The following is a 137745-nucleotide window of genomic DNA, read 5'->3' as shown; positions in this document are numbered from 1 at the left end:
TTAGCTATTGGAGGAAAAAAATCACAGTTTGGGTGGTCAGGCATTGAATAGGCTTTCCAGGGAGGTGGTGGGGTCATCATCCCTGGAGGTGTTTAAGAAGTGCTTTGATCTGGCACTGGGTGATGTAGTGTAGTGGTTACAGAGATGGTGCCTGGTTGACAGTTGGACTTAATGATATTGAAGATCTCTTCCAGCCTTGACAATTCTATGATTCTAACTGTGTAACTTTTCAAAATGCAAGTTATTACAGTTAACAATAAAAAATTCAGACTATAACTACAGCTGGCTGATACTGATTGCTTGTCTGGGTAATTAATTCATACTGCTGAAGATTTGGTTGCTTCTACAGTGTTTTGGTGCAGCTAGTGGCCTGGTCCAGTGATTATTCCTCTTCTTGGAATCTGGAATGATTTTGCACTTGAGAAACATACCAGAATAGATTTGAGGGGATTTGGATTGTGCTCTAAAAATTCTATGCAGTCCTCTGCTGTTTTTGCAGTCTGTGCTGTTTCACACCATGCCCCAGAAAACTGGTTGGTGATGAGGTGATGTTGCACAGTTCTTAAACTGCTTAGTGACTGAGAAAACTTCTGAGCTTTGTACTTGTAGGCACCTGCATTCAACATGCTGCTCAACTTATTGCCGTGTTTGTTTGTGCTACTTCTGGGCAGTGCCAGTCTGTGAGGTTTCCAGCTGCAGCTGCATGAAATCCTGTCCCAGCACATGCCTTGCGGAGAGGCAGAGCTCCAAGAAGTTGATATTCAGGCATAAAAATTAGGTCACGTTTATAGACGGTGCTGTAATGAGGACTGAGCTTGGGCACAGTAGGGGTGCCAGGCAGTGCTGTGTAAAACAAAAACTTTGAAGGTGGCCTGAAAGAGAGTTGAAGACAAAAGCCTGGACTTCCAGGCTGTGTTCCAGGCACCTGTGTATGTGGCAGAAAAGCAGGACAAGATTTGCTTTCCAGGGGCATAAGCAGGGCCTTGTACAAACATCCAAGTCCCATATTCTCCTTCCCAACGGTAGTTGCTGTCTTTCTGTCTGAGCACACAGGCTGCCAGCAGCACCACAAAGCCAACTGGTAAACTGGATTGCATTTGCCCTTAGTGAGTGTTTCGGGCTTGTGTGTGCTCTGCAGTTTGTGTTTCTTCTCGCTTCAGTTGACAGCATGCTCAGAATGGTGACCTGTGTGTGGAATTAGCAGGGGCACTGGGACTCACAGGGGAGCTGTGTCCCTTGATAAAGCCAGATCTGCTTTGCTGTGTGCCCAAAACGTTGATCTTGTCTTAGTCAGCCTTTTCTTGTTCCCAGGGCTGGGTCCCATCCCTTTCCCACGCACATGCTGTGTGCTCAGCTCCCAGGCATGCCCAATTAAATAGGAAGCATACCTTATCACAGGGACATTTTTACTGAGAGGAGCATCTTTAATGCAAGTGAATCATGCAGAGACTTAACGTGCTGCATCAGTGAAAGTTTTTAAATAGTGCTTAGCCAAGCATTTTCTTATCTGTGCTCATTTTTATCAATTGGTTTGCTGAAAAATCACAAGGCCTATGTGTATTGCAGCGATATTAAGTACAATAGAATTTTACACAGTACCAAATGCTTTATAGAATCACAGAATGGGTCAGGCTGAAGGGACCACAGTGGCTCCAACCTCCCTTGCTCAAGCAGTGTCACCTCAGAAGCATGGCACAGAATTGTGTCCAGACACTTCTTGACTATTTCCAGTGGGGGAGACCCCACACCCTCTAGGCACTGAGTTCCAGTGGTCAGTCACCTGCACAGTAAAGAAATTCTTCCTCATATTCAGGTAGAACTTCCTGTGCATCAGTTTCTCACTGTTTCCTCTTGTCCTATTGCTCAGCACCACTGAGCAGAGCCTGGAGCCTTCTCCTTGGTGCCCTCCCATCAGGTACTGACAGACATTTATGAGGTCCTCTCTCAGTTGTCTCTTCTCAGGGATGGACAGGCCAAGTTCTCTCAGCCTTTCCTTATATGAGAGATGTTGACCCACTCTAGGAGCTCAATGTTTGTCTTCTACTGAGGAGCCAAGAACTGGACACAGCACTCCAGAGGCAGCCTCAGTAGGGCTGAGGGTAGAAAGGCAAGATCACCTCGCTCAATCTGCTGGTGATGCTCTTCCTAATGTGTGCCTCAGGATCTTATTTGCCTTGGCCATAAGAGCTCATGGAGAGCTCACTCATGGACAGCTTGTTGTCCACCAGGACCCCCAGGTCCTTCTCCACAGAGCTGCTTTCCAGCAGGTCATCCCCAGCCTGTGCTGGTGCCTGGGGTCATTTCTCCAGGTGCAGGACTCTGCATTTGCCTTTGTTGACTTTCAGAAGGGTCCTCTCTGCGCATCTCTCCACCCTGTTGAGGTTCCTCTGAAGGGCTGCACAGCCCTCTGGGTACCAGCCACTCCTCCCAGCTTTGTGTCATCAGGGAACTCGCTGAGGAGGCCTCTGCCCCTTCATCTGAGTCACTGATGAACAAGTTAAACAATGCTGGGCTCAGTATTGAACCTTGGGGGACACCACAAGTAACAGGCCTTCAGCTGGACCCTGTGCCACTGATTATGACCCTCTGCGATCTGCTGTTCAGCCAGTTCTCAATCCACCTCACTTACAATCGTGGAACACCCATAACTCATAGAGAAATAGGAACAATGGCAAAGTAAATAGTGACAATGTCTGTGGGGGATGAGTAATAGAATCAGGGGTGAGAGAAGGGCTGTGGGGTTGCATGGTACGTTCTCCCCACTCCTTTGAGTGGCTGTCTACAACCAGCCCTGCTGAAAATGAAGAGGTATTTTTCTACTGAATAAGTGTCATATGTATCTTGCTGGATTTGTGTTACACAAATAAGCAGTCACTGTGTGATACAGACAAGGGCTCATTTGAACAAGTGCAAATTGCAATTCCTAACCTGACTCAGTGCAACAAGGATCTTCCTGCTGGTAATTTTGAACCTGGCTTGAGTTGAGTACCTTTGCCTTACTAGTACTGCAAGGTGTATTTTTATATGCTGCCTTGCTAATAAGAAAATTAAATACAGCTCAGCAACAACTTTGCATGTTTTTTGATGTGAACAGTCACCAACCTGCCTGTTTGTAACAGTCTTAGGGAGCTGGAAAGGCCCCTGCTACTTTTTTAGTAATATTTGGGGCAAAATGCAGGAATCTCCTGAATTAGGGAAGCAGATCTCAGACTCCTCTCAGACTCCTGTCCCATGTTTGTGATGTGGATTTTTTTGTTGTTGTTGTTGTTGTTGTTGTTTTTGTTGTTGTTGGAGTTTTTTGTTTGGTTGGTTGATTGGTTTGGGTTTTCAGGGTTTTTACCCTTTGGCTGGATGAAAATTGACCATGATAGTTTTCTCATCATGCACAGGGGTTTAGTACAGTGTGAAGTTTTTTGAGGCATGTGAAGGGCGGTGAGTGCCTCATGATTTAAGATTCCATCTTTTTTTCATGGAGGAAGAAAGTGCTGGGAGGAAAAAAAAAAGTTTGGAAACTCAGCAGAAATATCTTTAGTGTGAGTTAGGATAAGCAGAGTGGAGAAAAGCAAGGTCCCCAGGAGCCATGTGAGTCAGAGCTGCTCCCTGCCCCAGCCCCAAGCAAGGGGAGAGCTGTGCCAGCTCTCTTCCCACCGGTGAGCTGGCCCAGTGGAGCGGCTGCTTGTGGTGGGAGGGCTCCCGACTGACACATTTAGACTGCCTGGGAGGAAATGTGCTGGGTGCTTTCATGGGTATTCTTCTGCTCCGTCAAAAGGAAAAGGCTAGTACCTGTAACTGTGTATTTATTTTACTTCAAGTTTTGAACTTAAATCTCTCTCAGTACTCAACTTACATCCTTCCTGGCTGTTTAGCTTTCAGTATTTCTGTTAAATTCACAGTTTGAAGTAAATTCTTACTTCTGTACTACAGAAAAGTGGGTGGATTAAAACTGAAATTGAGGCTTTACTCATTGGCTATATTGCAGTTTGTGAGACTATAAGGTAGCTAAAATGATGCAGGAGAATATCTATAATCCCTTCTGTATATCACTGAATTAGAATGAAGAGTTTAGAATTCTTGCATAACCTCTCCCTGGTTTTTTGGGGCGTGTTTTTTGTACTTACAAAGTGGGATAACCTTTTACTGGACAATAGGTTGAAATGAAGATAGGAAGCTGTGGCAGTTAGGAAATAGCTCCTAGTGATGGTTACATAGTGATTTGTACCATTACAATTTCCTGGCAACAGTATCCAACATGCTCAGATAAGTTTTCTATTAATTTAGCCATTTTTACCAGCCTTGCACAGGTGCAATTTGTACTACAATTTGTAAGGTCTTAACTCTTCAAAAAGACTCAAGTTGTATTAAAAACAAAAGCAACTGGTTTTTTTCCCATTTTGGTTGTGTGTGTGTCTACTGGGTGTCATTTGAATTTTCATAGAGGCTCTGGAAAAAGGAAGGATTGAAGTTCTTGTATTCATTGCTCTGTCAGGTAAAAAGCAATGGATTCCTGCAGGGTAGCTTGTGGGGTCTTGGTGGTGTTTTGTACCTTATTCTTTAAAAGTACTTGGAGGTTTTGATGACTTTTCAGAGCCTGCAGTGTGAACTCTTGTGATTTGCATTTATTCCCTGCAATTGGCAGCTGCAGGCACTGCACTAGCTTTGTTTAAATATAATGCCAAATGCCTTTAAAATAGGTATTTGAACTGTGGATTAAGGAGACTACTTTGGTAATATTAAAGGCCTTTTTACTGCACACATCAAATATCTAACATACAATGCAATGTTCCTGAAGCTGTTTCTATATTCCTAGTAACACAAAAAGAGAAGCAGGGTCTTTAGAAATGCCTTTTGTCATTTTCCTAGTAGCCTCTCAAAGTCTATTTTAAAATGTGACAATTTCGAAACATCAGCAATGAGTAGTAAGAGTCAAAGTGCTGTCTTGTTTGCAGTTCAGTTGTACTTTACTTGAATTTTTGCTACTAACTTGAGTAAAGTTATGTTGGTAGCACACTGGCTACTTATCAGTGTTACTTGAAGTATGGACTACTGACCAAAAATTGTATTCATGCTACAGCTGGTAGGTTTTACCAACATGCTGTGAAGCAACCCAAAAGGTTTTGTTAAATACAGATTTCTCTATGGTAAAACAGAGTTTTATGCTGGGGGAAAAAAAAAATTTACAGGTAGTATTTGATTTTGATTTTAAACATGATTCTGTTTGTATACAGTATGAAAAGAAGAAACTGGCCATTGTGCAAGTTAATGGAATCCTGTATTCTGTATATGCCACATAATTAATTATTATACAATATTTTGTATATTTAGGTACCATCTCAAAAGATTTATGAATTAGTTTATTATATTAAATTTAATCTTGTCTTTTTGAAAGTGAAAATGGGTTAAGAATTTCCCTATTTAGTTCGCATTCAGAGTCTGATGAATGTTTTCTGCAGTTATTCATGTGAACAAGTTCTTGATTTCCGAAATGCTCAGCTGAGAAAGATAAAAATGTCATGATACTCATTTGCATAATCTTTAATGTAGTAACCACCTTGAAAATGCTGTGGGTTTGTAGACTGAAAAATATGTGGATTAGCTGAATAAGTAATCTGATTTATGAACATAAAATCTTGGTGGGATGGCTATTAGTTTGCAAGCAATCTGGAGACTGAGCATGGCTATATAATTAATTTATTAATAATTCTAAGGAATAAATTTACAGAAATAAAAATGTCCCATTGAATTCATTACCAGAACAGGGTTGAAATCACTGAATAAATTGCTCAGAGGGATTAGCTCATGTGTCTCTGCTTGTTACAATAAGTCTTCTGGTGCTACAGCACTCTTAATTCTATAGTAATGTTGCATTTGCCTGTGCATTAAGCCTGTAGTATTTTTATTGCGATTGGGATACAAATTTGAGCAAGTCAATAATGCCAACAGTGTCTCTAACTGTTAGTGGGCAATATGTGGATGTTATTTGCTTTTCTCACTATTAATTCTCCATGCAAGAAAAAAATCTCAAACGGTGAAGGTGCAGGATTCAACCAATGTCTGACATCTGCTTGACTTTGGTGGTTGTTTGTCAGTCTCACTTGTTTTTTCCCTGAATGCTAGCTAGGACCTTATGTGCTAGATGAGCTACTCTGGTGTGTGCTGAACTAGTCAGACTGCACCCAATGTCTGCTCTGAGTTGCTACTGTGTAAACCAGATGATTGGATGGACAAAAAAGCCCTAATTTAATGTGCAGATACTCAAGAGGAGCCCAGTTGGAGTATAAGATTAGAACTTAGAGAAAGTGTTCCTGGGCTTCTCTTCTCTTTCATAGTTTTTAATATATATAAACCTAATATAAATATAAATAAATCAGCACAGACAAGCACAAATTTGCAGTTAAATTTCTACAGCCAGTGATCTTAGAAGTCTCATCTGTTGATCTTGGGAAATCCTTACAGTTCATATGAAGTGACCAAAAGAAGCAAATTGAAACTGCTTAGTGTCGGTGCAAAGCTAAAATTCGTAAGAAGATTGTCTCTTCTTTAGTAGAAACTGTTCTGTGTGAAAGAAAAAAAAAACTATTAAAACTGCATAAATCATGGGCTGGGGTAAAAATGAGTGAATAACAATTGTGGTAGAAGGCATTGCAGAGCCTGGGTGATTTATGAGCTGGCAATGAATCAGCGGGATTGCAGTGCCCTGAAACACACACGTCACACAGGCAGGAAGCCTGCAAGGCACACACAGTATTCCCTTTGCTTGTCAAAGCTTTGGTTAGGCTCAATTTGAATGCTATGTCTAGCTTTGGGCATTACACCCCTGGGCTCTCTCCAAATCTTTGCTGTCTTGAAGAGAAGAAGAGGATCCTTTGAGGTCTAGGAAGTGCAGTCTGTGAAGAGTGATTGAGAATTTGGGTTATCTATGTGACGTAAGGAGAAGGAGACTGGAGGAGATTCCTGCTGAAAAGGAAGAGCCGTTCTCTCTTCCTATTGTAGATGAACTCAATTTATTATGTGTTATAGGCCATTCTTTATATACTAAACAGACTTCACACATTTTTGTATTTGTGGGTTTTACTTGGGTTTGGTGTTTTGTTTTGTTTGTTTGTTTGTTTGGGGGGGGTGGTGTCTTTTTGTGGTTTTGGGTGGGTTTTTTAATAAATGTCCCTACTAGAAGAATTTGTTTCTGTACTTTCTGTGATGCCCTCAAGTGGGAATATGCAGAGGAATTTTGGTATTTGCAAGAACAATGCTTGGGTTTTTTTGTTTCAGTGATAAGGTGACAACAATTTGAGAGAGCTTGGGTTTTCTTTCTAGGTTTTGGTAGATAAGTCCAAGGATATGAAAGGCCACTGCTAAAGGAGAGGCACCATCTCTCTGTGTGTCTGTAACAATGAAGAAATCAAGGGATTAACTTTTCAGTAAGGAAGATTCAGGTTGTATTACAAAGAGCTTTTTTTTTCAGAGAAGGCCTGCTTCACACTAGAATAGCTTGCTTTTGAAGGTTTTGAAAAACAGGTTAGACATCTGCCACAAAAGATCATGCACAACTGATTCTGCCCAGAGACAGGAGAGTAGATTAGATGACCTCTCAAGAATTTTTGCAGTTCTGTTTTCTGTGATTCTGTCAGTTCTGTGGTTATTCATTAAGGGCATGTGCTTTCACACAGAGCAGTGAGAATGTGAGACTGGCTGGATGGGGTCAGACTGTTTAACCCAGTGCACCATCCCAGTGGGAGTTGAAAGCGGATGTGCAGGGAATACTGTACAAACAGGGCGACTACACAGGATGATACTTTTTCTGTAGATGGTTTCTGTGTTTTTAGTAGCTTTTGTTAGATTCCAATTCCCTGAATTTATCTGGTGTCCCTTGAGCAAGTCTGAGCTTCTGGTGCTCATGGTATTCCACAACCAGAAGCTCTTGCAGGTCCATCAACTGTGTGAAAACCTTTCTCTTGGTTTTGAACCTGACCCCCTTTTAGCTTAATTTGGATTTTCTTGGCTCTCGTTCCTTTAGACAGACATTGTGGCTCTCTGTTGCAGCTAAAGACTTTATCAACTTTTACCTTATTCATTCTTAAATAATTCTGTGTCTTGATTCAAAAGTTCTAGCTTACACAGCTATTTATTATATGGTAGATGATGCTTGGATTTTCCTTGTTGCCCTCTTTGGAACTTTTTGAGCTCTACATCCTTTCAGATGGAGGGCACAAAAGTCATATAGAAGTTAAGATGCAGTCGAAGTATAGGTGGCAAAGAGATGTTTTTAGTTTTAGTCTCAATTCCTTTTCAAATAAGTGGGTTGGTTTTTTGTGGTTTTTTTTTTGTTTTTTGTTTTTTTTTTTGTTTGTTTGTTTGTTTCTTTTTGTGATGTTGTTGTTGAGCACTATGCTTATGTTCCCATAATCTGCTGTCCTAACCTCAAAGGCCTTCTTCCTGAGTAATACTGGTTAGCTCATTTTATATGTGAAATTTGGAAAGCTTTTTTCTCCTGTGTGTCTTTAAACATTTGTCTCTACCTAATTTCCTGTGCTGGATTATTGCTGAATTTCTAAGTCATATAAAATCTGTATGTGGCTCTTCATAATAAGCCCTCACCTTCACCACCCTAAATAATGATGTGGCATCAGCAAGTTTTGCCACCTTGCTACATCTCCTTTTCTGGCTTTCTTATAAATACAATGAGCAGCACAAGTCCCAGGATAGATTTCTGTGAGGACTGTTTACTTCCCTACTCTTGTAGAGATTTTATTCTATTTTTGAAGAATTCTTTATCTGTGCAAGAGCCTACATTATTTTTTGGTAGATCCTTAGTTTCCTTAAGCCTTCTAGAAATCCTGATAGATTGTATCATCTGGACTTCCACTACCCACATGCATTTGGGAATAAAATTAAGACAGTAGTAGCAAACAATGTGATTATCTTAGATGTGAGAAACTATTCTCTTCACCAAATACAAATTTGTTGGTTTAGTCACACTGTCACGTTCCAAGTTCTGACACATGGCCTTTCTGTGCTTTTTAATGCTTATAATACAATGGTTTAATCATTTCTGTCGTGATTTTTTTTTTGATACTGGCATTATAAATGGATGCGTTTTACTGCTTGAAGAAAGATTTTGATGAAGATCATTGTTAACTGAGTGCTGTTGACTATATCATGTTGTACAATAAAAAATTTGCAAAACAATTTAAATCTTTTGAGTACTAATCATGCCTTTTGAAACAAACTCCTTTTTTTATTTTTCTCATTACTGTTGGTGTTGTTATATTGCTGAGATTATTGACAAAAATAGATGTATTGTCTTTTATATTTTCTTATTTGTAGTTGAATATCGCTCAGCAGACTGAGGGAGGAAAAAGAAAAAGTAGGCTCAAATTAGTTATGCTCTACTGGTCATGCCCATTTCTCTGGATTTGGTAAAAAGGCTGAGTTTACTCGCATCTATTAGGTGGATATATACAGCCTTTTGCCAACAAGAAATGTTGCTGATTATGTCATTATAGAGCAAGCTAAGATCTCTGCCCCTTTAATGGAAAAGAGCCCATCATTAAAAATGTAATGCATATTTTCAGGTAATTAAAAATGATGCATCTGAGTACTTTTCAAGGTTTTCCCTTCCCCCAGTTCCTTCCTTCCTCCAGCACACTTCTGGCATGGGAATATGTTGTTTCCTGCAGCAAATATTGAGGGCTGATATGAACAGAAGATAATGCCTTGATAACCTTTAATCTTTTATGATTGAAAATATTGTCTGCATGGGTTTTTATTTAAAAGAACAAACAAACAAACAAAAAATCCACCAACAAAAAACCCAAGCCCTACAAATATTTAAATTCCTCTCTTGAAATGTTTCAAGGAATTTGTCTTCTCCAGCTAAGGATCTGAGAATGCATACAATTATACTTAATAGTTTCACAACTGTCAGATTAGATTGATTTTTAGTCACTTTTGTACAGATTAGATTCAACTCAGGTGCTCATACTGAAAGGAGGTGCATTAATCTGCAGTGACGTTCAGTCTCTCCTAATTAGTAAGTTCTAAGAGATGTTAGGTAATGTGAGTTTGGTGATGTGAAGCATTTTTCTTCAGCCAGGGATTTAGTAAATTTAAGGAGGTTTAGGCCTTCAAAGGCAATTATCAGCAACTTAAGTGTTTAGCCTAAAAAAACCAACCAACCAAACAAACAAAACAAACAAAATTGGAGAATATTTCAGACAGATTTAAAATCTGGAGACAAATTATGGTGGTTAAACTGAGACTTTGAGGGACATTTTAAAAAAACCTAACAAAACATTTCTGTAATGTAAGGACGTAACACACACATCTTGGTGCAATCAAAAGGTGTCTTAAACCTTTGGTTGGTGTATTGACTTTTATAATGTGCATAAGTTTGCGTAGTGGCTTCCCTAATGCTACATAACCTTGTTTTCTAGCATGTATATGTTTCTGTGTAGTGTTGAAGGTCACACAATAATTTCTTCAAACTGCATGTTGTCAGACCATAATTTTAATTGTTTGGAAGTCAATGGTACATTAGCATTACAAAAGCGAATAGCAAAGGGTGAAGTACTGAAAAATGAAGTGCGAATAAATGACACTGCCATGTGTGCATGTCTTCTGATTTGGCAGAATTAATGCTGGCAAGGCTGTGCTGTAGCTCAGAGTATATATGTGTTGCTTAATTATCTCAGTTACTGAATATGCTTATTGCATAATCTGGGGTAGGAGTAATTGAGTCCATTACTGTACATAAACAATTGCCAATTTATAGTACTTCAGAAAAAATTCTTGACTGTAAACAGATGTTACAGAATCTAAAATATTGATGCTATCTTGCTTTTGCCATGATGAAATCTTAAGTGATTTTCTAAGTGTGTGCTCTGCCAACGCTTGTTGAAAATTGATGGTATTTTCTTTATGTTTCTTGAAGCAAAGTGTTTACTCTAACTAATTGTTTTTTTCCTTTCTACTCTTGCCTTATTTTTTTGAATGAGCTAATAGTTTATTTTTATTTGTTTAATGTTAGTGTTCGCCAGTGCCAATAAGCCACTTCTTTTTACTAACTTAAGAAGACCGGCTTTTGATTAAATGAGAGCAATATAGGATGTGATTTTAACTGATAAAGCAATGATGATTTTATAGGCACGTAGGCAGTTCTCAATCTCCTGTTTAAAAAGATACAAATTCACTGTATTTCAGGAATGTTTGCATAAATCCCAAGTTTTTGTTCAAACAAACAAAATACCCAATCTGGTAAGAGGTTAGTGTGAATACCAGAAACTAGTTTAAACAGCCTGACAAGATGTAAGGGTTTTCCTGCAGATCACAATCCCTTGTAATTTTAAGGTTTAAATTCCTAAATTTTGCCAAAATGTTTACCTGCCTAGTCCCAAAGCAGGGGTCAATATCCACTTTCCCACTTTCATATGATTCTGATTGTTTAAAATCATACCTGAGGTTGAAAAGAGGGGATTTTGCTACATCTGAAACAATACATAGAAGAAACAAAGCTTGGTTTGGTTAGGTTTGGGGTTTGTGTTGTTCAGTTTGTTTTTTGTTTTTTTTTTAATTGGTGATCATGAAATACCTAAAGTATGTAACTCCTGCATTAGCAGTGACACCATAGTCTTGTCTGAGTGATTTCTGTTTGGATGGAGCAAGGCCTGGTCTAATTCCTCTTGGAAGCAGAGGAAAACTCTCCATTGACCACAGCAAGAGCTAGAATTCCTGCAGAAAGAGAAGTTACGTCATGTACTTAAGGAGATGATATTTCTCTAAAACTGGAAGTGGGAGCTCTGATGACTTAGGAGAATGAAGTTGCAACCTGTATGAAAGACTTTGTTTCTAACTGCCCCCTTGATTTCTCAGCCTACGAATTCTTATTTCACCATATGACATACAGGAGTGGTAGATTGCATTTGAACAAATATATATATATAGAGAGAGAGAGAGACGTCAATATTATGTGATTGGAAGTAACATACCCAGACACAATTATATATTTAAAAAAGATAAAAATATCTAAACATCTGTATATACACATATGTAGAGGTATGAGTGTGCATAAGATGACAACAGAGGGCTCTCCTATTATCATTAAAGCTTTGCTACGGAGTACAGTAAGTGAGTACATGCCTCCTGTTATGCATAATTATTCTCTCAGTCTCAAGGGGAATTTTTGTATCTTACGTCTGCAATATGAAACTGATCTCACAAATACTCAGCCCAGAAGTGTTCATTTAGTCTTGGAAGTAGTCCCACTGAATTTAATGAGCCCTTAGATGGTAAATTCTTTGGGGCTCTTATTTTCCTTTGTGCCTTATTCAACAGTAAGAACAATCTTCATTAGGTTTTACATTAGCTTCTACTGTTACTTACAGCAAAATGCTTTTAGGTTTTGGCTTGAAAATGTTAGTTGAAACACATAGGCACAAAAACTCTGAGGCAAAACACAACAATTAAATTAGAATTATTCCAAAATTACATTTGAGGAATTTGAGTTGGCTTTCTGAAATTTCAAAAGCTGTGTTTTTGAGTGCTGCTCCAGGAGCCATCTCATTTTGCCGTCTTTGTGGCATTAGAGAGAGAGGAAGGATTGTAGCCCTTGGACAGTACGATTCCAAGCTACTGATGAACATTGATAGTCCAGGTAACTTTGGCTTCTGTGCAGCTGGGAGTAAGTGTAGAAGATCCCAAATTTTGTTAATCCTGATGCTGGCAGCCAAAGATATCTACTTTTACCCATCAGAGTCCCTTGAACTCCATTCCAGCTAACATTCTTCCAAATGACTGCATCGGCCCTGGATGAGCCTTCTTTTCTTCATGCTTCCTGAATCACATGCATAAAATAAGTTGTCTGCAGGCTGGGTTGGCTCAGTAGAATTGTTGTGGTCTGACCATATATTTATTAATAAGCTGTATGTAAAGCACAAGCTCATTCTAGATAATTGACACCTCATTTTTTTTTCCTTCCAGATGGTTTCAATCTTTGCTTTCAGAGCAGGGGGTAATTTAACCTTGCCAGCAGAGAACTTCTAAAAATTTGCAAGTTTATGAACTTTGTAGTTGGAGCAGCATTTCTATTCTAGCAGTGTAAAAATCTGTTCCACACTGACCAGAGCTTGGTTATGAGACTGCAGTGCATCACCATACTCCTTTAGGAGCATGCTTTGGAAGAATTAATGGGAAATTGTGCATGGTTTCTTAGGTATTTTTATCTTGAGGGTTACGCTGCTAACATCTGTTATCTTCTCTTTTGAGGAAAAAGAGTGGGGTAGGAAATGGGAGGAAGAGGGAGCAGTAATAAATACTAATATAGGCAATGAAGCCATTATGTTATGAGAAAATTAGGTGAGATTAGTTGGTTTGTGCATTGGTTTTTACTTTAAATTTGTATTTGAAAGGCATATTATTTACGGCATTGGCTTTCATGTTAAAAAATGGTATTCTGGCTCAGCAGTGCTGTCAAGAAGTACAATATGTCCCACCTCATTAAGTACTATATTTTTTCCTCTCCATCTGTCTAGAACAGCAGGAAAACTTGTTTTCAAATAGAAAAATAATCAGTTATGTCCATTTCCATTCTTTACCTCTGTATCTGTATATGTCCAAAAACTTGTTTGAATTTGAATAGGGAAGTGTATCTAGAACAACAATCCTAATAAAGCCACTATTCAGAAGATCAGAGCTTGTTGTTTGGTAGCAAGGTGATCAACTGTGAGAGCCCAAACAAAAAAATACAGAGTCACAGGCTGGTTTGGAAGGGACCTTAAGGATCAGCCAGTTCCAGCCCCTGCCAAGAGCAGACACACCTTCCGACAGAGTAGGTTGCTTTTACTGGGCACATGAGGGAAGGCAAATCTGCCCATTTAATAACAATAGGAAGTCTGGTTGACTGACAGCATAGGAGAAAGAAAGTTAGAAAGGGAGATATTTCCTGCTCTGTTTGAATATGTGACCAGGAGTTCATCACTGTTTCAATCTTAGAAGCAGCACAGCACTTGTGCCTAAAAAGTGTGTTTTACTTGGAAGCAAATAACTCTGCCATATACAGGAGAATGCCCTGGAGGTCTTTGGATTCGTTACAGACAGTACTGTTCAGATTAAGGGTCTGATCCACCATAACAAAAGGATAAAACTGGCCACTTGCTTACCTGATAGACAGCAGCAAGCTGCAGGCGCTGGCTTTCCTATTGGAACTAAGAGAAAAACAGCTCCAAAAGCCATGAAGGCAATAGCAAAAATATCAAAACACTGCCTATGTTTTCAGGTAATTGGTTTCATCACCATTTAGCTTTTGGGGATTCCAGTATTCTTCAGGTTAAAGTGATTTTCCTCATGGGATTCCTATCTGTGCCATCTCCTTATTCTCTGCAGCAGCTACTCACAGGTCCTGCAAGAAATCAATTTTAAGCCTTTTTATCAATTGTCTGTCTGTAGAATACTTCCAGAGACTGAATGAGGGGCTCTGATTAAACCTTTTGCTTTCAGAGGCCTCAGATCATCCTGATAATGTACAGCTAGTTGGAGTAGTGATACTGAATGAACAAAAGAGTGTTAAATTCAAAAGGTCACTCCTTTGCAAAGTCAGGGAGAGTAGCCATGAGCAGAAGTTGGCTGCAGATGAGGCTGAAGTCCTACATCAAAGTTTGGGTAGAAACTTTATTTTGCATCTGAGGTAATACCAGAAGATGTTTACCTGTGTGGAAGAGTATTGTTTGCAATAAAACAGACATTTTTAAGAATAAATACAGGTTTAGAAGGTGGCAAATAGGCTAGAATAATTTATTCTCTCAATCCTAAAATATTTACATCCTTAGTTCTGTTGTAGATACAAAAGGTAAGAGACCCCAGTGAGTTAACAAAAGAAATAAGCATGCAAATCAATTTCAGACAAGAGATATCAGTTACAAATTTGCCACTGGGTGATGTTAAACAATCTGAGAGTAATGAAAGGAATTTTCAGGAAGGATAATTTACATGTTCTGGGCTATGCATGTGCTGAGGATGATGTCATACCCTGAAAGAAAAACTATGCAGACCATAAATAGTCTTTCAGCTAGAGATTTAACACTTATATTGCAAGATGGGAGTGTATTTTAGAAGAAAATGCTTTTCTCTCTATCCAAAGAAGGATACTTAAAATCATAAAGTAAGTTTTATTGTTAAAACTCTGCTATACAGTGATACATTTTAATGAAAAGTGAGAAGCGTGTAACAAAACAGAAGCATGGCTTTATAATGTAGCCCAGGAAGGGGAGGCAGGGTAACACCTTGAATCCTTTTGGCACTATGTCATTGAGTTGCTTTGCAGCCTCAGGCAAGACCCCAGTTTGCCTCCCAAGGAGCAGGGAGGGAGGTCACAGGGTTGCATCCTGCATTTCAGGGTCATGTGCAGTGTAGTTAGGATTCAGTGTGGTGTCTCCTGGCCTTGGTGCAAGTGCACCAGAAAGGAAGAGGACTGAGGCAGTTGCATCTGCAAAAGCTGTGAGAGCTTCAGGTTGAAAGCATGGGGGATGGGCATATTTACTCACCTAGTGCCTGCACTGACCAATAGCAATGTTCCCAATATTTAATAAAACTCACTTGTGTGTTCAGATGAATAGCAAAAGCTAGATTTTGTTCAGGTGCAAAGGTGCAACTGTAAAACTATACTTTAGAAATTACGGCATTGTGCTTACTCCGGGCTCTGATGATTAGCCCCAGAATTAATAGAGGACAAGTGGAATGCAGTTAACAACCCTGAGCAGGTACTATTTTACCTTCCATGGCCATGGCCCATGCTACATCATTCTGTTGACTGCATCAGACTGACGAGTTCACATAAAGGTTGGATTTTGAAATGGTTCAAAAAGGAAAGATCATATTCCTGCACTGTCCTTGACTTTGTTCCATTGTCTCTTTTCCATAGCAAGCTCCACTATCCCACTAGGACTTGTGGTATTTGGGCATCATATTAAGCACTTTATCTAAGCTCTCTGGAAATACCTACTTACTGAGCTGTACTCACACACATCTGCTACTCGCTTATTATACTGGAAAGCTCATAGACTTTTCCCTCTTGCATTATGGGAAGCTGTCTCAGAAATGGCACTCTGGAGAGGGAAACCTTTTTCTGGAAAAGACTGGAGGAAAAAAAAAAGGTATGAAAATAGATTCATATAGAATTAAATACATTAATGTTGCTCTGTTGGTTCTAGACTATATGCTCAATCTTTTTCTCACCATATCCTAAAAGTATAGCTCATTGCTTGCATGATCTCCATGTTTGTTACATTTGAAGAAAGGCTCTTTCTTACTGTCCACCTCTAGGATTTCTGGATGTATAATCTTATACATTTAAATTATACATCATTTTAATGTATAAGATATGTAATTATTTGATATATAATTTATGAAAATAATGTGGTTAATTTTTAATTTAGCATAATATTTATCAGAGGGGAATATAGGGGAGGTTTCTGTGGCTGTATTGTGTAATAGGGAAGAAAGCATAGCCCTTCTCTTGGATCCACAAGTTTACTCCCCAGGTAGAAGTATTTGCATCTTGTAAAGGATGAGTTAAAAAATGCAGGCAAGCCATAAGGTGGGAAGAATCACATCAGGCAAACCTTCCTTATTTTGTCTGTGCCAAGCATTGCTGCTTTGGCTGTGGCAGCTGCTGTAGCTCTGGGCTGAAACAGCAGCTGCCAAGTACTGCCTTGAGGTGCTGGATTTTTTTTTCTCTAATCCCTCCATCCTGGGCTTGTGCTCAGCCACAGTGCACTCTGTTCCTGTACAGGATTTAAGAATTGGGCAGTAAGCATTAAAATAGCTCCAGGTGGAGGGATTTTCATCCATCTTGTCTAAAATCAATGCAGGCCTGGAAGGGAGGCAGTGAATGTATCAAGATCAAAGATCATTGTTACACAGCAAGACAGAAGGAAACATGTTAGAATGCCCCTATCACTTAAACATATCCTGAACCAAATATTTTATACTTGTATATACTTTGATATTGTGGGATAGAAGGATTTCATAAGAAGAATGGAGTGGTAAAAATTGAGAAGTCTTCCTATTTCTTGAAATTTGTTAACAAAGAAATCAGAACAATGGGGTTTTTCTTGGTTATACAGAAAAGCATTTTTATACTTTGGATAAATTATTTGAGCCACACAGATGTCATCCCCTGTTTCCAGAAATCAAACCCCTAATGAAGAGGGTTTGAATTGAATTCCTAGGTCATGAATTCCCACACCATGAATTCCCATGGTCTAGGAATGATCATAATGGAGAAACTGAATTAAGACATAGAGGTGATATTTGCCTTTTGCCAGCAGCTTGCTTGTCTACAAAGCTCACCTGCAGCAATTGCATATTATCAGTACATTTCAATTAGGCATGTACTTCAGGAGATACCTAGCTAAGAATCATCTTCAGGGTTATTGCCTCTGCAGACTCCTACAAGTTGTAGAAAATGAGTGAAATGCAAATCACCTTTGTATTGAAAAGAGAAAAGAAACCCAAGTTCAGCTGGAAGCTAGGGAAGTGTCACCACATGTTTGTAGTGGCTCATTTAATCTTTTTCAGGGTACTCATTTTGAGCAACGTCAGAGAGAGGATATGAAGTTAGACACACCTTTGGTCTGTCCCAAACCATCCATTGGTGCAGGTGTAGCTCACTTGCAATGCCATTTAGGTAAATGGTAAATGTAATGAAATAATTGAATTGATGTGGGTATTAATCATTTTAAAACCCAGCTGGGAAATCAAACTGGAATCTAGATTAGGGGTGGAGTACTTCAGTGAAAATAACATGTTGGGATGCTACTCAATGCACACTTTAGGAGTACCAGACTAATTGAAAACTTACCAAATACATCTTAAGGGCCTATTCTACCTGAAAAGTGAGGGTAAGTAGTGTATTTTTATCACATCAGTCCAGTTCCTTTATCTGCCAGTAATTTATTTTGATGTTTGTAACAACAAAAAAGAAATGTTCCTGCTTTCTTCTGCTGCTTGTGCCTAACAAGCCATATATATAACAAATAGTGTTTTCCTAAAACAACTGTTTATTAAGTTCCAATCATTGCCTTCTCTAGAAAGCTGCTGAAGGCAAATGGACTATTCAGTTGTCACTGACGGCATAATTTAATGATGCAGTGTATCTCTACGCTGATGAATTCAGCCTTTTTATTCTGCCTAATCTGTGATGTGTGAAGCAGATGGTAACTTCGCCTTGCAGACCTGTCTATGGGAAGCCCATTTCCTCTCCTTTGCTCTTCTCTATGTGATAAACAGAGCCTATTTATTAAACAGAGCCATCGAGGTACAAAGCTGAAGCCTCGGGTGCCACTTTTACAGTCCCTTTTCAGAAGGTATCTCCTCCTTCAAGCAATTGGTTTCCAAGTGGCCTCTAGCATTCCCTACAAAATTGCCTTGTTTCACTTTTGGCAAAAAAATGATACTGCTGACCCGCTGTGTGAACAGCGATGGTAAATAGTGAAGGATAGATGGAAGCATTTGGGTGAGAAATCTGTGACAGGCTTTTATGTGAAAACATTTAGTATCTGCTGCCACTTTAATCACTTATTATTTTTAAGTCAGTGACAAAAACATCCTGCTGAAATAGGAACACTGGGATCCCGTCTGCAGAGAGAGCTGGTGGTGTTAGACAGACCTTACTATCCTCTAGACGAGGCAGTGTATCAGGCAAATGTATTAGTTGCTAGTTTTACTGTTGTTTTTTAAGGCTGCTCCTGAAAAGTTTCTTTAGCTAGGCATATGAATTTTCAAGTGGCTGCATAAAATTATATTTTGTCTTTGTTTATCCATAACATAAAGTTATTGTCGCAAAAATAAAATAGAGACTTCATCTTTTAGAAGTTTACTATACCTTTATGTTGCCCTCAGGCTGCCTCTATTTTTCTTAGGGAAAAGCACATTCATATTTCTTCCAGAATGACACCAGTTTGTAAAAGCTGGAGCTGTTTGTGATAAATCTTCAGTCCTTTTGGTTGTGTATTTGAATGAAATCAAATAGTTTGGTGGTGGGTTTTTTGGGGGTTTTTTTGTTTGTTTGTTTGGCTTTTTTTTTTTTTTGGTCGTTTGAACATCCACATTTTGTAGCTGTGCATTAAGTGTTTTGTAATATATTGAAACGTTGTGACAGAAATGTCCTAGAAAAACAGAACTCACCTTTTTTTCCTGTTAGAGAACTTAAAAAATAAGTATCAAAACAAATTATCACATATGGAATAACAATAGGCTGCGTAAAAGTGATGAATATGTTTCAAGTTTAATGCAGATGGAAATGCAAGCACTTTCATACCTGTCAAAACCTTTTAACAATGTTTTGATAACTGGTATTTACATTCTTTGAAGTGTTTATATCTAGAAACAACCTCCTACGTTGGCAAACTTGGCTTAAATCCTCTTGGCCCTCGACAACCAAACTGAGGAATATACCGATGTGCTCTGATGTTATCTGAAGGCTTGTTTTCACCATGGAATGAGTTTGCTTGGGAGGGATCACAGTGAGTTGTCTGGTTCAACCTCCCTGCTCAGGCAGGGTCATTCTAGAGCAGACAGCATGGGATTGTGTCCAGATAGTTCTTGAATATCTGCAGTAAGGAATACTCCACAACCTCTATGGGCAACTTGTTCAATAGGAGACTTAAAAGAAAAAAAAAAAAAAATTAAGGACTGGGATGTAAGAAACTATCCCCCAATGAGAAACAAACAGTCTGAAGATGTTATCCTCTGGTGGTTTCCTCCAGCAGGCCCAATATGAAAGGCATAATATCAGTCAAGACAAGTTTTAGGAATATTGAAAAAAAAATTGCAAAAGTCACCACCAGCATGCTCTTTTATCAAAAGCTTTCCTTAATGATCCATGGTCTGCTGCAACTCCTGACCCTTCCAGGGTACAATATTACCACATAGATGTCAGGAGCGCCTTGTGGCTGCTGTGCAACTTGCGCATGATGCCAAAAGATTTAATAATTGTTAGGCTGTTAAACCCACATGATATCTTCAGGGCTAGGCTTACTCAGTCCAGTTTTGCAGGTCCAGTCTCACTGTTTTTCTGGCCTTAGTATAGGACAGTATCCTAGTTCCAGTCCAATGTAGGGGAAAGAATTCTGTGAAGGAGACCTGTTCTCTCTAGTCCTTCCCAGCAAAGGAGCAAAGCAGAAAAGGGCTGTGCATTCATGGGCTCAGGGAGCATTCATGAGAAGTGGGAATGCCGGGACCTTTGTACTCCTCACGATGGGAGGTGAGACAGTGTTCCTACCCTCCCTCTGGGTGTCAGCACAGATCGCAGCTGCTTCTTCTTTCCGTCCTTAAAAGTCGGGTGAGGTCAGATCCAGCTGGGAGGTAGGACTGAGTTCACGAAGGACAGGCAAGTTCTTGTGATGCTCTCTCTCTTTTTGCTATTTGCCCCAAAAGATGTTTTAATTGATATCAAGAAAAATCCACTCAGTACAGCCACAGTTCTTTTGGAGCAAATCAATGATCTGATTGAGGAGCACAGAGGTTACCTCCTCCTGTTGTTTGGTTTTGAGCAACGGAGATTTACCCACCTTTATTCACGGCGTGTCATGGGAACTAATGGAGAGCATAAAACACTTCGTTCTTGCTCAGGCTCAAGGGGGAAAACAAAACAAAGCAAAAAACCCCAACAAAAAAACAAACAAACAAACAAAAAACTACAAAAAACCAAAAACAAACAAACAAACAAAAAAAAAAAACAAAGATATTAAATTTAGAGGACAGAAGCCTGGGATTCTAGAGTAGAAGCCTCTTAGATAGTGCTCCATTTCAGGAGAAGTGGTGAAAGGACATCTGTTGGCAAATTGCCTTTTTTGGGTTATTGAAAGCAGCAGGTTGAAAAATAGAGGAGATGAGGATATGTGGGATCCCAAATGACCATAAGAAATCAGATTGCACTCTTTAAAAGAAAACTGATTACCAGACATATTAAACTTTAATCTTATTTGCAGTTAGTAGCCCCAAAGAGAATGCTTTGTTGGAGACCTTCCAAGAACAGCTATTTCAGACAGCTTGTAAAGCAAAGATGATGTGATGGAAATAATGCAAATACAGTTCAACTTTTGCTGTAATAAAGTTAGTTTATGACACCCTTTGTAACAACATCAACAATAAATGCCAATTTCCTCATTGGTAATTAGCTCTGGTGAGACAAATACTTTGCCAAATTTGATGTGAAGACAGTATTTACAAATTTCTTCCTTTTGACAAAGCAAACCGTATCTGGCACATAAATACACTTTTTATTTCTAAGGTTTCTAAGTACCATCTAAATACTGAATGAGTGCAAAGTGACCTCCGCTAAGGTACTGCCTGTTTGCATTCAGTTCAAATGGGATGCTGCCTCAGATGCAGCAAACTGCCAGACCCTGGCATTGCAACCTCCTTCAGCTGGGGAGTATTTTAATCCCGGTTCTGTGAGGATTCTTTGGCAAGGCTACTCCTGGCTGTTGTCCTCGGGACACTAAGTCATGCTGCTGATGTGAATTATAGTTACATGTGCCTTGCCTGTGGGGTCTGGTCACTGGTGCTTCCATTTACCTTGTAGGTAGAACTGAACTTCAGTTCGTCATCTGGCAGCTTTGGCATCTGTCATTGTCAGTTCACCCCCCTGCAGCTGTAGGTGGGCTACAGATAAGGATAGAGACCTGTGCAGGGAACTGTGCCTGTTAGAGCCTGGTGTAGTACAAACTACACAGGGGGATGCTCCTCTACTGTTTTCCTTAGACCTGGTATTTTGTAGGGTTCTGAGCACATCAGAGGAGTGGTACAGTTTGGGCCAAACATGTTACCAAAGGAAGAACAATAGTTAAGTTTTTTTCTTGCTTCCCTCCCGGCAGTTCTGCAGTATATATGTTAGAGGAATTTCGGAGTCTCATGAAATCAAAAGGCTAGCATCAACTAGAATTACAGACCATCACAAAGGTTTTAAAAAGTATTTATTTGTCCTCATGACTTAAAGATGTACATGTTGTGAAAGATCCCTCTAACAGTAATTTTACAAATTTGACTTAGTAGTGCTCCACAAACCTGAGTCTCAGTATAATTCTCCAAATACAAACGCCATAAACTTAGCCCTTAAATTATAGACTACATTGTTGAATGTTCACTTACTTCAAAATTACGTCTTTTTATTTAGAGAGTTTAGTGAATTCATGTCACTTATTTAAGTGTCTCTGGCTGTATCTAGACATCTCACATTGACTTTTTCTTTTCATGAAATTAATAGCATTCTTGCTGAGTGAGTTTCCTGGACTTGGCTGCAATGCAATAGAATAGATAATTGAGGTGTCATAAAGACATTCCATCAAAGGAACTTGGGATACATCCTATGGCATCATCCATCATAACAGAACAAGTGTTAATCTGCTTGCATACAATAGATCATTAAAAAATAGTGGTAATTTAAAACACACCTTTTTATTCTCCCCATGGGAAAGCCTGATACTTCTTCTATTGTCTGTCTGTGTATAAGCACACACATATTTAGTGCCCAGTCTATAAATGCTAAATGAAGGCAGCTTGACAGCTCCTGTGTACATTGCCTCTCACAAGGAAGCTACCTGTCACGGAGCACAGACTCCCTGCATGTATCAGCTGAGCAATACAGCAAAGCTCAAACATCCAAGTTGTTTAAGCACACAAGGAATCCCATTCAGCTCACGGAAGGTGAACGTATGTGGGAGCCCTCCACTGGGCAAAGAATGCCTCCTTGTCCTACTCTTTATGCATTGGCTACCTTGGTATTTTCACAAGAATGTTTGCTCTGTCACCTGACTACACCTTTAGGCATTTTCCAAATTTTTTTTTATTTATTATTATTCAAACTATTTCAGTCAATATTAGTCAAACCCCTTTTAGTCTAATCCTTGGTGCACCCTGGTCTTCTCAGGAATCCATCCTGCACTTTTGACTCTTCCCCAGTGAGGGGAGAAAAGGCAGATGGACTTCAAGTGCAACCACCGTGCTGCTGCCTGCACTCTGCTTAAAGAGGCTGGGCCAGAAATAGTTTCAAAATATACATCAAATTGTATGGAGAAACAGAGTCCTGTATACTACCTCACAAACTAAGTACTCATTCTCAATAGATGTGTGTGGGGACATGAGGATTCTGAACTCAGTGGTTTTGTCTGAAAAAGAAGCATCCCAAATGAATGGATGGAAAACCTAGGATGGAAAACCTAAGTGACTTTAAAAAGGTCTAAGTTACTTTGGAGGGCAGCAAGAGCAAGTAGCACCTGCAGATGTTGCAAAGAAACTAATAAAAAAATAACTTTTAGGGTTAAATAAAATGAAAACACTATAGGGCAACTTCAAGGGTGTTGTGGACAAAGGGCTAGAACCTGTCAGTGACTGAACTGAAAGGTCTTTAAAGAGACAAATAAATGGAAGTATCAGCAAAATTCCACAAAAAATTATGAGGCATCAGTATGATGTGTTCAGCATTCACCTAACTTTGTCTGCACACTTTTTTTTCCTTTCTCTGTTTAAGTTCCATTTTGAATAGAACTTCTTTCACTCTCAGAAGCAGTCTTAAAGATGCTTAATATCCAGCATAAACAAACAGATAACTAGGGATACAAGCGTCATAAAGTCACCCTAGGGCAGGTTTCTGCCAAGTTCCTTGGCAGAAACTTTCTGCCAAGGAACCTGTTAAAAATGTTTATAATGAGCACAGCATGGTTTTTGGAGTCTGTAAACAAATATCTCTTTAAAGTTATACATAATTTCAGAGATTTAAGGTTCACTTGTCAAGAAAACCCAACGTTTTTTTCACTGAAACTTTGCAAGTTAGGCTTTCTAAAGGGGACATACAAACTTTGATCTATAAACTTTAGAAAGTTGAATTTAAAATTAGTGAGAAGATAAAACACTTCACAGAATTCAAGTGTCAGAAAATATCTTGGGGAGTGCGTGTGTGTGTGAACTAAGTTTCTAGTTGTATTGAATAATCCTAGATCACAAACATGGTCCTAGGGCACGTATGTAACATTTTGATGCTTCCTTGCCCAGGGGCCACTGCTAAGAAGAGGCTTGTTGCAGCCTAATGATCCAACGCAACATTTATTTCAGCTACGCGTCCCAAAATCGCTGCTGGGGCACCACGTTGACGAGACACAAGCCATGCCAAAGCCACCCGTGGGCCAGCAAGGAGCTAGGAGCTGCTGACCCCCATCACAAGGCACAGGAAGGACGAGCCGGTGCCACGCGGCTCCCGCTCGCCCTCACCGACCAGATCTACTTTTAAAGCACGCGTTTAGCCCGGGTGCAGCAGGTGCCAGCGCAGCGGGGATGACACAGGAAAACACCCCACCTGCTCAGCGCCCACAAAGGCAGCACGCCGCGGAGAGCCGCCACCCGGCCGGCGGCCGCGCACCCGCAGGGCCGCCTCGGCCAGGGACCCCCGGGCCGATACGTGTTGCACTAGAACCCGCCAAAGCCGGCAGCCGCCCTCGCCCGGGGCAGGCGGGCACCGAGGGCGCCGGCCCCCGCCGGCTGTGCCGCTCCGGGGCGGGCGGCGGCTCCCGCCCGCGCCGGGCACCCGCCCGCCCGCGACGGCGACCCCCGGCCCGGGCACCGACGTCCCCGCCGCCGCGACCCCCGCACATCCGGGGCAGCGGCGGGGCGGAGCGGGGCCGCGCGGGGCGGTCGCCGCCCCTTTCCTGATCCCGCCTCTCCGCGCCGCCGCCGCCGCCGCCGGCGATGGAGACGCGGCGCTGAGCGGGGCTCGGGCGCCAGCGGTGGTGCGCGGGAGAGCGGGCGGGGGCGCCGCCGCCGGCGGCAGCAGCGGGAGCGGCGGAGCGCGGGGCATGCGGGGCGGTCGCCGCCGGGGGGCTGCAGCCGCGGGCTCCGAGGCGCCGAGGGAGGCGGCGGCGGCTCCACCGCGGGGCTCCGTGTGACCGCGCCGCTGCTCCCGGAGCGCGGCTCCCGGCAGCCGCAGGAAGAGGGGGGCGAGGCGGCGGCGGTGCGGCGCTGCTTCCCCGGCCGCGGAGCGCGGCGGCGAGCGGAGGCGCCGGCTCCCCGTGGCCGTAGCGGCAGCCCGGCAGCGCCGCGGCAGCGGCGGCCGCGCCTCAACTTGGTGCGAGGCAGCGGCCGCCGCGACGAGCGGGCAGAGCGCGGCTCGTCCCCGTCCCCGCCGCCGCCCGGAGGATTTACCCTGCGGGACTCTTCTGCTCGGGCGCCCGGTGACAGGCGCGGCAGCGGCGGGGCCGGCGGCGCCCCTCGCCTCGCCCCGACGTCCGCCCGGCAGCGACGGAGAGGAGGGCCGAGGTGAGTGTGAGCTGCGGGCGCCTCGGGTTCCGCTTCCCCCCGCCCCGCTCCCGGCCGCGCTGGGGCTCGGGGGAAGGGAAGCGCCAAGTTCATGCGGCGCCGGGCTTCTTCCCTCTCCGGCCGTCTGCGGGAGAGCCGCCGCCTCGGCCGGCCGCCGCTTCCTCCGAGCGGGGTGACCCCGCCGCCGTGCCCGCTCGGGGGCAGCCGGCGCCGGGGACGGGCACACACAGCCTGCGGCTGCCTTCCGGCGGCTGCCCGAGGTGCTCCTGCCGGGAGAGAGAGGGTCGCGGGGCTGGGGACGTCCTGTTGCTGCTTCCAGGGCTCGGGAGCTGCTGCGTGTCAGCAGCCTCCGGCAGCGTGGCTGCGTGTGCGTGTGTGTGTGCGGGCGGGAGTACCAGGGCAGCGGCGTCGGCTCTACCTCTTCACCGCTGTCACATTAAGTTCGTTCAGTTGATGTTTATTACGTAACATGTGACTAATATTTTAGAGTTTATCTTATCTGATGGGCTCCGGATCAGCCTTATTTTATTGCATTTTAATTCATAAAGCTGAAGAGAGTCGGGGAAGCTCTCATTCTGCTTGGTTGCCTAATGGAACTTAATTTTCATGTGACTTTGGCCGTGTTAACTAGCTGAGGGTCACTACCTCCTTCCACTCTAGGAAAGCAGAAGTGCATGTCTTCTGCCCCCTCTACCTCCGCCCTCCCTTGTGTTGTTATCAAGCATGGGCAAATTTCTTTAGGTCCCACTTGTTTTTAGTAGATTCTGGAACCTGCCGTTTCGTGAACTTGCAGTGTGAGATACTGAAATAGAAACTGAATTTTGTGCAGCAGCTGCTGAGAGAAATAACTTCTATTGCGATGAACAGGACTGAAACAGCCTCTTTGGTTTATATAAATGATGTTGGCACTACATGAACTGTAAACGAACATAGCCAACAGCTGTGCAAACCAAAACTATGTAACTAACCATGTATTATTTTATTATACATTGCTGCTCTCAGCTTCGTTCCTTGCAAAGACATTGAAGATCGTGCTACCCTGAACACTTGGAACATCACAGAACTTGTTTTTATTGCAAATACAAAGAATTGCTTATCTTGAAGAAAGCATTTCACTTTCTAGTGCCAGCTTCATCGTTTTCTGTGACTTGGAATTGTGTGTCTCTGTCCTCCTGTGATGCTGGCCTTCTTATAAGTGGTATTGCTGGCACTTTAAATTTGCTTGCTGCATTTTCTCAGGCTTACCTGTGAAACAGGAATGTAAACCTGAGGCAATTATTGTCGGTAGGGAAATTGTGGCAGCATGGTTATCCTCAGAAAAATGATACGAATGTTACCTGGCAAGGACACCACACACAAGTCACCCTTGAGATCAAGGTGATAAGGACAGGACATGGACTATTACTGGATGATGTCTGTCTGTTCAGAATTCTAAGTTGCATGAATAAGTATACCTTATTCCTCATGTACCTTGTTTTTACAGGAATAGGGCTGTTCAAAGACACTACTGAAAGTCGTGAAAATGCTTTGCAAACACCATGTGACAGTCATTTCTTAGCCTAGTGGTGAGGTGGTACTGTTTCACTTTTATACAAAGATTTATTCCTCCCCCCTCATCGTCTCAAAGTGAATTTGTTCAAATTAGTTCAGGAATAAGCTATACAGAAAAAGAATTGAGGTAATTTAGAACAAATTTCAATGCCAAATTGCAGCTTTAGTGTAATAGTATCCTGCTGTCCTTTCATTGTTGCATATGTGTCAATAACTTATAGGTTAGCTGTAAACTTGTTAATTTTTTTTTCTTTATCACAGAAGGAGTGTAATCTTTGTCTTTGATCTGAGAACAAAAAGTAACTGCAGGGACACTAATCGAAAAATAAAGTATTTCCAAATATTTAAATCCTTTGAGTGCAATTTGCCTCATGTTTTGTTCAAGAGACAAGAGATTCTTGACAGATTTTACATTTTATATTTCTAGTGGTTTTTGGTCTTGTTTTGTTTTGATTTTAGGGCATATGGTGTCAGACTGTCCACATAGCACAAAAGTTTGTTTCACAGGACCAAAATGGTCTTTGGCTATGGAGTCTTCCCCAGACAGTGTCTTTGGATGTCTTCTCATGGAAGTGCAGGGACCATCTCTAGATTCAAGCTGAGCTCGATTAGGAGTTATCCCTGCTTATAAAGAAAGAAATAGCCTACAAATTCAAGTAAAATTCTTCTTGTGTATAAGATGCATTAAAATACCTTTTAATGGTAGTAGTGGTGCTGTTTAAAATGATGCTATTTTATACTTAATCATTCACCTAGTTAAGGATCTTTGAGTTCTTTTATCTGTCTTAAATTATAGCCAAAATCTGGAAGTATGTGGTGCTGTCCTTCAGGCCAAGTTATAGGGCATCATTTGCATTCCAGTGTTGCTCTTTGATTTTTAAAATTTGTTTGGAAGGAGGTGGTTTTGGTGCCCCCCTCCTCTTTTGAAGGGTTGACGTGCTGATTTTCGTATTGAAGTTGTGACAGTGGAGTTTATCTGGAGTTCATCTGGATGAATAACTCATGACAGATATAAGAAGTGTTAAAGAAGGCAAATGTTGGATACTTCTGTTATGGCACTTAATAGAGGCAGGCTTGGATCATTACATGGGATGTTCTTCATCCTAGTCAATTTTTTCTGTGCTCCTTTGAATATTGACAGATTCTTTATTATAAAGATGCACTAGACATAAGTGAATATTCAATTATGCATTGTATCAAAAAGGAGTATCTCTGGACTGTATACTTCCTGCTTTCACTGAGCAGCATCTTAATTCTTGAGGCGTAAATTGTTTCCCTTCTGTTTACATTTAGTCTTCTTATAACTGTGGTTTTTTTATGCTTTGTCTTCTGAACCTCTTTCTGTTGGATTTCTAATTCTTTACCTAATCTAAAGCTGCAGCAGCCTTTTTCAGGTCATCATTAAGAATGAAGCACTAGTTTTATATGAAGACAGTTTTGCTAATGCTTGCTTTTGAATCTTGATACTTTTAATTATCAGCAGCAATGTTCTCATATTGAGCAGAGATCTTCCCTGAGTTCCACAGGGATGCTTGTAATCCTCTTGTTTGTACTAGGCCTACTTAATTTAGAAGGTTGCTGACCATACTCATAATTATTTAACTTTCAGTGACACTTCTGCATTTATTAACATTGACTTTTATCTGCCAGTGTATTACCTGTACATCATGGTTGATCAGCTTCCAGTTGGTTACATTTTTGGGCTTATGTACTTGACTAACGTATATAACTATTAACTTTTCTACTTTCTTTTTCAGTTCATTAATTAGTGCCTTTAAATGTTCCTAGCTTTATGGATCCTTGAAGCATCTTGCTGTTAAACTTCTGCCATGCTGAAGTATGATTACATATTCCTTGTTCAGACTTCCTGTTTCTCAGCTAGGGATAAAATACTTAAAGGAAAATACAACTGAAATCTTGAAAATATATCTGCAATGTTGACATCATGGCATTTACTCAACTGTTAGCACCAGGTCTATTCCCAATGGAAGCACTCTAAATTTAGCATCCCCAAATAAAATATTTTAACTGCACACTTGTCTTAAAAGCACTTTGACACCATCTTCCACTAATTCTGGCAAAGCATTTTTTCCACTTTACAGTCTTTCTAGAGAGCTTAATCCATTATGTGAAATCACCCCATTGTAAAAATCAATGGAATTGATATACTTTTAGCTAATGTATTAAAGAGCTGCCTAACTGCTCTGTTATTCACTTTTTGATTACTTAAATATGGTTTTGCAGTATGAAATATGAAGGTTCTTTAGAGGCATTTACTTTTGGCTAAATTGGAAGCTTGTGACTTTGAGCACTGCATAAATTATCTCATGCACGTGCTGTTGTAGTAACTCCCAACTCTTGGAGGCATTTTTACCATTGGGTTCACATAAAGGTCTTTTTATAATCCACAAAAGAGAGCTAGCTTGATTTCTAAAGCCCTACACTGTGCATGCTACTGAGTGATGGTTTGTAGTTCCTTGAAGGAAAAGTGATTTTGATTCTTCCTGTCTTTGACCAATGGAACTGAACAATCAGAATGGAAAAGGTGTGTTTAGCTCATAACCTCAGTTGTCACTGAAAGTATATGTGCTTGGAGACTTGGTTAGTTAAGAAAAGGTACCCTTGGCAAGCCTAAAATGTCTTTTGATACCATTTGCCAACCTTGTTTTTGTGATCTACAGCTTTATTTTCAATTATTAAAAAACTCTGCCACAACATTTTTTGGGTTCTTTTTGTTTGGTTTTTGTTCCCCCCTTTCTCCTCTCTTTAAGTAGTGGGTAACTGTGATATGGAAGTTGATTATGAATTGAATTTGAAGAGGGTTTTATTTTTTTTTTCTTTTTCTCAAAGTATTTCATTTTGGTATTGAATTGGTCAGTTTCATTTGGCATTAAAAAGTTACTCTGAAGAGTAAGAGCTCTGTAATGGTGCCTTTTCATTGGAATCGTTGTTTAATGATCACAGCAACTCTCATGGATAGTTTCAGCTCATGAATTTCTCCTCTACTGTCCCACTACCATTTAAGAGAAATATACAGGTAGGAATTTGAGCACTGCTTGTGTTGTGTTGCTGTTCTGTGTAATCTGATGGTCCTTGAGACATTTGTGTTTGTTCTCCTGTAAGAAGGTGCTGCTAGAGAAGAACAGTATAAAGCAGCAGCAGTTTCGTGCTGTGGACATTCAGACTCTGGGACAAGCTCATGTAAAGCTGCAGTGAAATTCATTCATAGTTAAGGAGGGAAATGTTTTTATACTTTTTTTTTGTTTTCTTGTGCCATGCTGGTATCAACTTTCAGAAACATTACTCTCTTAGAAAACTTTCCCAAAAGATCAGCCTGTTCAGTATTTTGCTGTCTACTTGAAAGAAGGTTAGCATCCTTTGGAGGCAGAACATGTGAACTGCTCTTTTGTTCCTTAATTTTCATCTTCCTAAGACTTTGTCTTGTAAATTTCAAGCCAGTGTAATTTTGTAAATTTTTCAGAAAATTTTACTTTGTTTTCACTAGTACTAATATTGGTTAAACTGTACAAGTAGAATCTCTAGGAATTTTATTTTTTAGTGGGATTTCTTACTGTAGATGAACTCTTAGTGTTTTTTGTATGACTATTTCTTTGTAATGGGATGCAGTACTATTTTCATGTTGAGTTGCAATATATCTTCCTGTAACAGAGCTCCCGATGTGTAAATGAAGTCCTATGACAAAATTTATCATCCTGGTTATGTGGAACAATTGAGTCAGAATGATATTCAGCATCTAAGTTGCATGTGAAAACTTGTTACAGGCAAGGAAGAGGGTATGTCATGTTCTTTGACTTTTTATTTTTACAGTGTATTAGAATAGACTCCAGAGTTTCAGCTGGTGCTTCCTGTCATCCACAGGAACGATGAAAATAACAGAGCACATACATCTCTCAATAAGTAGTTTGACAGGAGGCAGGAATACTGGTCTGATTTTAGGGGCACCATATGACGAAGGCCAACAGAACCTGAAGAACTTGAATCCAAATCTATTTACTTTTCCATAGCCACAGGTCATTGTTATCTTACTCTTTGTCATGCCTTTTAAACCTGCACTCAGTATGCTAGCAGTGCTTTAGTGCAAATTGTGAATGATAACAAGAATTATGCTGACAATTAGAGAGAAGGTGATAATGCCAGGATTCTTCAGGGAAAAGGAAACAAATTTTGGGGTTGAGTTTTTGGTTTTTTTAAGGGTTTGTTTGTTTTGGGACTTTTTAATTGTTTTTTTAGATGTCTGTGAGTAACAAACCAGGGGATGGGAATACTGTTAACAGGTTGGAATCAATTGTAATGTGTATATATATATATATATTTGAAAATTCTTATTACATACTTGAATGGTGAAGCTGGCTGAAAAACAGAATGAAAAATTGATCAAATGACCATGGATGTCTATAAAGACAGAAGTATATAGTATTGGTCTGAATTACAGAATATGCTGAGTTGGGAAGGATCCACAATGATGTGTGAATCCAACTAATGCCCCTGCACGGGACCATCCTCAAGAGTCACACCATCTGTCTGAAAGCATTGTCCAAACACTTCTAGAACCTTGCCAGGCCGGTTGACCACTCCTCTGGAGAGCCCAGCCACTTCCAGTCCCTGACTACTCTCTCTGTGCACCTTTTCCTCATGTCCAACCCAGACCTCCCCTGACACAGCTTCAGGCCACTCCCTCAGGTCCTGTCACTGGTCACCACAGAGATCAGATCGGTGCCTGCCCCTCCTCTTCCCTCATGAGGAATTTGTGTCTGTGATGAGGTCTCACCTCAGTCTCCTCCAGGCTGAACAGACCAAGTGACCTCAGCTGCTCCTCATTCAACTTCCCCTCAAGGCCCTTCACCACCTTTGTTGTCCTCCTTTGGACATCCTCTTAAGAGTTTAGTGTTTCTCTTACATTGTGCAGCCCAAAACCGCACACAGTGTTCAAGGCAAAGCTGCCCAAGAGCAGGACAGTCCCTCCCCTGACCAGATACCTCCACAAGAGTGTTCAAAAATGAGCGTAACTACCATGGCCAGGGTGAGCAAGGACTAAGATCCAGCGTGAAACTGCCTCTCACCCCAACCCAAGTAGATGTAATTTTATGAGGTCAGTTCTTAACTTTGCTGGTGTTACTTTTTTAAAAAGACAGAGAAAACAAACCACATGTACAATACGTTTCCAAATGTTCTGATGGCCCAAATGCATATTAGTTGTGGGCAAAAAAATAAGATTGATCCGAGTTGTCTTTTCACTCCGTGACATTCATCAGTTTGATTACCACTATGAATAATTTAGCATTAAGAACAGCCCAGGCTCTTATGTGCATATCCTGTTCATTATGTTTCTGCGTTAAATACATTCAATTGAGAACATTCACTGATGGAGCACTTTTAAAGTATCTTTAAGGATTCATTTAGGTTAAAATTAAACTAATGGATTTATTTAATTTTCAGTTTGTTCTGCACTCAGGGTAATTGGGATTGATATACTTTCCAAACACAGAGGCTGAAACCTAATTTTAGGTGCAAACCCCAGCTTTAACTATTGTTTCCAGACAGTACTTCTGTTAAGAATTAGTTCTGTTTCTCCAAATTGGAATATTAATTTGCGTGTTCAGTTTGTGAATTTGCCATGAAGAAATTAAGTATGCATTTTCACAGAACTTGGTTGGGGTTTTTTTTAATGACCTTGTGGTTTTAAAGGCTACTGTCTGTAGTGTCATGTGAATGAAGCAAATATCTGCTGTCTTTATCTTTGAAAAATGGTTGAAGATGGGACACCAGAACAGCCCTGTCCCAAAGAGATACTTGAATAACAGCTCCACTTGGAATAGCCAAGAAAACCCCCACCCCTGCTAGCAGTGTGTAACTTTGTTCACTGCTTTTCCAATATACTCTTGCAATTTTTTCTTCAGGACTTGCTGATCAGAAGTTTCAGAAAGCTAGGTGCTTGAATTAGTAATAGTTTGGTAAACTTCTTTTGTTTTCAAATTCTGAAGATAGTGTGAATGTGTACACATCATACAACAAATATTAAGCTTCCTAACGTGCAGCAGAGGTGCTATGATTTAAATACATTTATTTGAAATACATATTTCAAGAAAAAAGAAACTCATCCCTTAAGGCCCTCTGTCTGTAAAGAATGGTTATAAAGTTGAAGAACTTTTTCAGGCCGATGTTTCTAAATATTTGATTTCGAGGATTTTTTTGTGAACTGAAAGTCTCAGAAATGGCATGAAAAATGCAAAGTTGTTCAATAACTTCAGGGAGTAGGAAAGCACAATACAACCTCCTTGAGCCTTAATGCAGATCAAAAATACAGTCTTTGTACCTTCTTAAAGTCTTTGAAAGGCCTTTAGATTCTTACTGGGACTTGTTCCTTGCTCCAGTGCTGTGTGTGTATAAGCAGGATTACAGATAAGATAGGGAAGTCCAGTAAGTTAAACATACATTTCCTTCAGACTTAGCTCTAATCTAATTATCTGTCTTCTTAGAAGAACAGCCTGGTAACCTTTTGAAAATGTGTTCTGTGAGAATACAATTCCAAGCTGTTCAGTGGTCCCTTTCCTTCAACTTCTACTGTTTGGCCACTGAAATGAACTTCAGTGTGACATGAGGGATGCTCAGGAATTCTACCTTCTTTGTCAGGTCCCCTGCTAAAACAGAACAGAGTGAGGCAGTGGCTGCTATGTTAGATGGCACACTCATCAAAAATGTTTTAATTGGTGGTTTTTACAGCATCAAATTTGGTTTTATGTATGGCATCACAGGTTTTATGGACATTGGAATAAAATAATTTAAAATTGTATAGATCAACACCATCCTTAAGGACAGCTTAGGCTGCACAGACTTTCGTAAGTAAATGACTAATAATCTAGCCTTCAAAACAACTGATGTGATGAGAGCTTAAAATTATTCTTAACATAGCTTCAGAAAAAATAGTGTTCGTTATAGGTTTTCTGTGCTCTAAAATTTGTATTTGATGTTTGGCTATGAATAGATTAATTGAATTGCTGGGAGCTGCATTAACATTTTGTCAAGTCTAAAGTTGTGTGTTGGTAGTTTAAATACTACTTGATTGTACGAAATGTTAAAGAAAAGCATTGGTACCATGACTGTCCATAACACCAACAGACTCCTGCAAAAATATTAAGCAATCCATCAACTGTTGTAAAAGTGCAGTTGGAAGATACTTAAATGTGGCACATCAGAGCATCTGAAGAAAATGTTAATTTGGATATTTGAAAGGTGTGTGGTACAGCCTTTTTTTTTTTTTAGTGGGTTTTTTTTGGGGGGGGGGTTGGTGGTCTTGGGGTTTTTTTTGGTAGGGTTTTTTTTGTTTTTTTGTTTTTTTGGTTGGTTTTTTGCTATTACAAATTCAAATGCTGTTTCATAATATTATTCACATTATTCTGCTATGGTGTCATGTCATCAAATGAAAAAGAGTGTTTAAAAGCCATGAAGAATTCTAGGAGTGTAGTGAGCAACCAGAGCTGGTTAAAACATTTTAAAGCCATTAATACCTTATGTATGCAGACTCAGCACAAAACTTTTTTTCTCTAGCAAAATATACTTGCCAGATTCTATATCTAATTTTGCGCTGCATGTCTAAATCATAAAATCTTTATACCTGCTGTAGTAAATTTTTTAAAAAATTATGGCAACCAATGCCCGCAGGAAACAAAGTAATCTTGTGTATTGAATTTGTTAAGTCTTAAAAAAAAGAAACCCTATAAAAACCATTAAACTGACCCTCTTGTTACTAGACATTATTTATTTATTTTTTTCTTTCTTCCTTGTGTCTCTTTTTTTTAGTTGCCTTTGGATCTTGCAGAGCTGTCACATCACATCTTTTATTCTGTCTTTCCATTTCCAGGAAAACTAATCACTCTTTCTGCAAGCAGTTAATGCTTGAAATCTGCTGTGTGTGAGAAACCAATTGACCCAATCTCATCTGGGATCTGATTCATAACAGTACAACAATATGTAATTTTCTTGCTTTGGATCATATCAAAGCTTTCTTATGGAGTTTTAGACTATTATGACTATTCATTCTTTCCCCCAAATTGTGCTTTCCCAAACACAGTAGGAGCTTCTAAGAGCTTGAAACAATGGTTTCTCTATATTTTGTGAGTGTTATGTATACTTGAGAGGCATCTAAGGACTCCTTTTTTTTAACCACATTTTCCTCTGTATAGAAAACTTCATAAAACATCTTGCCTTCTGCCAGGAGAACAATGCCTTCTGTTTGTTTTCTGTAGCATACCTCATGTAATTTGCAGTAGAGTTGAATGGCAGTGAGTTGTGGTCACTAGTTTGCACTAATCTGTTAGTTTGGATCAACAGCATTTTTCATTAAGGAATCCACAATGGAGTGATTTTTGAAGTGAACAGACTTCCTTTATGACCACTTCTGTGCAGAAGAGTTGAACACTGTGCACATCATGCACTTATTTCCAAATCAAATGTTTGACCTTGCAATCTTCACAGCTAAATTTTCAACACTGCAGCTGTAAAAATATTTGAGACCAACTCTCTTAACAACCAACCCATCTTTTACTGCAGAGGCAGATGAGAGTATGATTCACTACCGCTTCCATCGGCGGGGATGAGCTGTGTGGTGTATTTCTATGGAGCAAACCCAAGAGGAAATTCTCATTATTATAAGAGACTCTTTGCTTCTTTATCTGTCACTTGTCAAATGCTGGCTAATTGTTAGTTTAAAACAGCTTATATCAATTACTGTTGTAGCGCACCACCTTAAGCTTCCATGATTTGTGATTTCTCCATTTCTTCCATTTGTTTGGGTATGTGATGAGTGGTTGGGTGTACCATTAATTTTATTCAGAAGAACGTGGTGATGATTCAAGAATGAGAATGGAGAAATATATCCAGAGGAAGTTAAAATAATAGAAATTGCTAGTAATTTGGGGGTTTTGATACATGGTTTCACATGTCTTAGATATCTGGCTGTCTGAAAGTGAAGCTCAGTGTTTTCCAGAAAATCATCACTTTTAGTGTAACTCAAGTATTTTAAAAAAAAAAAAAAAAAAAAAAAAAAAAAAAGGAAATTACCTCAAAGTCAGCAAACTGTGAATGTTCATTTTACTGTACTGATGCTTGGAGAGTATCCAGAAAAGATGTAAGGTCTTGTATTTTACTTTTCATGTGAGTTATTGGCATAATTTAATTTATTGAAGATGCTTCAATGTAGTTTGAATAACTTAATGAGTTCCTTTGTGTTTTAACAATTTATTAAACTGTTACATAAAAGGTAAACTAGGATATGTCAGGGAAGAGAGACAAGGCTTTAAAAACAAAGTGAAGACTGGTATATTTGAAGTCTAGTTATGGTCAGGCTTATTGAAAAGGAAATCATCACAATGGCCCAAATGAAAAGCACTGTGTTTAAAATTTCCATATCCAAGTCTTAGGTTTTGAGGAGAGGAGTTTAGCTTTTTTGGTGGTGGCTGGAACTGGAGTTTAGCGAGTCTTATGCATACTCATTAAAGCATTATCTTCCTTTTCCAGAAGGGATTTGTTTCAGATGGAGGAGTAAAAAGCCAAAAATATTTATAAAAACCTGAATGCTTATGGAGGAACATAAATGAAAAGCCTCTAAGCTTATGAAGTCAACTGTGTGTAGACTAGGAAAATTTTAAAATGCTTCTGTGTTAAACTGTATATGTCTGAAAAACTTTGTATCCACTGTAGATGAAGGTTTGTGAAGGAAATATTATTTTCTCTTCAGCTTCAAACAGAAAGCTTAAGACTTATAAATAGTTTTGTTTTGTGTTTTTTACATTGCTCTTTCAAGAAGGAGGAAAGTTAAGGATGAAACTTTAATGCGCAAAAAGTGAATATACGCAACTTGAAAACTTTTGGCTTTGCCTGCCTATGTATGGATCAAATATCCAGACTTTAAGTGATGGGAGGGGCATTTCCCTGAGTGTACCACCACTGGCTGGGATTCTGTTCCCTGCCCACAGTTTGTCTGTCTGGTTTCTGATTGTATGTCAAATGCGGTGACATTGACATGTGGCAGTCCTTTTTGTAAAAGCTAATAGTGTTTTTACCTGAAGATTGCCCCGGTCAGGCAACAAAAACTATTTTGGCAGGAGAGGAAGAGTTGCCTTTTTTGAGACAGTTTGATCTCCTGCTCTGTTCACCCTCAGTCCTCCCTCATGATGGGCAAAAATACTTGATGGGCAAAAATCCCCAAAATATTAAATTGATACAATTTTGGAGAAAATGGAAGAAAGGCAACTCAACAGTTACCTGTTCTTTTCTAGCCTGCCAGTTCACCAGTGAGCGTTGCTTTTGTCTGGCCAGATGGAATACCTGAACCTTGGAACAAACCCTAGCATCTGATACCCCTTGATGATTTGGTAATTAAGAGACATAGGGAAGATGTCATAGTATTGTGAAAGGAATGGACATTTTGGAGGTGGAAGAATAAAGCAGAGCTTCTAATGGGCAAGCAAGGTGCTGGGGTTATTGTCATTTGTGGGAGAAAACCCCAAAATTTCTGCTTTCCACAAGGCAGGATAAATTGCTTTAATATGATCTGTTTGTAAATAGACCATAATTTATTTCCAAGCATCAACATTGTCAGGTTTTCTTATTTTTTTTTTCCTTTTTTTTTTTTTTTTTTTTTTTTTTTCCTTTTCCAGTGTGTCGTGCCTGGTGCTGCAGCTAGTCCTTTTAAATTGTAAAAAAAAGTATCCAGCTGCTGCTACAGGGTAGTTTATTAGAAGGGCATAGTGGTAAAAGTCAAACCGCTCTGCTTACATTAAGGAATGGTTGATCATGTTTCTTCTTCCTGAAACAAAGTTTCCACAGTTTGCTGTGGAACTGTTTCCTCTGAATTTATGGAAGGAATTATTTTCGTATCTTTTATTCTTTATGGGAATAGTTGAAAGCTGCTTGTAGAAGAGACAATTAGCTGATAAAGTGACTGCTTTGTAAGTATGACATCTCCTTTTCCTCTGTTGGAAAACCAAAGAGGAGCACGAGAGAGCAGACTATAGACTAGATGAGAAGATTAATGTATTGTTCATACATGTCAAGTATGTAAGCTATCTAATTAAGGAGAGTGATAACCCAGGTTATTTACTTTCTGAATTGCATGAGAAAAAGAATCTTAATTTACTGTCTTCGTGCTAGTATGTCCTGCACTAAAATTAAGGTAGGAACCTTACTCTTATTGGGAAAACTGAGATTTCTTTCTTAACTGTGACAGCTACTTGCACAGAAGAGTGGTATGAGAACTTTCTGAAGTTCAAAAATTTAATAAAGGAACAAATCCAACAAATTCAGTTGTTGGATATTTAGTTATGACCTTGTTTCTTTGATGGATGTGTTTTCTACACTGTAGTGTCATAGCAACAATTTAGAAAGACTTCTTATATTTTGAATAATTATATAAACAATATTCCTGACTTTTCTGAATGAACGCTAATACCTGATATGATTTTAAAGACTTGACTCTTTCTGAAGTGAACTTTTAGTGTAAGAATGGACGTATTTTTAACACTGCTGTTGCCTATACTTTCATTCCAGTTTTTACCTGAATTATCTGAATTTTGTACATGTAATATATAACAACTTTCTTGGCACAAACCAGTGTAATCATGACAGGAGTTGGTTACTTCAAGCCTTGAAATTACTAAATCCTGAGAAAATGTATAAGTTGTCTTAAGATGCATTGTAACTATTTTTTAATCTCTTGGTAATGGTATCTGAATTATACGTTTATCTTGGTCTTTGTAACAGGGATTACAGTGCATGTTAGCAAAAAAAAAAAAAAAAAAAAAAAAAAAAATCCAAATTGCATGCAGTATAAAACATCCTGCTGCATTCAAATTCCCTGTCATTTTGTGATGTTCATGAGTCACTGGCATACTTTTCAAAGCATTGTAAGTAAATCACTGGGTCATGGTGTTGGAAAACTGTACTGTTGGCTCCTCAGCTAGGAATTATTTCAATAAGCTTGGAACTTGTAAATAGTTAAAGGCTAGGCCTCTGCTTTAAAAAAATAACCCAAAATCTGATACTGAGACATTGCTTTGTGGAAAACTATTGCAGAAGTATATTGCCTCAAAGAGCAAATATTTGAGATTGGGCAGAATTGGGATTGGGTGGCATGAGTGATGCTGCCAAGCATCTTTTAGCAGATAAAAGTAGTCTGTGTTATGTCAGAATTAGAGGCTTTGGCAAGTGTTCATCAAGGGCTCAAAATAAGGGCAGACAGGTACTGGGCAACATAAAACCTGTAGGAAAAGGGAACAGAAAAGTTGGCAAGGGAGAATTAAATGTGTTGCTCTAGAAGATAACAAAGTATTTCAGTTGCTAGATAATATTACTCTATTTCTTTTTTCAAATGTGATGTTACAGAGATATAGGAAGGTAATTAGCAGAAGAGATGGCAAATCCGGAGCTGAGTAGGGAATTTGGAAGTGTTGATTGGGGACAATTTACCCATTGACAGGTAAAAGTTTTGACTAGCATGGTTTGCCTGTCTAGCAAATATCACATAGGAAAAAATGTTTGACCTTCTTCCTTCCCGCCCCTCTTAGCTCTAACAAGAGCAAAATTTACTCTTGACATAGCATTTAGTTTCCTGGAAATACCAGTGGCATCTTCGCAAGATCTGGGAGGAATTTATGTGCTCCGGTAAAATATAGAATAGGCACATTCTCTGCTTACATTTACAGCATAGGGCACACCAAAATAGTCCTGAGTGTGTTGAAATAATTGTTGGGGAGGTGGGAAAGGCAGTATATGTATTTGGATAAGACATGATGTTTCCTGAGCAAAAAATTACATGGTATTCCAAACTATAGACCATATATAAGAAGTTAGATGTATGTGTTCTTTAAATACTTGCAATTTTCTTTTGATTCATTTGCTGAAGATAACACTGAACTATAAGTCTTTTACAAGCATTTTTGCCATATTCATTCTTGATGAATAAGCAGAATGTCATTATGGTTTGGAAAATCAAATTTACTTTTCCATTCTGTATGTAATTTTCCCATTAATATGGAAGGTTGATAAGGCTTTTGCTGAAAGGATTGTATTTAAGTCATCATATTTTTATTTAGAGTTTATTTAGAACTTCTCTCTGGAAATGTGCATCACTTTTTGCTACAAATCTAAGAGCAGTGCTGACAAATCACTGGTTTGAGCATTCTTGGTCTGTAGAACACTTCAGCTTGCAAAGCAAATACCCATTCACAGCATTTGCTATTCTTTTGAAGCTGATGAAGCACTTGAACTACTACTTATAAGTTGATTTTTCTTAATTTTATATGCAACTATTTTGAAGCTAAATGTTCATCTATCATCATGGAAACTCAGCTCAAGTATTTTGACAAATAAATGGTCTTCTGTTTTGGTGGGAGCCTCAGAGGGAGGAATTTGCAAGGCTGAGGTTTTCAGTTGCAGAGGAAGGTTTCAGAAATGCTGTTTGAGCTGGCACTGCTTCCTCTAGTTTAGTTACTAGTCATGAGTTGAATTTGGACTTTAAATAACATAATACATTTCCTAAGCTATACAAAAAAGTCAGTTGATCCTTTCCACCTGAGCCAATGTTGAGGAGTCATTTGCAAGGCCTATAACTTTGTCAAACAGTTGAACTGAGAGCTGAATGAGTTGGGAGGCTTTGTTTTGGTCTGTCATGAGGTTGGCAAAAGTGTTGAGATCTCCCTGCTTGCTGTGCTGCGTGACAAGTTAAACATTTTGGGATAAGTGGTTTAAGACAGTATAGCGCTTCCAAAATTTTTTTCCCATGTGTTTAAAGGAATAAAAATAATTCAGTATTGGCTGAACAAAATGGTAATTTTTTATTGCTTTTCATTTGATTGTATCTTTAAAAGACACTTTCTTTCATTTTGATGCTCGCTGAAATGTTCTATAGCATAGCAGACCCACTTATAAAATTAAATTTTCCAACTTTATTCTTCTGTATGTCATAGTTCTCAGTCTGATTTTTCCTTCAGCATAGCAGGTGCCTAGCCTACTTGTTGCACTATTTTATCTTAAGTAATTTTATTTTTAGGGGCTGATTAGAAACAAATACTCTGCGTGTTTTCATATTGGTACCTAGCTTTTCATGTACACTAGGATGAGTCTCTATATGGAAGATTCCTATTTCATCTCTTTCTGGAATATTCGAGCAAGAATTATTCTTCAACCTTGAATCAGTCAGGTGTTTAGGGAAGCAACTCATGTCCTTGCAGTTATTGAAAATGCTTAATTTTCACTTCATGCAGGGTCAGATTAATATCTGAATAACTGATGGAGATTTCCAGTAATGAAAGTTTCTCATTCCCTGAAGCATTCTGCCAAATATCAGATTAATAATCCTTTCCTCATGATGTTATGATGTAATTAACAATGTTTGTGGCCCAGCTGCTAGAGAGCTGGTAAAATTGAGCTGGAAAACTGATGCAGAGTAACTGAAAAACACTACAGAATTGGAGAAAATAGAATATATAATTACCACATAATAGGCTTGTTGAGATTTAGTGTGAGAACAGTGGCAACTCTCAAAATTTAAGAATTAGGTTGCTGGCTTCATGTGTCTGCCCCTGATGCTGAAGTAAAGTCTTTTGCTGGGTATTCTTTCCCTTCCTTAGGCAACTATTGTGAAATAGACTGCAAAAATTTCTCGATTGCAGTATGTTTCCTTGCTGAATTAGCTCTAATCTGTACTCAGCTGTGATGTTGTCAGAAAGGAGTGTGGGGATAGAGCAAATGATGCTCAGGGACTAGGGGTGTTATTATGCAGTCCTTGAGCTGCAGTGCTGATTTCCAGCATTGTTTGCTTCTTTTTTTTTTTCCCACTTATTTTAAGTGTGATGTATATGTAGACTGCATACCTTGTTTCCTGCATGCTGAAGTATCTTCTAGGTTTGTGCTTGTAAAGAGAAAGATGCTGCAAACAACTGACTGACTCAGCAATTAGTAAATCAAATGAAATGGGATATTTCTAGGAAGAAACCTGAAGGTTTGCAGCATGATTTGGAAAAGTGTGGGCTGGATTGCTGCATTGCCAAAGGCTGCATTAAAACAGCAGTGCTTTTTTTAGAAAAGCTAATTCATTGGGTTATTGTCGCAGTTTCCTCATCCTTGTTTTGACAGTGTTAATGGCTCTCAGGATTCTGTTTCGACTACCTGAAAGTAGTTACTGACTTTACAGAAAAGGGACAGGAAAAAAATTGGGATCCGTATTACTAACTGAATCCCGTGTTTTGGAAACTTGGTAACGTAATGTCTCCTGTGTTCCTCCATGGTAAACAAAACTTCCTGAATTAGGGACCTTTATCTCACCTGAAGCCAGAAAAAGTTTGCCTGCTTTATTTTATGTACAAGAATGGAATATTTTGTTTCTGTTATTTAAAGTGATCTTGCTACTCTTGCAAGTGAGAAATGATAGTCATTTGTCTGCTCAGCCAAATTTCAGATACTGTTGCAAGCAACAGAGCTTTGCCTGGAGGCAGATGCATATATCCGAAACTAGAATTTCTGTGGGAGGGTTAGTATTTGTGCATGAAGACATATGCTCAGCCAAGCAGTTTGTTGGTTTGGGTATGTTTTCTCCTGTTGACACTGACAGACAGTCTTACTGAAAAGCTTTAAATCTGTCAGAAGGCAGAAAACCATTCCCTCTTCACTATTTATTAGCCTCACCACAAAATTTTGTTTTTAAATAGAACATTAATATTTTCAAAGGACTGAGTCCCTAGGCCAGGCTTTTCCTAGGGGAGGTTGTCTGTATTACTTCTGTGCCCTAGGGTAACTTTTTTCTAGAGGTTTACTTTTGTGTACTGTAAAGTTAACTGTTCCTGGACCTAAAGTCCTCCTACTTAGCATTGTGTTATTTTGGACTTTGGAGTTGTGATATGCTTGCTCACCTCTTAAACAGCTCTTTCTAAGCTTTCCATTACTTACTGGGGGCTAATATTGTAATGTGTGATAATATAAAACTTAGTAAAAGCTTGTTCACCAGAATACAATTTTCTCATTTTCCTCTCTGATTAATAAGTGCTAATTACATAGTGCTAGAAACTACTTCCTGTTAGATTTGTGAGGGGTTTTTTATGGTTTCATTTGGTTCCTAAGCTGGTAAATATATAAACAGCCTTTTTTAGCTCTGTGTACAGCCACAAATGAATTAATTTAGAACTCTAATATTTATATTTCTTTTGCAATGAGGCTGTAGAGCTTAATAGATGGTTGTCTGTCTCATGCCAGAGTGCTGCAAGAAAAGATTTCTCAGTGTCCAAAGAGACATAATTATATGTGTGGAGCAGTGTTTTTACTTTGGGAATTTTCTACCACTTAGCACTTTGTTTATTATCTTTGTGAGAAAATATTAATATCATTGGTGCTGCTTGTAAATGTTGAGAAGCATTGTGTAAATGTGACATTTGCTTTTGCAAATTTACCAGTTGACTTATTTCAAGTACTGCCTCTTGTGAATGGCAATTCCTAGGATCTTGCTTCGTTACCTCCCCCCCAACTTTTCTCACTTTAAGTAATGTGCTATCATTCCTGCTATAATACTCTCTCTGTGTGAACTCAAAAAAATCTAAGCCTTTGATTAGACGTAGAACAATTCTGTAGTTCTCTTTCTCTGTGTATAGGATAGAGTTGCTGTAACTTTATTATCCCCCAGTTGTTAGCACTTGCAAACTGATTTCATGGCCCATGGAAGGCAGAGGTTGTGGTCTTCTAAGCACCATTAAAACTGTATATTTGAATGTCTGTAACTTTGCATCCTTCTGGTCATCTCTGAGGCAATGGGAATTATTTGTTATTTAGTAATTTCACTCTGTAGTTCCATTTGTAATTATCAGTGGAAATGAATAGAATGGGTATAGGAATAACTCATATACTTTTTTTTTCCCCCTAAACTCTGTTCTTCCTTGCCCTTCACACATGTAAGCTTCACTACTATCTGGATGTTCTGCATCAGATGACAGAAAGGGAGGTTACAGATTATTCATTTGAATATTGAACCTAGAATAAAGCAGGCAGCTCTCCTGAAGCCCTCTATGTGCTGTTGAAAAAATCATTGATCATAGGGCATGCAATTTTACAGAATGTAAAATTTATGAGGGCAGCTGTCACTGATTTTGATGTAGTTATGTATTTAGCTATTCTGCATTCATTATTAAATAGGATGTTTTTACTCAGTAGGTCTGGAAACATTTAGTCTTTTCTCCTAGGTCAGGGAAGACTAGAAAATGTTAACGCCCCATCTTTTTTTCTTGACTGAAGGGACCCTCGTTAATATGTTAGCCAGTGTTAATACTATGTACAGTTTTCCTAGCAAAGAGCAATACTCTGAAAATGGAAACTGAGCCCCATTTATAAAAACCAAGTGAAGAAATTCACATTGTGTACGTGGCTGTGCACATGCACACGCATATGGGTAGCTGGTGTTACTACTGGTTTGCGCCCTGGAGGGGCTGATGATTCTGCCTGGTTGCTGCTGCGTGGTCTAAGGCTGCTGGCATACTCATGTTTTTTGGGCAAAATGACTTGATCTGTCAGAGTAAGTGATAACCATCGGGTGTCTCCTGAGCCTCATGTGACTTGTGGTGAAGAGCTGCCGTTGAGGTCCAGAGTCAGTGCTCTTTACACAGGAAATGTCTTGTCTGTAGTGTCGGGGATGTGCATCTGCTGCTGGTCCCACCTGAGCTCTTCCCTGCAAGGGGTGAGAGGACAAGACTAGAGTTGAAATTGGACTGGCAGGTGGAGTTTTTAGAGCAAAAAAGTCCTTCTGTCTTTCTGTTTTCATAGCCTATTACAATGGAAACATTACTGCAAAACTACACTACCCACTTTTTATAAACAAATAACACAAACAAAAAACTTCAGTTGACACAAACATTAATTATTTTTTTTTTGACTCCTCGATTCCTTCATAGTGAATGTTTTGTCAGTTGAAGGAGCTGAGAGGTGTCTAATGCATTTTTCACTGTGGCTCACATCCTCCATACACACCAGTGCTGGTTGCTTTGCATACTTGTGAAACAATGAGGGTAGTGTTTCCTGGTGGCTGAAGAGAAGGTGCAGAGGGTGTCTGCCAGCTCACAGCAGTCAACACACAGCTCTTTGTTGATAGTCCCACTGGAGAAAAGCATGCCTGGATTGATGCTCTGTGCTCCTACTTAAAGCTGATGTAAGTTAATGCTATCAAAATAAACAGGTTTTGCTGATTGCTTTATTAATGTTTTTGAATCATGATAGTTAACAAAGATTTCTATCATCTTTACAAACTTGCAATGCATCTCCTGATTTGTGAATAATTTGGGGTTTTGTCTTTCTGGAGAGCAGTTGTGAGGTTATGAAAAATAGCTTATTATATTATTATCATTTATTTATTTTTGGTGAGTTGAACAATTCTGTGTAGGTAGTTTGAATTATGAAGAAGCTATTTCTTACATTCCAAAGAGATTTATTAATGATGCTGAATATGGCAGTATACACTTCACTGGTGAGAGCAGTAGACAGTCTTTTTTTTTTTTTTTTTTTTTTTTTTTTTTTTTTTTTTTTTTTTTTTTTTTTCCTGGTGCTTTCCAGCAGTGTGGTACTCTTAGGCAACATGAAAATAAGCTTCAGTGGTCTTCATTTGGGGTGCATTTTACAGTTGACTTCTAAAAATCGTATTTACTTCAAAATACCTCTGTGGGTTCAATCGCTCTTGGTCCCTTTCGTGCACTGCTTGTGTTGGCTGGTGCTGCTTTGAGTCCCTGTCCCCATGGGCAGCAGGAGGCCTGTGACAGGAAGGTGCTGCTGCATTTGCTGCATTGTTTACATGGCTGCGTGTGCCAGAATCGTTGCTTGGTTGGTGAACAACCTGTTAGTGAAGGCCAAGAAAAGTAATGACATACACTTTAGATGTCAGTCTGATCAAAGCAACTGTTACCTTGACAGTTTTTTCCTAAGTTTTGGGGAGATAATACGATAGCAGTGTGTACTTAACAGCTGTTAAACATAATACCTGTCTTTATGGTTTTACTGATTCTATTATAAATGATGGCTGTGAATCTTTTTTTTTTTTTTTTTTTTTTTTTTTTTTTTTTTTTTTTTTTTTCCCTCAGACAGATTACATGCAAGGGAAAAAAAAAACACAAAAACAACCTCATTGGATTGTCTCCATTAAGAAAGATTTAATCAAATTATTTTCCCCCTTTGTCTTTCTGTATAAAATAAAGCCATGGAGACTTATGGAACAAAACTGTGGTTGTTTTGTTGTGCACTCTGGGCTTTTTGTGGTTTTAGTCACTTCAGGAATAACAGGAAGGTGATGTGGTATTCTCAGTGTTACAGATCTGTTTTCTCCAGAGTTTAATGGCACCCTAATAATTTAATGCTTTTCTGTTCAGTCTCTTGCACTGATTTTTCTGACCTTGTACAGGGTGGTACCAGTGTATTGAGCTGGTAGAAGAAAAGGTTGATGCAATGGACCTGGCTCTATATTTTATGGCATGTGCATGATTTTGTGTGTGTGTGGAGGTGTTTCACTGAATGCAAAAGAAATTGACTGCCCAGACTAGAAAGGTAATGCATGGCTGAAAATCATACAGTCAATCTGTATTATATTTAAGGTGAAAGTGGTCAGTGGGATGTTACAAGTATGGATAGCTATTACATTGGGCATTGATAGCTCTGCATGATTGTTGCTGTTTTTAACATTAAATGTATCAGAAAGAAGTTCTCTGCATAATAGAAATGCAAATATTGAGACTATTCAGTATAGCCACTTGCTTGAATGAGACAGTTCTATTTTGCCCTCTACAAACATTGTGGCTGTGAATCTAGTCAGCATATTAGATTGACTGGCTAAAATTTGTTTAGGTTTAAATAAGTTTCAAATAAACCTTTCTTTATTTTTAATTTTCTTCTTAGTAGCTGGTACAGAGTTGTGTTTTGGATTCAGTAAGAGAATTATGTTGATAACACACTGATGTTTTTGTTGTTGCTAAGTAGGACTTAGTCCAAGGCAAGGAATTTTTAGTGCCTCACGTTCTTGACGGTGAGGGGGTGTGCAAAAAGCTGCGAGGGAGTATGGCCAGTTCAGCTGACCCAAACTGGCCAAAGGGATATTCCATATCACAGAGCATTCGGCATATAAGCAGGAGGTGGAGGGTGGGGAATAGGCCTGGGATACAAATACTGGATGTGTGGGGAGTGGCTTTGTTGATGGATGAAAAGCTCACCATGACCCAGCAATGTGCACTCCCAGCCCAGAAGGGTGGCCATGCCCTGGGCTGCATCCAAAGCAGTGTGGGCAGCAGGGCACAGGGATGGGGGATTGTGCCCCTCTGCTCTGCTCTCTTCTGCTCTGGTGAGAGCCCACTGCAGTGCAGAGTACAGCTCTGAGCCTCCAGCAAAGGATGCATGTGCACCTGCTGGAGTGAGTCCAGAGCACGGACTCTGCCATGATCAGAGGGCTGGGGCTGTTCTGCCTGAACAAGAGAGGGCTTCAGGGGGGCCTTAGACCTTCCAGTACCTAAAGGGAGCTGAAAGAGATCTGGGGAGGGACTTTCTACATGGACAGATAATGATAGGACATTGGGTAATGGCTTTAAACTGAAAGAGGGTAGATACAGATGAGATATAAAAAGAAGTTTATTGTGAGGATGGTGAGGCATGAGAACAGGTTACCCAGAGGTGCCCAGTCCCTGGAAGTATTCAAGGCCAGATTGGATGGGGCTTTCAGCAGCTTATTCTGGTGGAAGATGTCGCTGGCTGTGGTGGGGGGTTGGAACTGGAGGGTCTTTAGGGTTCCTTCCAGTCCAAACCATTCTATGATTCTGTGAACATCAGAAATGCATAATAAAGACAATGTAATATCCTCTCTAACAGGAAGGTCGTAGACTGGAGAAAGCCACATTTGCTGCTGTTACAGAGCAAACTAAGGAAATATGGCCTAGATAAAAAAGCTATTTTAGGATGTGTGTAAACTCATTAGGTTAACGGTAGCCAGAGGTTTTCTCAGTAGTTCTCTTTCAGCAAGGAAAGCACATTGCATGGAATTTTGTATAATTGTTTCACCTAACTGTTCTTGTTTATATTGGCTAATTAGCAAATGGTTATGAAATCTGAGGACAAGATGTGTTTGGGAATAAATGCTTACACAAAGTTACACAAAGGTGGGATGGCAATTCACAAGAATCTTAAATGTTAGAAAGGTGGCCTAGGAGAATAAGATTTGATTTAGAAGAATAAGTGGAATGCTTTATATTTAGGTCAAAATAAAATATAAAATCTGTCAAGGTCCTCCTGCCATTCCATTCCTCACCATAGATTATAAAATGAGACCTGACACTGCAGTATGGCTGACAAAGAAGGGGTGTGTGTATGTATTGGCATGACTAATTGGTGGTATAATCTGGAGGATGTTGAGTTGAACCTTTTGCTTTGTTCTATATTGTGAAATTCAAGTGCTGTATCTGTTTTGGCCATTGTACTTCAAGAAAGATGTAGGCAGACTTAATTTGCCTCAGGAGTGTAATGACTGATGATTTAGAAAAGGTGCTATGTGCAGAAGGAATGATTGAATTGGCATTTTTGTAACCCAAAGAAAAGATCAAGGGAAATCATAAGCTTTTAAATGTGTGGAAGCTCACTACAAATAAGTGAACATCTGCCCTTGGTAGCTATGCCTTGCTTACTAATGGCAACATGGGCCATTCCCTGTGTGTCCTCCTCTCACTGTTTGGCATTTGGCTTTGTGTTTTATAAGGACTATTTCAAATCTGTGTCTGGACAGCACTGAACAAAAAGAGCCTGACTCTTAGGATCCTTTGAAGAAATATATAAATTAGCAAAATCACTATAGTAAGGATCTTCATCTAACCAGACAGATGTAGAGAGAGAGATATCTTTAAACTTCAGTTTAAACTTTTGAGCAGATGGAAGAAAATTTGCTCCCAGACTTCCAGCCACTTGGCCAGTAACACACCTGTTTCTGTATCGGTAAAAATGGATCATGTTCTGCTCCCACCTCTGTAAGGCAGCTGAGTTTTAGTGAAGGAAAGTGCTACACAAAAGGCTAATTTAACATAAGCAACTCATATATTTTTGTGTGTGGATTGGAAGTTAGAGTGCAACGGGTAGAGCCTAGTCAGATATATCATGGAAATCTGTTTAACCTCTTGAAGGCAACAGCTAATTTGCTTTGATACAGGAGGTTGGATCTCCTCATGATCTCTTATATTAACATGTTCAGAAAAGAAAAAAAAATATGATTTATGTTACGTTTCCTGCTGGATATGTCTTGGATTGTATTTTTCTGGCCCTTTGAAACTTCCCTGTTTTTTCAGATTTGGTAAAAAATTGGTATCATTTTGAGGAGCTCTTAGCCAGTATTAATCAGACTTTAAGCCAAGACATTTTCCCCTTCTACTTTGGTATGCAAAAAAAGGGAAACTGCCAAGTATTGTACTTATTTTACCTGCTTCAGTATTGAGGTAATGCTTAATAATTAGGTGGTTGACAAACACCTTTTCCATCACTACCAATCTTAGCCTTCCTTACGATATACTTCCTCCATACTCTCATGTTACCATAGTATCAGCATTTTTTTTTTTTTTTTTAAATCCCTTGTACAAAGTTTTTATCTGGTCAGATACCTAAAGGTAACAGTTTAAACAGGAAGAGCAAGAAACCTGAGTAACTTAGTAGGTTCAGATATAATATGGCAAGTGCAAGATAAAAGCTTGAATAATATATGGCAAATATTACCCAAGTGTAGACAAATTTCAATTGCATTAGAATTTGAACAAATCTCTCTGAATGTTAAGACACAGTCTTTACTTTTCACTTGCTTAGAATTTCCTTCAGACATTGCTGTATTAACTGGGCAAAGGCAGAGATTTGAAGGAATTCATTCAGTATTGCTAAAGTTTCAACGGATGAGACTTGGAAAGGCTCAGGCATCATTTTTCAGGTGTCACTTTTTTTTTCTTTAAGTGAAAAGACGTTGCTTCTTAGGCGTCAAGTCTGTGTTACTGTAATAACACCTTTTTTTTACAAAAGCTGTCATTATAAATGCTAATGTTTAACTTGTAGGCGAGAGATGAAAGAATGTAAAAACCCCTACATCTATAAACTAGAATATGTATGGGAAGATTTAGTCCAAAAGAGTGATCATCTGGGGAGCTGCTCATGTGAATGTGTGCTGTTTTTTGAGGAGGCTGTTTTCTTGCCTTGTTGAGAACAATTCGTAGTTTGTTGTGCTAAGTATTCATGATTGGATAGAGGACGACATATATAGAACTCAAAAATAGATAACAGCTTATTTGGGAGGACAGGCAGTCCTCCCACTTAAATCATATCATCTGGAAGGCTAAAAAATGTTGATGACTTGTTCCACCTCTCCACTCTTCCCTGCATATGTTGTTTTCCTCACAAGCACAGTTCACTGCCTCTTTTTAGAAACAGTCTTTGACTCCTTCTCCCTTGCATGGGATTTTATATTTTGAAATCTCAAATGGGAAACTTTTCCTCCCCTTCCACCTCAAGCTCTGGCAGAACTGAGCTTGGAACTTATCTGAAGTTCTGTTTTTCCTGTAGGGAGGCCTGAAGACCTTGCTGTTGGAATACCTCTTGTCCTTCTCCGTTCATGTCGGAATGGCCTAGGCCAGTCTGTTGCTCTGTGGTCCCTGCTACAGATGCTCTACAACAATGTGTCGGGGTTTCTCCACCAGTGCTAGTGGACCCTCCAGATGGCTGTAAACCTGCAGAGGAGGTGAGTACAAAATGTATTCCAGGAGCTGTTGATGCTTTGGTCAGGTCTGTCTGCTTTGGGTGTGTTTCAGAGCAAAGGGAGCTCTTAGTGGCCTCATGTGTGCTTTGTCACTGGGTTGTCTGGGTTTGTGTGGCAGGGTTTTGCTAGTGACTTAGTTAGAGATGTCTTCTCTGAGAAGCTGCTAGGAGCTTCCCCTGTGTCTGATGGAACCAGTGCCAGGAATCTCCCAGAGGGACCTGCCCCTGGCCAAGGCTGAGCCCATCACTTACAGTGGTAGAGTGGCTGGGGTAATGTATAGGAGGCCCATGCTAGACCAGTGTGTTCCTGAAGGACTGCACCCTATGGAAGGCACTCATGCTGGAGCAGTTCCTGAAGAGCTGCAGCTCATGGGAAGGACTCAGAATGGAGAAGTTTGTCAAGGGCTGCTTCCTGTGGGAGCAGGGGAGAAGTGTGAATAATCCTCCCTCTGTGGAAGAAGGAGAGGCAGAGCCAGGATGTGATGAACTGACTGTAACCCTCATTCCCCGTGCTGCTAGGGGGACGAGAAGGTCAAGAAAACTGGGGGTGAAGTTGAGCCTGGGAAGATGGGAGGGGTGGGAGGAAAGTTTTTTAAAGATTTGGGTTTATTTCTCATCCTACTCTGATTTGATTGGTTACGAACTGAACTGCTTTCCACATCTTGAGTCTGTTTTGCCTGTGATGGTGAGAGATTTCTCCCTGCCCTTACCTTGACCCACAAACTCTTTATTATATTTTCTTTCCCTTGTCCAGCTCAGGAGGGATGGGACAGTGACTTTGGTGGGCACCTGGAATGCAGCCAGGGTCAATACTCCACATGCATATTCCCTGTTTTACTGTTCCTTCAGTACCCTGTTGGACTAGTTCAGTTGTCTGCAACTATTAAACAAGTTTCCATAAGAATCCCTTTAGATATTAGTGCAGACCTAGTTAAACTGTTATTGTGGCTCTCTATGAATATTGGGAAGCATAGTATCCAAGTGGATAAAGGACCTTATTATTACTTTTCCTAAATTCACCTTTGTCCTCTCAGTATATCTTGAAAAAGAGCTATTTTGTCCAATGAACTGGAATTCAGATCAACTTTCCATCCAGATGACCTAAGAAAGCCTGAGTATTATTTTCTTTGTTTCTACAACAAACACAGTACCCTTAAAGCATCTTTGTCAGACAAAAGATGATTTATGAAACTACCACTGTGTAGTCATTGGTTGTGCAGTGAGGTGTTTAACAACTGAATGCTCGTGAAGCCTCCTCTGTGTGTCTCTCCTACTTTTTTTTAAGCTTGATTGGAGCAAGATGGAGAACCAAAGTTTAATGGGATGGACAGGCAAAGATGTGGTATGACAGGTCTGTTTCCTTTGGCAGAAAAGTTAAACCAGTGCAGTTGTATTTAATGTGTTAGATGGTGTCCTGCACTTGGAATCATTGGTATTTACTTTTTGTGCAAAATTTTCATCCTGATTATTTTCTTTCCTGAAACCTATTAGCAGTTTTCATAGATTAGTTTTTACAGCTGAGTTCTGAAGGACTCTTTGGGTCCAATTCTGAAGTTCAGGTTCAGCATGCTAAAATGGGAAAAATGTGTTTCATGTTTGAGTGGGTCCTTTTCCAGTCTTCCAGAAGATCAACTGGAAGACTGGAAAAGGACCAGTCTTTCCAACTTCAGAAGATCTAACCTTAAATTCAGTCCTTCAAAGATATAACTGAAACCAGTATCAGTTTAGAGGAGAGGAAAAATTATATCCAAAATTACTGCCTGATTTTCTTCAATGGTAGAGGCTGCTGAGTAAAAAAACTAGGGTAAAAAAAAAAAAAAAAAAAAAAAAAAAAAAAGTAGGGTTTTTTTTTTTTTTTTTTTTTTTTTAATTCTGGGTTTAGTTCTTTTGGCCACTCAAGTGGTATCTTCACAGATTTTTTTTCGTGGTTGCCCAATCACCTCTTTTGTGGTTGCTGACTAATGTTGAGTTTAATGAGATCACAGATTTGAGTAGAAATAACTTCTTTTGGAGAGAATACCTGGTTGGTCTGAATCTGCACTGAGAGACTGATGTGGCTGAATAAACACAATTGTTCTTGGTTATTTTTCAGTGTGTCAGTTCTCTGATTAATTTTCTTCATTACTGTGTAGATTTTTGCTGGCAGAGCAGAAGGCTGGCATGTTGGAGTAGCAGTTTCTTACACAGTAATAGTGTGCTGATAAATCTTTAACCATGGGCTGGCTTCTAAGGAATGTCTACACTCTTCTTGTAAAGATTCTTGAGCTTTCAGAGAAGATGAAAATCTGTCAGAAAAGGTGTTGAAGAGTAGTTCTAAATGTCTTGGAAGACAGGATTTTAGAAGATGTTTTAAAAAAATCTGATCTCTGATTTAATTTAAATTTTAAGAGTGATTTTATTTCTCAAATTACATGATTTTCAATTAATATATAGTGGAATTTCCAAAACAGTTCCATCATATTCCTTTCTTTAATATTTTCTGACAGACTGACCTTTTTTATGGTGACCTGTTTGTCTCTCGGCTTCTAGTCAGGAATTAATTTTGAATTGTGAAAAATAGCAAGTTGCTACAAGCTTTATACCTTCAAAAAATCATTTGATGTCAAATTAAATACACTAGCTGTTTTTTCATGAAGTGCCTAACAGTTCCTGGGGAAGAAGAAAATAAAAAAAAAAAAAAAAAAAAAAAAAAGCAAAGTAGTAACCACTGAAGTATTTCAAGAAATTTAAGTAATTCCCTGAAGTCTGATGCATACCTGCCATTCGGAATGTTCTGCTGATTGTTTTCTCTATGCAACAATGCAGAAAATTGTTATCATCGCACTTATAGGTAACTGAGGAAGTAAGTGAACTCTTCCACAAAATGATCTTTCTGTCTCAAATTGCATCTCATACTCTTCAGATTTCTCTGGACTGCTGTAACAGCAGACTGGACAGCACAACAACAACAAAATCTAAATTTTATTTTCTTTTTTACCTTACGTATGCATTTTCTATATCTTGATGTGGCTGTTTTATTTAAATTTTTGAAACTAGGATGAAAATTTACGAGTTAGGCCAGATGAAAAACATGTTTTGGAATCACTAGCTTTAAGAGCATAGCCTTGAAATTTAATGTCTGAGCAATCTGCTATTTTTCTTTCTAAGAAATATTTAATAAAAAAGAAATATTTAATTAACCCAGCAACATTTGAAAAGCATTTATTACAGAATAATGAAAATATTGCTTTTTCTTTTGAGAATGACCTTGTTTAAATAATTTCCATGGTCTGAGTGAAAATTATTTGTTTTAAGCTTTATTGATTTTTGTTTTTCTAACATTTTTGTTTAAAAGTGAACTCAAAGCACGATTGGTTTGTGGTGTGTTTTTTTTTTGTTTTTTTTTTTTTTTAAAGTGCAGGGTTTTGAAGCTGTTAACAAAACAGGGCTTCTGCTTTGAAGAAGTCATGTAGGCAAACATGAAACCACTACACTGTAGAACTCAATTTAGTGCTGCTTTTGACCAAATGCAAACTTGAATGTACATTTTTATATTTTATAATGAAGTTGAAAGCTGGGAAGAAGTATGGGCGTGATCAATTAAGATCTCTGTGATTTGGCCCATATTTGTCTACTTTTACAGTTACAGAAACATATTTAATGGATGGGTGGATACTGTGTGCCCCAGGCTTTTTGAATCATATGGGCCACTTTATATTTCCTGGTTGGGTGGGTTCTTCTGCCACTTTCTCCTCCTCTTCTTCTACAGTCTTGAGCTCAGCAGTAGGAGATGGTTTTCCATCCTGTGCCTGCATTATCTGTTACCCTGATTTTTGTTGGTGTTCCCTTGCTTGAATAGCAAAGGGAAAAAGGACACTGAAAAGGAGAGTAGAACTCTGGTGAGAATGTCTCAGTGTGAAAGCAACCTTTGCAAGCCTTTGTTAGAAATGGGCAGTACTGACACCTCTGTGAATTCTCTTGTGATGTCAGGCATCACCGGTCAGCATGTAGCTCACCTGAAGTCTGAATTCTAGAGTTTAAGCTCAGTTCCTGTGGAGATATCAGTACCAGTGTTGAAGACCAAGATGGCACATGAACAAAGATCCCAGACTCTAGTCCTGAAGAGGAGCCATTCCTATACCAGTCTGCTTGCAAACTATTCTGGCAACTTCTCCCTGTCAGTTTCTTCTTGCCTTGTCCAGTCTTGAAAATGTTCTCAAATTCTGAAGGATTTCCAGAACTCTGCATTAATTATTCTGCCTTTTGCTTTTTATCTGAGAGTCCTTTTCTTTTTGTTCACCTCTTCTGTGTAGAACCCAAAATATGGATATTGCCTACTTTAGAAATAAACTTCACATAGAAAAATTTATGAATCTCATGGCTGAAGAAAATCTCATGGCGATTCTTTTTATACCATGTGTATATTTGCATAGATTAACAATTGAAACAAAGTACTTAAAAGCATGGAGTTTTTCAAATTTATGTTGTCAGTGATCTCTGGAAAGACAGAATTAAGAAAAGCTGCATCTAAAATAACGGAGTCTAAGGGGGAAAGGGAAGGATTGATGTGAAGAACCTTCTCTTTAGTGCAGTACTGTGTGTGTTAATTAAGCACAAAACAGTTGTTAGCAGCAGAAGCTACCTGCTGAGCACACAGCTTTGTGATGTGAGAACAGGCTAATCCAGGAATGCATGCTTAAAAGCTATATGGCCTTTCTCTATAAATACAGCCTTTCTGCTCTCTAGGTAGACTTTTTATTTGCCTATCGATATAAAGCAAAGGAGCACAAGTTTTTTGGGAGAAACATTGTAAAAATTCCATGTATCCCAAAATTTTCTTTTTTTTCTCCATATCCAATCAGTCTTTTCTTTCTAGAGAAAGAGTACCATGGATATATTCTGATTTTTTTTGTTTGATTGGTTTTTCTGTTGTTTGTTTGCTTGTTTGGGGTTTTGGTTGGTTTTGGTTTTGTTTTGGTTGGGTTGTTTTTTTTTTTTTTTTTTTTTTTTTTGGCTAGACTTTTGTGGATGGAGATTTGATGTTTTCTCTGTATTTCAAAAAGTGTTTAGCCCTGCAAAACTGCTGACTTATTTTGATTAGAATTTGGGTGTTTCCGTAGACATAGTGAGGTGTGGTACTTTTCGATTTTTGTTTTAAAACTATCTGCAGGGCCGCTTTTAAAGGAATGGGAAGAAAAACTTGTTAGCTTGTTTGAATTCTTTGCCATTCTTCATTCTACTTGCAATATCATTCTTCATTTTACTTGCAGTAGTAGAACCCACTTTGTGTTCATTGTCACTTGTATGTTTTCAAATTATATATCCTAATTCTTCTAAGTCTTCACAATTAGTCACATGTGTTATCCTTTCAGCAGTTTTTGTGATATCTCCCTGTATTTGATTTTTCAGCAAGTTCTGCTGTTACTCTAGGCAGAATTAAGCCACAGCTTCTCTATGATAAACACCCTGTAGCCACTGCATGTATGATGGATTTTTATTTACCTGTGCTTATTTCAAAGTTTTTCTTCTGAAACACTATTTTGAATATTGTCCATATATACTGAAGGCAGAGAAAAAGTGTTCTTCAAAGTTATTTGGTATTTCTTCAATTTTCCCTGCTGGATTTTTAATCTACAGTAGAAAGTTTTCAGGATTAGAGGTTCTGTACTTACTCACATAAGGATGATTGACTCTATTGACTGCAATTTACCCAATGTTTCCAAAAGTCTCCTCTATGATATTTTTTCTCTAATTGCCTAACTATGCTTTTCTTTAAATCAAATTCTTTCCCATTAGTGATTCATTCTTAATGATGGCCATTTGCCTGTGTAATTTTCTGCCATCTTTAGAAGTGTTTGAAGTATTAATGAAAAATTTTATTCCACTCTAGCTTGTGGCTTTGATACATACCTAAAAAATAATCAGAAGCTTTATGGAGACTTGATATTTTTGAACATTTGAGACGTAGCATGAAAGGCTTAATAGTTTCTTGCAACATATAAGGAGGTGCCAAGGATGTCTTGTGTAAGATTTATTCACTTGATTGTTCAGAGCCTGCATAGGCTTTTGTCTATGAAAAATATGTAGCTAGTGAATGGTGAATTCGCATGACCTTCAAGTAGTGAAAGATTTCTCCTTGAAGTTTGTAATTCTTTCATACTGACATCTGAGTTTCTAGTTTTCTTCCCTTCTAATTTAATAGCAGAATAGAGAGTCAATCTGAAACCCTTTTGTCTGTGTTCATCACCGTTTGCAAGAAGAATTTGCTTATTTCCTCAAAATACTCCAAAAGCAAATGCTACCTGACTTTTGAGTGTTGACATGTGCAGACTGAAGAGAGTATAATCTGCAGAAAATTCTATTATTTGAGACATTTGTTTGAAGAGCGGCCTATTGATAAGGATAGTATCCATTTTAGTTCTGTCTCAGCTGGTGAATTTTGACGTTGCTGTTGGACATTTTAATGTAGAACTTTACAAACATTTTGGAAGTCAATTTGGTTTTCTGAATCATGCAGAAACATTGTAAAGGAAGATGGAAAATATGAGCATTGAGAATATGAAACAGCTCACTGTGGTTTTACTTCCACATCGTCTAATCTAGTGCATATGATTTCTTAAAGAAGCTTGCTCACAATATTTAATTTAATTTTTTTTCCAGAAAGAATTAATAACTTTTTTAAAACGAGTCCTATCAGACAGCCTGTTCTACTTACGGCTCACCTTGCACCTGCCAAGTTATTTTAAATAACTTTTGGAAATGTATGAATTCTTGATTATTAGAAATTCTTGACTGCTTGCATGCTTTGTTTCTTGGGCGACCTTTTCTTTGTAAGGCCAGGTGATGCTGCTTTTGGCTAGAAGCCTTCACTCTGTGTTACATCCTGTCACTAGACAGTACCTAGAATGTGGAGGTGTTTCCAGCTTTTCCTTGCAGACAGCTAATAGTCTACCAACAGCCTAGTCTCTGCTACTGTGACACACTACTCCACTGCAATATAAGTTTTCGTTAGTTCAGCTTTTAATTTTTTAAAAGACCATTTAGATCCACTAGGGAGCCTAAAATTACTTCGTTTCAAGCTGTTTCTTTTGAGTAATGGTAAACTTGCACAGTCTGTACCTCACATGACAAATTGTTTTTCTTGAGGAAATGGAGGTCCTCACCCAGAACACCTGTGCTGACATGACCTCAATTTTTCTCTAGAAGTCCTGTAGTGTTGGGATTGAAAGACCAGCTAACACAGCTCTTCAGGGAGTTATTAAAGACTGGAGTCAGTTTATAGCTCTAGGATGCTGATGGGCAGGAGTGTTGCTGTGCTGAAAAAGCCAAGTGCTAGGTCACCATCTGTGATTCTTCCAAAAAGAAAAGCTATTCCAGTGGTTCTAGTCCACTTCACCCTTCTGGGCTGCTGTGGAGGGTAGCGGGAGGCTCAAAGAAGTCTTACTGATGCATCTTCAGCCATTATTTATTGCATGTCAAGGGTTTATGAGCTTAGTGTTTAAGTCGTCTCTTGCTGCTGTTAACAACAAAAGCTTTTCACTCATGAATTGCTCATTGTCTTCATGCTGCCTCTGACACTCAGTGATGAAAATACTGCCTTTATTCTCAGGCTGGCTGTTTCTCTTGGTCAAGCACCCTCAGTAGCCCTCCCAGAGTGTGCGTATGTAGTAGCTATGGCTTGGAAGAAAAATGTTTGCTCTGTGTCAGCATCTGAGGTGTCAGTAACCCAATTTAAGACTGCAGTTGTTTCAGGAAAAGAAAGAACTGTCTTTCAGCTTAAAAATCTGCTTTCCAAAAAGGATTGCCTGTTCTGCACCTGTCATGAGAGGCAATTCTGCTGTTCTGTCTAAGAGGGAAAAGATTTGAATAGCAGTGTTTTGAACTTACCTGCCAGGACTGTAACAGCCAATGACTTAATGCCCATGCAAACACCTACTTCTCTTTGCTTCAAGATGTTATATATCTGTATATTCATTTCCTTTTGTGTTGCAGTAAACCTGGGCTAATGATGTACTCAAATATTTGAAGCAGTTCTGCAAAAAGACGTATAGTTGTTTTTTTGTTATTGGATTGGCAATATTAAGTTCTGTATTTTGATTTCTCACTGGACATAATAGAAGTGTATTTTAAATTTTAGAGCAGTTGAGAGAATGGGAATGTATGAGGAATCCCTCAATGAGATGTCTGGTTTTAGATAATTTTTATGCAACCTGTAGAACAAGAGAAAAATGAAGTTGTTGCCTCAGACATTTGAAATCTACTTCAAAGTCATAGAATAGACATCTAGTGAATCTCAGCTGGTTATATGACAGCAGTAGTCTTTGTACTTTCATTGTGTTCTTAATTTCCAAATTTTAGCTATCCTCTTGAGCTGTTGCAATATTTACAGTGATATTCTGATAGGGAATATTTCATCTCCCTCCTGGATCAATTTATTCCTTTTCTTGCATAGTAAAAATTGCTGTGAAAAAAAGAATGTAAATCCAAAATCTGTGCATTGAATTGGTTTGAACTTTTATTATTTGATTAAGATATTTTTCATCTGGTCCTTTGAAACCTTGCCCACTGCAGTTTCTTCCTGCAAGCAAGACAGGGCTTTCTTAAAGTCAATCTAAAGAGGTCAGACTATGACTGAGAAAAAGTGTAATTTAAGTGATTTCAAAGGTTTTCATTTGAGCAGTTGTGTAAATAACCTTTTGTTCCATTCTCAAATATGCCGTGTTGAGGGAATTTGGCAAGTTTACAAACTCATTTGAGAAACCATTAAGCACTGATTTGTGAAATTATAAACAGTTTTCAAAAGTTCAGTGACTATAGTTTTTTCTGAAAACTGCAGGTACCAAAATAGCATTGTATTTTCAATTAACTTCCTTGCATTAACTGAAAGAACTTGTTTTAAAAGCCAAACTTTTTAAAAGCCAATTTTTCGATTCAGAAATGTTATTTCCTTGCTGTGTAGAAGTATTTAGAACTAATCATAAAAGTTTAGAAGTAAAGCAAAGACTACTTGGGTAAGAAGCTCCCTTCCAACCATTCTATGCATTCTGTGCTTCTAAATAGAGAGAATCAGAAGTTCAAGTGCACAGTCACATAGTTCCATATAGCTGTTAGCAGTCTGACAAAATTGTAGTTGGAGTGCAATACTGTTGTTCCATTTTTGGCATTGCTTTTCTATGTGATGAGAGATTTTATTCTCACAAGAGCCTCTACTTTTCTAAGTATAATGATGCGTTCTGTTAATTTGTAGGAAAGGAGGTATGAACCAATAGCTTCTGCCTTTGTGTATCAAGATCATCCTTGTTTTCCAACTGTAGTCAGCTACTTCTATGTTAGTTATTCTGCCTTTATTCTAAGGCCCACCATTTTTAGAAAAATAATTGATATTTTTTCAAATGGTCAATTAAAAAATTCACTTTTGAATTAAAAAAATCACTTCTGATGGATTAAAAGTGTAGTCTTCCTACACAGAGCAAGAAGAATAGAAATTTATTTTACTGACCTACATTTCTCAGATTTTTCTGAAGTGCAGCTTTGCTTTTAATTAAGTGTTTTCATACTGTTCAGACCAGTATGATCTGCTTTCTCTCATCATCTCCTCAGAACTCACTTGCTGAATTGTACTGAACAGAGGAATACTAAAACCCCTAAAAATCCATCAAATGGGCATGGCTCCATGAAATACTCTTCTCTTATATAAACTTCTGAGAAGAGTATTGGCATCCTTGAACTCTTCAGTATTATTTTGCCTGTTGAAATTTACTGGATCCTTTTGTGTTACTGTGAAACAGGTGAGGAATAACCTGTTTTCCACAGGTGATGGGCTGACTTAATTTAAATGGTTTTTTATCACTTGCTTTCATAGCATTGAAAGGTAGTGCTTTGTTTATCCTCAAGCTGACCTGTTTACTGATGTTCTGATGGTGATGAGATCTCTGCAAACAAGCACTAGAACCAATTTAGAGCATGGGCCAGTAAAAAAGAAAAAAATAACAAAACAAAGGCGCATCAACGAGTAGTCACACCAACACAGTAGCAAAAATAGTTCTTAGCGTGTTTGTAGTGTTGGCATCACTTCTGTTTTCAAATGTGGATGTAACCAATGGGATTGGCCTCATCAGTAGTTTAGAGATCCAGAGTTGTAGACAATGCTCACAACAGTTTGAGTTGGCTCCATTTTTTAGAAGTTTGCTCAAAAATCCGTACACATGCCTAATATGTTACCTTACAGTATGCCAGTTTTTCTCCCTCATTACTAAGTAGACTGAGAAGCTGAAAATTCAGTTTTGTGTAGGCCATCAATCTCTCCTTAGATGCTGTTCAGTTAATCATTTTCTGTTTGGTTTAAACTGATATTAATAGCTTAAACATAGCAAGTGTTGTGTCAGGATTTTGATGAGCTCTTATTTTGTGCCAGCTTCTGTTTATTCATATCTGAAGTTCTGGAAAACAAACTTTACATCAGCTTTTTTCTGGTTACATGCTGCATCTAGTGTAGAACCCTGATTTAGCTGAATAACAGCAATGAACTCCTTTGTCAAGTCTGCTACAAAGTCGTATTGAAGACTGATCACTAGTACAAACAGAGATAAAGTTGATCCAAAGATAAAAATGACTGAGTACTGGTAAGGCTATACTGGAAAAGAGTAAGTTTTCTTTCCCATGCCAACTGTGTTTGTAAAAGAGGTTGTTAAGTGAAACAATGCTCTTTATATGAGCAGTAATTTTAAAGATGACCTTTTCCTATTGTGTCAAATGTATTATGGATTTTGTCATGGGGAAGAAAAATTCACTTGACCTTCAGAAGTAAGAAGACTTGAATGTACCCATTTTTCCTCTTTTCACTTTATTCTTGATAAAGTGCGGCCTTTGTTCCTACCATTTCCAAGGTGTTTTTAACACTCCTTTTTCTTCCACAGTAATAAGGGGTTTGTAATCTATAATGCAGTATTTTGAAGGGATAAAAAATACTTGGTTTTGCAAAAAATTTTCAATTTTATTACATTACTCTGTAGGTAAATAATTGTAGGCAATTATTAAGCCCATGCATTTAGGGAATATTTCAATGGTTGCTAGGCTGGTTTTTAGATGCAGTTGACTTTCTTTGTCATAAGAACACACTGCTGATTTATATTGAATTGGCTCTTGGGGTCCAAAGGTTTTTTCCTGCACAGCAGCTTCCTATCATGGTAGTACCCAGCCTGTATGGATAATAATCGTAGAATCCTAAAATGGTTTGGGTTGGAAGGAGCTTCAAAGGTCATATTCGAGTTCCAAGCCCCTGCCATAGGCAGGGATGCCAGCAGCTAGATCTAGTGGCTCAGGGCCTCATCCAATGTAGCCTTTAAGAACAGGAATTTATACTTTTTAGTTACTGAATTTTTGAGGTTTTAACCTGCCTGTTTTTCTAGCCTTTGGTTGTCCCTTGAATTACCACCCAGATCCATTCCTGCATGTTGTTTGAGAGTATTGTCTGCATGCTCTGGCCAGCTGGGTGTCACCAAAGACCATGCTGGGCACACTTTCAGTCTTATCCCTCAGCTTCTCAGTAAAGACACTGACAAGTATCAGCTCCAGTTTTGGCCTCAGACAGCTGCCACAGGTGGCTGTCTGCCAGCTGGACTTCTTGTGGCTGATGGGAACCCATAAAGCCTGGGGGTCCAGCCAGCAGTGCACCCCCTGATAGCCCACTTGTTTAGTTAAATTTCATTAAGTTCTCAAAAAGTACTCTGGTAGACTGTCATAGACCCTGTTGAAGTTAACACAAACACCATTCCTTCTGTTCCTTTGTTCACCAAACCAATGCTCTCCTTGAAGTAAGGTGCCAAATCGTTTAATTATGTTATGGCTTTGGTGTATCTGTACTGCCTGTTTCCCTTTTGGTTTTTGTGTTCTGGTGATCTGGTTGGGGCTGAGTCTGCTTTATTTGATTGGTTGTTTATTGGTTTGATTTTGGTTTTGTGTGTTGGTATGTAAGATTTCTTACATGATCTTTGCAAGGACTGATATGAGACTGACTTAGCAGATGGCTGTCCAGATTCTCCTTTCCTACTTGGTGATAACTTTTTTCCTAATCTTGAGGATTGGAAAACTCTGCATCACCATTTCAGACCTTTCACAGATGATAGAGAATGGCCCTGCAGTAAGATCAGCCTCCTCCTTGAGCATGCTCAGATGCTGCCTTTCTGGCGCCAGGGAGCTGCACATGTTCAAGTGGTTTAAGAAATCCCTGACCCAATCCATGTGTGCTGCTCCAGCAACAAAGGAGATGAGAAAGGCACTGAGTATCTTAGCCTTTGCTGTGCCTAGCGCTGGATCTGCATTATTCTCAGCGGTTTCTTTTTTCTTGTTTTTGGTGGGTTTGTTGGTGGGGTGTTTTGTTTTGTTGGTTTTGGGTTTGGTTTTTTTGTTGTTTTTTTTTTTTTTTTTTTTTTTTTTTTTGTGGTTGGTTGGTTTGGGGTGGTGTGGTGGTTTGTTTTTTTTTTTTTTTTTTATCCTTAAGGTGCCATTCTCGTTGCTGCTTTTGCTTCGTTCCAACTTGTACTCCTGGATTATCTGAGAACCTCCTCACGTGCTCAGGAAATGTAACTCAGGTGTATCCATCAGTCTGTCAGCAGCATCCCAGGCTGTTCTCGAAGGGCACATCTTCAGGCTTTCCTTCTGTTGCCACAAGTTGCTAATTCCCTGGATTTGTCTTTCTTAGCTCCCATCTTGGGAGTCTCCATCCACTTATGCTTTGAGTGCAGTTCTTAGCTGTCTCTTCAGGTTTTGCATCATGGGGCTTAGACTGGTGGCACTTCAAGGTCTCCGTGGAGGTGCATCCATCTGCTGTTGGTCCTTGCTCATTTGCTCCATAGCCTCTTCCACTGAAGAAGCAGCACTCAGGTAGAGCGTTCCTCCCATGGCTGAGGCCACCACCACCCCTCCAGCAGCAGAGGGAGGAACCAGGACCACAACCCAAGCCCTGGATGGCAGAGCCCTCTTCCCAGAGCTCAGGGTCAAGGCTCTGATATGCTAAGACGAGTTACTTCATCAGAGTGTATCGCCCCCTCTTCTTCACTGATGTGCTGGGGAAGCAGACAGGGAAGCTGACATAAAAGCAGTGGTAAAAATGCAGTGTAATTCATGAGATGGTAGAGTGCCCAAGGGAATGAGAGCCTTCATCTGAAGGTACAAGGAAGGGCCTTATTGATGGAAAACTGTGTATGTTGAACTTTTGCACCCCTGTCTTTTCATCACTTCCCTGAACCCTCAAAGGATTCAAAGGGTTTTTGCCAAGTGTCTTTTTGACATTTCACTGAACTGACAGAGGGATTTTCTTGTGTTAGAGGCAGATATAACACCAGTCTATGCATTCTAAAACACTTGATATAGTTGATATTTTTATGGACAGTAAGTCTAGATTGTGGTTCTCCTGGTGTCTTGCTAATTTAAGGACCCCAAAGCACTGTGCTGCTGTGTGTTTTACACTGTTTTACAGCCTAATATCTCGCAAGTCTGAACTTCAAGAAGTGTGAAATGAATTGGTAGAGTTTTCTTTTAAAACACGTATTTTGTTAGCATTTATGTTCTTTAAGTACAAGCAGGGTGGTGGTGGTGTGACTTGATTCTTTGCCAGATAATTTCTATGGGGTCCCAGTTTGGACCAAAAGAAACCTATTGTATGAAGAGTTTCAGGGCAGTCATGCACTCTGTCAGACAAATTTCATTTGTATACAGTATTTGTTTCTGCCAGTGGTTGATATGCATATCTAGGGCAGAGAATAGGGGAAACTGGAATGATACTTCCTTGCTGTACTCTCCTGGAATGCAGTGACTTGAGGTTCGCAGTCAGGGGCTGCCTGAAGTAGGGGTGAGGACTTGGAGTTTAGTAGCAGCTGCAAGCTGATAAACTTGCAGCACTGGCAGGGGATGATGGCAGGCAGTTTCCCTGGATGACTACTGGAGGGAATACATTCTTTTTCTAGGTTTTAACCTCTTGCTGCTAAATTAACTTGATTTTTGCCAATACAAGAATAAGAAGTAAAAGGCAACAGTCTGTCTCTGTTTACCGTCTAAATACAGCTTTTGATTTTATAGACCTGCCACTTGATTTAGGTTCCATCTTTTCCAGCCAAGAAAAATGCTACTTTCATCTTATAATGAAGCTGTTCTTTGTTGTGTTCATCCTTTTGCACTTCTCACTTGTTCCTTCTAATCCTTCTATATCCTTTTTGAAATGACAAGACTGGATTTTCACACAGCACTCAAGATGAGAAAGTAGATACTGTGTAATGGAATAGTGATGGTTTGGTTTCTGGTTTTTACATAGTAGGCTGTAACAAATTTAGTTTTCTTTCACTGCTGCTGATGTTTTTACAGTAATACATAAGACAACTCCCAAGATCCAGAGTTCTGGTCCATCCTCTTGTCTGTTAAAAAAAAAAAAAAAAAAAGGGACCAAAACCCCCATCCAACCAAAAGCCCTAAACCAAACAACCCTTGGGATTTTTTCATAACATATGCCACTTAATGTTTCATTGCGCTAATTTCATCTGCTACTTTATCATCAAGTTGTTAGTTACAGATGCTTTTACACTTCTGAATTGCATATAATCGCCCCTGTAGACCAAAACTATATAGATGCAAGCTGAGATCCCAAACAAAATTCCTTCTTTGCATTTGATGTGCACCTAGGCAGGAAGCAAAAGGTTGTACACACTTCTAGCCTTGTACCAGGGGAAGGCCACAGGCTCCTTTGTTGCTGTGCCATGCAAACCTATGTGACTTCAATGTGAAGGAGTGCAGGGAGATAGGAATGTGTCTGTGTCTGCTGCCAATAAGAAGAAATCAGCTGTATTTAGAAAAGGGATGTCATGGTATTTTCCCTTAAGAAGGGTGAGGGGAATCAGGGGTGAAATTATAGCAATGAAATACTAAAGAATGTGTAGTCTTAACAATGCAGGCTCTTAATGAAGTTTTTGCATAGTCACAGCTGATGTACTTTAACCTCAGCTGGCATCTAAGCCCCATGCAACAGCCACTCATTCCCACCTCCCTTATGGGATGGAGGAGAGAATGGGAAGAATAGAAATGAAAAGTGAGTTGAGTTAAAGCAAAAGCTGCACAAACAAGTAAAAGAAAACAAGGAGTTCATCCACCATTTCCCATATGAACATCCCAAGCAGATGCTCACCCAGCCCCAGGAAAGCAGGGCACCATCACATGCACTGATGGCTAGGGAAGACAAAAGCCATCACTCCAAACATCCCCTCCTCCTTTTTTCTTGCCCCAGCTTTATATGCTGAGCTTTATGTGATTCCATATGGTATGGAATATATTTGAGTCAGTTGAGGTCAGCTGTCCCTGCTGTGTCCTCCCCCACCCTCCTCACTGGTGGGCTGGAGAGCAGAAAAGGCCTCAACTCTGTGTAAGCACTGATCAGCAGTGACAAAAACATCCCTGAATTATCTATGCTGTTTCCAGCACAAATCCAAAACATGGCCTCTGCTGGTTGCAGTGAAGGAAATTTTCTCTACCCCAGTTCAGACCAGCACAAAGGATTGGGATTAAAGTTCCCTTTTCAATAGATTCTTCCGTTTTCACTGAAAGCATGTAAGAAAAGTTTAGTGTATGCAATTTGTAAAATACTAGTGTGTCTTTGAAGTCTCCTTATTTTATTCCCTTCATTTTCTGTGTGAAGAGTGCCTATAATTCTGGTTTTAACTGGTATGCTGTTCCCACTGGCAAACATTTCAGGAGTACTTTGAGTTGAAATATGTCAGTAGTGGTTAAAAAAAAATAAATTAAAAATTAAACCTCTCCATATTTTAGTGTGAGGAAGCTCAAAGCTATTTTTGATTCTGCCCTACCAGTCATGGAAATATACAGTCTTTGTAACAAAATCTGTAATTTGAGTAGGGCAAAAGAGAATTTCAAGGGCTGGCATTCTAAAATTGTAATGTATGCACATTGAAAAATATGTATAGGTTTGTTCTATAATCAAACATTAAGCTAATAAATGTAGTTCAAATGTTAGAATTACTGACTTTGGCTTTGAATACCTAGTAAATTATCATGATGGCTTATGGGTACTTTGTTGACCTTGCCTACTGTTTAATTTTGCCAGAAGGGATGTTTATTTTTGGTTTGCTGAAAGTAAAGCATTTGTCTTTGTGATGAATGTGTAATATGCCATTAGACCCTGTGTAAAATCCTGGCATTTGTAGACCAGCATTCCTAGTGATGGACTCAGAATGTCAGCATGTGCTACATGGGGGAAGCAGGAGAAATGTTTAGCCATGGGATTCACACAGTAGAGATTGATACCCTACTTCCCAAGATTTTCCTGGTTTTCATTCATTTAAGTTGTCCTGGTTTCCAGAGGATCCAGAAAGTTTCTCCTATGTCATTAGATGTGCTTGCCTTCTTTCCCAGTGGCTCAGTAGAGGACTCTGTTTTGGTCACTCATTTTAACATTTCAGGTGATGAATGTCAACATAATAAAGGACTGGAATAATGCTGCTATAATTGCTATAATTGACACCATTCCCTTGTCTCGCTGAAATGGATAGTATATTCATTTTGCACACATCATAAGGTAACTAAATTGTTACCTTTAAAATGGAGTTAAAATTTTTGCTTTTAGCATCTGTCCTCAGGTAAATTTTGTGACTTCTTTCTTTTTTTTTTTTTTCCAGATATAGAACGTGGTCTCTCAAACTGGATTAAGGAAGAACCTGTTGATATTTTTATTTATACTTTTTTATTTTTGTATTTGACTTAAAGTGCCATGAAAAAATTTGCATATTGCAAGGTGGTCCTTGCCACCTCTTTGGTTTGGGTCCTTCTGGATATGTTTCTGTTGCTGTACTTCAGTGAATGCAATAAATGTGATGAGAAAAAGGAACGAGGCCTGCCAGCTGGAGATGGTAAGTTCTCTGCCTGAGTATTTTTTAAATTATGCTCCTTTAAAATTGCACTCTTTTTAAAGATTTGGGATGTTTTTTTCCTCAACAATGTGGTATTGTATCAGCATTTAGGTGTCACAATATGTTCCATGTTTCTTTGAGTAACTGTGTATGTTACAGACTTAAAACACTTAAGATATAGAATTTTAAGCACTATTTTATATTAAGTAACCCTAATAAACTATGCAGCAACAAGTGCAGAAATGTAAGCCATGTTAATGCAGTCTAAGGCATATTTTAAATTTCCATGAGTGAGGAAGCAAAGGCACTCTTAACTTTATTAGACTCACTAGTAATACAAACCAAACCAACAGCCAAGCTCATCTGCCTATCCCTGCAAAAAGAGACTTCAACCAGCCAAACTGGAAAACACCCCCTGCCCCACAACCCACCTAACCCAAAATTTGGACACAGACTATAGCAATAAGGCACAGTAAATATTATAATGTATCTATTATTTATGATAACAGAATGAACTTGGATGTAAAAGTGACAAATATGAGCACATGCTTATGCACGTAGTTCTGTACATAGTTTAAGTGAGAGCTGTATTATTCAATACTAAAGGTTTTCAGATAAGCTTTCAGTTTTGTTATTACCATCTTAGTTTTTTGAGTACCAATTAGACGAGCTGAGTGTGGCGTTGTTTTGTTTTGGGTTTTTTTGACAGCACTACTATTGATGTTGCCAACTTTATTTTTAGGAAGTCAGCATAGTTGGTCACATGGGAGAAAGGATTAGTGCAGGGAGATTTCTCATCCCTGCAATGTCTCAGCACATGCATTTAGAACTGCAGGCAGCTGCCGCCTCCAGTTTGTTTGTGAAACATCTAATTTTGTAGTTTGGTGTCTCTCCCACTGAAAAGGCTGTGTCTGTATTTCACTGCTGATATTGCAAACCTATTCAGTGATGCTAATTGTTTAGTCCAATCAGTTAATTGCACTCCAGTTTATAGCTTTCCATCACAAAAAACTTTTCCACCTGTTCAATCTGGTATGAACCTTGACCTTCCTGGGAAATTTTCAGAAGTATTTTAAGAATAATGTTGCTCTGTTACAGAGTAACACTGGGGAGATATTTAGGAAATGTCAGATTTGGTTTACTTGTTTTCTTTCCCTGTGATGAAAACATGCCAATAAATCCCCACAGAGAGCATTGTACAGAATGTAGAATTTCTGTGCTCAGCACCTCTGGACTGCTGTTTTCACAACTGCGTATGAACATTTTAAAGGGATTCTAATCCACCTGAATTTTGCAGAACTAACTTAAAATTTCCATTGCTTGCATTGCATTTTTTAACTTTTTTTTTTCACTTAACAGAAAATGGCAAGAAAATTAATTAGGCTCATGTAGAAAGCATATCTGCTACAGGAACTCAGTCTTTTTTTGTTCTTTTTTTTTTTCCCAGAAATTTGGAAATTCTTATATGATAAGAAAATGACTAATCTGTTGTTACATAGCAATAGATCCACTTTTTGGCTTCTCATAAATTAAATAACTTATGCCAGCAAACAGCAGGTGAAGTCAATATCTATCAGCTTAGTGTGATGTATTGATAATGTTGAAATTTCAGATCACTTTATACATGAAGTCATTGGGGGAACCTTTGGGTGAGGGAAGGTCTTCAGTTTCGACAGATTAGTACTATGACTTTCCCTATGCAACACTAATTTTCCTTAGTTGAGTACAGTCCTCATTCCGACCTATACCCAAACCTGTGTGTGTTAAAATTCTTGATATATTTTTAATATCTTATAGTAGGCTAGTAAAAAAATGAAAAACCACCCAAATGAAAAAGCCTTGTTTTGTACATTTTCTTGGTGTTTTGTTTTTAAACAGCTGATTTGTAGTAAGGTACACACAGGAGTAGATCTGCTAAAAACCTTGGTTGACCCTGTGACATTTCCTTTTAACCAAGCTGCATGCTTGATCATAGATATTTTTACTTCTTCCAGTAATTTACTGACTTGAACTCTGTAGTGGATTTACTCCTGCTCAGAATGCCTGGAGTCTTCTCAGATAACACTGAGGCTATTTTATCTGTGAAGCTTTTGTCAAAATCTGATTTTTCAATTCACTTTTTCCTCTGCTTTTAATTTCCATAATTGAATTAGTTTTCTTGGTTCAGCATAAATTATACTGGTGTTCTGAATTTAATAGCCTCTTGTCCATATCATTCTGGTATATAGCTTCTCTTTGCAATTCATGGAAGAATTCCATGGCATTTAATGAACTTATTCAACATGGGAGTAAGTTTTTTTGAAGAGTTTATGTTCATTTTAGGTTGTGCTTGTCTAGTTGGAAAACTTCAGCTTTCAGTCTTTAGCTATTTCAGCAAGAGCAAAGGATTTTGAGGACAACTTTGGACAGTTTAGGCTTTCATGAAGTTAGAAGGATGTTTTCCATAGGTCTTTTAATACAGAAAATGAAAATATTTTTTTTATGGAATAAGGCAAGAGCCATAGCCAAAATTGCCTTTGGGAAAAATCTTTCTTCTTGGTTTTGATGGCATAAGATACCACCATCTTAAGTCAGGAATTTGCGGTTATGTGTTTAATATGGGATTTTAGTTAGACTACTGTAATATTTTTTAAATTGTTCAAAATAAGGAATAGTAAGGGAATGTGCAGCTGTAGAAAACTCAGTGTACGTGAGTATGGGGAATTGTAAGACGAGCGAGGTAAAGGCCTTGGTGTCTGCTGTGACAGAGATTGAGGGCTGGAAGTTGAAATGACACAAGTGTGGAGTTGAGGGAGCAAAAGATGAGGTAGAAAAGGGACAGGCCACTGGCCAGGTGGGAAGACAGCTGAGGGTGGAGATGCCTTGGGAAAAGGGGGCTCTGGTGTGGAGTCTGGTGAGTACAAGACTGAGTAACTAAGAGATTATTATGCCAGAGGGAGGTGTAGTTGGAATCTAGTGGCTGTGGTTGTGTGGGATTGTTTGGCTGTGGACTTAAGCTTTTGCCCACGCCCTCCACCATGGCAGAAGACATCTGCAGTAGCTTCACGAGGTAACCTGGGGAGCTGGGATCAGAACACCCAAGTGTTGTTTCCAGCAATCCGTGAGCTGCAGGGAGCCTGTGCTTGTGCTGACTGATACTGCTGCTCTTTCTCCTCCCTGCCGTGACTGCCCCAGAGAGGCTGGGAGAAAACTGGGGGAAGCTTTCTCCCAGTGCTCAGCTCTGAGGTTGCCTCACCTGCTCTGATGTGGATGGTTCACAGCCCTTACCCAAAATACCACGTGTTCTTCCTATTGCCACATCTTCTGGGTGGTGGTTCCCTTATTGTAATTTCTGATGATTACTCAGTAAAATTCACAATGAATAATTAATCATTGTCTGTGGAAGGCTGTTGCTGTAAGTTTAAATGTTGCTATGAATAGGAAAAAAAAATCATTTAGCCTTAGTAAGCATCATCCATGTTATGTAGTATTTTTTTGCAAATCTAAAATTCATAGAATAGTTATTTGAGCATTATTATTTTCATATGGGGATTGGCATTACAATTTAGATTTCACAGCCTAGAATAGAGCTTACTTAATAAATGTAAACAAGTTCCAGACTTAAGGAGAGGGTTCAAGCTGTTCTCTAACAGTACTACTTGGGACCACTCTTGTAAACAAAATATGCCTAGGTAGTACCATAGTTTTACTAATAAAGTAATAAAGATTTTTTTGTGTATGTTTCATTCTGTCTTATTTCTATAAGAACCCTGTATGTCATCTCTGAGGTCTTGACTTAGATAAAGATTAAATGAGTCATTCTGTACCCCAAGTTATAGACTTCTTAAAGGTCTGATTGCAAAAATTTCCAGCTTTGGCACTTGTTTCTAAATAAACTTTCAGATTCATCCTCTTTCCCTTGGTATTTGGTGGGTTTGTTTGTTTGTGGGGTTTTTTTTGGTTTTTTTTTTGTTTGTTTTTGGTTTTTTGTTTTTTGTTTTTCCCTACCTTGAGGTACACTCTAGTCATATCCTTGTGTAATGATTAGAAGCCCTTTGTGCTGGGGAATTTTTCAGAATTAGGACTAGTGAATTACAAGGGTCATGTAATCTCAGCTCTTTGTGATTTACACTCCTTTCTTGGAGCAATGACAAAGTTAAACTAGGACCAACCATTTTTGTCAATTGCCAATCAAGACCTTGCATTTTAAATTTTGAGCTCTGGTAAAGATGGAATCTCTAAATTGTGTCTTGGTTCTGAATAATCTCCTCAGCGTGAAAAAATCCTAAGAAGAAAAGTGAGCAATTTCAAGATTAATTATTGAAAATGTGAATCATTTATCATAAATCAGTCTGATTTTATTAAGGTTGAGGTGTATGTAAGAGGCAGAACTGCTCTGAACTTTTGCCTGTCCCAACAGCTTTCTTATAGTTAATGTAATGCCTCCAAAGGTGACTGGATTTACATTGGTCAGTTTATGTGGGCTCTGAAGACATTTTACAAGAAGAATCCACCCCTTTTTCCTGGCTTTAGATGGTCTTAGATATTGAAGTATCTGGTTTTCATCAGGCATATTGCCTGGTAAAAAGAAATTTGTAGTCCACAGACATAAAGAGTTCCTGATTTTTTAATGAATATCTGGAAGAGGTCAAACCCTCTTTGAAACTAATGGTTTACCGATACAAATAAGAAATATCTGGAAATACATTATTAGATTTCTTATTTAATCAGGTGGTGATTCAGTCATTCATTTAGCCCTGAAGCCTGTAGCTATAAATTAAATTGCTGTTTGTTAGAAGACTGCCATCAGTACATATAGTCCTTCAAAGGAATTTTTTTCAGATTTAACTGACAAAAGAACACTGTGGTTTGAATTGTTAACAGTGTGTTTATTAGTCATTTTGGGAGAACGTTGTTGGTTTGTGTTTATGTGAAAACTATGTGCTTTTGTGGGAAAACAGATAACCATTAAAAACCCCCAAAGAAGATGGTTCTCAGAAACTTGAGAGAAGATGGTTAACTTTTCTTGGAAAGTCATTGCCCTGCCTGCACCCCAGCTTGACTGTCTGCCTTTAGTGAGTTACACATAGTATCTGGATCCGGTTAGTTGTTGCTGGATTTTTCTGCAAGAATGGGGTACTAAGGCAAAATGTGTAATCAAGCAGTATGTTTTCCTTAATGAAATTTAAAAATTCAAATGATGAATCTGTGAAATTTGTACATCAGTATCCAAATCACTGATGTGTTAAACCCTCAACGGGAAGATCTGCAAATGTGAGAGATGAGCTTTTGACTGATTTAGCTATTCAGTTCAACTGGTTTAGTGAAAGTTAAGAAAGAACTGGAAGTTTAAATGAAACAGGGTTGGTTTTGTTTTTTTTATTTCCAGAGAGAGAAATTGGAAGGATGAGACACCCACTCTTCAGAATTTTGAACAACATGCTCCATACAACTATATTCTGATAGAGTTTTTAAAATTGTTTTGAGTATGTGTAACACCCATTGTTTAATCATTTTCTGTCTAAGTGAACCTATGTACTCCTTGCTATACACCTAAGAAAAATTGTTGTGATAGCCCACAGAATAATACCAAGCTGAATGTATAAAATTAAGCCCAAATAATTACTTTATTGTATACCATAATTTTAAGTTAATTACTCCCCAGAAGGCACAAATTCTAGTTTAAAAGGTTATGCAATTGCAAGTCAGCGAGTTTTGATGCAGGTTCCAACCATAACTTCTGAGGAGGCAAAGATGCAAAGCAAACTGCTTGCTCAGCTTCGCCCGTGGCTGGAACGAGCACCTCGGCCCATCTGTTCAGGGTTGCTCAAACACACTGACTCCATCCATTTTCAGTGGATGGGTGGCTGGCTGGCAGCTCCTCGGGTTTTATAGCCCAACTGGCCATCAAGGAGAGTCCAGTAAAAAGGAAGCACCCTTGTGATGGGAGGATTTTCTCTGCCAAATTCTCCTGTGTATTGGATTGAATGCAGCTAGTGCAATGGCTTCAGGTGACTTGAAAACGAAAGCTTCTCTAGGAGCACGTTGTGCTTGTTAGCAATTAACACTAAATGCAGACCAGCAAAAAGACTCCTTTATTAGTAGTATATGTTTTAGTGTTTCAGCAAGGATGGAAGGCTCAGGCCTATTATTTTAAATTTTCTTTTTATTCTTTGCGTGGCTGTTTACTCTCTGCTTAAGGTTTAATTGCACTGTGCTATCCTAGATGCAAATTAAAGATAATTTGAAGCAAGGCTTGTTTCTTGGGGATTTGGTGGCTTTATTTTAAAATACATTCTGTTCCTCTGTTTAGCTGTTTAATTGCTATTTTTTAAAATTAAAACTTTGGCTGAATTTGTAAAGCAGTAATATACCTCAAATTCAGTATTGGAGCATTTCTGTTCAGGAGAAGAGTGAATGTTACTTGTAAAGATAAGTGTAACTTTTTAAAATCTGTTCTGATTTTTTAATGTATTTGGTTTAAACCCCTAAATAATTCAAGAGTCTGAATTCCTTTTCTCCCATTCTTTGGGAGAAAACCCATTTCATTGGGTTTAAGATGTGTAGTGTTACTATTTTGAGTACTAATGTAAAACTTCAAAATGTAATTTTTTGCTAGTACAAACAAGAGAAATTGTTTCTAAACTGTTACTGCCAATGTCATTCTGTCAAAATAAAAATGTGGAAATTAATATAAAGCTACACTTTAAAGAGACCTTTACTGTTCTGGAACATAATTTATCACAGAGTCACAGAGTAAGCTGAGTTGGAAGGGCCCCATCAGAATAATTGAGTCCAATTCCTGTCCCTGTGCAGGACATCTCCAAGAATCACACCATGTGCCTGAGAGCAGTGTCCAAATGCTTCTTGAACTCTGTCAGGCTGGTGCTGTGACCACTCCCCTGGGGAGCCTGTTCCAGTGCCCAACCACCCTCTGGGTAGAGAACCTTTTTCTAATATCCGATACAAACCTCCCCTGACGCAGCTTCAGGCCATTCCCTTGGGTCCTGTCACTGGTCACCACAGAGATGAGATCAGTACCTGCCCCTCCTCTTCCCCTCATGAGGAAGCTGTAACTGTGATGAGGTCTCCCCATTTATATCCCAGGTTTTTCTTACACATGCAGGCTTTCTTGGAAAAGTTGAATTTTCCTTTACAGGAACTTTTATAAAGTCAATTATGATGTAATGGTGGGTAGAAATAAGCCTTATTGGCTTTTTATGTGAATTGTGGTGGGTAAGAAAAGCAGTTAAGTATTTCTGTTAAACCCCCAAATGTGAAGATTGGTGTTCACTTTCAAAACTTGGTGGGTTTAGGACTGTTCTCTAAGTGAGCACTCCTACAGTGTAAATTAATGTATAAACGAAACAAAAACAAGCCTGAAAGGGGCTAGTAACATTTTATTTTTTCTAAGTTCCAGAACCCATACAAAAACCACATGAAGGACCTGGAGAGATGGGGAAGCCTGTGGTCATTCCAAAAGAAGAGCAAGAGAAAATGAAAGAAATGTTTAAAATAAATCAATTTAATTTAATGGCAAGTGAAATGATTGCACTCAACAGATCTTTACCTGATGTCAGGTTAGAAGGGTAAGTACTTTATGTTGTATTAAAAATGTGCTCTCTTTAAATGAAGAATCTGCAAAGACTAATCCCAAACAACAGTTCAGGTCTCTAAGATATTACTGTTCAAGCAAACAGTTGGAGAATTTCCTGTATATAAGATAATTATTTGTAAAGCAAGATGGACCAAGAGAAACCAGTTTTCTTCAATGTTATTTAACTTTGAATCTGATTATAAGTATGATGCCTGTTCAGGGAATAAAAATTAATTTGGTTGAAAGAAAGTTAACTTAAGCATTGGCATTTCAGGCAAAAATCACTTGTTTGAAAAATTCATGTACTGCTTGTAATGAGGCAGACTAAAATTCTGCATTATATAAATAAAAGAGATTGCGTGATGAGAGAAATACTTCAAAAATTTTCTTACCTAATGAAATGTGCAAAGACTCGTTTAGATTGCATTATAATATTTTCTAATATCCATCTGGTTTGGTTTTGATCTTGCCTCTAGATTATTGATCCTTTCAGGGCTATTTGAGTTACAAGTAATTAAAAAGTAAATTGTAATCTTGTTGTAACAAAAAATAGGATTGCTTTACTCTCCTGGGACTACTCTGACAGGATAGCTGATGGCTCCCCCCACCTCAACCCTTCTTCTTTATGAAAGGGATGTTCAGATTGAATAAAACTTATGAAACAAATTTTTCCTAATTATCTACATTCTCTTGCAAGAATTATACGCTATAGAAATCCCATTTCTTTAGAAGCTCTGCTTTCCTGCTGTACAAACAAGGATGCTTCTGGATGAATTTGTTTTCATCTCCTACCTCAGAAGATAATATTAGCAGAGTAAGATGAAGCTCTTGATGCTTTTCATTTTTAATGAGTGATAAAGAACTGGTTTGTAGGTGCCTTCATCTGTTGTGATGAAAGTGATTCTGTGAGTTCCTGGTAGTGCTGGTGTTCTCAATGCATTGCTGGTGTTCTTAAGAATGCATGCATATTTTTCAAAATGTGATTTCACAAGATTGAAATAATGTCGACTTTTAATTGATTTTCGCATATAAAAACATACATTTGAGGATCTAAAAAGTTGACTTAATCATAACCTTTGTGAGATCTAGACTTTGAATTAGACAAAAAAAGGAAAAAGGAATTGTTATTAACTTAAAAAAAATTATTATCTAGGTACCACTCAAGCCTGCAGGCAATTGAAATTGCAATTTCGAAATCCAGTTTAGCAAAGTAGAAATTTCTGTCTTTTGCATTTGACTTTGCTCTGCAATTATCGTGTTTCGAAGTGAGATACGTGCTATATGTTTTGTAATGTTGCATTTGCTTCTCTCTTCCATTTTTTATGGATACAATATCCTCACTATACTCTGTGTGTGAAAGTGGAATCATGGTATAAAATTTTAGGTATAGTCTCAGGACAGAGTTGGATTTTTCTGTGTTTGTGAATGCCTGCGAAAATTTTAACCTTTATGTGTGTATACATTTTTAGTAGTTTTTGAGAGAAAACCCTTCCAAAAAATCTCTTCCATTTGTCATCTTTTCACTGTGTACTTTATACAGTCCTGCTAATTAAGAAGTCATGGAGTATGTTAACATTTCTTTGGCAGATTTGTGAACAATACTCTGTTTACAATGCAAGGGTATCTTAATCTGTATGTGCAGATCAGTATTACTTTTCCAGAACACTGTAACCATTTTTAGAATTGTGAACGCTATAAATATACTCTGGTGTTGTCTGTTTGTCTGATGCAACTATTTATCTGATTAGTCAAAATACTCCAAAGTCAGAAACACTCTGTGCTGCGTTAGTGGAATTACTTCTGTTATAACTTGTTCTATCTATGTCCCTGGTAATATGGAAATAGTTTGTGGAGAAGGAGAAAGGCTAATTTTTAATCATTCCTTACCACATTTATGTGCCTACAGCACAGCTGCCAGTAGCACTTTCAGTCAAGGTTTTGAAAAAGCAGGATATGTTCAAAGGCACACTTAGCTGTTCAACCATGTAATTATTTTCTTCACAAGTTTTGTGGGTTGCTTCCTTTAATGTGGTGTGGCCGGAAGAAGTGATTATTTCAAGTCCTCTAATTCTCCAGCATGTCAATTTTTCTGAAGTACAGAAGCCTGCAGAGGTTTTGCCTGGCAGTTAATCATTGGAAAGCTGGTGGAATTAAGAGTGCCAGGACCAATTTGCCACATGTGTTTAATGGGAATGGCATGACATGTCAGCTGGAGAGCAGTTTTTGAAGTAGACTGCTTTATCCTTCAATTAATTTCTAGTTCTGCCAAACCCCTGTCACCTGTGCAAAGACAAGTGTGTTGGTCCTGGAGTGCTCATAGGTTATTCTCTGCAGATGATCTGCTCTGGGCATCCTGTTTCTGTTTCGGCCAAGAAATTTTGTTCCCTTACTAGAGGGATGAAAATGTGAGCTTCTTTAATAACTTCTGGGCACTTCTCCAGCATAGGGAACTTCTCAGTACATGACATCTACAGAAGCTGGAATCTCTGTTCTGCTGAGTGTGCCCCAGTTGTATTTACAGGCTTACAACTATTTCTATTATTTGGCACAAAATTATAGATGCACACCAACACCTATAAAATCATTGACGTGTGCCTGAATTGCTGGTCCCTTTGTGTCTGTAACTGGGAACTTTGCTCTACTTCTCTTTATCCCAGCTGATTGTGATTTGCTCACCAGAAAAAGCTAAACCAGATGAAATTTTTTTGCCTGGATACTTCCCTGAATGTGAACTGGGATATGTTAGTGTAACAAACTAATGTAATGGACAAGGCTACAACCTCTGGAGGAAAGCTGTTGCAGGGGAAGGAGCAGCTGTGCATACCAGAGTGGTTTTAAGTTGTTAATAGAATTATTCTTGCTAGCATGTCTTATTCTAGCCTGTGAATCAATCATCAAAGTGGGAGTTGATTCACAGTTGCCAGGAAAATATGCAGCTGTGGGCTTGACATGACAGCAAAAAGATGGATGATCAGGAACACTGGAGTCTTGCCTTGATTTTGCTGAAGATGAGGGAGGCAATGAATAAAATAGGTGACAGTGTATAAAGTATGTGTTTAGCTGTGCCTATGTGCTTTAGGTTGCTGTTCAGGCTGGAAAGTAAGGGGTTAAAAGCATGAAATTTGCACATGTTGTATGACTTGGTTTGGCTCTCTGTGCTGTTGGAGGTGACTTCAGAAACTGCTTTGCAAAATGAAGAATGAGTATTGTGTTCTATGGCTGAGCTTTCCAGCCTGAACTCATTAGTTAACAATTTGTGGAATATGTAAAACTTTTAAGTAGACATTTGTTCCCTGTTGTGAGAGTTTAAACCAAATTCTGAGGCTTTTTCACTTGAACAGAGCTGCTTAAAACACTTTTTTTTCAGGCACAAGCAATCAGGTCTTCAAACAATGAAGACATAGCTGCAACAGAATGATTTTGTGTTCATGTAGGTTCTGGTCCCCATTGGAGATTGTGATGCAGGGCTAGCAGGGTGTCTATTTTGCAGGTTGATATTTCTTGGGAAGGTGATGGGCTTCCCTAAGTCGACCTCCAGCAAGCAGGAGTATCCATGCTCCTTGCTGATCTCTCAGCAACCCTTTCTCCAAGGCTCCAGGTTCTATACAATTTGGCATAAAATATCTTCCTTTTCCTTTTTTCTAGTTGCTATAATTTTGCCAGAATTAAGGGTATCAGGCATCTTATTATATCTCAGTTAGTTCTGCATAGAGTCTGGGATCTTTTAACTCTCATTTTCTTAAATTGTCTGTACTCAGGAAGGTAGGTGTGCTGGCATTTTGACTGCTATAAATCATGTTAAGGTGTAATCATAGTTTTTTAGCCAGCTGACTCTACATATTTTGAGTCAACCATGTTGAAATCAATGCATATTACAACTTCAGCCACTTCATGAAAAAAGGAAAGGTGCATATCTCTCAGATCTTCACGTTTAACTGGTACAATAATGTCAGAAAGATTTTTTTTTCCTGGATCTAACTACCCTGCTATCAAACTTACTTCCACAACTGGGAGAAAGGAGACAATTTTGTAGGTTAAAAGCCATTCTTCTAAGTTATGTGTACGTTTTGGCAAAGTTTATGGCAGTTATGCTGGTCTTCTTTCTGAGTAAATCTAGTAAAACAGTAGTTCTGACTGATTCTGGCCTATCTTTGGTTAGAAAGAACAGAATTTAGATTTAGGCATCGTAATTAGATGATACAATAGAATGCTTTTCAGTTACCACAATCTGGTTTTTGTATCTGTGCTTTAAAAATGTAATGTTAATTTTAAGTATGAAATGCGCACGTGAGAATACACTGGAATTTGGATTTTTAACTTCTCAAATCAAATTTATTTGCTCTGTACTTTAAGATTCAACTATATTCATCTACAGTTGAAACAAAATATAACAATTCATAAAATTAACACAGTCTCAATGTGAGGAAAATAGCTTGAGTAGAACTATTTGTAGTAAAACTAATGAAAGCACATATGCAAGAGCATGATCTTGGAACTCTAATGTGATATTTCATGTGTTTTTTAAAAGACAACACTGAAGGTATTTGCTTCTATATGAAGCTTGTAAAAGTGTGCTTCCTACTTAGTTAATTCATGAGAATAGCTATGGGGTAGTTTTATACTTCATATAATTCAGTATAAATGTGGACTGCAGATGAAAGAAGTTTCCTCATCACTTCTGTTGATGTTTGTCTGATGATTGTGTGGCCTGGATGTTCACTGACTGGATGGACACCAGAAAGTGGAAACAATTACAGTTTGTTGATTCAGCAAACTGAAGCAACCTGCACAGCAGCCGTATGACTATTTGGTGGAAAGGAAGAGATGGGACAAAACTATAGTAGTGAAAGTTGGGTTTATTGCTTTTGGCAGCAGCCCACAGTCACACTGGATTGTGTGGAATATGGTAGGGAGAAAAGTTTTTTACACAACCTGAGTATTAAAATCCCTATAAAACCGTAGGGATTTACATAGCTCCATAGATTATGATATACTTTGTGAACTTTGGGTATTCATTTAGCTCAGGTCATAGTAAGGTAAAGACAATAAAGAAAAAGCAAAGTTGTCAACAAAAGTGGTGGAAGACTCATGAGATTTTGACTCAAGCTAGAAATCCAGGCTGTTAATTAACCTGGCATCTGTAAAGAAAATGTGCTGATCTCATCACCAGCAATGTAACTTTCAGCAATGTCATGGAAGTCTGAAAGCATGTGAGGTATTAAAGACTTTACTGTTCTTTCAAGCAGGAATGTTTTTTCATCTGGCTTTTGTGGTGCCTATAGCTTGTTACTGGCCCCTTGTAGAATCAATGTTTGGAATTGTTCTTGTTCACATTGATTTAGTGAGTTAGCTGAAAGAAATTCCCTATAAACCTTTTCCCTAGAGGAAGCTTAGAGGGGAAAGAATAACATTAAAAAAATCAGCTTACTTCCTGTAAACCTTTTTTGGGGGGGGGTGGGGGGAGTTTATACTATACACACACACAGAGATATCTATATGTAGATACAGATATATATGTATATACCCAGACGTATATGTGCACAAACACTTGGCAGTCTCATTCTTAGTTGCAATCTTCTTACTCATGCTCATCCATTTTGGATGAGCTGCCATATCCTGAAATTTATTCCAATTGTTAGGTCAGGTATGGAAAATAATTGGTCTAGAGATCTTAAGGTTCAATTTCAGTCTCTGAGGACAGAATTTCTGTCAATTCAATTTCAGTCTCTGAGGACAGGTGCTTTTCTGTCATCACTTTCAGGATAAGGAAAATAGTCAATTGCAGCTACTATTATTTTTGTGAAGTTCTGCTTGAATTCTGTAACCACAATGGTTTTAAGAACCATTTTGGATTTTGTTTTCAGGGTTTAAGAAGATTTCTACTTGACTCATGAGATAATGCGACCTTTCTTATATCCAAATCTTTGAGATCAGAAGAAAGGAAAATTTCATACTCTTGATGTCAGGTAAATTATGTAATACTATTGAAGGCAGATATTAAGCAGGCTGCGTTGAAGTGCTTAATTAAGGATAAGGGATTTGCCGGCATTCAGGACTCCTGTTCAGAAAGATTAATTGAAGTTGTGATATGAATTATAGAAAAGAGGACCTCTTCCTAAAATGAATTGTTCTGATTTGATTGGAAGAAGCAGATTCAGGGTAGTGTGAAGTTTGTTGCAACCTTATCTGCAGTGCATTCTCTTTGTTCAGTTGCAAGTTAAAGCCATGGTTGTATGAAAAGTCTGAGTAGTGAAAAGTGGTTTGACATGTTACAACAGCTAGTGATCCTGTGTCTCTCAGAAGACTTGGTTCTATATGAAAACCGGATCTTTATCCATCTTGATTGTCTTTAGTTTAGGAGCTTGGAGTGTTCTTAAAGTTTATGTAAAAAGCAGATTCTTTAGCACCCCCTCTTAAATTATATTATGAGGCTGCTGCTTATACTCAATGATATTTTGTGTGTCCCTTCCAACTCAGCGTATTCTGTGATCCAGGAGAGACTAAGTCAGTGTTTACCAGAAACATTGGTGGTTCTTGATGTAGTGTTTTGACATTTTCTCTGACACCCTGCTACAGGGTGTTCTCCCTTGATGGAAGTGTGGGTCAGTCTCAGCAGCTTTGGGGTGACTCTTAGAATCTTATTTCGGAACTTGTTTTCACCTGTGATTTAAGTAGAGAAGTGTTTTTTTGCTGGGCATAGCTGTGCCACAGCTCTCTTACATTAACTTTATTGCAGGGTATAACTTAAGGCATATGAACAGGTAAGCAATGGAATACTGACATTTTATAGCACTGCAGTGATATTCATCAGATATCAGTAATTAAACCTGAGGTTTCATGAGGGGAGTTAAGATTTTCTGATTTTGTTTTCTATTGATCTGGAATTAACTTTCATAACCTCAAAGGAAAATAAATGTGTGTTTTCAAGTCAAAGGATACTGATGCTTACTTTCCAGAGACTCTCAATATATTTTAATACTGAAATGTGCGTTGTTTGTATTGCATCCGTAGTATTAAACAAATTTATTACAGAGGCTGTGCTGTGTAGTATTTCCTCAGTACTTCAACTCTAACCTGATTTTCAGCAGGACTTGGATTATTCCTATGTGTCATTGTCAAATTTAAGTCCTGAGATTCAGTTTATTTATAACTGCAGTTTTTATTTATAACTGTTGTTTGTAGTATGCAAGATAAAAGATTGTACTAAATTTGTAAGCTGACTAAACATGCTTCCCTTCCTGCCCCAATCTGTTGCTAGTTCAGCTTTCAAAAACGCATTGGCACTGTGTTATCATACTGCACGTACGAACATCAATCTGAGCTCCACTGGGATTTCCCAACTGAGCTCCTCAGTGCACAGGAGACACTTTTACTTGTATTCCATCTCTGTCCTTTATCAAAGTGCTCTGGGCTGTGTGCACTGGGCTAGAAAACAAGGATTGCATACATGTTTTACTGCTGTTAATGTTTTTGAGCCGTTGTAAATTATTGCTCATGACTTGTTCCTCTGAAAGGCTGGTGGAATATGGGAATAAAACAGGAAACAAGTAGAGCAAATCATGGCTCAGGTAGTGTCTGACTCTGTTAATTTTCATGACTAGGTAAATATCAGTGGCCTTGTTTTGAACAGTCCATATTTAAAAGAAAAGTTACAATGTGTATCTTGTTCTCTCATTTCTCCTCTGTGGAGAATAACGTGTTGGCAGCATCAGAAGGGGTAGAAACCTGTCCTTTAGTATTTCAGAAATTTAGCAATTATTTGTAATGCAAACTATAATTATGGCCTCATTTTTCTAGAAAATTACCTAGAATTTATTTCATGTTTTGCCTCAGTGAAAGAGGTTTTCCTTGCTGTGTCTCACTGCGTAAGTATTATGGTAGTGTATAACAGATTCCTACAAGACCTCTTCCTTGCTTTAGCTTCGTTTGGGGTGTGATTTTTTTTGGCCTATGAAAAGGTATTTAAGAGCTATCCAAATAGTAAGTCCTTGTTTTTCACTTTCAGAAATGATTTAGCATGCCTTTGAGGGGTGTGCAGAGATCACTACTAACGTTGTAAATATATGTCTTTCAAGATTTGCCAACATTACACATGTAGCACTCAATCTTGGGTTTCAGGAATAATTTCTAAGTAAATTGATCCATGAATGCAATTTTATAATATTGATAAAATGCCAAGTACTATTCTGTAATAAGATGGCTGCACAGTTTCAGGGTTTTTCTAATGTAATATTTGAAACGTTTGTCAAAGACCCAACAGTAAACGGAGAGAGGCAGCATGAGGACAGCACAGGTGATGTCCCAAATTTCTGGAGTCTCTGCATGCCTGGCTGTGGCTAGAGTGGGTAACTCTTTTATCTCTGAGTTGGACACTGTGGAGATCAGGTAGATTTCACCTTCTGATAAATTCAATTGAAGCATCTTGTAGGATCGTCTGGTAGATTTCTTCTTCCCTTGCAGTGGCAAAGTACATTTGTTCCCTTATTGCCTCACTCGTGAGGTAAGAGAGGCTTCTAGTTCTATCAGATGTGGAGCAAGATTGAGTGTATGGTTGTGACATTGTAGAAAGTACAAAGTGAAAGTTGTCTTCTTTGCCTGAAAGTTTGTGCTGAAGCAACAATTAAACTCTGAGATTTAATGGCTTAATTTTATTTCAACGTAATTGCCTTACTTGTTGTCTCTTCTGGTTATTTTTATAATGTCTCCTGTGGACTGTTTGTACTTTGGGCTGAACGAGAATGTAGGAAAGCAATTTATTCAGAGGCTCTTCAGATGCATTTGAAATAGCATCAGGTAGTTTCCAAGTGGTTATACTTAATCCCTTGAATAAAATTCTCTCAGTTTTTTTTTTTTTTTCTGAACATCTTCCCATGTAAAACCTGCAGAGCTTCTATGAGAGATTCAAGTTACACTTTTACAAAGAATCACAATAATGGACAAGCAAAACGAAACATGTAGTAGCTTTTAGACTTTCATTTAAAAGGCTTTTCTAATGGATTTAAAACTTTGAGTTCTGGGTACAGGATGTAAGGGACAACAACATGTATTTATTTTGCTATCATTGTTCTTCTTTAGCAGTGTTACAGATAAATGCTAGGATTTGTCCACCTTTCTTTGCTTTTAGTCCATTAAACTTGATTTCAAGTTATAAAGTATTCTGACTTGTTACACTGCCCTTGGGGGGTGTTCTTGGGGAGATGGGGACTCACTATGTAGTTGTAACAAACTACGAACTATTCCCATAGAATTATGGAATGGTATGGTTTGGATTGGAAAGAACCTTAAAGCTCATCTTGTTCCATCCCCACTGCTTTGGACAGGGACACTTTCTCCTGGACTAGGTTGCTAAAAGTCCCATCCAGTCTGGCTGTGAACACTTGTGACCCAGGGTCATCCACAACCTGGGCAACCCGTTCCAGTGTCTCATCACCCTCACAGTAAAGGATTTATTCCTATTATCTAATCTAAACTGACCCTACTTCAGTTTAAAGCCATTCTCCCTTGTCGTGTCATTACAGACCCTCGTAAAAAGTTCTTCTCCAGTTCACTTATACCCCCTTTAGGTCCTGAAGGTGCTATAAAGGCTTTCCAGAGCTTTCTCTTCTCCAGGCTGAACAACCCCAGCTCTCTCAGCCTGTCTACATAGGAGAGGTGCCCTTGGATCATCCTTGTGGCTTTCCTCTGGACTTGCTCCAAAAAGTGTGTGCCCTTCTTGTGTTAAAGGTCTCAGACCAGAATGCAGTACTCAATATTCTGAATATATGATGCAAGATTGCAAAAAAATGAAATTCTGTGAAGAGTAAGTGTGAACATCTTACAAAGGTCAGAGCAGAGTCATGTCTTTATAGTCATGTGCTTGTAAAACAGCTTTAAAAAGCCTAGGTGCTAAACTTAATTATTTTTCTCACATCTGATTTTGATGGGGCATTAAAAATATTTTATAATTTAAATTCTATTTCTTATGTCATTTTCCACTTTATTTCTGTTGTAGTATGACCCCAGCTGCCAACTAAGCCCCATGCAGCTATTTGCTCACTGTCCCAACAGTGGGCTGGGGGAGAAAATCAGAAGGGTAGAAGTGAAAAAACTTATGGGTTGAGATATTCAGTTTAATGAGGAAAGCAAAAGCTACACATGCAAGGAATCCATGCACCGCTGCCTGTGGGCAGGCAAATGTTCAGCCATCTCCAAGAAAGCAGGGCTCCATCACTCATCACAGGGACTTGGGAAGACAAAACTCAAACTTCCAAACTTTCAAAAGTCAGTCAAACTTTCCCTCCTTCTTTTTTCATCACTCTGATCGTATTTTAAAATCTGGCCTGTTCTTTTTCTGTGTCTTTAGGTAAAAGAACAGAAGTCTCTGTTTTTATTTTAAAAATGTGATCTTCTTGGGGAGTTTCCACAATCTAAATAATATAGAGTCACATTAGCTGAGAGTTTGCATAGTGAATGCTGTAGATTGAGGAATGGATGATGCATTCCATGAGGAGTAGACACTCAGCTGCTGTATGGAGTCTTCATTAAATTACTGGAGATTGTATGCCTTCCTAATGTTATGCACTCAATTTTAAAACTGTTTGAGGCATGATCTAACAAAAGGAACATAATGTATTAGTAGCTCATTAAAATTCAAATTGTCCTTAATTCATAGCCTGTGTGTCATACCCCTCATGGTTTTATTCTGCTTCTAATGTTGCATAACTTGGTTGAAGCTAATGCTTTATTTTAAATTCTATAGTACTCCTTTCTAGGGTAATTTGTTTTCAAATGAAAGACAAAAAGAATTCTTAATTTAAATGTTTGTTAATAGAATAAAACATGAGCTTTCCTTGGAAGTCTGATGTCTAATCATAGGCATCAAGTGTTCTATTTTATTTTTCTTATGTTCTGCAGCAATATATTTCTGGGGGGGAAGGAGTTACCAGTGTTTTCAAAATTAAAAACAAGATGTTTTATTTGTATGTATTCATAGCAACTTGTATAGGTAGAGCTAAAAAGGTATATATAGAAGGGCAGGTAAAAGAAACAATAAAAACCAGGTCTCATACTTTCAACACTTTCATTTGTCTTGCCTGCATGAATGAATTTTTCCAGAATTATTTCATACCAAACACTTTATTAAGAATAGCATTCAAAAATGCCAAGCCAGTTTTCTTATGAAACCACCCCTGTGTTACACCTGGCAGTAACATATTTTTTAATACTTTTTAACCAACCTTTTACATGTTGGTAAGCAAGTGTCATGGGTTAAACCCAGCCAGCAAACAAGTACCACTGTAGGGTCACTCCTAAGCTGTTACCCCAGGAAGGGCTGATCTCTGGGGGTGAGAATAGACACATTTCATTATGGCAAAGTGGAGATTCACCTTCTGCAGTACAGAGCAGGAAGAATGCCTTGCAGTGGGGAGGGGGATCCCCAAAAAATTCCTGTAAGCCTTTTTGTTAGTGCTACAAAGCTCCCCCTCAAGGACAGATCTCAACTTTTTTGATATATTTATACTTCAGTCAGTGTAATGCTGTATAAACATTGTAGTCCCTGATCACCTGGCTGACGTTTATACCAGTTAATTGATTTGAGCTCAGTAAAATAAAATCTTCTGTAAAACCATGAAAAAGGCAATGCTGAAGATGAGAGATTTCATACTACAATAGTAGATCCTGTGGCTATCCCAGCATGATATTCCTGGTGAATGACACATTGTTACTGCTTTTCATAGAGAATTGCTAACAGGCATCTCTTGACTTTTTACAAATATTCTTCCAAAAAGTAGAGGAGTAATTGGTGGATTTGTATTACTATTGTAGCTGAAGGTCTACAATCAGAGACTTATTTTTTGGTCTAGGGAGCAGTGCAGCAGAAGGAATAAAACATTTTGGTTTTAAAGTAGCAAAGTACATTGAATAAGTGGCAAACATGGGGATAAAATTATTTGGCTTATGATTGAATTTTTCATCTGAAATTCATAGTGTTTTTTATGGAAAGCTATTTTATTTTTCCAGGGGTACTAAAGAAGTAGCTTTTTCAGTTGGCATGCTTTGCAAGTTGTTGTGTTGTTTGTTTGTTTTTTACATGTGAAATAAATCAGGATAACATAGGGATATATAGGAGCTTTCCATAAAGATTTTATAATGTTCAGTTTAGTGCAATGAATAATTAAATTTGGCATGGTTGTATAATAAGTACGTATAATATTGAAGGCAGATAGTGCCTGATCCAACTGCTTCAATTCTCAGAAATGATTTCACAGAAGCCCTTCCAGGTATTTCTTCATTTGTACGTGGACTTACTGATCCTTTCTGAGATGTCTGTGCACGGTGGGCTTTTGTCATCACCTCAGAGCTGAAATGCTGGTTTGCTGCGAGAGCTGCTATGAGAAGAGCTCTGGCTAAATGAGTTATCCAGCAAATAAAATATTGATGTTGGGAGCCTAGTTCTGGCTGACATTCCTGATGTCACTATTTGGCATGGAATTGGATGCTGACACTGTGATCCTGTTGTATTGGCAGGCTGTTCCTTAAGCATTGCTTTTGTCTATTTAGGGTAGAGGATATGCACTCTGTGCTTCTCAAGCCCTTGGATACTGCTGCTGTTAGGATGATAGTCGTGAATACTTGTTAATGTATTTTTGTAGCATTTAGATCAGGTTACATTACAGTGAACTGACTCAACAATTTGGGATCTAATAAAAGCTTTTTTGTTGGAATGGAGCTCCATTGAATATATTTCTTTTTCCACCTCAGTGTTTTTCTTTTATTTGAGATCTGCATATATCTCTTTAATTTTGATTCTTAAAGGATTAATAACATCAAATCTTACATAAGTAAATTTTTAAATATGCAGGAGGAGCAGATCTGTGCAGAGAACACTTACGTTTGTGTGGTTATATTTTAGAGCAGAATTGGAATTTTTTTCAGAGTTGTGATCAGTACTTTGTGTACAGTGTGTTGATTTTTCTAGAAGATAATGAAAAGATTTGTTTTAAAATAGTGTTACAGAATGTAAAACTTTTGGCTGCAATTTGCAGTTACTTGAAGCGCATGTCATAGTTTACATAAAAGCCCTATATATGCTGTTAGGAGAGCTAAACCTATGATTTTCTATGCTAACTTTGGAAAGTGAATACAATTCTCTTTTAATTTGATGAATTTTGCAGCACTTTGAGCATCCATAAAATGTGCACTGTATGCTCCTTTGTCACACCCTGCATTAAACTGATATATCAGGGATGTTAGTAGAGAGAAACCTCAGACTTGCAGCTCTACCTGAAGGCCTGACCTTTACAAACACCTGCTCTAATTTGGCTCGTAGGTGTAAAACTAAGGTGTATGCAGACAACCTTCCCACGACGAGCGTTGTCATTGTGTTTCACAACGAGGCCTGGAGCACGCTGCTGCGGACCGTGCACAGCGTCATCAACCGCTCCCCGCGGCACATGCTGGAGGAGATCGTCCTCGTCGATGATGCCAGTGAGAGAGGTAAGGGTGACATCAAATTATAGCTTGCTGCTCTTCATATTTCAGATAGGTATCTGCCAGGGAAAGCTGGAGTTTCCCTTGGAATGGAGAATGTAACCCCCCACCCCCTTCCGAATTATTATAATTTTGCAATTTAAGGCTTTTCAGGCAAAGATTTGGGAATAGGCATAACATTTCTTTACTAGAAATATTAAGAATACAAATGTAGTAATACAAACAACAAACAATCAAAACAAAGAAAATCCTAGAAACCCTGACAGTCAGAAATAGAACGTGACACCCTGTTGGTCAGAGTGTTGGAAGCTGTCCAAAGTAAGCCCTCCTGGAGTAGCAGATGTGGTTCTGTTGGAGTAGAGATGGTCATTGTAGAAAGGGTCCAGCATTGGCGAGATGGGTGCAATTTTCCTTCAGAAATACAGTGGGAAAACAGAATCTGGTGTCCCTATGTCTCAGCTTTTAGCTAGGTAGGAATGGTTTGGCTCCTCCCACTGGGTGGAACATCTCACAATGGGATGATGTAATGTGTCATGTCGTTGGTGAGCTTTAATGGCCCATTAACAGCAGATATCCCTCGGGAGGGTGGAAAGAGATAAGGAGCAATGCCCTACCTGATTTTAATACCTGGCCCATTATAAAAAGGCAGCCGCCCCACTTACCCCTGGAGTTATAAGAAATAAGAGAGATTTCCCCTGGAGTTACACCTCCCCAGCCAGTTTCAACAGATGGAATAGAATAAAGATTTGTTTTTTGGTTACGTAACCCAAGACAATTTCAAAAAGTGAAGCTGATTTGATGTGGGCTTAGCCCTCCTTAGCACAACACAGCACCTGGGGCAGGGGGTGGCAGAGGGAGCAGTGCCCATTTTGAAATAGAGATGGATCATTCTGCACTGAAAGCTGTTGTAACTTCATCTGTCTGGTTACTCTTCCATTGGCAGCATGGGCTTTGTGTTTGCTAGGGGATTTATTCTGTTACAGTTTTAATGTTTTGCATTTGGATTTTAGCACATTCATACAGCTTGAGGGCGTTTAATACTTGAATCACACGGTGAGTAATAGCAGAGGGGATTCTGTTGCACACATTTAAATTTACTATCCATTAGGCTTGGTGTTCAGAGGGATCAATTTTGATTATTCAGTTCATGGGAAGTTAAAATTCAGTTTCTGTGCTGCAAGAGGTTCCATTTCTTCATAAATAGTGCTCCTGATGAAAAGTCCATGCTACAGAATGAAACTTGCCATGTGTAATAAGCAAAACTTGAAGCTGATTTTTTTGTAAAATATAATAATATTGTTTAGACTTTAATCTCCGTAGTATTTTTAAATTGCAGCATATTAGGAATAAAAATAATAGTCTATATAATAATTAACATTTAATTTTGTTTAATAGTTGATATTTGGCCTGTTGTTTGCTTAATATTTCTTGGTGGTGTGGGTTATGAAGTACTTTTTTTCCTTGTGTTGGCAGATGGAGGTGAGAGGATAGTACAGGTTTACTAAATAAAACATGTCTATATTTTTATATTGATCCACATTTTTCCCCCCTCTATTTTGATTTTGAAAGTTTTCTGCTGTAATCAATGGCTACTAGGCCACTAGAGAAAAACTCTTTGACAGTCACCAGTTGTAGGCTGTTGCCTGTATCAGAAGGAATTCCCATGTGTCAGACATCAAAGGATTTTACAGCATGCTGACATCTCAGCCTGTCACTTCTCATTCCAGTGATGCAAAATTCATGTTTTGCTGCCTATGGTAATTCCAGCTTCAGAGTAAGATGTTGTCCAGATGACAAGATTTGTGTTTATGACGAGAGGTGCTGTATTTGCCCCAAGTAGCCCTATGGTACATGGGTTACAGCGGCTGGTGGGAGGTTTTAGGGTAGTTAGGAACCTGTTATGGGTGACAGGAGCTTTTGTAGCTGAAGGCCATTAGAAGTGGATTTTTGCTTCAGCACTAAGGTGGTAGCCAATATGCTGAGTTGGTCCTTCAGGTTATGTGTGTATGCAGGATGCCTGGTGTGCCAGCTGGCCCATTCCACATAGGGTAGGTGTGGAGCACGGCTGCCTGTGGAGTAGCCGGGACAGATCCCGTCAGCCAACTGCACTCTCACCGCTCTGCTTTCCTGAGGAGGCACAGCACACGCATTTGAGTTGTGTTTGCACTTGTCTTTGCTCCTTTGCTCTCTTAGGCACTCTCACTTGGCTTTTGCTTTTCCTTTTTTACCAAACTCTGGTGCCTAGAGAGGCTTCCTGGATCAGAGGCCAGATGGTGTTAAAGGAATAAAGTAGATATTTACTAAAACACCTTCAAAGGATACACCTTGGGCAGTACAAGAGCCTGGCTGTGGCTACGCCCAGGATGGACCCAAGATGGACTCTGAATCATGAGTTTTCACACTTTTGTAAGTTTTGGTCTATTTACATAATGGAGTCATTGTCCAATCACAGCTTGAGGTTATGAAGTCCCATTCTCCCAGTTTGCTCTCCTCAGTTCTCTATTTATACTTTTGGGCCCTGAAGCTGCAATGTTGTCCTTGGTCCTCAGGCTGGAAAAGGATTGTTTTGTCTGACTAAACTGTGAAGAGGACTTGCTAACACTTTATATGAAGTTCAGAGTTATATACTAATGCAGTACAGAATCTGGAAAATATGGAAGTTAAAACTTAAGGCATCAACTCTAAGTGCTTCAGCTAATTCCAGTGCAATTTGGAAGAAAGAATAGAAGCATTAAATACAATTACATTCTGGCAGCAGAGGAGAAATGCCTATGCAAAGTGCCACAGAAACGTGTTCCAGATTAAATGAGAGGCATGATCAACTTCTGCTTTTACAAAGGCAAGACATCAAATTTTTTGCTTTTTGCACTTGTGAGTAATTTGTAATTATACTCCTTGATACAGTTTTTTAATCTTTATTTAAAATTCCTACATTTTATTTATCAAAGCAGTTCTTGGCACTAATTCAAATCAGTGCTAATTATTATTTGAGACAAGTCAGCTTTCAGTATGACCTAGAAATAAGGAACTAGCTAATATTAGAATATGTAGACATCATATTACATATGTTTTGCCTCTTCAGTTTCTGTTTTAGAAAAAAATCAATTTCAACGTAGCAATAAGTGTCCCCACTATGAATCATAGAATTATAGTCCACTTAAAAAAGCATGTGGCTTTCTCTAGATAAATTAGCTGTTTCTGGGTTTGGTAATAAAAACAAATTAACTTAATTCCAGGCTGAAAGATAGAGCATTTCATACTTTCTTTGGTGGTGTTACTGAACCTGTTCCAGTATTTCTTTTTGAAGCCTGTGATCTTCATTTCAGATCACTTAGGCGTCTTTTTTTTTGTTGTTATTTTCAACAATTACTTAGAGGATTTTTTTTTGTTCTGTTTTCCAAGAACTTGTTATGGTTCCATCAAGCATGCTTTTAGATTAAACAAAACAGAAGGGTACGATGCCTGAAGATTTGATGGGTTTGTGTTTGCTGCTTAAGTATTCTGTTTGTGTTGAATTAAAACAGTGTACTTTTCCAGAAAAAGACAATGTTCAGCCCAAGTATTATTGTATATTGAATTCTAACATCAGAGTCATTTTAATTGGAATAAAGTAAGCATTCAGTTTGCCTGAAGCACACTTTGTACCTGCTAGTGTCATGCTCTTAGAAGAATGAATTTGCATAATAGTGTGCATTTATTTTCACCCAAAAGAAAAGCATTGAAGAAACAAGATGAATCTGTAACATGGTCCTCTAGTTACTGATCAGAACTGCAACTTCAGTTTTTAAGTATTGATATTTGGTAACTAGTTCCAAACAGTAAACAGGAGAAATCCCCATTAGCTGGTACCTCAAACTAGGTCAGCACCCAAGTGTGGTAGACAGATTGCATCAGGACAGACCACATCCACAGAACTTAGCTACAGAGATACAGGTCAAAGCAATGTGACTGCAAATAAATTCTGCCAACAATACTTACAAAAATATTCATACTTCTTAAAAAAAAACATTTTTGCCTGCTTATAAAAATTATAAACTTGTATTTTGTTGTCATTTAATAAAAAAAAGGTTTGAAACCTAATTTTTCATTTATATTCATATCAGTGTGACTCAGTAATAGAATTGGTAAGGTACTTTTCAACTTAATGCACTTAGTTGACTTGAACAGAATATATTTCCTCTTTTGGTTTCCTTAGTTCTACTACTTCCACAGAATATGCTCGGTCCTAGATAAAACTGTGCACCCTTTTGACAGAGAAGAGGCTTGAAAAGAATATCCACCACGAAGAGTTACAGTTATACCTATGAAACAGCATGTATTCTTATTGTTCCAAATTAGAAGTATTGTGGGGATGTCGAGTTTGGTTTTTTTTTTAATATTATCAGACCTCACTCTGCTGGAAGTGTATGAAGCAATGCTGAAAAATTAGTCAACTCTAATTCTGGGTCACTTACAGGCAGCTGACTCTGTAATGCATGAAACTTCATGTCTCAATGTTCAGTACAGAATTTAGTATGACCAATAAGTTTGTATAAAAAATGATCTCCATGGCTTTATCCTGGTGTTTCTTGTAGGCCAAAATGTATTACATTCATTAAAAGATTCTTTAAATGTTTGAGGTTTTTATTTAAAGGAAAAAAAAATCAAGTCTTACCTTATAAGAAATTATTACTAGTTTCTGGATGCATGACTAATCAAAATAGCTAGATTTCTGCTACTGGAACAAAGGGAGCAATTTGTAAGGGATGTGTATTGCTCCTGGAGAGGGTGTTCTGAAAGGAAAATAGCTGCTTAGATTTGAGCATTTTACCCTAACTGCTGGTAACAAAGGGATTTCAGAAATCTTGATGCCCGAAGTATTTACTATGTTTTTATAGGAGTGAGGTATCAAGCTTAATCTTCTCTGCATATTTTGCTGAAGCTCTGTGGTATTTTAAGGACGCAGTTGCTGGAGTTCTGTCACCGTGTTTTGCTTCTGAAGTTTTGAACAAGATGATGGTTCATAAGAATGTTCTTATGGATAAACATGGTTAAACGTGGGAGAAGGACTGTTTTTAACCTTTTTACCTCTGCAGTGAAAACACTGCGCACATCTCTGATTCTTTCTTAGAGGGGGAAAAAAGTTAAAAGTACTTGATAAATTGAAATTTTAAATCCTTTACCAAGAAAATGTATGTAGGGCTCAAGATTTTCATATGCAATACATTGAGCATGACATTCTGTAATGTAAGGTTGTGCTTTATGCAAGTTCTTGACTGCCTGCAGTTGTACTATCACAATCTTTCTCTCTTTCCCCTGCCAGAATTCTACTGTTCTGTTAATGTAACTACATTCAACAACCAATGTCACAGGCCATATTCATTCATTTAAGTTTGAAGTGAGTGAAACTACTTTAAAAGCTTATCAGTAATACACCTGAAACGTGCAGAGAAGCACGTTGATTGGTGTGACTTGCTCATCAGACGGTGAGCAAGTATAAAGAGAAAGGCTGCTGGTCTCTTTTGCCATGAAACTAGTTCTTTTAAATTAGTAGCTTTGGAAAGCTACAGTTTAAAGAGATGAGTATGTTTGCTCATTCATGATCTCTGTGCTCAACCCCAAAAGCCTTGCAAAATGTTCAGACATGTACACTTGGTTTGTACTAAGAAACATGAATTAATTTGAGTCTCTGTTCATATGCAAAATAAGAATTAATTTGCTTTGAGTTTCTCTGGAGACAAATATTTAGATGTATCAAACTTTTATGTACTTTTAGCACAGTTTAGCTTTCAAGACATGTCGGAACTTATTTCTGTGGGTTTTAGTGGCAGTCTAACAATGCACAGAAAAAAGTGAGAAGGCAATTAGAACCCATTCATCTGGAGAAGTGATAAGGAATGGTAATCACCTTCAAATCAGCCAGGATTCTTGAGGTTTACAAGAGTCACTAAGAGTTAATGCCGAGCTTTCCCCCCACCACCCCTCCAGTGTCACACTTATTTTTGTATGAGATACTTCTACCTCATGTGAAATCCAATTACAGGCCATGTACTGTTGTAGTACAACTTTCAGCTCCCATGTACTTTCAGTGTGCATTCTAGTATTCCATAGCTGTGCAATAAGACTATTTTGCCTCTATTACACATTTAGAAACTGAGTTAATGCAGAAGTCTGTTTCTATGACTGTCCATTGCATTCTCCCTCACTTCTTCGTTCTTCCTTTGGCATCACTCATCACAGCCTAACAGCTCTTTGCAGTGCGAGTAATTTTGAGTCTCTGGGTATATGGTAATTTGCTGTTGTATTTCTAAATAACTTCTTCATAGTTCATGCTATGTTTGAATTTTTTTGTGTTATGGATTCTCATTTATATATGGCTTATTACCTTTTTTTTTAGGTGTTGTAGTGATAATCTAATAGAAAAAATATTAGCCAGAAAACCCTAGAGAAAAGCACACTTGAAAAATCAGTTTGATTGTGTTTTAAACTTCTCACAAAGAAATTATCTGTAAATTGCATTACTGTAGGAGGCAGTTCATTATATTCAGCTAGCCAAACCATTTCTGTATTTCCTTGGTAGAGAAGTTTTATGTCCCAAAGCACTTGTGCATGTTTTTGAAAATAAGTATCACATCTTCTCTGTGGTAAAAGCTTGCGAATCCCATCTGGGTTTTGTGTAAGCATTCTACCTCTCTTCCTTTTTGTGTTTCCCATAATGAAGAAATAAAGAGGAGGAAGAGCTTTCTGTGCTATTGACTGAAACACTTGGGAATTGTGGGAAGGAGTACTGTGAAGTGTAGAGGAAACTAGATGAGAAAGTAGAAAAAGCATAGACAAGAGGAAATATGTCTTAATTCAAGTCTCTTCATTAAAAAAAAAAAAAGAAGCTGAGCTATGTAGCAAACAGTTTTGATTGTTTTGATCATTCTTTACAGACTTCTTGAAAAGACCACTGGAGAGTTATGTGAAAAAATTAAAAGTACCTGTTCATGTGATTCGAATGGAACAGCGTTCTGGATTGATTAGAGCAAGATTAAAGGGGGCTGCTGCTTCTAAAGGCCAAGTCATCACCTTCTTAGATGCTCATTGTGAATGTACAGTAGGCTGGCTGGAACCTCTGCTGGCAAGGATCAAAGCTGACCGGTAATTATCCATCTGTTCACCCATGTTGGGTTTTCTCAGTTATTAAGAAATTTTCCAAGTATTACAAAATAGCCTACAAGCAAATATCTCCTTTCTGAAGAGCTGAATAAATTCTCATTGGTGTAAGGATAAAAGGCTAATTTTGTTAAACTTTTAAAAGTAAAACTCTCAAGTGAAGTCTGTATTTGGATCCATGGAATACTGTGTTAAATAATGGGAGCAACAAATGAAATTGAGGAAATAGGGGAAATTGATGTCTTCAGTCTGCAGCTTGGCTTATTACTTCATGAATTTGGGAAGATATTCTTGAGAAAGAAATCAAGCCCTGATCTCATATAGCACCAGCATTGTGAACAAGAACTGTTTTCAGGCTCTCATTGTGATTCCTTTATTACATAATGGTTTTGACTGTGGAAATCTGGGCTGTGTCTTGGTCTTCTGGGATGTATTTTCTAAAGTTAGAATAATTACTGGGATCATGCTGATCTACACTTAAATACGCAATGGAAATTGTATTGGGGACGAAAGTGAGAGAATTGTCTGCCCTATAAAATATAAATACATCTGAACAGTAGCTGTAGTTGTGCACTACTCTGTTAATAGACAACATATTAAATAGAATAAAATCCAGTGCTAAGCTCACTAATTTTTTATTGTTATAGATAAAAATCACACTTGCAATTTGATGTTACAAAATATAGTGTTACATGATGAATAAGCCACAAATAATGAAGAATCTTTGTTTAGCACTGTGTAAAGACAAAGTAAACCGTTATCATTAATCAGGTTTTGTGAGACTACAATACATATTGTTAAAATTTCTGTGAATATTTTAAGTCCTTTGAATTCAGTTGCAAGCAACCTCTGAATGTTTTTACAGAACTTCCCATGAGAAGAAGCCCACTTTGAGCATGGTTACTTAAGTGTCTTTAAGATTATTAGGATTGGTTTCTGTTAATATATATATTAATAATGTCAGGACAGTGGACAAGAAGGCCACTTTCTGTGAACTGTAATGCAGCAGTTGTACATTGTTAACATTTACTATCATCTCTTAGTCCTAAGGGTGTATAAAAATACTTACCCAGAGTTAATATCCAAGTTTTAATTTCAAAACATGCAAGTTACTTTGACCACTCAACTAGATACAAGAACTTCTTGTATTCTGTCTAATCACTATGTAGCAATGAGAAAGTTGAGATCATTATTTCTATCTGCAGAGGGATGAATATTTATTACTGGTAATAATGCAAACATGATTTATAAAAAAAATCTGGCATTGCCAAAATTGAATCAGATTTACAATTAGCAAGACAGAATTTTAGTATATTTCCTGCTAATAATTTATTGAATAATGTTGTTAAAAGATGGTATTATAAAGATTTCAAATTATATGTTAAAAACAATATTTCAAAAAAAAAAACCCAAAACATCTTTTTTACTCTTTTGATAAATAGATTTTATTAATTTAAAATTTAATAATTTTACTTTCTTCCTTTTCCTAGGAGGACAGTAGTGTGTCCCATCATTGATGTAATCAGTGATGACACCTTCGAATATATGGCAGGTTCTGACATGACCTATGGTGGCTTCAACTGGAAGTTGAATTTTCGTTGGTACCCTGTTCCTCAGAGAGAGATGGATCGACGGAAAGGAGACCGAACCCTCCCTGTTAGGTAAGGAGAAATTATTAAATTGGTTTTAAAATCTTTGTCTGAGATTTGCTTTTTATGATAAACTTGAAAGTAAGTACCTAAGGCTGTTAAGTACTTAGTCAAACTTGGCAGCTTTTTTTTGTTGCCTGATTGAAGGAACAACATAAAAGTTCTTGCATGGATCAGTTGTTGGTGACTTTTGGTAGCAATAAAGGAATCAATAGCTTTGTCACTTTGGAAATATTTTTCATTTCTATGTTAATTACTGCAGAATTATGAGTTTTCAGATAGCACTTACAATGATGCACAAGTTTTTAACAAAACTTTTTTTTATTTGAACCTTATTTTTATCTTTTACTATAACAAAGTAAACTATTTTGTAAACGTGCATATTTTTTTTTTGTTGTATGCATGTATATTTGTGTGTGTGCATTTATATGCAAACTTTAAGTCTTAAAGGAGGGATGGGAGGTGAATTTATACTTGGATGTTATGTAGTAGGTTTATGAGAAAGGTAATGAGAAGATAGTTTGTGTGTAATGTGTGCCTTTTAACAGTTGCAAATGTACATTTTCTGTCTTTACTTTTCTGAAAACTGAGAATTATTTACTTAAAATAAAACTCAGGATCTGGCCTTTGCTGGTTTTTGTTTGTCTTTAGTTTAAGAAATTAAGAGGTCTTCTCAGGATATGGCTAATTGTAATTCTCTCTTCTCCCTGTTTCCTTTTAGTGGGGAAAAAGACATATAAGTTTTTAGTTACCTTGTGATCTAGCTTGTATTTTATGTGTCTTTCAGAAAAAGCCCATAACATTTCAGGAAAGTACCTAGTGATATAAAATCATTTATGCTACAAGTAATTAATTGAAGTACATAATGAAAGTAAATAATTAAACTACAAAGTTATGTCATTGGCTTAACATGTAATTTATTTATTTTATATTTGTTATCTAAAGTTGAAATTGGGAGGTGTTTCTAAAGCTCTGAGAAACTACTAGCAGAATTGGTTTTTTTTTTTACTATACCAATAAGGAATCTGTAAGGAAAATCTGGATGTAACCCTGACCGTACAATTTTCTTGTATAAAGCAATATAAGTGAAAGCAAGAGGGCTATTTAATGGCCTCCCGAAACTGTTTCAAGAACAGTAGCCTAAAGTATAATTTTCCTGTGTGAAACTGGTTTCTTTTTATGAGTTTACCAGCATTGGAGGCAGAAGTCTTTCTCAGGAATGACAGCAGCTTTCTAGGGACTGTTTCTCTATCCAGACACCAGTTTGAAGTGAGAAAATAAGGAGAACTGCCACTACCTAATTCCATCTTCTGGAAAAATTTGAGCTAGGGAGTACGTCAATGGTAACAGAGTTTGAAGGGAAGCTTACTGAGAAGGAGTATGTTAGCAGCTTGGGAAATAAACAGCTGTTTTGTCATTGTAAGTGTGAAATATATCTAAGTATGTTTTTATAGTGACTGATGTAGTTTTTTTGGGTTTTTTTCTCTCCCCAGGACACCTACAATGGCAGGAGGCCTTTTTTCAATAGATAGAGATTACTTTCAGGAAATTGGAACATATGATGCTGGAATGGATATTTGGGGTGGAGAAAACTTAGAAATTTCCTTCAGGGTAGGTAAAACTCTGCAGTGCTTTATTAATCATTAATTTATTAATCAGAACAGTGCATGTGGATTTCTGTAATACACAGATTTCCTACTTGCACCAGTGTCCTCTTCTGTGGCAGTTGGCCTTTCCCTGCCCTCTTAAGTTCCTCCAGCAGAGATACACAGACTGTATCTGTCAGTGAAAAGTGCATGATGAACTGTTGGTGGAGCTTTGTGATTAAAAGATTAAGATGGTTATTCTAAAGAATGAGTGCTTGTGTGTTAAAAGGAATTCAGGTAGAAAAGCTGCTGGGGAAGCATCAGTTAGGGGGGATGTTGTCTGTGCATTATTTAATGTGTCAGTGAAATGTGAGCACCTCTGTTACAAACCCTCTCTTCTTGCTTTTTACTAACTTCATGACTTCATGTATTCATTTGATTGTGGGCCTAACCGGTGCTAGTCTCATTTTTGTTCCTACCGAACAGCACCTTTTCCTTTCATTTTACTTTCAGAAAAAAGTACATAGGTGGGGATTCTTCTGAAGTACTTCAGCTTTCTGAATCTGCCGTTTTTAAGGTCTAAGATAAAACTGAAAGTATTTTCAGAGACTTGGGAAGTGTATGGGGTTTTTTTATGTGGAGATTCTGTTTTGTAATGGACTATTTTAGACACCTGTTAGTTCCTGTGATTCATGAGAGCCTTTTCCTTCCTTTATGGTCAGCTTGCCCGGTTCTTTAAAGTAATCTCTGGCTGATGAGGTATTGCTCTAGGGGCTGAAATATTTTCATATGCTGCCTTACTTGGGCTTGTGTGCATCTTTAGCTGTTGAGCAGCTAAAAACATGCATTTCTCTTCCTTGCAGTATGAATTTTTTCCAGACCTCAGCTAGTGTTGCTTCCCCACCTTGAACAAGTGATTAATGTTTTGGAACTTCTTTAATAACTTGTAACTATGCAATAATTGTTCTATCCCTTCCAGATCTGGCAGTGTGGTGGCACTTTGGAAATTGTAACTTGTTCACATGTTGGGCACGTGTTCAGAAAAGCAACACCGTACACTTTCCCAGGAGGTACAGGGCAGATAATCAACAAAAATAACAGGCGGCTCGCAGAAGTCTGGATGGATGAATTCAAAAACTTTTTCTACATTATTTCCCCAGGTGAGCAGGTCTTTGGTTATGAGAAATACTTATTAAGAATTAAAATGTTGTTACTACTGGGAAATAATGTATTTATATAAGTATGTTATTACTTTGAAGTTTGTTAAGACAGAATTCACTTAAGGTGTACAAAAAGTAAGGTCTTAATTGAAAAATAATTTTGTTAGCCAGTGATATGCCCTGAAGAGTGGGGTTTTTTGTTTGCTTTTTAACATGAACATGATTTATGAATGAGCTTCCTGTGCAATAGAATTGAAGCTCAGTGGAACATCAAAGAGCTCAGCTGTAGTGCTGAAAATTAACCATCCAAAGTCATATTGGAATGTGCTGGATTTTGGGCTCTGGCTTCCATGTTGCAGGCATTCCTCGTTGAATACATCAGAAGTGATTTAAGTGAAACCCAAAAGTAGGAGTGGCAAAAGTGAATATTTTCTGTCTTGATAGAATTTGTACTTCACTATCTAGAGTACAGAACATATCGGCAAGTTGCTGATATAATTGACTTTGTGTGGATGTTAGCAAAACAAGAGGATGTAAAATATGAGAGAAAATTTCCCATGAATTCAGATTTTCTGCAAAAAATTCAGGAGAAGAAGGGAAGCATGGGAAATATTGAATTGTTACTTTCAACTACAGGTTATTTTTATTGCTATATAAAAAGAGAAACTTCAGGTAGCAACAGCCAACCTTTCTAAATACTCAAGACATTAGACTTTATGCACTAAGTGGTAGTTTTATATGCCACACCTGCTTTTCCAAAGAAATTTCTTTAAAACTATTATTTCCTTATGACCTGCTTATTAAACCTGCATTACTATTGACATTTAAAAGCTGTAATGCAATGTAATATCAGTCTGAACAGTGTCAAATTTTAGATTATGGGTTTTACAGATGCTTGTGAGAGCAACTGACAGTGCAGATATATGGTGGTTTTGTCTTAAAAGAATGCTTTAGTCAAATGAGACTATGTAAGATTTTTAATTAAAAAGAAGTCTTGCTATTATTCAAAGCTTTTTTAGTAGAAATCAGAAGGCAACAGCTCTTTGTTATTGCCCTGTTATGCAATTAATACAGCATTATGAATTCAAACATGAACATGTATAAATATTCAGAAAAGTTGTATATAAATAGGTGTAACCTTTTTGGTAAAGATTGCTGTTATGCATCCATATCAAGCTAGATTTTAAAATGCACAAAGTTGCATGAAGACGTAATTGTAAAAAATAACCAAATTCTTTTAAAAATGTAAATTACTCATAAGCCATGATAAGTCTCTGTTACTTTATATATTACCTCTACATTCCTTCCATTTTGTGCAGTAAATATAAGCTAAGAAAGGAGTTACACTCTGTGAATTTTGTAGGATTGGGTTTTTTTTGGTAGGACTTTCATAGCATTGCCCTATTGCAATCTCCAAAGACAGTAAAAATTCTGAAATTGCAGAAGTAAGTTAAGCAATTATCTGTAACTGCACTGTATATTTTTCTTTCCTTTCAAAAGATGCATGTCTGCATAATTTGTATGCTAATGGGCTGAGTGATTGTTGGATAGGGATGTGCTCCAGCCAAGCTGCTCTTGGAGCATCTGCACCTGCCGCCTGTCACACGCTCTCGTTTGTGTCCCCATGACCGTATTGACCGTGCACTGAGGTTCGATGCCAGCATTTTCAAGTGTCTCGAGAATAGGATAATATTATATCTGAATAAGTTGGGTTATTCTGAAATTGATTTGTTGCCTGGGGCTGTGAGGAGAATGCCCAATACTGTGGGTCATTCTTTAGCTCTGATGAAAATCTGCTGCTCGGAGAATGAACACACAAATGTACTCAGAGCCACTCATGCCTCTCACCCCCCAAAACCACATAAGTTGTGAGAGACAGCAGATATTAACTAACAAGGACTACTATTTTGGGAAGTTCACAAATGCCTTATTCTTGTAATTCTGGTTGTCTCCAGTCTTAGCTGAGTGTTGCAGACTGTGGTTTTACCCGTTGACAACATAGCATCAGCACAGGTTTCAGTAAGTCTCTTGTGGGTGTTTGTTGTTTAGGAACTCTGTGAATCTCTGCTAGCTTGGCTCACTTAGCTTTTTTAGATATCCTTCTAAAATAAAAAATTAAATGTATAGTTCTTACAGAATGCTGGTGTAGTAATCCTCAGGCAGAACACAGTGTGCAGCCAGTGAAACTGCTATACAAATGTGTACTTTCAGTATTACTGTGAGTGTCACAAGTCCTTTCAAGGAGTGAGGTGAGGATTCTTAGGCTGATGCTGGTTTGCAAGCCTTGGGTGCAGATGAATGAGGAAAACAAGCAATCCTCTGTGCACTCAGGATTTTTCTCACTAGTTGATACGGGTGCAAAAAATTGGATTTTGAAGGAGATAATATACTGACAAGCATCACTGAGCCTAGCTAACAAGATACTTGTTTCCTCCTTTATATTTTCTTTCTGTTCCCCTCAGATAGTGAATCACAGAGGGATTCATCCAGGAAAGCAAATGTAAGATTCTCAGGTAGCTTTCTCACTTCATGTAATCTGTGTTGTCTGGAAAAAAAAAGTCTTGCTGCTTGAATGATAGGAACTCAAGAGATTTTAACTATTGATGTAATGTAGTTAAATGGAAAGCTGCCTTCTTGAAAAGTAAGCCTGTAATCCTTTGCTTCTTTTTCAAGTATAGCCCAGTAGAAACTGCTACTTGTCTCTTTTAAGCTTGAGTGCATTTTAGAAGCCATCCCTCTGCTTAGGAGTGGTTAGGTACAGATGGAGGTTGGGCAGGGACTTGCAGCTGCTGCTCAGCCAGAATCAAGCCTGTCTCTTTGCAGGCAGCAGCTCTCTTCCCCAGCAGTATGGGCACTGGCTGCTGGCCTTTCTTATTAGCTGCTAGCTTTCCTCACGGTCCTGTGTTCCACCAGGGCCCTGTTTCCCAGACTGTTTTCCCTTTGGCTTTCAGAAAACAAATCCAGCATGTGAATAATCTGTTTCCTGGCTCCAGTCATTCTTTCTGTGGACTCTGCCGCTTCTTTATTTCTAGTGCTGGTCATTCATCACTTTCTCCAGGATAAAAGATTAGGGCTGTATTGTCCAAGATGAGGAGACTTCACATGCCTGTCTCACCATCACAGCTTGCTGTGAGGGGTGTGCCTTGCTTTTCATGACAGGTAATAGGGCTTTACCTCCCCTCACCTGCTGATCCTTCATCTGCATCAAGTGCTTCCACGACTTACTGGATTTGTCAGGGTTATTTCTCCTCCTCTCCAGAGGCTCCTCTGGGTTAAGTTAAAAACCAGCACAGTAGGTACAGCAGGAATTTGAAGGTGAGCAAAGGAAAGCTGCCCCTTGGCAACAGCAGCAGCTGCAAAGCATTAGGCTGGTCAGCTTTGCCCCTAAGGGTATATTCTGAGATATAATTTGGGATATACCCAAAAGGTATTTTGCCCTGGGAATAAGTGGGCAGGCAGAAAGCCTGAAAAGACAGCGCTGTGGAATTACCTAAGCAGGAGTCATCTAGACAGAGACAGGGGTGTGTTTTCCTGAAAACTGGATCCATGGGCCATGTACCTAATCACTGCATGCCCTGGTCTCTAGCCAGGCACAGTAAGTCAAGGTTCAGTGTGTAGAACCTGGAAATGGAAAACATTATTTATGGTTGATAGGGAGGACAGAGGAGGGACTGAATCCACATGTTGCAGCATAGCTAAGCCTGTGTTCAAAGTACATCCTAAATGTTTCCATGTGGTTTTGTGTTCAGCTACTAGTCCCTAGTAGCATTAATTGGGAATGCAAAGAATGTAGCTATTCAAATTGGTTTTAAATTATTATTGCTTATAGAGTTTCATAATACTAAATAAAAACAAGTTATATTATTTTTATCAGAAGACTAGATTTAGATTAAATAGTTTGCACACCCTGCTTTTGAAAATGACTGAGCAATTTATAATCATGATGATAACAACATGTTATTTTTTTCAAAGGAGTTTAGCATAAATATATTGCCACACACTAAACTTGAGCAAGGAAATTTTCAGCTTCTAAAATTTTGAGGATGGCACAACTTTTGCAACATGGCTGCATGTTGCATGTTCAAATCAGGTGCTGGTATAGCTGGATGACTTGAAATAGATGGGTTTTTGTATTACTACTATTTATATTTTGAGCATATCTTTAAGTATGTGTTTGGAAAAAAAAGCATATGATTGTCCCACAGCTAACAGCAAGCTGTGTGACAAATAGAATCATCAGGGAGGCCCAAACTTTTAAATGTAATGAAGGTTGGGGGCAGGGAAGTTGAAGAAAAATATAGTTATGGTCAAATAAAGGCAACAGTAGCAAGGTTGATTAAATACTATTTCTGGTTTGTGTGATGCAGATGTCCCATCCCTGAAAATGTTCAAGGTCAGGATAGATGCACCTTTGAGCAGCCTGGAACAGAGGAGTGTCCCTGCCCATGGCAGAGGGGTTGGATTGAGATGATCCTGAAGTCCCTTACAATCCAAACCATTCTGTGGTTATATGATTCTTTCCTGTTTTGGTTTTTTTGTGTTTTTTATAATTGACCAAAGGTTTGAAAAAACAAGTGGACATGACTATCAGTCCTCACAATGCACATACCTTTGGAATCTGGCTTAATTGTCTCCTTGGAGGATATCTGATCTAATTTATGTTCTGAAGTTTGGTTTTTGTATTGTTTTTCAGCTGAGCCTTTGAAAAAATGTCCAAAACCCCTAGAAGCTTATATGTATGTCACCGTTGTAGGTTTACATATAAATTTTACTGATCTGTGGAGGAAATAATGATTTAAACCGGTACCTAGTTTTTGGTATGCTTTATACTTTTCTGCAGGTTTCCTTGTTTTCTTCCATCCTTTTTGCCCCCAAAATAAATTCCCTCTAAGTAACTGGCACTGCACTGGAAAGATACTCAAGCTGGTCTAGGGTAATATTGATATGGTACCAGAAATCTTAGAAACAGAATAATTCAGCCTTACTAGAGGACATCCCTAAGGCAACTCTACTTGTTCTGCTCTTCAGTCCATCTGCTAACCTGCTGCTAGCTGTAGTCTGTGTATGGTTTGATGCAGACTTGATTTCAGAGAGGATTTTTTAAAAATCTTTCTGATTAAAAATGGTTTAATGGCATACAGTGTAACAGCGAAAAATCAGCAGGCACTTGAGTGTGTGTGGTGACATTTAAAACTACTTTAAGAAACAGCGTGCTTGTATGCTGTTAAGTCTCACTTTACTTTTAATTATTTATGGATGTGACTTTAATTCTTATTGCCATTCAGTGATGTGACAAAGCTTTAACAGTGCTGGTTTGGGGAAGTCAGTGTAGCAACCTGAGTATGTTTTGAGTGTTGCAAGGTTGTTGTGAGAGTGACATGATAACTGTTTCATCCATCAGCTGCTTTTTTTGTCTCTGAAAAATGAACAATCCAGCACTTAGCTGTGGTCAGAACCTTTCTGTTCTTAAATTAGCTTTTGAGAGCGTGTTGCTTTTCGTGTAGTGCAAATATTTGCTTTCATGAAGATAGAACAGCATTCTGTGGCTGGTTTTTTTTTTTTTTTTTTTTTTTTTTTTTTTTTTTTGTTTTTGTTTTTTTTAAATTTGTCTTGTATTTCTTGGTTCTGGGATTTCTTTTGCAACTTGAAAGCCCAGAAAGAAGTTTTCTGTCATTCTATCCAAACGAGATTTCTTCAGCTTTCAATCCCTTACCAGTATAGCTTTCCAATATATTTCTTAAAATAAAGCCCTTCAAAAAAAAAAAAAAAAAAAAGCCTTAAAACTGGTCTAACATTCTTTCTTTCTGGAATATTGAAATTGTATTTTTCATTGCCATGTGCAGACAGCTAAAGTTTGATCCAATTGTCTGTCTCAATTGAGTAGAAAGACACCATCTGCTGGCAAGTCCATTTAATACACGGTATGCCAGCTTAGAAATGTCTCAAACTCTTTCCAAGGTCAAGAATTTTAAAGGTAACTTGCAGTCCTCCAAGTGGAGAGCTTTCTGAAAAATGTGTGCAGCTGGAGGTCAGTAGTGTGGTGGCCAGCTGGGCCATATTTGTAGTCTGTTGGGGAATTCAAATTGCTGGGGCCAGTTTTTGTTCTTTTTCTATGGTTTGGGTTTTTCGGTAGGGTACTGCATTTAACCTGTGTGATATGGAGTGTGGTGTGGGAAATAGAAAAAAAGACATGATGCTTGAAAAATAGAAATTATCCTGCTATTATTAATTGTTATTATCAATGGACTATTAATTAAAATAGTGCTCAATTCGGGTGAAGCAAAAATATCTGCTATTCATGCACACCATCTTCAGCCCATCTGTAGCTGGGACTTGCACAAATTAATTTTTAGAAGGAATTAAAGCAGCCATAAAGGAGTGGGGAGATACAGGAAGAAGGAGCACTTTGATAAATGAGGAGCAAAAGAATAAAAAGGCAAGCAAACTACCACAAAAAATGATAACAGTTATAATGGTGAACATACTTCCTGCAAACTCTGCGGTTATATTGAACAAAATGCTGAATTATTTAAGGTTTAGTGCTCTGTATGAAGGCTGCTTTCTGCCTGCTTTTTTGTGCAGTTAGATAGATGATGAAGAGTCCAGCAGGTGGTACCTGGCTTACAGAAATAAATTAAATTGGAATTCTGCTTGCTCCACGGAAGGAGACTGCTGTGTTATGCTGCATAGACACACACTCCAGTTACCACTGGGGATAGAATGGCATTAGTGGCTAAAAAGGTTTCAGCTTTTCTCCTCTATTAACTTAGTAAGTCACTACATTCAAATTGTTCCACAAACCACAGGTAAGAAATTGTCATGCACAGCCCAGATGTAGCAATTCCATCTGTTGTGGAAAAAGAAGTCACAGGTCTTGACAGACAGGTCTTGTTCTCTCTGAATATAAACAACATAATGCTATATTAAGCAAAAAACCCCTTTGTATAGAGATGATTTTTTAAAGAGAAAGCCTTTCATGGAAGTAGTAAATTATGCTGGTGGATTTTCTTATGAAGTGGGATTATATTCTTTTTACTGGCAGCGAATGAATACAACTTCCTTTCTTTTTCAGGAGTTACTAAAGTTGATTATGGGGACATATCATCACGACTTGGGCTAAGGCGCAAGCTCCAGTGCAAGCCTTTCTCCTGGTACCTGGAGAATGTTTATCCTGATTCCCAAATTCCACGCCATTACTTTTCTCTGGGAGAGGTAAGATTTTATCTTTCATATTCATCTTCCCCATGTAAAGTACATTGTGCAGTAAGTTGTGTTTTGAACTGAGTAGTGCAAACGAGTTGTCTCCAGCAAAGTTCAAGTATCTTGCAGTTGTGTTTCTGTCACATGTAGAATGACAAATCTGGTTTCTCAGTGGGGCAGACAGCTGAACTTTGGGATACAGTACTGCAATTTGAATGTTTTCCTTTTTTTTCTAATACAGTACAAAACGTCATATAAATGGTTTTAGAAATATTCCTTCAGAAATGTAGTTGTGCATAATTTTGTATATTACGTTCTCTACATAGAGTATGAAGTTTGCTTGAAAGCTGTACTAGGTCAGGCAAGGTCTTTGCCTAAAAGCTGTTCTGAACTTTACCCCCAGAACAAATTCTAGTGACCCCTAAGCCTTGCTGGGCATTTCTCTTTTTCCTTCAAGCTTTTTAACTGTAGAAATATTACAGACGATGCTGTCCTAAATAGGTAGGCACCATCTCCTCTACAACTCATATTGAAATATTCTACAGAAAACTCGATATTTGATTTTGTACTGTTGATTTTAAAATAAACACTTTCAGCAGAATGTGCTTCTTCATAACTATCAAGAGAGTTGATATTCATGTCTGCTTACCATATAGTGATATAGGGATTCATACTTTTGAAGATTTTGGGCTTCAGACTCAATTGTGTCCATTCTGTTCTAGCTGAGTCTTTGGGCAAAAAGTGTCCCCCAAGATGGAAGGATCCCCCAAAGAAAGCAAAACCAATAATGGTTCTGTAACCTGGTAGCTTGAACATTTGCTTGAGAGTTTGAGTCTTGGACAGTGATGCTTCATTGCTAATATGAGTCATTTATTTCACATAACCTCTGGTGTATGGAGAGAGCTGGTTCCACTGTGGTTTGATATGGACCTAATTCGGTTCTCCAGATATCAGCCTTTGGTGATGTGCTCTTTTTCCCTCCTAGATAAGGAATGTGGAGACAAATCAATGTCTGGATAACATGGCAAGAAAAGAAAATGAGAAAGTTGGAATCTTTAACTGCCATGGAATGGGTGGCAATCAGGTGACAATTTTTAAAAAAGAATTTTCTTAATGTATTGAATTATTTGAGACACTACTGCTCATTGGGACAATTCTTGGATGTTTTCAGTAGTTATCTTCAATATATACTTAGGAAACCCTCATAAAAGAAAGTGCCTCTAAGGAAATGCATGAGAAGATTTGGTGGTGGTTTCTGCTTGTATGTTTTTCAGGCCTGATTGCAATACATTTTAGATCAAGTTTAAACACAAAAACAAAATCATGGGAGGAAAATGCTGCTGTGAGCTAGACTTCATCTCCTGTAGGTTCTTTGGAAATGCATTCTGGTTAGAACTCCTGACTGGCATTGTTACTTTAAAAAAAAAAAAGGAAAACAAACATGCCTGTGCCTGAAATATATTTTTAATATATCTTTTTCTGGATGTCAGTTGTGGGATTAATTTTTTCATCTGTTTTTTTGTTCTACTTTCTTAATTATTCTTGAATTGTTTTCACATAAACAGAGATTACCTATGTTTGGAGATTCTCCTGTTCCTTCATAGCAAGCAATTTTCAATTCAAAAAAGTCTGTTTTGATTGAACAGCTTGTGATTGCGTTTATACTTGTTCCCCAAAAAAGCAAATTTAAAAAATCTTCCCATGCCTCACTATTATGAAGGGAACAGAAAGCAAAAGAAAAAAAGTAGTGGGAATAAGTGAAGTAATGCACAAATGTTTCCATTTCCGCTCACTCCAGGAATTTCCTGGTTGAAGCAGTTCTCTTTCAGTTCCTCTCATTCTTTTTCTGTCCAGGTTTTCTCATATACTGCCAACAAAGAAATTCGAACAGATGATTTGTGTTTAGACGTATCCAAACTTAACGGCCCAGTAACGATGCTCAAGTGCCACCATCTAAAAGGAAATCAGCTTTGGGAATATGATCCAGTGGTAAGTCTTCTAATGACTTTTGACTGTAAAATGAGACAACTTTGGCTCTTACATGAGTCTGCAAAGCAACATATTCCAGTGTGGGACCACTACTGGACAGACAAAACAGGAAACAAAGTCAGGATTATGTTCCCTCTGTTCCTAATTCACTATGTAGTCACACAGGGAACATCTGTCTTGATTTAATTACCTGGTGAGTTTTGGGGGAGCTTTTGGAAGAATGGGTTGCATGTGCTTTGGGACCCTCTGGAGAAATATTGTCTGACAGTGTAATGTTGTGTTAGAATCAGGTCAAAAATGGAGATACCTAGAGTATTCCAGGTGTCTATTGGATGAATAAAAGATGGGAGTAATGATGTGGTGACAAATTTAGCACTTGGTGTCTTGTCTTGCACAAAGTTAAAAGGAAATACTTATCTAATTAAAAAATGAGAATTGCAAACTTATAAAGATGATTTTTACATTTTTAATCATGTTATGTCTAAGGTATAGATGTTTAAAACACTTTTATTTAAATCATGCTCTTTCTGCTACGTAGTGTTCAAATTCATTTTGAAGTTCGTATGTTGAACTGCTAGATCTAGAAATCATCGTCCATTGATCAATTCATTATTAATTTTATTTGCAAGCTCTAGAAAAGATTTTGTGGTTGAGTAATGCAGTCAAGAACTCTGACTTCATGCATAGTTAGAAAAAAAGCAGTCCTCAAGCTTGTTAATTCAATATCACTTGTTACAAAAGACAGTTGTGAGACAATTTGTGGATGAAGAATCTTGCCAGTATTTGCAATGACTATTTTTAAAAAGAACTTTCAGATATTTAGCTACTAAAAAGTAATTTCACTAATTAAAAAGCAAAGTAGTTGTTATTTCTGACTGAATACACTTACTATATACTCCAGTAGGAGAGGTGTTAACAAAGCCTGCAACCTGTTAGACTAACAGCAAATATGTGTGAATGAAGATTTTGGGATGAGGATAGCAGTTAATGTGGATGACAATGGATTTCTGCACATTTCTGGCAGCTGTTGATAGGACACTGAAAAAGGCTGAAAGCTTGCAGGATTAAATTAGTCTTGGGAACCATTCATTCTTGGTTTAAATGTTGTTAGTTTACCTGACTTAAGCAAATAATGTGCATAATATTACTACCAATAGTGATTTACATAAGAGCAAGTGCTTTTCATTAGCTTTCTACCTTGGCAGTTATAAGAAAAATGCATCTTTAGACACTTATTCGCAATAATCTGTCTTGCAGTGATTGTGACAGACTTCCCCTATGTTGATCCTCAGCCGTAAATTTGGTTATATGTGTTTTCTCTCTTTATTTTGTCAGTCGAAAATCTAGGCATAATCCTCAGAACATAACTGAAAGCTGGCTAATAAAATATGAAAAAATGTTATAGGGCACTTAAAAAGAACTCCTGCCAACACAGATGTTTAATTTTTTTTCTTTTTTGGTTTTTTTTTTCTTCGTTCTGCTTCTGTTCAACTCCCTTCTCATTCTTCAGCACCTCTATGAGTGCGGGAGATTGATGTGCTCAAGTTTTTGAATTTGATTTTTTATTTTTATTACCTTTTGCTGCTTGTGCACATAAAACCACGACTTTTCAATCATCCCAGTGTCCTGGTGAAGCTGCTGAATGAGAGAAGAAATACAGGTAGTAATGCCTGTGGTATCTTAGGCAAGCCGGTGCACTGAATCTCTTTAGTACAGTGGCAGGAAATGCAGTTTCTGAGGATCTCCTTTCTGTGAGGATAGCACTGAGGTGTAGGTGGAGTGGTTTGCCAAAGATTGTGTAAGTGAGATTAGTAGGTATTGCAAAAGATACACGCTTGTGTGAAGTTACACATAGTTTTTATGTAAGTACGTACTTTTACAAAAGAGCCCAAAAGGTGCTGAAAGAACATAGTGTAAGGTCAGTATTGTGTCCCCAGCTGAGGAAAAAAAAAGTACTTTTGAAAACACATTCAATGTGTTCATTCTGATCTGATAAAAGCTACTATTATAACTAATAACTGAAGCTGTATATCTTACTAACCTGTAATTTCCAACTCTTCAATGATCCCTAGTTGTATAGCCCTGTTTAAAAAATGCTAGATGTTGCTTGACAAAGAACATCCTTTAAAAGTTAAGACTGTTTTTCATAAAGCGTTGCTTTTAGTGTTTACAATGTCATATAGCATATATAAGTGTTTTTTTGGGATTGGGATCTGCAGTCAGTAACCACAGGGTCTAGTTCCTACTTACCTGTGGAAAATTTTTGATGCCAACTAGAAATTTTTTGGTTACCTTATGCCTGGTGATTTTTATAAAGCTAATTTCTTTTTATTTTCTCTTCAAGAAATTAACCCTGTTGCATGTGAACAGTAACCAGTGCCTGGACAAAGCCACTGAAGAGGACAGCCAGGTACCCAGCATCAGAGACTGCACTGGCAGCCGCTCCCAGCAGTGGCTGCTCCGCAATGTCACCCTTCCAGAAATATTCTGAGAGGTTCTGAAGAGAAGCAAAGATTGTCTGGGCTACCTCGGCTGATAATTTGGCTACGCTGTTAAGTAGCAACAGAAGAAACTTCTGCTCGGCAGAGTCCACAGTTCCTCAGCTGTTAGAACTCCTGCAGCTCCTCAGTATCTGTGAAGCAGCCTTCCTGTATGAGGATGTGAAACGACCACACATAGCAGTGAAACTGTGCCCACTGATGTTTACAAGATCGAAAGAGTTTCTTCCAGCAAATAATTTAGAGAACCTTTGGACAGTGGAAACATAATCAATGAAATAGTCTCTCTGAGGAGCTACATATCGTTTTAGTTTGCTTGCACATCAGTAACCTCTGCTGAAAGTGCTGTTGTAATGAAGAAAGTTTCAAGAATAGTTTTTTTCCTGGTTAGCAGTGGTAACCAGACTACTAAGTATAGGTCCACAAATAAATGAAAGAGAGAGCTGGAAAACCAGATTCACTATCATGACATAAGAATTCTGTGGTTTAAAAGCAAAAAGTAAACAGGGTTTAATGAAACTAAATCAGAACTATGAAAAGTACAATTTGTTATAGTGAAGTATCAAATTTATATGTAGATTTTATACCTCAGTGGGGGAAAATAACCAAGTCAAAAGGCGATTGTTTCTCTTTTTCAATTGTGTGATAGTCCATAAATACTTTTTTTTTTCCTCCTGGTGAGTCTAAAATTATTTTGGGCGCAAACAAAACAAGCATAAGAATAAACTGAGCTCTTGAATGTCAGATCCACTTTTCTTTTAATTTTAATTTCTTGGCTGTTGGAATTGTATCTTTTTATTACTGTCTGAAAACTGGAGGTTAACATGCTGTCTAACTTTTTTTTTTCCAGACCTGCCATTTCAATTTATACTTGGGTCAGTCAGCTTATGGACTTTCATGGCCAAACAAAAGATTTTAAGTACACTTTGAAATTAAGTTAACTTCAGTATGCTTTAGCGCCCAAGACTTGTACTACTGTACTACGGTTTTGTTTTCATAGCAATAAATCTTTTGTTCCTTGTTTGATTTCAGTCATCAGAAAGCCAGAAGAAAAGATACATGATTTGGGTACAAGAAGATTGGCAAAACTGAAGGTTTTCTGGAATCCTTTTTCACTTCATATTCAGATGTGCTTCATTGTCAAGTGCATATTTAGATTAGACTCTGAATTGTAATGTTGATCTGCTGCTTTTTTCTAATAAAACCTAAAGAAAAATAGTGAAATTGGCATGGTTTTTAAAGTTAACATAGCCAAAAGCAATATGACTATGTCATTACATTGGTCTGCATTTTTTAACTGAATTGCTTTGTTTTGTTAAGAAAATTCTGTGTGGGCTGATCTTGAAAATGAGCCACTGAGTGCTCAGAGTATACATTGAATTTTCTTCTGGAAAGAAAAATGAGATTTGTTTAATGGAGAGGATATTTTTATGATAAATGTCATTGTTTGGCCAAATGTCCTGTAAAGCAAATTAAACCTAGACTCATGCAAAAGTTGTGTGAAATTATATTTGGCTGGTAAGGCCATTTTAGATTTATTATCCCAAGTTGCTGTTGTCAGTGTTATCTCCATTATTTCTGCAGCATTGCACAAGAGTTTTCATACAGAAAGCAGGGGAAAGGTTAACAAATTGCACTATTACACTGCTAGTTTAAAAATACACAGGATGAGACTATGTGAGTTTAATATTAGATAAAATATCCAAATATCTAACTATCTTTTATTGACCCCTTTGTTTGGATAGCCCTGCAAATCTTATGAGATTGAAGTGGATTTATGAAAGTAATTTATAAGAAATATATTGAAGTGTGCCAGGAAGACTTAAAAAAAAAAAAAAAGGAAAATGTCCATCTTAATGGTTATATGAGAAATGTAAGAAAACTTATTTCTTTCTTATGGTCAATGAAGAGGACAAGGTGGGTGAGAGTGTCATTTTTTTTTCTTTTCAATATTAGCAAACTAGCAGTTTTTAAGGCATGTGTGTGCGGTGGTTCCTAAGAATGTGGTATCTTTTACTTCAGAAACCATTTCCCATACACAAAATATCCTTTTAGAAACATTTCCAGCAAAGAGGCTGTAAGTCAGAGTTGGATAAGCTTTCATGGAATGAGAAGTAGGAGCATCAGAAATACAGTGCAAAAGTCCTGAAGTTTTAAAAATTTCCTGATTTGTTTCAGATTTTATATGCACACAGCACATCACTGAATGCACGAAAGACATTTTCACTTTGTATTTTCCACTTTTATGGTCCCTGCTGCAATCCTATTAACAAAACTGAAGTGCCATGGCTTGGGAGGTAACTAAACCTACAAGCAGGCCTCAGTGTTACTGTGATTGTACCTCTCTTAGTTCAACAAATCATTTTACATGTTGGTCACATAAAACTGCAGTACAAATAATTGCACAACTTAAAATGCATATATCAAGTTGTCAGCAAGCTAAAGGAGCAATCAGCTTTCCAGCCTCTACATTGCCAGTTCTTACCTGCTGAGTGTGGGGAGGGGAAGCTGCAGACCCAGGAGTGGCTGCAGCCTCGGGTTGTTTGGCTCCAAACCCCTCTGCTCAGCCAGTCCCCATCCATGGTGGGTCACTGGGGCTGGTTAGGGGTAGTGGGCTGTGCTTAGCCTGTCCATGTCCCCGTGGCACATGCCCAGCAGCTGTGCTGTGTTGGTGGAGCACACAGGACTTCTGAAAAAAATCCCTGCACCAACGTGCATTTCAACTATTCTCTCATATTAGCCACTTTTCAAACACGGCCACAGAACAGCTTCACACACGGAGTTGTCTTAAAGCTTCTCTTGCCATGGAAGCTCATGTCACCAGAGCTCCCTGCTGAAAGAGATCTTCCTTAGAACTCTGCTCAGCTGTGGTCACCCAGCAGTGGTCCTCCACTTACAGGCATAGTGCTTCTGTATACCAGCTTTGAGTAGGACTGTTAGTTGGCTCTATCAGTTACAGACATACTTAATTCCTTTCCATCTAGTCTGTTTTCTTGTACTTGAGTCTTCAGATAGTATCTTAAGAACCTCTGTATGTATTTTTATTTAGCCCATTCTGAAAAAAAACAAAGCGTTCCCTTTTCCTTATTGTGTAACCTGCCTGTGTTATGAGATGTATGAATATTTTCCAGTAGAAATCCCACTTTAGTTCCTCAGCATTTATTGCTGTTCAGATCACATGTAGGAGGGGAGAAAAAAAAACTACTGCTGTCCTATTTGACCTTGATAGCAAACAGTTGCACAGTAGTGAAAAAGAATCAGTAGCTGTATTTTGAAGAGAATTGATAAGCTCTCCTGTTGTCCTCTGCTCAGTGTATTTAGCATAAATTTCCAATGCACGCTCTAAAGGCAGTGTTCTGTTCTCCATCTCTTCTCATTTGCCTGTCTGAAGACATTTATTGAGAAACACCAGTGCCTTTTAACTGAGTTGAAGTAAATTACAGATTATGATACAAACTTTAGATAACTACACTGTGCCAGGTCTGATTGGGTCATCCTGAGTCTCTTCAGATACTGAAAGTCACAAAAGTTATCTGTGTGTACATATGACTATGACTGTTTTCTCAAACTGTCAGTTTGTTTTATCAGTATTAAGTTGTATTTTAATAGTGTTATTTTTATGGTAGTCCCATTCAAAGGGGCCTGGCAGTCGCTTTTTATTTTATCACAGCAATGGTTCTCATCTGAGATATGTACTGTAAACAAAAGAGAGAATCTGTGTTACAAGTTAAAAACAAAATTGAGATGATAATATTTAATTCTTTCTTGTATTTGTTCAAGTAATACAGCACATTCAGAGACATGAGCAAATCACTGGCAGATTTATTCTGCTGTATTTCCCCTTCAAGGTAAGTAAACAGATGCAAATGTGCTTCAGAAGATTAACTAAGAAATAGTAACTTAAAGCGTTCCTTCACTATGTTAACTGTTCCTTCACACTTTCAAATGAAGAAATGTAGGAAAACACTTGCTACAGAATAAATTTTGGTAGCTTTAGCAGCCTTGTATCTGATTTGAACTAAGCTGTAAACAGCAGAGCTGTTTAAACAGTTGTAAGTTGTAAACAGTAGAGATTTAGGGTAAGAGGAATTTAAAAGGTTTAAAACTTGCAGTGTCAAAGTGATATTTGCTCTCCATTCTCTTACAGCATTTTTTTACAGTAGTTTTAAAGTAAATAGTTCTCAGGTTTGCATCTTACTTTAACCACTGGTGATTGAGAATTGTTCAGCTAAGCATAGTTGTGATATGTGAGGGTGGTGAGCATGGTGTTCAGTACTTTGAACAACAAAAAGTACTTTTACGTAGCAAGTTTCTAGTGCAGAAAACAAAATTGGCACATAAGTAGTAAGTTATCTAAAGACTAGAAATTAGGAAATTGACATGACAACTAATTCATTACATTGTTCACTTATTTTCTTTACGAATCTTGGAGGATGTCTTTGTAGCATTTTGCTTGCATTTCATGCAATGTCAGCTAATCCTTACCTTGCCAGGCCATTCAGCTTGGTGATGCTGCTCCATATCAGAATTGAATCCTGAGATGAAAGCAAGCTGCTACTTCTGGCAGCAAACCAAGTAATTATTGTAGCATTGGTTCAGGGCATAGACAGTAACCTACCCCTGAAACAATCATGACTGGTGTCCTTGCCCTTGGAGTAAATAGTAAGACACATAGAACTTCCTTCAGTTTTAAATGCATCTTATTGCTTTCTTTCAGTGGATGGATGTCATTAGGGGTTCTGATAACTCTGATGTTTTTCATTGTAATATTCATATAGAACAATGAATTTTAATCATTATATTCTTCAGAAAAGTCTTTTGGCCTCACCTCTTGTTAAGTGTTTTCTCATTTTCATCACCTTTCTCTGACTTGTTTGTTGTTGTTGGTTTGTTGGTGGTTTTTTCCCCCCAAAGCTTGGATTGTGTTATTTAGAATAGTGATGAGGACATACATATCACCTTAGAGATGTGCTTTATTTCTGTTATTCGTTAGGCATTCCAATGGTACATTAAGTAGATGTTTTGAGGAAGTGATCCTCAGTGGCATTTTCTGAATATTTATCTTATTGTATAGGAGTTTAGAAGTAATTTTTTGTTCCATTTTGCATTAAGTCGATTGTAAAGATTTTTGCTTTCTTTCCGTGTGTGCTGCTTAGTCACGTAGGGTTGGTTATTTTGCTGTCTTAAATAACTTGGGGCTTCTTCCTCAGTACTTAATGATACTGATTCAGTCACACATTTTGAACATTCCCACTTTTGCTTTTCTCTTAGGTTGGAATAGACCTTGGCAGGTGATCTGGTCTAAACCTTTGCAAAAGCAGGGCTGACTTCAAAGTTAGATCAAAATGCTCAGGATCTTGCCAGGTCAACTCCTCCATGGCTTGAAGGATACAACCTTCTGGCAAACCTGTCTGTGTCTGACACCTCTTGTGGTGAAGAATCCCCCACCTCCCCACCAGTACCAAGTTAAAATTTCCTTTCCTGCAACTTTTCTGTGTCTTTCACTGTGCATTTCAAAGTTAATCATAAATCTTTACTTTGCAGATACTATCTGCTCTGGCATATTCTGTCTTCTGAGAGTACAACTACTTGGCTGTGTACAGTTCATATACTGAGAGTGAACTACAGTAGAACAGAGGTTAAACCAGTGTTTCAAGACATTTCACCACTACTTCCTCTAAATTCTAGAAATATGCCTTTCCTACAAGCTTAACTTTGGCAAAGAGAGGCACCTATCCTGTGAAGTGGTCCAAGAAAAACTGTTGGGTCCCTGTCCAGTCCACAGGAAGTGGGAAAGAAGCCCAACCTTTATTGCTGTGGTGGCTTAAGCATTGGAAATATTCAGACCAAAGAACTTGAGAATAAGTTTTGTAGTTGCCTTGGCTGCCCAATGAGGAGATCTGGATTGTTTCAGAGCAAAAACCTTATTTCATGTTCAGTGAAAACAGGAAGAATTTTCTAGCTGCTGTTTTCTCTCCTGGTTTTCATGTTCTTGAATTGATTAATCAGGGTATCTGAGTCTCTAGTAGATCTTTTTGGTCTGAAAATGTTTTCAGGTAGCTAACCAGATAAGCAAAATAGTGTTTTCAGTCTAGGCCAGTTAGATAGACATGGCTCAAATGCCCAGTTCTGGTGGTAAGTATTCCAGGATCTTGGGATATAACAGCTGTCACTATAGATGATCACTGTAATACGGTAAGTGATGGCTTGTTGAATGGCAATGATCCTTTGCTTGTGCTTTCTCCTGTACTCTTTTGAGTCAGGGAAGTGCTGGGAGTGGAAAGTGTCATTTCCATTACCCAGAGTAAAGAACCTCTCCTGTGAAATGATGAAAGAAATGTATGCTTGAGGCAGTGAGATCAAGTTGCACATATAGTTCCATTTAAATGTGGCCGTACTTATGTGGTGAATGAACTGGAAACAAATCTCAAACCCCAAAATCCTCTTTCACATTTCCAGATGCTGAAAACCACAGGAACTAACTGTATTACCCATACTTAGGGCATGCTTGAATGTATTACCTCTCAGAATTACCCTTTGTAGTCAAAGCCCATCATTATTCTGATCTGGCCTGGGTTTTTGTGATCTTGAATGTGAATTACTGAATGAAAACAGAGAATTATTCAATTACAGATTGTGCACATGTGCGTATTTATGTGAAGTAGTTCAGACAAAGCACGTTAAACTACTTCAATTAGAATTGAAGTTGAACCCGGCAGCAGGAGCATGTACACCCAATCTACATCAAGAGGCTGTTGCACAACTTTCTTAAATGTTGTAGGCATGCTTAGCCCTGCCTTTCTTGTTTGGTACAGAAATTGGCCACTGCCACCTCAACCCTGCTCAGTCAGGTCTCTGGTGTGAGGAAACACTTCTTTGTTCTTATTCCTTTCCACAGCTCTGGGCTGCCACGAGGCATCATGTGCCATTTCCACTTTTCTGGCTTGTACTTTTGCCTTGAAAAAATGCATTTCAACCCTATGCAACAGTGCTGGAATGTAACTTGGAAGAAATTGTATCTTCTGAGTCATGGCTTTTGTGGAAACCAGATCCATAAGGTCTGGATTTTTTCTGGCTATGGAAATCCCAAGGCTGGGTCTCCTGGATAGAACGGTAGAATGAGTAGAGATCAGTCTCCTAAGATATGCTTTGTTCCTGGACACTTCAGTCCAATTGGATCAATGCTTTTCCAGCCTTATGCAGGCTTCAGAAGCCATTTAAGTATAGTCCACTGACTCTGTTTGACTCTGAGGTCAGATTTATGACAAATCTGGAGTGATCTTAAATGATCACTGACATTGTGAAATTGTTTTCTTCAGGTTCCCAAAATTCCCACCCCTCAGCCACCTGGTCAGCATAGAAGAGTTTTTTTGCCTTTGCCAGGCCAGTCACTGGAGATGATTCTTCAATAATGCTCAGGCATTTGCATATTAGAGCTCCCAGGTCACTGCAGTTCAGCACACCTGGTCTGCTCAGTGGTTGGTTTTGGAAGCCACCTGCCTGAGACCACCTCTCTGCCTCTGGCAGTGTGGTGCTACCACTGTGCAATGTGGGCATCATGGACAGGTCAGAGTATTCTGGACAGTAAACAGGCAATGCCTTTGGCATGGTGCAGCTGACAGCACAACAGCTGGTGTAATGCACAACACAGCGAGCCCTTGTGTTTTGGTGTAGAAGCAGTTGACCACTGCTGTCTTGGTCCTCTGAGCCTCAGATTTGCTTCTGATTCATTTACCTCATACTCTGGATATTCTGGTTCAAGTCACTGTATCTTGTGTGGGAAATATCAGAGGAATATGTAATGGACTTTCTTCCAGACATGGGGTTATTTAAGTCTGCCCGTTAATTGTGTGTTTGACTTGGACATCAAGAAGACACAATAATTGTTCTCATCCTGTCAGTGATGCATGGGAAATTTAAAAAGACATGCATTAGATGTGAGTCTGGCTGTAGGACTGGAAAGGCTGATGTACATGGTTTCTTCATTTTTCAAAGAGATGACAGAACTAGAGCCATAGTAATGATGGCAATGTGGTTTGGTGGGGAGTCTGGAGTTAGTGGGAATGCCTTTATCACTCCCAAAGCTGTTCAGTGCTGTTGTCCCCTCTCCCAGACCTCTTTTTGGAGAACTGTGGAGCACTGTGCCAGAGTTCTCTAGTGTTTTATCCCAGGCATGGATGTGAGACAACTCTTGGGATCAAGCATCTCTTCTGCCCTGCAAAATACTCTCCCAACAGCAGAAACAATTATACTGCCTATAGATTTTTATGATTTTTAGTGAGTTGCTCTAACAGTCCTTCATATTGCTGGTTAGAGCAGGAGGAACTGGAGGAGGCTGTGGTTTGTCCTGTTTTTCAGATGTAAAAATCTAAGGAGTTACATTAATGTAAGGAGTTTTGGTTTCATTTAGTGGGATTTTTTTTGTGGGTTTTGGATTTTCTGTATATTGCCATACTTTGCTGTGTTAACATTCAATGAGTCCTATGCATCCTCTGATGGAACTTGTCTGGAGATGTCAGAAGCACAAATTCTACCAGAAACACAGAGAAGGTAATAGCACTTAGAGGTAACAACTCCCCTGCCCTGCGCAAACTTTTATCCGAGCTTTTTTTGAGATGTGTAGTTCATTGTAATTTCTTCCTGTAGTCATCTGAGGTCCATTCACTCTAATTGTTACATAAAAGTACCTGTTTTTTTTTTATTTGACCCTGCACCATGAAGGCTGTAGTTGAAAGTATTGCCATAGACAGTTTTGCTTTAGTTAATGGTGTGAAGTTCTTTAGTTTCATTAGCCCGCCTAATGTTGTCTGTAGTATTAGCTGTCAAAGCTAGGGACCAGCCACCTCAGTGTCCTCCACCTTTGTGGAGTTCTTCACTGCAGTTATGTCATTGCTGGGTTTTTACTGTGTTCTTCTTCCTGCCCCTTCTGAAGCAGGTGATGTGAGGACATGGGGCGGACGTGTCAGTGAGGTGTTTGTGAGAAGTGACCCCTGACCAGCAGCTGTCGATGTGTTGGGCACTTCACATTAGCACCATAGGTGGTTCCATACATAGTTATTTTGAAAACAGAGTGGTTTAAAACTCACAAGTGGAATTAATCCACATATCTTTTCTCATTTTCCTCTCTCCTTTTCCTTCCATGAGAATCCTTACGATTTGTGGCAAAGAAGGAACTTAGATGGTGGTAGGCACAATTGTACCCCCAAATGTGAGGAGAGGAAGAGTTATTTTTCCCACCATGGATACTAGAAATAAAGAATTGTGGTATATGTGCAACAAAGATGCAAACTGCAGCTTGAAGAAACCCAGTTAGAGGTAATCTCACTGTATGCAAACTTTTGTATTTTTTTTAAACCAATGAAGTGAGCTTTGACTTCTGACTGTCTTGATTATTCCAAGCATGAAGCTTATTGAAAGCTAAGCTGTTGCAAAAGGCTAATGAAGTGATTGTTCCTGCATCCTGTGGATGTAGCTTGATGACTGTAAAGTTCAGCTCAATTTTTTTGGAACGTGCCTGGACTAGGAATGTTAACTAGCTAAAATAGATTTAATACAGCTGTATATAATCAAGGAGAGTGTAAGTAGAAGCTCATATTCTACCTGATAGTGTTCAGATTAAAAGGTAATGGGGCAAGAACAGATTTGTTGCTCACTGGCACACAAAAATGGAAGAAAAAAAACAAGAGGCAGCCCTGCTACTTGCAATATTATGTTTCAAGTTTGGGCAGTTAGGAGCATAGTAAAAAAAAAAAAAACAAAACTCAATGAACTTTAATGCTTCTCTGATTTCCTGAAAGATTAATGTCTAATACTTCACTACTTACTGAAAGGAGGAATTTTCTCTTTTGAAGTCCAAGTTGCTGTATCTTCTTTACCAGTTTTTGCTGTCTCTGCAACCACTGCAAATGAGAAATGTTTTGGGTCAGCACAGGGGTGAGCTGTGCTTTCCCAGGAATCATTCTGTTGGTTTAGGTAACTTACAATAGATCCATATAGCTGAGTCCTAGGAAAAAAAAAAAAAAAAAAAAAAAAGGCAAATTATTTTTCTTAAAGTTAGGAGAGCCAAAAAGTGTATCTGATACCTAGTGGGAAAAAAGATGTCTTCACAAGTTTGAGCCAAACTTAAACCATTATTTTACAATCCTTTCTCTGAAACAAGTGGCTGGGGTCAAGCTCACGTGCTTCTTACAGACAGGTGACTGATGCCTGTCACATCTATGAGGAACTATCAGCTCAGTGACATGTTCCATAGCAAATGCACAGGGAACTTCTGCTTTAGGCTACAGAGCACAGCTCAGAGACCTGAGCTTCCCAGTTTCGTGGTAGAAACTGGTTATTAAGACAGGTTATTAAGAGATAAGGTAAGAGGTCTGTTAAAATGTGATGACAACTGGAAACGAACATGAAACATTGTGAACTGAAGAGGCTCCCTCTGAAGATTTTCTCATCATGACTCCTTGTCACTCGCATGGCATCACTTGTGTCTGCTTCACAGGAGGGATTTCTGGATATCCTGAAAGAGGTGGGCATGCTGAGGCTGGGGCAGTATATTTCTAAGGATCAAAGCAGCACCAGCTCCAGGACTGGAATTTTGGTGACGAGGGCGCAACAGTAAAGCACAACAGTGCAGTTGCTCCGTGCCCTGTTCAATTTTCATTCTCAAAAGGGATAGCCCACAAATGCCATCTTTCTCATCTCATTGAAGAGATTGTGCTCATCTTCTGTGCATGTGTGGAACAGGGTTATTTTTAAAGAAGAGGAAGCCTTGCTTAACATTCAAAGGATGTTGTTAGATTCCCTTTTCATGAAAAGGGAGGGTGCAGGTATGAGGAAGCAGAAAGTCTTAAGATAATGTGTTTAGACTTGAATGTCTCTGGTGAATTGCATGGAAAGCCCTGCTAGTCAGGATTCTGCAACTCTCAGCATGAGTATCTAGTTCACAGGAAAAAAAAATACATAAAGCAAATTTGAAAAGGAAAAAACTCAACAAACAAACTAACACTTCCAGTGCTGAGATGGCTGAGGGTTTTGAAATCTTTACCCATAAGGAAGAATACATAACACACAATTTTGCAAAAGAATTGGCAAAATATTCTGATGATGACAGCTAAATTAGCTCAGTTTTGCCTTTTGGGGGGTCTATTCTGCTTTTAACATCGCACCATGTATTTTCACTCTGTTTTTCCCCTTCCCCTTTTTCTGAAGGCAAAAAATGTAACTCTGTGGTTACATCTGAAGTGTAATGCTGGAGAAGAGCAGGAGACAGGCACATGTGGTGTCTTGCTGCCCTTAGGTTCTTCTGTGCTTGCCTGGGTTGGAATGATTCTTGCAATGGCCTCCTGCCATTTCCACTCTTACAGTCACTTTGTGTGGCTTTTCCTTCACCAAATCAGGGCAACCACCCACCTTTCTCTTTCTGAGCTCAAACCAGGTGTAAAAGACTGCGCCAAATTTCAGAACCTTCCCTACACTGTGTGTATCTCACAGACTTTATTTCCTCTCTGCTTTCCCTTCCTCTTGCAAAAGTGTTTTGTAACTGGAGTCTGAGCCCTGACAATTGGTATCCATGGCCTCATTTGACCTCCTTGGTGACTGAATCACTGTGGCAGGCACAGCTAAAGCGTGGGCTGCTGTGGCTGCCATTGGCCACTCAGCTCCTGCTATCCTTGCCACCTTCCTCAAGTGACACACATCGCCTCAGATCCTCTGACTGCTCTTGGCATGAATGGATTTTGTTGCACCTACCTGTAAGGCACAGCCCTTTCCAAAGTGGCAGCTTAAAGCCATGGCAAAGGCAAAATTGCTTGGTACCAGGGTTGGTTCCATGTGGTGTCACTGTTAGCGACACAAAAGGACAAAGCAGGCAGCAAGAGGTCAAGCAGGAAAAGCTCTTTACTTTATTTTTTCTGACTGTATATATACAGTTTTACAAACAGGCCAAGATTGGCTACACAGGTAGCCATTTCTTCAGCCTCACTGAACATCATCAATCATCTTTCTCCTCCCAGAGGAGAAGAATGTAAACAAATTAAAAAATTTAACAAAATACAAACAGACAAACTTGAAACAAGTGTGGCATATAAACTCCATGGGGTTTTTTTGGCATCTTTTAAAGGTGTAAAAACAAGAAACCCAACAGCTCCTTCTTTGGTTTTGTGCTGTGAAGGATACCAGGGATCTGGACAGAGGCTGTCAACCATCAGCAAGGCTTTTGTCAAGCTAGAAGTGCCTATGAAAAGCTGACTTAAAATCAGGGAATAGTGACCAGCCAAAACTACATCTCTTTCTATGGCAACCTTCTCACTCTTGAGCTGAATATTTAGTTTCTCCCAAGATGTTCAGGTTGGTTTTGTTTTTCTTTTTCTTTTTCTTTTTTTTCTTTTTTTTTCTTTTTTCCTCTGTGTAATGAAACCTCTCAGAAAACTTCTGGGCACTGCAAGCAAAATCTTTTGTGTAGCAGCAAGGGATTAAGTCTTAAAGAAAACCATTAAACAATTGTTTTAAACAGATTTGAAGTGTTTGTATTGGACCACTTTTTGGCACCCTCCTTGTTTCTTCTTAAAGACAGAAGCATCAGTTACTATGATGCTGCCTGTGCAAGGCCACAGGCAGCTGCTAAATTGTAGAAAAGAAATGAAAACTTCTTTTCTGGGCCCAACAGTGCTGTAAATTCTGTGATCTGAAATTTTAGGGACTTGTAGGGTTAGCAGTAACAATCAGCAGTCCTGTCAAACTTCATCATAGCTGGCCTAAAATGCAGGGGGAAGCTTGGAATTACACCTGCCCAAAGCAGTCTGCTTTGGGGCCTTTCCAAAAGCTGAGGAATACAAAGAATGAGAAAGCAAATCTTGCATGCTTCTATCAAACAGCTTTCTAGCTGTCACTGAAATATTTGCAGCTGCCCATGTAAACCCAACCTGCCATTGGCACCACATTCTGATTCAGTGCACAATGGTTTACATTTTCCCTACAGTTATGCATAATTTTTGTTAGGTTTGTACTTTTTGCTTTGACAGACAGCAAGTGCCCTAATTTAAAGAGCAGAGGTGGCTTCAGTTTTTAATTTGCACTGCTGATAAATGATCTCTCCTGTGCTTGACTGGGTAAGTAAATTGAAAGTATCTATGATATTTTTGCTCCTTTTTTCCTCTTCTTTTTTCTTTTTCTTTTCAGCAGAGGGTTAGGAATGCAAAAAATTCCCTGTGATTTAAAAAAACCCTAATCTGCTTCTTTGGTTTTCAGCTTAGCTACATAGGGCTGAACTTCAGTCCTGGAGATCAGGATGAGTACAAGTATTGTGCTTTAACTCTCAGTCTTGTTTGATTTAAAACCAAATAAGAAATTTGCAGAATCATATGTCATTTTCACTCTGATTTTAAGGATGAAAATAATGGTGGTCAATTTACTTGAACCTTAATATCACTCAGCTGAAGTAGGGAAGTAAGTTTTCAATTCTTTCCAATAAACTGAGAATGCTGAAAAGAAAGAGGAGATGATTTGAATAAAATATCATGGCCTGCTTTTAACTTAGAAATAGCAGTGCTGCTCTGAACCTGTAAGTGAAGGTTAAAGAAAAACCTGTGAAAAGGACTTTGGTTTTCTACTGTGACACAACAGGACTTGTTTCCTGATGCACAGCTCTACCAGAAAAGCCTCTCTGGGCTATAAATGTCACCCTCTGCAACTGTGCCATGTGCTGAAGACTTAAGATGAAGAAACTGTTTCGGATGACAAGTCTGACTTTTTTTAAACTTAGATCAGGCATTTGCAGGAAGTTCCTGAGCTGAGTTTGGATCACAGCAGAGTTCAAAACAGAAAAATGAGGGGGAAGGTGCCGAGCATGTGGCTGTGCCATCAGCCTCTAGTGCATTCAGGGCCACGCAAGTAGCACAAGTGTTTCTTCTTCATGCTTACCTTTTCTTAATTCTGGACATGTGGATTTAATGTGTTGGCTATGGTTTAAGTAGATTGTTTAAAATAATTACATTTCAGAGACCATTGCTCAGTATTTTTTACTTTTGTTCATGTCACACAGTGGTCATCATCTGTTTGAAATTCAGGCTTTGTATGGAAATAATCCAGAGTGCAATAGCTGTGTTCTTATTTGGATGTATTTCTGTTACATTTTATACATCTAGTTCTGTCAAAAAAAGAAAAAAGAGAGAGATTACAATAGTATTTGGGGTATTTCATTCTCAGAAGCCACCCATAGCATAGCTAACTTCAGGGAAAGCCTGACCACCAGCTACCAAATAAACTTGCTTTATTGTTCCTCTGTTTAAGCAGCACTTCGAGTCGACTTTTCCTTCATTTATCTGCATTGTGCTGATACCAGCAGTTTGCTCCCTGTGAGCCTCCCGAGCTCTGTCAGGCAATGTTTCCATCACACTGCAGATGGTTTTGCATGAGGGGTTTGGCAAGGGAGTATGTCAGTGCTGCCTGCGAGTAGGCAGGATGTTTTAAGCCAGTTCTTTTCTCCTTCTTTGCCCTATCTCCTGTCTTTTCTTGCAAGGAAGAAAACATTGCACAATATGAAGAAGTAGTATAAACAAAATTGTTATCTTGGGGTTTTGAGGTACATTAGGTAGGCTCCTGAGGGAGGTGATCCCCACAACACATCCGCCTTTTCCCAGCTAGACCAACCTTTGCAGCCTGCTGCAATACAATCTGAGCTCCCAAGATTGCACCTGGTTTTACTATTGGTGTTCACATAATTTGCAAGTTGCTTCAGGTGGCTGTGTAGGCTTGCAACCCAAACAGCCTTATCTGTTTATTGTAGCACTCTCAAGGCACTTTTTAGACCTGCTTTGCTTGTTGCCAGAGGCCTTTTGGGGAAGCAGGAGTTCTGTCCTCATCCTCTCTTGGCATCCTCCTGCCCTGAGACTGAGGGCGGTTGTTACCTCCCAATGCACACTGCCCTGAGTGGCCCGCCGATGGCATGACTGCTGTCTGAAGTCCCTGGTGTCCCCAGAGGATGTAGGCTTGTGTTGCAAAAAGTGGAGGTGGGACCTAGAACCAAAGATTTTTGTAGGGCTTTCTCTGAAGATTTATCTGTTTCTTATATATCCATAAAAAGCCAACTGCTCTGACACCAGCTTTCAGTATCACAGCCACTTTCTTATTGATATTAAACACCTTTTTTTTACCAGAAATCTGTCATACTGTAGATCCACTCTAAATTTAGATCTGTCCTAAACACACTTTAGCCTAACATCTGTTATCAGTTGCTGCTTCATTATTTAATACCGCTCCCATGTTACGAAACTTGCCTTGGTTTGTTTTTGTGCTGTTTTTTAGGGATTTTTGGGTTTGGTTTGGGTTTTGGTGTTTTGTTTTTTGGTGTGGTTTGGGGTTTTTTTTTGGCGCCTTTTTTTTTTTTTTTTTTTTTTTTTTTTTTTTTTTTGGTGCTTCCATATATTTTAATCTAATGAAGTGTTCATTCTAGAAGGAAAGTATTTGGAGAGTAAAGCTTTATAAGATGTAATTTTGTATTGTCATAACCAGATCTTCAGGGTTTATATATTTAAAAAGTTGAAATTTTTCTTGCTGCAGCAATTAGAAGGTATTTCCATCTCTTATCCTGTAAATGTAAGGTACCATTTTCCTGAACACTGTACAGATATTCTCTTCTTCATTAATATTGATGGTGGTTCAATCAGCATCAAGTTTCCTTTCTCCTGTTACAGGACAGACTCTTCACAATAAACCCTGACTCCCTGACAGATTTTCAGAGTTTGGAACTTCTTTTTCCATCTAATACTGTTGTTTCTGGCAACTGACTTGTAATTGTGTAATGGTGTCCAGTTGAAAGTTAATAATATCATTTGCTTTTCAGAGTGTGTTGCAGCAGGCTATGGACAGATTGTCAGTTCCTCTCAGCTAGCAGTGCTTGAGGTGATCTTTTCTGTCCACTGTGTGTTTGCCAAAAATGAAGCAATCCATCGTATGTCTTTTTTTTAACTCCCCTCTATGTAGTAATATTGTCTTGACCTGTGGGGATTAACACAGCTTGCTTGACTGGTTTTAAGCTCAACATGGCTTCCTGCTGCAGGATTTCAGAGACAGACAGTCCTGATTGCAGCATCAGAGTCTGTGCTCCAGGTTGTGTGCAATCTTCAGAAACTAAATTGGTTTATCCAGGGATAAGTACAGGTCTCTCCTAGGGCTGCTGCTTTGGGCTCCCACTGCAGTCTGATTCTTTTGCAGGCACTGACAGTGTCAGCGAGGCTGGTCAGGATCATCTTGGGATCTGTTACAAACTCGAAACTTCATTGTTTTCTCGTTTCATCCCAGACCCTCCTTATTATCTTCCTCTGCCTGGCAGCTGCTGAGAGTACCACATACATCACTTTGCCAAAGCTCCTCTTCATTGCTGCCAGCAAGTTTTCACCTCATTTGCTGCCTAAATATTTCCATTCCATTGGGTTGTCATGTACTCAATACCGTAACATTCAACTCCTTCAGTCTTCCAGGTGTGTGTAAACCCAAACTATTCTTTCCATCAGTTCTTCTTAGGGCCTGGTGTTTGAGAACTGCACAGGCCAGAAAGTGCTTGGACACACGGCTTTGGTGTCTGGTGAGCTGGTTCCAGGGCATACAAGTGGCTGAAAATGCATTTCTGCCTGATGGACCCCTTGCTCAAATCAGGCCTCTAGCAGCCAAATCACCTGCTTGTGGACTCACCCCTGCCTTCTGGCCACTGTACATGCATGGATTCAGCTGCTGCTCTTTGATAGGAATATGGTGGGAACGGTATTTATGTTGTCAGTACCAAAACCATTTTTGTATGCAATAAAGTGTAACAAGTAGTTACAGCAGAAAACAGCTTTTTTAGAAAATAAAACCCTTTTTTAGTATAAATAAATAGAACCCTTTTTTAGTATAAGCCTCTGTATGCCTATTAAATATGCCTATATACATGTAAAAATAATGACTGTGTATTAATATATGTCTGCATAGTATTTTTGGTGGGGTATTTTACAGAGGGGTTATGGTCTGTGGATGAAATTTTACAGTGAGAAAAAGACAAGTCACTGTCCTTACTCATTGATGAGAATGGTATGCTGGTAGGGGAAGTTATTTTTAGGGAATTGATAAAGGACCTGCAAAATGAGGTATATCCAAATAAGCAAACTCCTGTGTATGGACGTGTTTAAGTGCAGTCTTTGTTAGTCCACTTATGTCTTTCAGTGTCATTAAATGGGCACCTTTGTTCAATTGCTGTTGCACACACAGGCAAAGAAGCAGATTGAGTATAATCTCTTTGTCATTTACTTTGCTAATTGGCTGTTAATCAACGCTCTGTGTGTATTTGGTTCATCTGTGGAGTTTAGCAGTGACATTTTATGTGTTTGGCAAAGCGAGGTGCATTGTTTTGAAGAGCCAGCTGTCCTCTGTGGCTTGCTGGCCCGGCTGGGACCCACACTGGGTGCTGCAGGGTCCAGCTGGGCACCAAGGCAGCAGCCAGGACAGGCAGAAAACAGCCTCTGCTTGGGGCTGAGATCTTTTACCCATCAACCTCTGTCTTTCGGCAGCTGAAACTCACCCATCACAGACCTTTTTCTCTAGGGGTCTCTTTATCGACCAAACTCGATAGGGTTTTTTTGTCTGTCCAGTCATATCTGATGTTTTTTTCAAGAAATAAGAGATTCATAAAACTTGGGTTATCATACCTGAGGAATACAAGGCAGGAACTTCATTTCTCCAAATTTGGGTTAGGATGGTGTGATATCAGTGGGGAGCTGTGAAAGATCATCACTCTTTGGAGAAGAAAAATGCTACTGTATTTTGCATAGAGACACTGAGGTGAAAAAAAGGTGAAGGAACTTCTTGGGTTCTCTGGGGACTAGCAGCAATAAAAGACTCTTTAGATGAACAGACTTATTTGCAGCAATGAAGCCCTGTTTGTGCACCCTGATCCTCACTGCAGGTTGTGTTCAACTTGCATTAAGGGAATTGCCTTACCAAGGGATAAATATGGTATCTTGGCAATCTCTCTAGGTGGTCCCTGTCAGTAAAGGTTTCAAGGCACCTCCGTGCTCCATTACCCTTCTTTCTGCCTTGCTTTGCTTCTCCACACTCTGGCATTTGCAGCTGCTACCATGCAACTGATTTGTTGATGGGATATAAGGAGTCAGGAGGTGGGAGTACCCTGAAGTGAAGGCAGAGGGGTGGCCAACAGGCTTAACACTTTGCTTGCCTTGGGCTTCAGAATACTTTTTTGTTTTCTCTGTTTCTGTAGAAAAGATGGGGAGTCAGGAATGGTATCATAACTTTCTCTGGATTATAAATGATTCTTTAAAAAAAATCAAAAGAGCAAAGTCCTGGCTTAAATCAGGTTTGTTTTGATATTTGCTTCCCAGTGTTTATTTTCTTTTTCTCTATGTTTAAATTCAGATGTGTACTGGTTCAAGCTGAAATCACACCTTCCCTTTGCTGCCCTTCTTGATTGATTACATCAGCATCACAAACCTCAGAAGACACTGTCCCCAACAGGTAGGCACTGGTGTCCTCCTTATTGTGCCCTGAAGCTGCAGTTCCTTCTGGTAACATTCCAGAGGCGAGTGCACCACACTGCTCTGATTCAAGGGTTGTTGCCAGGGCTCAGCAGAGAGAATTCCAGCTGAAAGAACAGTTACTGAAACCCATAGGGGACAAAATTAAAATGAGAAAATCACCTGGTGTCTTCAATTCTGTGTGATTGCAGGGGTGTGTAAAAAGGCAAGATCCTTAATTAAAAGCTTTCAGAAGTCTTAATGAAATCAGGTGTCTAATCCTGGAGGTAGAGCTGCTTTTGACTAGATAAGGCATATTGGCCTCACATGAAGAGAAGGAACTCAGTTGAAAATCAGCTCTGGTTTCACAATTGAATGAAAGTCTCCAGAGAAGGAATGAGGTTTGAATAACAACAACATTCAAAAATACCCATCATTTTTTGGAAGTGCAGTTGTATTATGAAAGCATAGTTTGGATTATATTGCCTCTGTCAATGCAAGGCTCAGATGTAGAAGGCAAAACCTGCCAGCAGGTGAAGCAGGTGGTTGTCTCAAATGCACATTGTTTAGTGCAGGGATGGATGGATGGATGGATAGCTCTACTAATCAGTCCACATTTCTGTTTAGCTATTGTGCAGCCCCCACATTTTCTCTCCTTTCGTCCTCCCCAAACAACCTTCACTAATCTGATTTTTGTTCTTTGAATGTTGGCAACAAGAAGTCATAGGTGGAAAAACAAAAATAGTGGTTTCTTTGTCCATTTTACTTGATGTTCTGCTCTCAGGCCTTAATCTGCAGTTTGCAAATTCTTCACCCTGCCTGGGTGTTCCTTCACTTGGCTGAAAGTGCATGTTCGTGTAACCTGCCAATTAGCACAAGTCTTTCAGAGGAAAAGAGGCATAAAAGGGGAAAGGAAGCTTAGCAAACTTGGAAAAAGTTCCTGTAGGAATAGAAAAAAGAGGTAGACATATCAGGAGCAAGTATAGTGCCATAGTTTTAGTTCTGTTTTGTTTACACCAGCCATATTTTAAGTTCATTTCTTCTGAACCAGTAATGTGCAGCACACTGGAAGTAACACAATATCCATGTATCACACAGATTTCTGCAGCAGCCAATATTGCACTCATGTTTATGGATAAAATTGACAGTTGTCATATATAGGTGGAATTAGTCCAGAGAGGCTTGTTGTTGTTGTTGTTGTTGTTGAAGTAGTCCAGAACTTAGTTTGGAGCAATCCCATTTCTCCAGAAGTTGTGGGTGGTGGCAGAGCACAGGAGATCATGGAAAAGCAGTGACACACTCTGCACCATTCATGTCTCTATTCTATTGAGTAGCTGTTGTTAAAAATAAACAAAAAAGCTCCAGCGATCAGGAGCAGTGTTGACTTGTGTGTGTGCGCATCCCTTGCTTCCTGCCTTCATCTTTTTGTGGATTAGAGGAACAGCCTCCCTCTTTCTCCATTTATGCCCCTGTCTTGTAAGTGGTGTCTAATGGGGGATACTTCATCTGTGGAAACACAGGTATCAGGAAAGAGATAATACCCTGAGCTCAGGTGGGCAGAATTGCATTAGGATAATGTCTTGCACATAATTACTCTGGTATGGTGTGATGGATATTTCATAAAGTTTGAATTTCATAAAGCTTGAAGTTTGCTCAGTTTCATGACAGAAGGAGATGTGCTCCAGAGTTTCAGCTGGACACCTCCAAGGGCATGAAGGGATCTCTTCTCTCATCAGGAGAGGAGCAAAGGTTAGAAGCAAGCACCAGACATGACTCATATTTTTGTAGATGAAGTGGAGAGGAATAACCAAAAAATCTGGGAGGAGCTGGTATTACAACACAGTCTTGTAAAAGTAGTTGTTAATCACAGCTAATCTGTTTAAGGAAATAAAAAAAAAAAATTCCTTGGCTTGTGGATGGAAAATGTCTGTTATCGCAGATGTAACTCTCTATTTTAATCTAGCAGTTCACACTCTTTCACCCCCACTCTTCACCCCGAACAAAATCCCTGGATCAAAGGAGAAGAAAGTTGTGGCGTAGCCTCACTGCTGCTGAGGCTTTGAAAGAGTGAGCTGTCAGGATGTTGCAATGCACAACCACATCAAAAGGCTGTGACGATACTAACAGATCCTTTCTATCTAGGTTTCTAGGAAAGTATTTTTCAGGGTTTATCTAGGATGGCACTGGGCACCAGCCTGTTTTGACCTGTTCCTTCATTCATCTCCTAAGAAATTCCTCAGAAAGTATCTTGGCTGCTGAGTAAAGGGGAGTTTGTGTAATTCCTTAAAGGGGAATGATGATGTTGCTCCCACATAAATGCATCATTGTGGTGAGGAGGTGCGGTGGGTTTTAGGTAATCATTACTTATGAAAAACAGCTATTGTTGGAATGAAACAAACAGGCTTGGGGGGGGCGGGTGTTTGTTTGTGGGGTTTTTTTTGCTGTTTTTTTGTCTCCTCCTTCCACCTCCACCCTCCTCATCCCCCAAAAGTCACAAGTTCATACGGAGTAAAAGGTGTCTGTGTCTTGGTGAAAGGTTAGTGCTTCTGGAATGAAGTATCAATACGATTTTATGTGTAGGCAGTGCCTGTGATTACTCTTTCAGATGGCTGAGGAGTAACTGTTGTCATCTCTGACTCTCTCCACTGAAGTTAATCTATAGGAATCTAAACAGACCTGAAAGTGCAAGACATTAACTAGGACACACCAGTCAATTTAACAGAATCACAGGGTGATTACTTGTGTTGGAATGAGTAACAGGCTTTGTAAATGGATTATGTGTGTAATTCTAGCTCTGACTCTTGAGATTTAATGCTTGTGTGCTTTCTTGCCAGCCTCTCTTCAGAAATCCTTACTGATATATGTTGGCAGCAAATTGTAGATTGGCCTACATGAATTACACCTAGAAAATTTCTGCAACCCTCACAGTCTCTGGGACAGAAAAACAAAAGCCACCAGTTTCCAGTTCATCTATCTGAATTATAAAAGACTGAGCTGCCTACCAGGAGTCTGAGACACCTTAGTGAGCAGAGTGCAATGTAGCATGATCCTTAGGTATGGAGTTAAAGAAGCTTTTGAAGGCTTTACCAGCCGTGTTAGAGTTTTCTTAGTGCCAGACATCCCTTTTCCCATCAGTAACCTGGGACTTCTGCATTGCAGTACTTGCAAGGGTCAATGTTTCCCTCATCGTTATCTTTGACGTTATCAGCAGACATACAGGGCATGATTTAAGCTCTTTACTGTGACTAAAATTACTTTTCCAACTGAGAACTGGTATAGGAGAGATTTAATAAAACATTGCAAACAGCTCTCCTCCCTTCAGTTTTGATCACTCTCTGTCACAAACTCAGTATAAAACAGATGAACAAGTTACTGCGTGGCTTTGGCATTTTGCTGGAAGAGTTGAATGTGCAAAGTTTTTTATTGTAGTCTGGATTTCCTGCTGTTTAAAAATATATGATATAAACGCAGGGAGCTAAGAAAACAATATAAAGATACTTATAAGAGATAACATTGTTCTTGAGAGGGTCTCTATCCTGCTCTCCCCAGCAGTTCTCTAAATCAGGAAAACAAAAGCTTGGTTAAAGCTTGGTATGGCCCAGTGAGTTGAATCCTAGTTTGTTGATAGCTCTTTCCCAAATGATGTGTTATTTTCCTTGTCCATGCCCTAAAATGTGAAGGTCAAGATGCCGTATTTTAGGATGTTGACAGAAACAAGTGTGGCTCCACATTATCCAATTAGGATGAAATGCACTGTGGAGCATTAACAGCATATTCCTTGTATTTTGGCAAGCAGTGCATGGTAAAGTTTGCATTCAGATTTTTCTCAAGATCTCAAGATGAATTCCACTCTGTGTCATGTACGATGGAAATAGATTATCCAGCCAAAGCTGTAGAAGTTGTCTGAAGTCTTTAAGGCCTGAGAGTGAATCTCCTTACCAAGCAGATTTTAATCCATCACAGCCTCTAGCTACTGCATTACCAACATGCTGCATTCATGATATGTGGGAGCTTTTTCTGGTTCTGTGGCATAATGGCCTCAATTTGAAGACAATTGCAAAACTCATAGATTTTAATAGTGACAGGAGGGGCTGTTTAAGGAGACTAAGCCCTTCTTCTGGTATTGGTCCACATTCTTTGTAGTTCTCTATTATCCAAATCTCCATCATAAAAATATGCAGAACACAGGTTTGCCCAGTCCTTTCAGAAATCATTTATATATTGTCTGTGAATGTGTTTAATTTCTTTTTTAGCTGGCGGATACTATTGACATCCACAATCTCCTGTGGCATCAAGTCACAGAAGCTCACAACCTTCTGTGTAAAGAATAATCTTTCCACTTTTTAGGTTCGTTTCCAGACAGTTTCCTTGAGTGTCATCTAATTCGTGCAGTATGGGATTTGGTGAACAATGGTTTGGCAGTCAGCATGGCCACCAGCTGTCAAATTATGTCATGATATTGATATTGCACTATGTGTTATCCCCCAGCTTTTCCCTTTGCAAGTTGAAGAGTCCGAGTCTCTTACAATCTATTTTTGGGCAATTGCATTGTCCCCTTAATCACATTAGTTATCCTTCTTTGTACTTTCTTTAACTTCACTATGTCCTTCTTGAGATGCTGAGACCCAAGCCACACACCGTTTTCAGGATATAGGCTGACAACTCCTTATGTGGCTGTAAAATATTCCATGTTGTGTTGTTCTTGTTACCCTGACTGATGATGCCAAACATGTTGTTTTCCTCTCTGATGAAAAGTTGCTGAGTTGGAACCTGAGACATGTCAGTGATCACCCCAAGATCTCTTTTCTCAGTTGTAGCTGCCTATTCCAAACTTCACACCCTGTAGGCACAGGTAAGCTATTTTTCTTTAGGTGTATTTCCTTGCTTTCCTTGACACCAAACCTGACCTGCCATGTTTCTCCCTGCACAGCTCTCCTGAGCTAATAAAGTTCAGAATGGCATGTGGATCAGAGTCTGTAAACAGGAGAAACTGCAGATGAAGTGTGTAGATAAAGGAGTTGCAAAATGTTAGTTCCGAGTGTTGACAAACATGCCAGTTGAGTCTGTGTATGGGAAACACTGATGGTTGGGTACCACACCTGGGTTTGTCACAGAGGTCAAGCATAAATAACCCTGTCCAGTCAATAGGGAGAGCTGGAATCCAGAGCCAAGAAGTACAAGAGGTCCCAAGGCACATCTAGCTGCCAGACCTAAGATTAACTGGCTTCATAATGTACCTTCTGGAAATTAGAATGATTTTTAAAATAATTGACCTAAATGCACTTGCAGTAAATCTGCAAATGTACCTGCTTCTTAAGCTTGGGCTGTTATGGCTGCACCATTAATTTCAGACCTAGCAGTAAACTAATGAGGTAAATTACCCAGTTGGTCTCATGTGACTGCAGCGACCACCCTGGCACAGCAGCCAGTTTTCTAACTTTCCCTGGTGTCTATACAATAGCAGAACTGAAAGTCTGGCTTTGATATCTCTGCATTGCACACAGTCTGCAGTGTGATGCTGTGTGTACTAATGAGTCCTCAGAAAGCTGGTTGTGATTGGGATAAATCAAACAAAATCTAGCTATTGCAAATGTGTTAGAAAACATTTACTGTTTAAAGGAAAATGTTTGGTTGATATTGTGGACCAATATTGGGGGATTTTGGCAATGTACACTATCACTATGCATTCTAATGCCAGGTGCTACAATGTGCTAGTATATGAGATCTACTTTAAATTGTGTCTTAATAAATAGTAGGTGATTAGGCAAGACTTGTGATATGTAGGGAAGAATCAAGCTTTTGTTTGCAGTTGCTGTAATGCTGAGAATCATAGACTTGGCTGTGGATAGAAGAACATACAGACACCAGACTCAGATTTGCATTGCTGAAACCTAAAACCAGTATCACGGCACATAAAGAGCTCATTTCTTTAAAGGCATGCTGAAATCCCCAGGTGCAAACTCCTTTTCTAAATGAAGCTTTAAAGGGCAACCTGGGAAGCACAGGGCAGTGAGTCTGACTCCCAGCAGCAGCAAGATGATAGAGCTGATAGTAAGGCATACGAGTACTGGACAGGCAGATATAAACACAGCACAGATATTTCCAAGGGCAAGCCTACCAGTGCAGCCTCCTGGGTCCTGTTGCAACCTAAGGATATTGAGAAGTAGAGCCCAGGAGGGGGTCCTACGTGGATTTTCAAACAGCACTAGGAAAGGGTTCACACCAGAGGTTAGTAAAAAAATAAGTTGCTGTGGGACTGGAGCAAAGACCTGGTAATTTCTTTTTTTTTTTTAATAGACAGGAAGCTGTTTAGAGGATGATATGCTCTCCATTCAAATTTTGGATTCTTTGAAAATGAAGCAGAGTCTGGTCCAAGGCCACAATGAAAATTCACATTTTAGTTTCCCTGTGTGACAAAATGCTTAATGAATATTGTGTGGAACAGGCTTTTGTGTGAACAACCATTGTGTGCAATGTCATCAGTGGTGAGTCTGTGGCCTGTTCCTTCCAGGACTTTAAGGGCATATGTATTCAGAAGGAAATTGATGGCCCATGGACATGCAGAAGCCAAGCACATAAAATGAATGGGTTTAGACTCTTGGCCCCCTCACAACTGATGCTGATCATGCCATCCAGCCCATCTGTGAAACACAGGGATGAGCCACTGCAACTGAGCTATCAGTTAAAAAGATGTAAAGAGAACACAATTTCCATTCTCTTATTTCTCCTTCCATTATATCCTAAAAGAAGCCCCTTCCTGGCAATTATTCAGACTTTCATTCCTCCAAATACAATTGATACAAATATTTCTGAGGTAGGAAAAGGTGTGCGTGAAACTTTAGCCCTGAGGAAAGATGTTATGTGCATGTGGAAATTACTTTTTGCATTGGAAATGTTTGTTCAGCCTTAATGGTATTCACCGATCCCACGAAACAAAGCAGGGAGAAAGAGCAAAGCTGAGTGAATCCCTTGCAAGTTTTGCCTGTAGGGTTTTTTCCCTCTTTTATTCAGAGTTGAATTTGATCCATTTTCTTTTATTTGCTGTAGAATAACAATGATCCTCTGCTCCCTCAACAGTAAACATTGCAGCCTGTGAACATCAGGGTTCAGCAAGCAAACTTTGAAAAATCCCTTTGCAGGGTAAATGTCAGGCTGTTTTCAATTAATTATTTTTAAAAGTGAATTCACATGCAGCAGTGACCTTTAGCTGTGCTCCACACACACCGCTGCTTTTTATGATCTCATTTGATGTTTCATGTCTTGGGCTAATATTAGGGACTGCTGGTCTGCATAGCAGCAGAAGAGATTCCTGCAGTGCTGGTGTGGGGGTAGAGATGCTTCCTTCCCCCTGCTGGTTTGGGGATGGCCATCAGTGAGGGCCTCAAACTTCAGAGATCAATCTACTCTCCCTCTCCAGACAAGCTGGGACCACCTTGGTCTTGGTCAGAGTCAGCTGGGCT

At 38.7% G+C, this 137745-nt stretch overlaps 1 protein-coding gene across 2 annotated transcripts; it reads left to right on the top strand.

Moving 5' to 3' along the window:
* The first annotated feature begins 25051 nt into the window (after positions 1 to 25051).
* On the top strand, positions 25052 to 113285 carry GALNT1 (polypeptide N-acetylgalactosaminyltransferase 1). Of its 2 annotated transcripts, XM_066327101.1 has the most exons (13): positions 25052 to 25296; positions 50449 to 50623; positions 67296 to 67526; positions 74920 to 75094; positions 88412 to 88578; positions 95487 to 95694; positions 97200 to 97370; positions 98852 to 98969; positions 99924 to 100104; positions 107177 to 107316; positions 108290 to 108388; positions 109159 to 109293; positions 111638 to 113285. In XM_066327101.1, exons 3-13 carry the CDS (start codon positions 67388 to 67390, stop codon positions 111782 to 111784), a joined length of 1680 nt encoding a protein of 559 aa, XP_066183198.1. In that variant the 5' UTR covers positions 25052 to 25296; positions 50449 to 50623; positions 67296 to 67387; the 3' UTR covers positions 111785 to 113285. The 2 variants fall into 2 exon arrangements, with proteins under 2 accessions (XP_066183198.1, XP_066183209.1); XM_066327112.1 differs by lacking the exons at positions 25052 to 25296; positions 50449 to 50623; positions 67296 to 67526; positions 74920 to 75094 and adding an exon at positions 80983 to 81068.
* The last annotated feature ends 24460 nt before the right edge of the window (positions 113286 to 137745 follow it).

This window comes from Sylvia atricapilla, chromosome 1 (genome assembly GCF_009819655.1).
Source record: "Sylvia atricapilla isolate bSylAtr1 chromosome 1, bSylAtr1.pri, whole genome shotgun sequence".
Classification (NCBI taxonomy): Eukaryota; Metazoa; Chordata; class Aves; order Passeriformes; family Sylviidae; genus Sylvia; species Sylvia atricapilla.
Note: the sequence above shows the minus strand (reverse complement) of the source record. Positions and strands in the feature narration are given on the sequence as shown.

Excerpts from the sequence above, each read along its gene's own strand:
- GALNT1 (XM_066327101.1), top strand. The coding sequence starts at position 67,388 with ATGAAAAAATTTGCATATTGCAAGGTGGTCCTTGCCACCTCTTTGGTT. Across the intron at positions 88,579-95,486 it reads CGATGATGCCAGTGAGAGAG|ACTTCTTGAAAAGACCACTG; the intron begins GTAAGGGTGACA and ends CATTCTTTACAG. Across the intron at positions 97,371-98,851 it reads GACCGAACCCTCCCTGTTAG|GACACCTACAATGGCAGGAG; the intron begins GTAAGGAGAAAT and ends TTCTCTCCCCAG.